Raw genomic sequence first — 144179 nt, 5'->3', positions numbered from 1 at the left:
TGTTATTGGTCTAATATCTATAACTCACCAGAGGCTGTTTTATTGGTATCATCATTCCTTTTGGAAGAATATCAGTCAAGACTCGATGACTCAAGCCCAGAATTCTTTAGAGGAGATCATAGGAATGTGCCCAAGAGTGCAAAACTTGGTTCAGCTTGCTACAAGCAGAGGGTCAGATCGGGTCAGACGAAGGAGGAGACTGGGGCATGGCTGCTTCCGTGGGGTAGGCTGGTGTCTTGTCAATGATAATCTTCTAAAGTTCTCAGGATAATAGTATGCCCTTTCCTGGGCACAGCTGTGATATTTTGTATTTTTAACGGGTAAATGGTTGTTACGTAGTTCTTGTGAAAGTGTTTTTGGCATATTTGCTCTATGCAGTACAAAGTATCCAAATGTACAGTACCTGTGGATGAGAGTTAATACCATTGTTCCTTCTTTTTGCGGGATGTTATTTAGGAAGCTTTCATATCGCTTCTCTTATTTCATCGGCTTTTGCATGAATTATTCACTGAAGTTCTGGCTATATGATCTGAGCTCAGCTCAAATGCATGTTAAATTTAGCTACTATTTTCTTCTCTCACTGAAGCCACTAATACTGAAATTCACATTCAGAAAGGATTGAACAACAGGTGACCGACAATTATATTTTGCTGTGCTGAGGTTACTGGAGCCCACTGTTGCTGTTGAGCAGTTCTTGGACTTATGTAGAAAATCCATTGTGTGTACACGTTGATCTGAGTGTCATTATCTTCCAACACACACATCACCTAGCAATGATGCATATACATCATCTCCACAATGATGGAGAACATTGGAACATAGGCAGCTGCCATACACTGAGTCCATTGGTCTACCTAGCTCAGTATTGTCTTCACAGACTGGCAGCAGATTCTCCAAGGTTGCAGGACCCGAACATGTGGAACATGACCCAAATCAAAAGCAACAGAGTAGCCTCTCCCTGTGTGCTTCAGAATTCAATTGAGCTCAGGATCATGTCCCATATATTTTTACTTTATATTTACATGCTTTATATGTTCCATGTATCTTCACTGTATAGTTGCATACATATATTTCCAGATATTTGCCTAAGGCTGAAGAGTAGAATTGGTGGCTGGCATATTGAGGAAAGTCATTCAGAGCAGTCCCATTGAAATTAGGCATTGTCAAACTTGTCCTTTAATTTCACAGGGACTACTTTGAGTAATTTCCCTCAATATGTCAGCCGTTTTCCATTAACACGCATTCCACTCATGATGCCTGCTGCCACCTCAGCATTAGGAGGCAGAGAGTTAAGGGCAGTTTATTCTAATCATGATTCTTTTATCATTAACGTCACCTTCATATTATTCCTTCCAAATGAAATTGGATGACAGGTTGGAAACGATTACTTATCTAGACATTTTTTTTAATAATCATCTCCGCTGTTGTTTCTTGCATCATGCCAGATAGCTGATATGATTGCTGTTATTCAAGAATTTCACAAGTGTCGTGCACTGACTTGTTGCCTTTCTTTCATGACAATTGGCATGATGAGATGTTACCTCTAAAAACCCAGATTAAACAAAGATGCTTTTACAACGAACTTTCTAGACTCTTATTCAAGTGGAAATACAGAGTCCTTATGTATCCACTACAGTTCACTGCTGTAGTTACAGGTTGCCCATAGCAGCTATTTTGTACCAAGGAAAGGTGGGGGGGGGGCAGAACTTAAGGTATTTCAGGTCTACTTGAAGGGACTAGATTGTGTATTCCAGCATTTGGTTAAGTTCTGCTGTGGTGGTGTTAAGATCACCTCCTGGGGTAAACTGATGTCTTGTAATGCCACTTACTATTGCCTAGTGTCTAGTGAGTGCAATACATTTTGCCCAAGGTGAGGTATGACACTAGTTTATTTGGGATTGCCCTGTCCACACAATAATGGTATGGAACTCCTGCCTGTCCATCCACACAATAATGGTGAGTCATAGTAGATTCGGCACTAGCAGAGTTCTAATGACTACTGTGTTGGCATACAATGCCCTATGTGTACTGCTTTCTGCATATTTCTGGCTTCCTGCATATTCTTAAGCAACAGGCCCAAACAAAAGATCCGCTATTCCAGAAAATTGGAAAGAGTAATTTCTCTTGTTGAGATGTTGCATTTTAATTTGTTTTTCTTGATCTAAACCAAGTCATTACTAGCTGAAGATATACACTGAGATTTAAGAGAACATGACAACTTAAATCATAAAGAATACACCAGAAGTGATTTGTTACAGAAATCAATGCTCTTTAAGCATTTATTGGAGTAGCATTTATTGTGTTGCAATGCTGTGTTTTTTCAAGGCTTTCTGATACAGCTGTACCTGAACAAGAACCATGATGGCCAATAATTACTAAGGACAACAACTGTTTAACATTCCAGATGACAACTCTTTTTGGAGCCCATCTTGAAGTATCTTATGAAGAAAAATTGACGCTGTCCATCAGGAATGTCAAGGCAACTTTCTTGGCTTAATTTAATTTAACTTTCTTTTTTGTTTATAATTTCTGTTCAAAATCAAGAACATCTACAACCCCAAGCATCAATGCTCTTCAATATCTAATTTCACAGTTTTCTTAACACATATCTCGTGTTATTTATTATAGTCAATGTCATCTCAACACCTTTGCCTGTGCCCGCTACATTTTAAATGGCTTAGCTGGCAAACCATCAATCATAAATCAAGAAACATATTTTAACTTCAACTTAGATCAGTTTGGAAAGAAAGCAAGTCTTGGATGGCCTAATTGGATACATTACTCACATCTATAAGTGATAAATGCCTGTTCTGGGAAAGAAAAAAGTTTACTCCACTTTTTAGAGTACAATGCAAGCAGAATTAAAATGTCTGATTCCAAGATAGCCTATAGCTACCAAGATACAAACAAATCAGTGCCTCTAAAGTTGGAGGTGTCTTTTCAACTTGTTTACAAAAAATGAGAAATGCATTTTGTCCCAGTCCAGTGGCATCTTCTGTTCTCATTCTCATGTATGCATTGTACCTCCCCATTCACTGTAATGGAGGAGGTAGCGTCTTGTCAACATCCTGAGTGCAGAGTTGTGATATACCTTGCTCATGCAGGAACCACACTTAGATATTAGAGCACCTGCTGAGTTCTGTATTGTGCTTTACTACTACACTACTACTACTGCTACTACTACCACTTCTATTTCTATACCGCTTTTCAACAAAACTTTGCAAAGCGGTTTACACAGAAAAATAAATAAATAATAACCAAGATTATTCCCTGTCCCAAAAGGCTCACAATCTAAAAAGAAACATAAGGTAACTTTCTGGTAACTTTCTGTTGACACCAACAACAGCCACTGGAGGGATGCTGTGTTGGGGTAGGAGAGGGCCATTTGCTCCCCCTGCTGAATATAAGAGAATCGCCACTTTGAAAGGTGACTCTGCTCAGTTAGCAGGGGCCATTACTTTGCCTAAGTTAAGAACAGTGCAAATAAGTATTGTAGATGGAACAATTGAGGACAGATTCCCAAGGCCTGTGCCATGTGATAACTGGCACTAACATGTAATTATCTGATTTTCTGGAATTTCTAGGGTGTGTCAACTATCATGGATACTGCTCTTAGGTCAGGAAAGCACTATTCATCAATGGGAAAGAAAGCTCACACATGAAAAGTTTATCACACAATAATGAGTAATTCATATGCTCATGAAAATCCATCCTTGTATGATCTAAATGGTCCAGGGAATAAACAAACAATTAGAAGATGGCACTATTTACAGGTTTAGCACTAGGATATAGTGGATAGAAAATGTTAATTTATATAAAAATATGATTCTGCTAAATGAGATTTAGATAATTGGAGCCCTACTGTACATCACATTTTTGTAATTAGATCTGCTCTGGACTGATTCCAGGCCAAATCAATTTAATATTATTATTAGGTTATTAGTACAGGGAATAAGCATGTGGTATTCCCTGCATGTCTTTATATCTTATCAGTCACATTAATAATACTTTAATTAAACTAGCAAAAAAGAAGGAATGCAATACAAGGCATCTAAAAAGAAAACATAACCTTAAACAGACTGCATTTAACAAAGATTAAACTGTATTGACAGTGCAGCTTTAATCCAGAAGAAAACGGATGATCTTCTCATCTTCCTTGGAGTCAATTACACTAACCACATTAACCAGGTGATGTTCATTTCACTTTACAGGTAATTTATTGTGCCAGCAACACTGACTCTGAGGTGCTTCACACAAATAATTTACCTTAAACAAACACCATTTGCCGTTAATGACAGGGCAAAGCAAACTTCAGGAGCATTTATGAACAGTAATGTCTCTTTCTTGCTGTACACATTTGCAAACTGATCTCTGTTATTTGCAGATGAATTAACTATGGCTTGAAAAAATCATTAAAGCCATCTGCTTGGATGAAGGGCCGGGGGGGGGGACACCCTGCTGTGATCATTTGATTGTACTTCCAATGACTGTAGACCATGCTACAATATTTTTTAGCATCATTTCCCCTAAATTTGACATGACGTCTAAAAAATGAGCAGCATTATCAGAGCTCGTTATGCCTGCTTGGAAAACCATTTGCAGAGAAAACAGCTCATACAGGTAACTTGAGGTATTTGTTTTGCTGGTCTCTGTTAGCAGAATAAGCCCATTACAATTTCAACCATTAAAATCCATAGTTACATCAGACAAAATTCTTAGGCTTTCCAATGAAGCCTTAATCATTCCTGAAATTATGTGATCTAATCAGCATAAAAGTGTATCATCAGTGTTTTCCCAAATTAGTTCCTTTGCTCTACTAGAATACTCTTTGAAGAGTCCTAAAGCCAGCTGCTATGTGACAAATTTAAACTTGCTTTTAAAGGCTATATAATTGTACATCTAATGAAGCTATGAATGAAATTATAAAATGAAAAGCAGAGATTGTTTAGTAATTTCAAGATGTCTATATTACTTTAGCTAACATTGCAATCCCATAATACCTTAAGAACATAGGAACAGCCCTGCTGGATGAGGCCCAAGGCCCATCTAGTCCAGCATCCTGTTTTGCACAGTGGCCCACCAGATGCCACTGGAAGCCTACAGGCAGGAGTTGAGGGCATGCCCTCTCTCCTACTGTTACTCCCCTGCAACTGGTACTCAGAGGCATCCTGCCTTTGAGGCTGGAGGTGGCCTATAGCCCTCCAGCTAGTAACCCTTGATAGACCTCTCCTCCATGAATTTATCCAAATCCCTCTTAAAGCCCTCCAGGTTGTTGGCTGTCACCACATCTTGTGGCAGAGAATTCCACAAGTTGATTATGCATTGTGTGAAAAAGTACTTCCATTTATTGGTCCTAAATTTCCTGGCAATCAATTTCATGGGATGACCCCTGGTTCTAGTGTTATGTGAGAGGGAGAAGAATTTCTCTCTATCCACTTTCTCCACACCATGCATGATTTTATAGACCTCTATCATGTCTCCCCGCAGTTGTCTTTTTTCTAAACTAAAAAGCCCCAGGTGTTGTAGCCTTGCCTCCCAAGGAAGGTGCTCTAGATCCCTGATCATCTTGGTTGCCCTCTTCTGCACCTTTTCCAGTTCTGCAATGTCCTTTTTAAGATGTGGTGACCAGAATTGTATGCAGTATTCCAGGTGTGGCCGCACCATAGTTTTGTATAAGAGCATTATAATATTAGCAGTTTTATTTTCAATCCCCTTCCTAATGATCCCTAGCATGGAATTGGCCTTTGTCACAGCTGCCGCACATTGAGATGACACTTTCAACGAGCTGTCCACCACGACCCCAAGATCCCTCGCCTGATAAATCACTGACAGCTCAGATGCACCTTGAAGGTTCAGGAACTCTGACAAGGACACAAGACTTCACCCAAAGCTTCTCTGTTCACTTCAGTGGAGGTCATAGCTTCACACATGCATGCAATGGAGCTGTTACCTCTATTGAAGCAAATCTGGCAAGCCATACACAAAGAAGCTCCCTTTGTTATCTAACCACATAGGAACATAGGAAGCTGCCATATACTGAGTCAGACCATTGGTCTATCCAGCTCAGTATTGTCTTCACAGATTGGCAGTGGCTTCTCCAAGGTTGCAGGCAGGAATCTCTCTCAGTCCTATCTTGGAGAAGCCAGGGAGGGAATTTGAAACCGTCTGCTTTTCCCAGAGCGGCTCCATCCCCTGAAGGGAATACCTTCTAGTTTCCCATTCATTTGTAACCAGGGTAGACCTTGCTTAGCTAAGGGGACAAGTCATGCTTTCTACCACAAGACCAGCTCTCCTTCCATAAGACAAGCTCTCCTTCCACATGGAGGTCCCTGAATACCAGCAGCCATGCTCTGTCTGGCCAGCAGGAGGAAGGAGGTGGGGCTAGCCCCATTCAAGCCATTTCAAGCAAATGATCATAGACTGGGCTGTGCAGAGAGGCACATTCACAGCACACAGCTACTCCAGCCACAGCACTCTCTTAAAAATATTATGGCTGGCTGCCAGGACCGACATATTGAGCAGAAAGCAGACACACACTACTCAAACCCCACGTACCGGGGTCCCTGCTCTGCACTAACCTGGGTAAGACCCAGCACTGGAAGCAGGGTTACCTGGTTTTGGACAGCCCGGGCTTGGGGTTTTCGCCCTGGTTCACACCTACATGCAAACCTGGGTTAGCCAAAAATAATCTAGATTTGAGTGATCATGTGTAGAGGCTTCATGTGTGCTTCTTGTGCTATATTTTTCTACGTATAAATGTGTACTTCAGTAGCACTTTTCTATTGTTTTGAATGATATATAATTAAATAAATGAAAGAAGATTTGATGTGAGAAGCCTGGACTGACAACATAACAAAAATCATGTATTGCATCTCACAGCTAGAGGAGTAAAACTGAGAGTATATAGGACATCAGGTAGAAATCAGGTATCATGTTTCTGGGATAAGAACTGAGCTCCTGGTCTTGTTCGCTCTTATCCTTTCTCAGATGGATAACCCATAATTGGCATCAGTCTGCCTTCCTGTCAGAGGAAAGGAAAAACAAGTTGCTGGCAGAGATTCTCTCACAATCATTCCCACCCCCCACCCCAGGTTTTATAGCCTGAGTTATAAAGCTCTATAGCTAAGTGTACACAAGGACACAAAAGATATCACCAGAGATTTATTTGAGTCTGCAAGAGAGCACAAGAAATCTCTTATGGCTACATAAAGTTTTATTTGATACTAGCTTAACCTGTGCAGAGCATCTGTGCACTAGTACTTGATTGCTCCCCTCACCCCCTGCCACAGCCCCCCTCACCTCAGGGTTTTCCCCCTCCTCACCTGAGCTACACTCCTTCTCCTCCTCCTCCATCCAGTTGCTTCCTTCCCCCTCACCCCTCTTGGTCACTCTTCCATCCCTTTACTCCATCCCCCTCACCCCTCTTGGTTACAGCTGGAGCATTGCTTGCACCTATTGGCCAAGCTCCAGCCCCCTATCCCCAGAAACCTCACCCGAGCCCAGGCTCAGACTGGCCTCACCCGAGCCCAGGCCTCAACCTCACCCAAGCCCAGGCTCAGACTGGCCTACAGGGCAACAAGGCATATTCCCAGTGCACCCCAACACCCACCCTTAATTACCTATTCTGCTCAAAACCCAGCGCCCTCCCCACATACATTCCACCACCCTCTCAGTGCCCCCAGTCCAGCCCTGCCCGAGCCCTGCTCCTGTTCTTCCCCACAGGAGCAGGAGCAGCAGCAGTTGACGAGGCTCTTCCTCACTGCTGCCACCACCATGGCCACTCATTCTCCTCAGGCCTCTGACAGTCCCGGGCCCATCCCTTGCCAGCCTCTGCCAATGGCCTTGTTAGACCCAAACAGCAGCAATAGTTGACTGGGCCCTTCCTTGCTGCCGCCGCCATGGCCACTCACTCCCCTCAGGCTGCTGACAGGCTTGGGCCTGTCCCTCACCCTTGCTTCTTTCTTTCTTCCCCTCCCTTCTTTTTCTCTCTCCTCCTCTCACTCTTCCCGACTGTCTTTCTTCCCCTCCCTTCTTCATCTTCTCCCCCCCTCCTCCCTCCCTCCCCCCCCCCGAGTTAGCAGATCTTGTTTCCTCATCTAATTCACACAATGGCAGCCTCCTTCTCCTGAAGGGGCTGTTTCCTCTCTCACAAGCCCTCTCTTCGCAGACCCCTGCCCACTATCCTTTTATATATATACTAGTATTTTTAAGCCCATTATAATAACGGGCGCTAGCCTTTTATTTTCCCCTTTAAGTGTTTCTCATTTAGTGTGTGTGTGTGTGTGTGTGTGTGTTGTTGTTGTTGTTGTTGTTTTACCTGTCACCCCTCTCCCAGCAGAGGCACCTCACTCGAGGAGTAGCCGGAGGAGGAGGAGGAAGGGCCGCCTTTTGCCCAAGAGGCGCAGAGAGAAGGAAGCAGCCTTTTCCGCTCAGACAGCGTGGCGTGGCTGGCGGGAGGGCAGGCACAACAATCGCCCTGCACTCTTCCTGGTTTGGGCTCCAAGAGCAGCAGCACCACCGCACGCTTCGCTGCCCCACCAACCGTGCACGCATCTACACCCACACACCCCTGCACTCCGCCCGGCGCCGCCGCTGCCTGTTGCCTTCTCTGGCGCAGCCTAGCCAGGTTGCTAATGCAGTCCACAGCACGCCAAGGTGATCACTTCCTGGATCTGTCCTCCCTCCATTACTCCAGCCCAGCGCCAGTGCCGCCCCCGGGAAGAGTGAGCGAGCAGCGTGCGCAGCTCTTTCCCTGCTCGTGCCTTCCCTCTCCCCAGCTGTCCCACGTCACCCCCTAACTGGCGCGGATGAGCAGATCGAGCTGGTTCGTGGGGCCCTCATGCAGGGAAGTCGCTGGGAGGGCGGGCGGGCGGTTGGCGGCGACAGCCGCGGGGGCATTGTCATGGGCCGTTTTGGCCCTTAAACGTGGCCGGGGGGTTGGAGCAAATTACAGCTGGGAGGGTGGGCGGCCGGTTGGCGGCGGCGGCATTTACATGGGCCGTTTTGGCCCTCAATCTAAAAGAACACGGTCTGTCCCTTACTTTTGAAAAAAAATGGCCGCCCGTGTCTGGGCAGCCGTATCTTTTTCGGCCGATCTGGGCATGTGCTCCGCGCATGCCCAGAACAGCCCAAAAAGACACAGGCAGCACGGCCGCACACCGAAGGCTTTTATGGTATAGGAGAGATTCCTCTCCTCTACAATCAAGAACATCTTCTGACCAGTAACAGTTGCATTCCAACTGATCTTAACCATCACAGGCTCCTCCTCTCTATCTACATATGAAATCCCCACTGCCCAATCACCATGGTGCTTCTGCTCTCATAGGCTCCTCCTCCCTATCTGCATATGGAATCCCCATTGCTCAATCAGGTGCTTCTGCTCATGAACTCTTGCGAGAGCTGCCACACATGGGATTAGCAACGGGTACACCATATATATACACCATACACACACACACACACACACACACACGTAATTGAGGCTATTCACATAAGCAGACAAACCCAGGTTTGGGCAGCCCTGCCTGGGCTTGGCTGTCAATGTGAAGCACCAGGATTTATGCTACGCTGTTCCCCTCACCGCCTGCCCTGTACCTGCCCTGTACATGTCTACAACCTGAGCACACACAGATTTCGGCACCTAGAGCACCCGATTCAGAGGGAATCCTCATTGTGTGGTGCATTGTGGGATATTTGGAGGCTGGGTGTCCTTCCCCTGGCCTCCCTGCTGCTGTGCTGCTCACCACAGCAGTGCTCATCTGCAAGTGTGGTGTGGCCAGCAAGGCTTTAGCCCAAATTGTGTGGGGGAAGGCAGGAGCAATTCCCCCCTCCCCTCCCTGGCTCCGAGAAAAGAAGTTGTGTGTACAACCTCACTGTATATCTACAAAAACATGCTTGGTAAAATCAGTGTTCACATTGTTTTCAGTCTGTTGCACTGATGTCAGGAAGAAAGGTCCTGAACATTACTGATATACTCATCAATATTATTAATATTTCATTGGTCTGTAAGATTTATTCTAATTTTGTTTGTTATGGTGACAGGAAATAGGTGAGGTAGTGAAGTCCTGCCTCATAACTTCCCACTGAAACTTCACCATCCCCTGTTTCAACTTTAGACTGTTTAACAGCATTGCCTGCATATTTTAAAGCCTATCTTGGAAAGCCTAAGGGCTAGAAACTTGTTTTTTAAATATGAAACATGAAATACTGAACTCTGCGGCCAATTTACTTCTATAGCCTTTTTGTTATTGCATTTTACATATGATTAGCATTAATCAAGGGTAGGGATGTGCATGGAACCTAGTCAGGTGGTTCGGTTCAAATTTGCACTGAATTCAAAACAAACTGCCAGTCTGCGATCTGGTTCAATTTAACTGGCTGGCAGTCCATTCCATTCCATAGAACCTGGTAGAACCGGTGTGGATTCCCCTTTACAGCAAAGGGTTGGGGGACTCCTTTAAAAGTGTTCTAGGAGCAACTGGAGGTAACACTTATAAAGGATTCCCCCCACTCCTTTACTTGTAAAGGGGAATCCTCATCAGGTTCCCCTTTACAAGCATAGCCCTCAAACTGAGTTGAATTGGGTTTAACCAGTCTGTATCAGACTGGGCCCAATCTGTTTGGAACTCGGACTGGCTGCCTTTTTTTTTTTTTTTTAAAGAGTTCAAACTGGATGAACCAGGCTGGTTCAAACCAAACCGATTTCATTCAAACTGGTTCTGCAGACCTCTAATCAAGGGGCTTAAAACATGTGCCATTTCCATACAAAAAACACTCACAACCAATCCTTAGACTGATGAGCATATGGGAAAGAGTTAACTCTTTCCCTTTGTGCCATTTCCCCTCTAAAAATTGGCCCGGAAGCAGCTTTTTTGCAGCAAACTATAGCCTTTATACGTAGGGTTGCAATGAAGCCCTTGGAAAGGATATTTAGATGCCGTGACGCGTCTACACTTACAAAGATTAGAATCGTTCGGACAATGGTTTTCCCTGTGACACTCTATGGATGAGAAAGCTGGATTTTGAAGCAAGATAGAAAAAGCATTGACGCTTTGGAACTTTGGTGTTGGAGAAGACTTTTGAGGATACCATGGACAGTCAGGAAAACAAACAAATGGATCATAGAACAGATCAATCCCAAACTTTCACTTGAGGCACAAATGACCAGGCTCAAACTATCATACTTTGGACACATTATGCGAAGATCCAGCTCCCTTGAGAAGTCCATAATGCTGGGAAAAGTTGAAGGAAAGAGAAGGAGAGGACGACCCGAAGCAAGGTGGAGGGACTCAATTACGACAGCAATGAATGCACCACTGAGAGACCTTAAAGACCAAGCTGAAGACAGATCATCCTGGAGAGAATCTATCTATGTGGTTGCTAAGAGTCGACACCAACTTGCCGGAACGTAATCAATCAATCAATCATAGCCTCACCCAGGTGTTATAAAACAGAGGCAGTACTTGAGTACAGGTTCCAAAAGAGAGGCAGGAGTCCCCCCTGGCATTTTAATAAATCTTCCAGCACCCCAGTTTCCCAATCACAGAAATGCTCTTCATCACACTTACAGTCTTCACCTCTTCAGACAAAGGCTATAAGTGTAACGGTCCCATCTGGCAGGGGAGAGAAGCACCAGGTGAGATTTCCACCTCTTTTCCAGAGGCTGTACTTGAGTACAGCCACCATTTTATAACATCTGATTCAGGATTAAGAAACCTAATCCAGCCCCAGTTCGCTCTGATCAATGGTTCTTTTTTTGTTGTTTTTAATAAAAATAAGTAAAGGTTACATAGATATAGAGACTTTTAGTCTAGTTGAAATATACTTCTGATTTTGAATGGAAAAGACCTCATTAGAATAACATTAGTTCATTTTATCATTTTTATGGAACATGTCTATTAAGTTGCCCATGTTTACTATACCAAAACTTAAGCAAACTCTTTTATTGAAGGGAGAAAGGCATTTTCCCAATGTCAAGCCAATGTAATTTCTGCTGTAATACGAAGGTACATTGTCAACGAGCTATAAATCCTTGGAATGTCCCCCCCCCAAAAAAAATTCAATATTATCATTACTGTATTATATTTCAACCATAATACTGTCATCTAAAATATTATCCAAATTGTTTGTTGCCAAAAATCTTGTATTTTTGGACAAAGCCACCAAACATGATACAGGTCAGCATTATCAGTACCGCATCTCCAATACTTAAAATTATTGACCCTGCCTATCATATTTAATCTCTGCAGAGTCATGTTCCATTGAAATAGTATCTTATATCGATAATATAAATTGTCTACTAATGTCATGCATACTGCACCAGGTTTTTTGAGCAATAGGTTTTCCGTGAGCCCCTAATTACCATCAACCTATCTGTGAACCCCAGAGTTTCAACAGAGCTAATCTGAGAGATAAATCTAAAGATCTGTTAGATAGGCAGCAGCATGGAAAACAAATTTTTGAAAGGAGTGTGGAGACAATGGGCTCAATGAGACATCACATGGAACTACAGTTAAATCTTGGTTCCCTGTCCTTGCCTGTGTGAGCCTCAAAAGGGATCTATTTCCAATAGTGGTTAAAAATGAACAAAGATTGGTTATGGCATCCAAACTGACCTAACAAACTCTCTTGTAAGAAACCAAGATCTGAAACCTACTTCCAACCTTGAGTTCCAATTTCAGTTTATTTCAAGGAAGTTCGTTAGAATAAACCAAGACTTGTTGATTCAGACATCATGACCAATCTTGGTTTGTTTTAAACCCTAACTGAAAGTAGAATTCTTTTGGTGCTCAAGCAGGCAGGGGAAGAGAAAGCATGCACACTCAAAGCTTGGGAAGTTTGTATGTTAGTCCTTGTTCCATGTCACATCTGAACTGGCCCAATGCTGACCCCAGGGGCAGAGCTATAATTGGGCAGACGTGTTCAAAGAACATAAGCTGCCAAGCATCTGGAAGCCACCTCTCGCCTCCTTCCTCTGCTGCCCACTGCTGTCCCCGGCTGCTCACTCACAGCTTGCTACCACCCACCCAGCTGTGCTGCCACTCCACCGCTGCCCATGAAGCTAGCTCCCAGGTGGTGGGAAAGGAGAAAAGCCCCAAATAGGGGCTTCCTTCTTCTGTCCAGTCTGGAACCAGATGCAAATGAAAGATACATGTGAGTGGCAGAGCAGCAAGGTGGGCAGGGCCAGGCTCAAGCTGCATTCCCACCACCCAGGCAGGCCGGCCTGGGTGGCTGAGGTACTGGCAGCAGAGCCACCAATGGTAATAGGGCATGCACACAAAGCATGCACCCTGCTGCAAACAGGGATGGAGGCTACCCAGAAGGAGGGCAAACACTGGCCCACGCTCCCTTAGCTACATCCCTGATTGACTGCAAGGATGCATTGTCAGCACTGGTGGTCTGCTGTCTAGGTTTCTGAAATGCTGAAACTGGTAATAAATAATGCCATATCTGTGTGCTGGTGGGGGCTTCTAGCTCATTTCCAGCCGTGCATCAAGGCTCTGTATTCTAGCAGTTCAACGGGAGTGGGGGACCCTCCAGTCTTGAGTCAGCTCCAAAGAATTGTGAGTAGCTGGGAAATAGCCACAGTACTATTTAACAGATCAGGTCCAACTAGGTCTGGGAAAGACCCCTGGACGGCTGCCACTCGTGTAGATGATACTGAGCGAGGTGGTCCAACTTCCTTTTACATTGCCTCATATATTCAAATGTCTTCAATGTGGTTAGGAAACTTGAGAAGCCCTCACTGGAGGAGCCCACACTGTGGTTCCCCCCATTCCAACATAGCAAAAATAATATAAGGAGTCTTCAGTCATCTCTTTGTGTGCCATGTCAACCTGCCCTTATATAATCTGTGAATAAATTGGGCCCAAGCTGGTTGAACATCCTTGCTGTCACTCATTCTAAATAGTACCTGCTCTTTGCTTGTAGCATATTGTGCTCTAGATTGCATAGGCTGACTGTAGGGGGCTGGAACAGATGGCTTGTGGTTCTTTCCAATACTATCATTCTTTCTCTCTCTCCCAGATTCTGTGCTTCACTTTGTCCTTGATGTTCTGTGGGATTTAAAAAAAATGTTTTGCAATTTTCAACTGAGACACTTAGTTTGATTTTCTCTTAAAATATTTATTTCATCTGTGCTGCAATTAAAATAATTGTACTCTTTCTCTCCATCCTGACTCCTTCCGAGGTGCCCTTTACTACCATGCAATCAAGTGTCACATTTCAAGCTCCTGTTTGGACAGGCTGAATCTTACATACCAACAGAGCGATCAAGCTTTATTTTCTGTCTCCTACTCTGGGATGCCAGTCATTGTTTCCATGAGAAGAATTGTCTATTATTCTGAATGGAGAACAGCTTTGCTACTACCATCATGGGAGCAGGAAGTAATTTATTTTAGTGAGGCTGACTTTAAAACAACAAAAAAGTGAGCAAAATGTTTTCCATAAGTGAACATGATTGGCTATAGATACCAAAAAACAAAATCTTGACATAAGTGGGAAGCAGTAACATCAGAATGATAAGTGGATTAAAAAATCAGAGCACTGAATAAGACTAAAATATCAATTAGTCTAATTATCTGCCAAGCGGAAATTGACAACGGGCATTGTATCAAGCTACTGAGCCACAAATTAATTTTAAAACATAGGCAGTTTCAGACATAACAAGGAACTATGGTTTATTTTAACTAAGGTTTGTTTAACAAACCTGGATTGGCACCACAGACAATCACCCAAGTTTGTTTTGTTTTGCCAAACTGTGGTTTGTTCAGACCATCCTTTTTCTTACCTTATCTGTGCAAGAGCCTTTCTAGCTAGAGTTGCAGAAACAAACCAAGATTAAATTTTGATTGTGGGTTCATGTGAGACCATGGTTAGACAAATCACTTTCAAATTTTGGATTCAAATTGTGGTTTGACTGCCTGAAATAAACCATAGTTTGTTGACTAGTGATGATTCAGACATACAACTAACCACAATTAAATTAAATAAATGGTTCCATGTGCTGTATGAACCCTTGATTTTTATAAGCAAAACATGCACAGAAACTATGACATCCCACTTCACTCAGCAAGCAGTGCTTCAGCTCTATGGTTTACAGGCACAACTATCTCTGAGAACACAAGGGGATGGGGGAATAAAAGGTGCCTCTTTGCCTGCTAACTTGGCAAAGAGGCACCTTTTAACGTGGTGATTCTCTTTATTTAGCAGGAGGAGAGTAACTGGCCCTATCCACCCCCAGCACAGTACCTTCAGTGACTGTTGCTGGTTTCTGTCTTATGTTTCTTTTTAGACTGTGAGCCCTTTGGGGACAGGGAGCCATCTTATTTATTTGTTATTTCTCTGTGTAAACCACCCTGGGCCATATTTGGAAGGGCGGTATAGAAATCAATCAATTAATCAATTAATCAATCAATCAAATAAATAAAATAATTATCAAGGTCCTGCACCTTTGATTTGTCTGTATACATGCGTGTGGAATTATCTTCTACCACATCTCTCATAAAATCCTCTTTCTGAACCGGGCAATAGTGAAGAACACCAGAACCTGAGGGCTGATCTTCAGCTATCAGAAGCTCTTATAAGGAGGCAATAAAACTATCCTCCTATTTGACTCTGACAGGCAGCAGTTTCAAATGATAAACCAGATCTATCCAACTTCCTCCTTTCCCTCTGGGCACCATTCTCTAGTCATTATACCCTCTCCATGCCACAGAGAAACAAATCACATTTTGGTGTCTGATCTTATTTACAGTATGTATTCAATTTGTAACCTGGCCTCTTAACATTTTTAACCAACCCTCATGTTTGTGGGCATCAAACTGTAATAAGCACCTGGTACAACAATTCTAGAGGACTGGGGTCTTCAGGACATGGCTATCTCACAGGGGAGGTACAGATATGGAAGATGCTACTCTCTGTATAAATTGTTCTGTGTTGACACATAGATGGTGAACTTAAAGCAGTGGTTCACTGGCAGGCAACAATTCCTCCTTCTGAATGTGGCTGCTTCATGGTGGAGTGGACCTGATACCCTTATCAGAGGGTAACAGAGAGGTTATGCAAGGCGGCAGCAGAGAGATGCAGGCTGCTATTTCAGCACCATGCTGGCATGTGATTTAGTAAGTGGATAGCACTGTCCAGTGTGGGTGCAAGCCACAAAGACTCAGGCTAACTCTACCTGCTCAGCCACGTGTCTACATGCTGTTGAATGGCAGCCCTGTGCCTCTGCTGCCGGGCTTGTGGTAGCAAGCATGACTTGTCCCCTTAGCTAAACAGGGTCTGCCCTAGTTGCATATGAATAGGAGACTTGATGTGTGAGCACTGTAAGATATTCCCCTTAGGGGATGGAGTTAGTCTGGGAAGAGCAGAAGGTTCCAAGTTCCCTCCCTGGCATCTTCAAGACAGGGCTGAGAGAGATTCCTGCCTGCAAACTTGGAGAAGCTGCTGTCAGTCTGTGAAGACAATACTGAGCTAGATGGACCTATAGTCTGACTCAGTATATGGCAGCTTCCTGTGTTCCTATGGGCAGGAGAGGCAATGGACAATGGAACCAGTCTGTGTAGACGAGGGCTGCTCAACCTCAGCCCTCCTGCAGATGTTGGCCTACATCTCCCATAATCCCCGGCTATTGGCCACTGTGGCTGGGGATTATGGGAGCTTTGATCCAAAAACAGCTGGGGGGGGGGGGGCTAAGTTGAGCAGGCCTGGTGTAGACAATACTGAGTTAGATGGCCTAATGGTGACTCAGTATATGGCAGCTTCCAATGTCCCTATGTAAGGATCGGGTTTGCCTTCCCTATGTGGTGGGACATACTGGCACAGCAGTCAATGTGGATATGGGTATTTAGGGAGAATTCTTGGTTAATCTTAAGAGGTCCTGCTTGAACATGGGCTGGAGGCATAAGGTTGTATTGTTACTGCCCTTGTACATCAGAAGAGATCAAGTTGGTTGCCCATGTGCTCTTGCAGTGTGTTTTTTCTACGGACCATAGGCAAAAGCTAATCAAACCAGTTTTAAAAGATTTTCCAGGATGACTGGACAAATTTGATGTCAAATATTTGTTAATAGACAAGGATCTGTCAATTACATACCTAGCTGCAAAACTTTGCTGTTCTGCGATATGAGCCTGTCGCATTCTGTTGGCTAATGGGCCGAATTAATGCATTGTTATGTAACTGTGTATAAAGATAGTGTGCCACCGAGTTGATGTCAACTCTTGGTAACCACAGAGCCATGTGGTTTTTCTTTGGTAGAATACAGGAGGGGGTTTACCATTGCCATCTCCCGTGCAGTCTGAGATGATGCCTTTCAGCATTTTCCTATATCACTGCTGCCTGATATAGGTGTTTCCCATAATCTGGGAAACATAATTTACTGCACCATTCGGTGGCTTGTATACATGTACACAACTGTTTTAGGTGTATTGGTTCTTGTCTAAGACCGTAATAGAAACTGACTAGCTAGATCCTTGTCAGCCACCTAATGGCGCAGTGGGGAAATGACTTTATTAGCAAGCCAGAAGTTGCCGGTTCGAATCCCCACTGGAAACACCTATATCGGGCAGCAGCAATATAGGAAGATGCTGAAAGGCATCATCTCATACTGCCTGAGAGATGGCAATGGTAAACCCCTCCTATATTCTACCAAAGACAACCACAGGCCTCTGTGGTCGCCAGGAGTTGACTGACTCAACGGCACACTTTACCTTTAACTAGATCCTTATAAATATTGTCTAGCGTGATGCACAATAATACAGTGAAGACTTGGGATGCTGCAGGGAACAAGAGGTTGTGCAACCAGTGCTGCTGTAGTGACTTCCCTTGTCACAAAAGGGAGTAATGGTGGTAGCACTGACTGTGCAACTGCTCATTCCCTGCAGCACTGGAACTCCCTTATGCGTCCACAACAACACCAACATGGTGCATAGCAGTGTTATACCACTGTGTCTCATCTCTGCCATTATTATTAATAATAATAATTTTTTCATGCTTTTTTCAAATCAGTTTATAGAGCAAAAGGGTAAGAAAATGGTTGCCTATTCCTAAGGAACTCACTACAGAAAAAGAAACACAAGGGAGACACCAGCAGTAGCCACTGAAGAGATGATGTGCTGGATTGCATAGGGACAGTCGCTCTCCCCCTTACTAAATACAGTATAATACAGCCCTCAATCTGCAGTGGTTTCTTATCTTCTCAGTGCTGAGTCTCTTGCAACATGCTGAGAATAAAGCCTCGGGGTCAGTTCAGATGCAGCACAATGGCAAATTCAGCCACACTTAAAACAAACAAGCCAACTACACACCTTGGTTTCAAAACTCAGTTTGTTTGGCCAAATTGAACCACGGTTGAATTAGGGAGGCACATTCAGATGGAAAGGCACAGAGGGGATTCTCAAATTCAACCAAGGATCTGCATCATACCTGAAACAGCTCACTGAGTTAAACCGTTAGTCTACCTAGCCCAGTATTGTCTACACAGACTGGCAGTGGCTCTCCAGGTTTTCAAACCATGGTCTTTCTCAGCCCTACCTGGAGATGCCAGGGAGAGCAGTAGCCCTGCCACTGAGTTGTGGCTTCAGATGAACCCAGAAGGCAATAGGGGCCCAATGTGCATGTTGGAGGGCTGGTGTAATGGGCTCCTGCTGATGCATCCCCATCAAGAGGGCTGAAGTCTTCTGCACCACATTTCCGAATGACAACCAAGAATAGTCTTTCCTAGAAGTAGGATTCATCTCAAAGTTTCAAATCCATGAATCTGAAATCCATGAAGTCACAAAGAGAGGCTATTTTTCACGACCAAGAGAAACCGGGCTAAGGGACCCTAGCCTGCTCTCTCTTGGTCGCATGCTGCTACAGGACCCACGCGGCTCCCAGCAGCAAACCTCCCAAAATACCCCTCCTCTTAAATGAGGTTAGCATAGAGAGTGCTCCGCTAACCCCATTCTTCTGATCATGAGTCGCCACAGCACGGCTCTGTGCCATGGCAACTTGTGAGGAGGCCCCCCATTGGGAGGGCGCATCAAGCCTCCTGGCCTCAGGACGGAGTCTCCCAAGGTTGCCCTGTGCACTTGCACGGGGCATCCTGGGACTTCCAGGGCCCAGGCGGCCCCTGATCCCCGCCGCCCCTACCGGCTTCCTGACAGAACCGGTAACTGTGTGGGCAGCCAATCGAGCCGCCCAAGATGAGCTCCCTATTTGTCTGTGGGGAGAGTCCAGTTAGGCTCTACACACAGATCTTGTGTAGAGCCTCATAGAGATGTGCATGAACGGCTAGTACATGGGCTGGCGGGGTAGGGAGCAGTTCCTTTGAGGAGCCAGTAAGGAGCTCCTTACCTGCTTCTCCCTGTCCTGCTGCTTTTCCAGGTGAGGTGGCCAGTTGCCGCCTGGCCGTGCGGGGCTGCGATGCTGTTCCCTGCAGCCTCAGAGCACTGGCCATTTGCATGGTCAGCAACACAGCCCTGTGCAGTTCCTTAAGGGAACTGCTCCCCGCCTTGTCAAGCTGGCTCAAATGCTCCTGCCCAGAGGAGGCGCCGAACTGGCTCGTGCACATCCCTAGTCACAAAGTGCAAATCTGAGGGGAAAAGCTTCAGCTTTCTTAGTAGGTGGAGCTAGATGAAAATAGTCACTGCTGCCACCCAGACACAACAGTGAATCCAAGATGACCCCAGAGAGCAACCCTGAGTACAAATCCCACTCAGGATTTCTGCTGGTTATCATTCCTTCAGGCTTGGTTTCAATCAGTTCACCCCCATCCATTTCCAGCCACAACCAGACACTAATGCCTGGTCGCTACTATCGGGACGGACCATGTCATTTCACACTGCAAAAGTGGTGGGGCGTCAAAGTTTTCCTCTCTTAAAAGAAAAACTGCTTGCAAGTACAACATTAGCACAGCAGGGTCCAGGCCGAGCCAAACCTCTTTTGCCAATGTGCTAATTCTTTATTTGCAGGAAGTTCGTACATGGGGAAACATCTCAAAAAAGGCTGTCTGAAGTTGTGCAGTTCACTGTACCACTTTGGGATTTTACCACCCCATGCAGCTTTGCTGCATGTATCGGCCAGGCCTAGGAAAGCATCAGAATTGCAGGACCTGGGGAGGTGGCCACAGCTTCTTGCAGCTACTACTATTATTATTATTTCTTGTTTACACAGTCAGACAGGTGTTATTGACTGGTTTGTTCTATCCAGATATCAGGTCCTTCTCAAGGACCTGGGATGGCTGAATTTTATTATCAATATTGTTGTTGTTGTTATTATAGATATCGTCGTAGAATATAGGCTGTTCCCAGTAAAGTTGCTTTTTGTAATTGGCCGATGGTGATTTCTATTGTGGTGTTGTTGTTGTTTATTAGATTTCTATACCACCCTTCCAAAAATGGCTCAGGGCAGTTTACACAGAGAAATAATAAATAACTACATATGACCCATTAAGCGGAATGCAACCCACTAACCATTCAGAGAGATCTATCAGGGACTTACATCCCCTGTTTAAATGGCTACAGGACTGCAAAATGGGTGGGGATATTGGGTTGGTGTGATGGGTCACAAATTCTGCAGGCCTGTTGCATGCGCTTCCATTATGACCAGATTGGCTTTGGGTGCTGAACTTGCTATGTGTAGTTTAACTGGGCCGGAAGCATCACATGATCTCATTTTTATTTGCTGATCTATTTTTTTTACCTTGTTCGTTTCTCTTTATGGCATCCTGACAAATCTTATGCCATTGTGGTATAAAAGCTTTGTGCGTGTGTTATCCAGGAAGCACTAAAATTCTCCTTTTGCTTTGCAATCAAATCATAAAGGGAAGATCTGAATACACAAACACTGGTGGCTTCTAAAGAGACTCGAAAATCATGACAATGATATCATAGATAGTATCAAAGCACTCATGCTCAGGAAACAGATCGTGATATACGGCATTATGAAGAATTTAAAAGGCAAAAAATGTACAATGGCTGATATCCTGACTTGAGTTGCTTCAAACATCAATGCACACGCAGTACTAGTCCTATGTTTCCGTAGTGCAGGGGTGTTGCTAGTTACTTAAAAGATCTGGGCCCCAGGCCCACAGCCCCTCTTTTGACAATTACTCTCAATCATACCCCCAGCAATAATTACATGTGCTTTTTCCCTAACATGGCACCTATCAAGGTGGAGGCAGCAGAGTGGTAGGTGAGGTTAGGTGTTCCCTCTCCCTTGCTCTCTGCAGGTGCCTCCACTGGTGCACTTCCTTTCTGGAAAGGTCAAGGAGAAGGGGTGTTCTCTTTGAGGCCACCTCCAGCCTCAAAGGCAGGATGCCTCTGAGTACCAGTTGCAGGGGAGTAACAGCAGGAGAGAGGGCATGCCCTCAACTCTTGCCTATAGGTTTCCAGTGGCATCTGGTGGGCCACTGTGTAAAACAGGATGCTGGACTAGATGGGTCTTGGGCCCGATCCAGCAGGGCTGTTCTTATGTTCTGATGAGATCTGAGCAATTCTTTGGGGGTCTGAGCCCCAAGGGCTATCCCCAATGATGACCCGGTAGGTGCTCTTGAGCAAGAGCAGAAATACTTCAGGGTTTTCCCAGTGCTCTGATAGACCAGAAACAGGGGTGTAGCTATAATTGAGCAGATGGGTTCAAAGAACCTGGGCCCCCGTGCTCCTGAAGGTCCCACAGCTCCACCCCTCCCTATCTTCTTCATTATCTCTCCAAATATCCACTGGAGAGAGGGGTGAATACGGGCCCAATCTTCTCTAGCTATGTCCCTGACCCAAAACATGTCCCTGACCCTTGGATAAGCCATGCTCTAGAAGCACAGAGACCAGTATAAGTGTTAGTGCTGAATGAGTGCTGATGTTTGAAGCACACATGCAGCATTTGAATATCAGCCAATGGATTTATTGGCCAGGTTTCTCCTTCTGGAGGAAAGAAAAATGTGCTCTCTACACTGTAATAGCTTCTACTGCCGGCTTTACAAAAAGGCAGAAGTTCAACACCATCGAGCCTGCAAGAGATCTTTAAGGACAGTATGCACCTGCCTTCTAGATGAATATTTAGCCAGTTTATAACGTTTTACTGTACTTGTCTCAGATAAAATGAATGATGAACTGCATCACATGAACTACATTAGCATCTTAGCCTTAAAAAAAAAATGCTCTGTCAAATCTTTGGCATTTCCACTTCCTCCTTTGAACATTCAAACTACTGGATATGTGAGAACAGCCGTGCACAGCAGAGCTCTTCTAATAACTCAACCATTTATTGCTGAGAATTCACTAGGACAGCACTGTGCAGAAAAATGTAGGTTGGTGAATAATGAACAAGAACATGTTACATGAGAACTGCCTCTAATTGCAGTTTGTGTGGATACAGGGCTGTAAATAGTGCTGGGCTGGGTCTCCTCCCTCACGTTTGCTGCTGCTTCTATGAGCAGCAAAAATGGGGGATAATGTTCATCATAGTGGGGGAGTACCTATTAATAAGATGAAAACAGGGGGAGACTGTTTTGGAGCTGCTTCCCTCATAGACACAAAACAATCTTATGTAGATTTAACTAAAGGTTTATTCAGAAACAATTCCGGTTCCTCTTTCTCCTTTCCCTCCCTTTTCCTTTCTGACCCCACCCCTGCCTCTCTCTATAGGATCCCCACTGGGACAAAATTCTCAACCACAAAACATAAACAATTACTAGCTCAACTATCACAGAGACCAACTGTCCCTATTGATCCCAGCACAAGGTCCCCCATAGTGGTTGTTTGATGAAGTTCCCCTTGACCCTGCACCTAGACTTTGAGCCACTTTGGGAGAGGGAATCATGTACTCGTTCCCTTTGCTGTGCTTATTTCTAGGGATGTGTTCAAACTGGTTCGGAGGTCCAGTGTTCAGCCGGTTCAGCAGGGCAGGGGCGTGTGCATGTTGGGCACTTCTGGTCTGATGCTGGCCAGGGCAGCAAGGAGGTATGTTGCCAATTATGTTCAATGGGCTTTCTCTTTGTCTTTCCTTTGTCCATGTCCTGCTCATCTTCCTTTATCACTGGCTCAGGCTCCCGAAAAAGGAGCTGGAACACGCCAACAAATTCACCCCTCCAAATGTGCTTTTTTAAAACCAAGGTGATCGCCTAAAGGCAGAGGTGTCCCATGGGGGCTAATGTTCCTCGGGAGTGGGTGGCAGCACAGGTATTGTGGGTGGCACTGCCAGCCATCCGGCCAAATCCAGTGTGTTCAGGCCCTGTCAAACCTGGTTACAGGAATTGTAAGATGTGGGCTGCCCATATGTTCCTGGGTAACAGCTGTAAGCATGTGTTAGAATCCCACAGAGGTGTAAGCCCCAAGGCCAGAAACCTTGAGGAGACTCACCTGAACCAGCATCACCAGCGTCCCGGCCATCACTACCAAACTCCAGAGGCTTTGGCATGGCTCTGTTCTTGGCCCCAGCCAGGCCCCAAACCTCCAAACACTGCCCAATTGGCCGCCACTGCTCAAAAAGCTGGGTTAAAACTATGGCCAGCAACACCCCCCCAACACACTCAAAACCAGCACTGAAGGAAATTCCCCAGCCACTGCCATCTTCTCACTGCTCCCAGAGCTCCAGTCGAAGGGCTGCCCAACACCTCCAATGCTGCTTGATCCACCTGTGGACATACCGCTGCCTTTGAAGGCCCCAGAGACCTGACACCGCCATGTCTGAGCCCTACGGATGGCTCACTCGGAGAGCTCTCTCCCTACACATCCGTCTCTGCTGCCTGAAAGAACGGACTGATGGGGAGAAGCGGAAGCGACCATTGCTGGCCAGAAGCTCCACCCCCTCCCAGCAAAGGAGCCAATGGGCTCCAGCCCCAGCCTTGTGAAGGGGGCTGTGGCAATGAGCCATGATGCCTGTTTAGGCAGTGAGCAGCTAGGTTCCAAATAAATAATAAAAGAAACCTGGGCATTTTCCAGCATTTTACATGCTGTTCAGTGATGGTTTGCTTTGGCTTGGCAGGATCATCTTGAAACCATAAATAAAGGGTGTTGTGCAAAGCCATCAGCAGGGGGTGCAGTCTTTTCTAGCTTACACGAGCCTCCTACAATCAAAAAATACCACTAGTTGTTGTTTTTTTACAACATTGTAGTACTGTAACACAAACATAAAACCCGAAAGAAGGCACCGCAAATGTGAATGGCACCTTGTTGACAGCACAGGGACTGCGATGTCAAAACACAGGCAGTACGGAAGCACACTTGGAGGACACATAGTGATACTGTTGTTGGGTGTAACTCGGAAAGTGCCCTGGTGGCTGTTGTTTGAACTGTTTCCAAGCAGTCTTCAAAGAGAGCCTCATATAATACTTTCCAGTAGCCTAATCTGGGGTCCAGTTAGGACAATAATTCTCACCCTGATCTCCCCCCGCCCCCCCAGAGCTAGTCTACCTGATTAAGAAGAGGGATGTACTAAGAGCACACCCATCCTGATGTCTGTCCCTGAGATGCTGACATCTGGTCAGCTGTTCTACATGCAAACTAAAGTCATTTAAACTAATATTTGGGATGCACATAGAGTGTTGTTTTGGATGATCCATGTCCCCCTCCCTGTGGTAAAGGAATGCGATGTGAGGACATCAGGGCATCCAGGAAAATTGTCAGGATGGGTGCACTCTCTGCATGCTCCCCCACCTCACTTATTGCATGGGCTGGTTCTAGGGGTATATATAGTTCAAACTGTCCCTTGGAGTTTTCTAGTGGGCCACATGGGTCATGGTGTTCTCAGTCTAAGAAGAGCATCAACTGATGGCATATGCTGCAAACCATTTGGGCCTCCAGTGACAATACTAGGGGGACCTTTCTCACGATCAGGGACTCAGGCGGGAGGGCGCATGGGGAAGAAGACTACAGAAGCTTACTTCTCCCTGCAGATGACTGGGTCTCAGTTTGCTGGGCATGCACATGATGAGCCCAATCTGCTGCTGCCCCAGGCAGCACAGAGTTACAGGGGCCAGGACACGTCATCCTGGCCACAGGAAATCCTACAATCCACCACACGGGTGCACAGTGCATTGTGGGTCTCCCCCCCCCCCCCCCGGTGACAGGCAGGTGCCCCTCAGTGTCTCAGCACTGGCTAAAAGCAGCCAGCACTGACACACAGTCAGTTAAACAGGGTTAAGGGAGCACTCGATTGTTTAACAGCCGGGCGTCACCAAGGTACCCCCAGGAGCCGCGTGGCTCCCAGTGGTTCTCATGAAAACAGCCTTGTCTATTAGCAGATCCAGAATGCAAAGTAGTGAAGCAACCCCATTCAAAACAGGTTGAGCACAACACATCCTATACAGATAACCACCTACCCACAGAACCGCCATCTTAGCTGGCCTGAGTTTCTGTTTGTTGCCCTTTCCCAGTTGGTTACTGATCCCAGACACCTTGCCCCCCACCCCATTAATGGAACTGCATAGCTATACAACCATCTGGGCTAAATATCCAAACAGGTGACCAACCCCACCCCCTCCAAAAAAAACCCCCAAAACCCCACCCAATCATCACAGCTTAACAGTAATCAAGTTGGTTGCATTGATTGCAAAAGCAGAGCCTATGGATCATTAACTTGATTTCTAAAAATACTTTATGACACGAGTAACTTTGCCTTTAGGCGCCGTAAGTCACTACTCATCTTTCAAGGCTTTGTTTGATCTTTTAACTACAAACAAACACTTTAATAAACTATTGCTAGAAGTACCAGAAAGCACGCCTGCCCCCCCCCCCCGCCCCGCATACACAAAGGACCAGTGAAGTCTCAGACTGATGTTCAGAACTTGAACTGTATTATGCAATAAATCTGACACATTCTGGAAGTGGTGTTCAGGGATGAGAGAGACAGTTTTGATGCATCGTGTTCTGATAGTAATTATGTAACAAGTGAATCTAGAAGACAAACAGATTTTTCCTGACAATCAAACCGAACCTACAGTCTATTTCTATTTCTGAGCATTAGTCCAATGTTTTGCTTCCCATTTATATGGGAATTGTTTATATTAAGTGCAGATTAAGTACTATTCTTCCTATCCTTGAGGCACAGTCAGGTATAAAGAACATGGCAAGCACAAGGCCAGCATCATCTGCCGGGGGGCACACAAATGGCCAAAGCTCCCCAAATTGCTACCTTAACATACTGAGGCTGTTCACACGAGCAGCCAGTTTCAGCAACCCTGCCTGGGTTGGGCTGCCCATGTGAAGCGCTGGGATAGGGGCCAATCCCAGCGCTGTCGGCCTGGTTAGCCCAATTTTTGGACCTGGCCTTTAGCCTGGGTTAGAGAGTGGAAGCGTACAGCCCAAGCACAAACAGAGCCAGTTACCAGGGTCACACTAGTCCCTGCTAAGTGGGCAAAGAGGCACCTTTTAAAGTAGTGATTCTTTTATATTTAGCAGGAGGAGAGCTACTGGTCCTATACAGCCTCCGCAGAGCATCCCTCCAGCAGCTATTGCTGTTGCCTATCTTATGTTTCTTTATAGACTGTAAGCCCTTTGGACACAGGGTTCCATCTTTTGTACCAAAAAAAAAAAATCTATGAAAACCACTTTGGAAACTTCTGTTGAAAAGCAGTATCTAAATAATAGTATATGCGAGTTGTGTCGGGTGCCTAGAGTACCCAACTGTGGGGGAGATCCACCAGTGCACAGTGTTCATTGTGCAGTGCATTGTGGGATATCTGGAGGGGAGAGCTGGTTTTGTGGTAGCAACTATGACTTATCCCCTTAGCTAAGCAGGGTCTGCCCTGGTTGCATATGAATGGGAGACTAGAATTGTGAGCACTGTAAGATATTCCCCTTAAGGCATGGAGCTACTCTGGGAACAGCATCTAGGTTCCAAGTTCCCACCCTGGCAGCTCCAATATAGGCCTGAGGGAGATTCCTGCTTGCAACCTTGGAGAAGCCGCTGCCAGTCTGTGAAGACAATACTGAGCTAGATAAACCAATGGTCTGACTCAGTATATGGGAGCTTCCTATGTTCCTATGAGATAGGGATGCATTTCCCCGGCCTCCAGAACTCCACACCGCCAGGTGCAGTATGGATTGTGTGGGGGCATGGGCCATCCCACACATGGACCTTGCTTGTCGGTGGATGGGGGGAAGGTAAGCAGGATCTTGCCTTCCCCCCGTGCCCTCCTCGCCTGCCAACAATGGCCATGTGCACAACCTTACTGTATTAAATAAGCAAACACTGCCTGCACAATTTGAACAGCCTCAGAAGTATTTTTCTGCCACGTTCTTCCAAGAATGGAGGCAACCATATCCCTGCTTTGATCAAGGGTTTTTCTCTTTCTCCTTCTAGGGGTTTCCCGTTATCCTGGAAAGACAGGATAACAAAGGACAAGGAGCTTCTGGCATGCCCACCTTTGCCGCCACACAGGCTCACTTGCAGAAATTGTGAGAGGCAGAGCAAGCTCCAAGCTCAGGCTCTTCCTTTTAGCAATTCCTGAACCTGCCTCTCACAGAGAATGATGAGCCATTGTCTTTCTTCCTCTTCCTGAGTATATGGGAGAAGGCTCTGAGATCAGGCAGTCTCACCTGTTCAGATGTTACTGCACCCACTTATCCCAGAGCTGCAATGAGGGAAATACCGTATGTTGATATTGGGGTGTGGCCCACTACAGATTTCTTATCCAAGCTCTTATAAGTTGGGAACCAACCCAGTGTCAAGACTTCGGCCTACTTGGTTCGTGGTGCACTGCTCTGAATTGGTTTCAACATACACTACTTCCCTCTTGTGCTTCAGGTGAGATTTTGACTTCCTTTTCTAAAACAAAATCATCTTCAGATCATTAAACACACACACATATCAGGTTATCCCTGTCTAATATCCTAGACTTTAGCCATCATTTAAGACATTCTTGCCAAGATCAAACCCTAGCTCCATTTGAAAATATATTCATGACTAGCTGTGCCAGAATGTAGAGTGCACTTTTGATGACTCATTCAATGTGTATCCCATTTATTCCTGTGGTTCCCAATCCAGTGATTATGCACCTTAATTTCCTTATCTGGATCTGACTAGTTCATCTGTAGTTGAAGCATACTTCATGGGGTAGTCCTATAACTTCATGCAAGTTTTTGTTGTTGCCTTCTGCTCGATTCCATTGGTTACATATTCTTGCCCATCTATAACAGTCCTTTTCTTGATATCACCCAGAGTTGTCTCCAGATTCAGACAACCACATTGTGAGTTATTTTCAGCCCATGGTTATCTCAGAAAGTATAGTGCAGGATCATATCCTGCTTTAGTATACTATAAGCTATTGCACTTACACATTTAATGAAAGCCAAATCATCAGTTTTCTACAGCACCAGACGCATACACATTTACTGCCACACACATATCTTGTCTTCTGCAACATTAGCAGTGCAAAAAAGGTCAGTTTTTGCTGGATTGTACATATATGCCACTACTCATGTGCAATGTCATACATACAAGGGAATGATGATCAGCACATGATATACAGTTTTGTGTGTGAAGCAGCCCCAAGATCTAGAAACATGATAGGATGTTTACATGAGCCCGTCATCCTTCCATCTAGGGGTGGAGACATGCACAAATCATTTTAAGTGTAGTGGGTTTTTTAAAATTTTATTTTACAGTCATAGAGGGTGTGATCAGTAAAAACCAGTCATAGGGGGTATGATCAGTTCTGTGGTAAAAACCAAGGAAATGTTCAAATTCCCTCTCCGAAACTGACTGCATTTTACTTTTAAAAAAATTAAAGGATTTATATTCCACCTTGCCTGAAAATACAAGCTGAAGCCAGTAGGGATGTACAGTACATGAAACGCGATTTGAAGGGCAATTCGTTACACGCACCCTGCATCTTTAAAACAAAGAGCAGGTACATACCCACTCCACGCCACGTGCTGAATTGGCAGCTCCTCTCAGCAATATTGACTCACCGGTGGTGCTCTCCCCCAGCTACCCCCACACGATGCTGGCATGCACATGGGCACCACACATGTGCAGAGGCCATGTGCGTGCCAGCATCATGTGGTGGCAGCTAGGGGAGAGCACCACTGGCACACAAAGATAGCTGGGAGGAGTGCTGCCAATTCAGGAAGTGGTGGTGAGTGGCAGGGAGCAGGTATGCACCTGCTCTCCTTCGTTTTAAAGGTACAGGGTGTGTGTAACAAATCGCCCTACGAATCGTGATTCGTGCACATCCCTACAAGACAGCTAACAGTAAGAGAAACAAACATAAATGAAAATAAATTAAAATGGACACTTCTAAAATTATGGTGATGAAGGGATCTGTTGTGTAATCCTTTATGTTTAGTTGATTAGAAGTCTGTCCCAGTGCAGATCCTGTAGAGAGTGTGGGGGGTGGAGTCAGAAAGAAAAGGGGGGAGGGAGAAAGGGAAAATCGAGTTGTTCCTGGAATAAAGTCTTAGTTAAATAAACATAAGATTACTTTGTATTTACAAGGGAAGCAGCTATAAAACAGGATTCCAATTGGACAGCAGTCATGATATCACCAACACTTTATTACCCGCTAATTCCTTGGGGGGGCGGGGGCGGAATTGTAAGATGAAACAAATGTACATAGATTTCGATGTGTGTGTTTAAGTACTGCTAAGAGGTGAACTAACACACAAGGACAGGGCTAACTCAGAGCTGAATGACCAATCCAGTGCTTGATACATTAGTGTGTACATTAGTCAACCAGTTGCAAAGCCACTATTGCAGTGAAGAACCTGTTGTGACTACCCAAGGAACAACAGAAATCCCTACAAGTTTTTACTCTCAGTTGAGCAAATGTAAACAAAAAGCAGTTTGAAATAACCTCAAAAGTACTTGTGTGAATTAATCCTCAACCTCCTTTATTCCTTGTATACAATTACTCTAGAGTACAACTGTGTATGTTTCGACCTCTAAAGCAGATCTGAAATTTATGGGAAACTCACTGGTTGGCCTTAGGCAAGTCACTTTCATTTCACTGTAGCCTCTCGAGCCAAGGAACTATGTAAAGGCAAAGTGTGCCATTGAGTGGGAGTTGACTCCTGGTGCCCACAGAGCCCTGTGGTTGTCTTTGGTAGAGTACAGGAGGAATTTGCCACTGCCATCTGCTATACAGTTTGAGATGATACCTTTCAGCAAATTCCTATATCACTGCTACCCAATATAGGTGTTTCCCATAGTACTGCTCTCAAATAAACCCTATGTAACATGGGAGCCCTATGTTTCAGGTACTGTAATAAACACACCACCAGCACCCAATTATCAGCTCCCTTTATCTCACTGCACAGTGAATTTGAGCACAAAATCATAAGCAGACTCTTGATGCTCAACTGTTTGATATGCTGTTCTGGTTACATCACTGGAAAGTATTTTTGGCTTTGCCCAAATCACACATTTTAGCAGTCTTTAATACAGAAATAAATAAAATCATTAGAAGTCCAAAACAACCATCTTTCAGAAATCAGCTGCCAGATTTATTAATCTACCTGGAAAAATGTGGAATAAAAACAGAACTTAAAATAAAACTCTTAAGGTACAGTCTCAAAAGGGTTAATCAAATTCCATAAAACAAACTTCTTGTATCACTTTTTTCCTGGGATTTCATTCAATGGTAAGTGAATTGTTTATTTTGTACAGTGAATCACTACCTTATACAGTATATATAATTTTTTTAAAAATATTAGACATTTGAATCAATTTTAGGCTTTTTAAAAAGCCCTCTCACCCCATTCACCTAATATACACCTGTTCCCAACAAGAAATGCTCCACACTGATACTAATGAACCAAAAGCAACTTTTCATTAAAGTGGATCACACACATTAGGGCTCTGTTTCAAGGGAAAGTACAGTTATTTGAATCTGGATTTTCCCCATGCTTTTCATTTTTTGTCTATAACCAGCAGTTTTCAATTTTTCTACCTTCAGAGAACACTTTCCACATTTACTTATGCATCAGAGAACCTCTGTATGTTGTACACAGGGTTCCAAGGTATGTTCTCAGGGGCAACTGTTCACAAAGAAGCTTTGGCCAGGCCCATGTGAAAAGAAGAACACTTGTGCCTGAGAACTGGAAGCCAATCACCAGAGGCAAGTGGTCTCTAGGAAAGTCCATTGGCTATTAGTGATTTCTCACTGAGGAACCTTGATAAGCTTCTAACCTCTATTCAACTAATAAGTTAAAAACAACCTTTAGGAGACTGAGAAGTGGCCTAAATTAATTAGGCAATTAAATCACTTATAAAAACTGCAGATGTCAAGCAACATTTCAACAGATGCATTCCCTTCTCTCTGACGCACAAGTGGGAATACCTCTTCTAAGATGATGCCTGCTGTATCACATGTGCATCATCTGAAAACAAAGTATGCTTCTTACTTCAGCATTTTTATCCATATGCAAATTTAATCAACTAAGACCTCTTTGAGTGACCAGTTTCTTAGCAGCCCCAAGGTTCCTTGGATCCAAGTTTGAAAACCATTGGCCTCCACAAATGCTGTTTTTATTTTATTAGCCAATTAGGCTTCAGTACTATACAAATTTACTTGGGAGAAAGTATCATTGAACTCAGTGGGCCTTACTTCTGAGTAAATGAATGGAATCGGGGTGAATGAATATTAGGTGTAATTGATTAGTGGTGGGAATAAAATGAAGGGCTTTCCACTGGGGCTTCTCTATGACTAGGATGTCCTGGATTTAGAGACATGCACCTATGCAGTTGTCTTGTGTTTCTAGGTGCAGCAGATGTATACCTAGTGTGCTCTGTAGTGGCTAACATTCGTTAATTTGAAATGAATTGCATAATAAATCATTTATAGCTCTACTGGTTTCCTGACTGACACTGAGTGCAAAGTAAATCACCACCTCAAGGCATCTTTGATATCATGTCATTTACAATGAAACATTATTTCTGCGACTAATGATTATGGACTCTGTTCCCACCCTCCTCTTTCCAGAGTTGTTAGCATCGGGAAAGAAATAGGAAAAACTGTTATGAAGTCACTTTTTAAAAAACAAAACATTCACTGGACAGCTCAAACCTCATTTCCATCCTTTTCAAACTAGGAAACCAATGTTTCAGAAAAGGTGTTCATAAATATTTAAAATGTTTTCTCTCTCTTAATTTTATATGTAGAATAAGGTGTGTGTCTTGTTTTCACATTACCCTTCTCAAAATTAAAAAATAAAAATGATTAAAAAAAAAATAAAACCCCTTTAAATTGTCTTCCAAACATATCTGATCACATTTACATTTAGTGTCCAAAACAAAGTTGATTGATAGCATCAGTGCCAGCACTACAACATCATATAGCAAATTCATTGTACTCTTTGACGGTTTGTATACATCTCTGCCTCACTGAAAGTTATAAAAGGTTCTGCAGAGTTCCTCTTAGCAAGCTGAAGCTTACTATTCATTTCTCAATGCACGTAAAAGCTGCTTATAGCACAGCTGTGACACAAGCTATTTTTTCTAAGCAATAAATGGTTCAAGTCATCTATTTTGTCCTGAAATGCTACCTGTAGTTACAGCATTGCTTATAAATGGGCATAGTAAATTCAGCAAAGAGAATATTACAGAAAAAAAGACAGCAGCAGAAGCATTAGCATTATCTAGTATGTATATATGTTATCAACATAACACAGCAGTAAAAGTTTTAAATGCATATTAATGGGTACCATGTCTAAAAATTACTAAAGTACCTATTTAGTGTATTGGATATTTTGCTCAAGGAGTGCCTGCTGTGGTCTAAACAGCATAATGAGATATGTGACTTAGTACAGTTAATTCCTATTGATTAAATAATTTATTTATGTATCAAAGAAAATGAAAGGATGCAATATATCTTCTTCTCCGTGATCACAATCCTGTATTTAATGTTGAGATGATATCCAGAATGGTTCAGCACATGTAATTATTATACTCAGACGGATCTTGAAAGGTCTAAGGAAGATCAGATGTGCTGTACTTGCATAGCAAGATGGCACCAGACATAAGAAGCTAAGCTATAACCCTGCAATTTGCAGTTTCAAGTTAGGAACTGTGTTCTTCAGTCAACAGTGAATGCCTTCCGTAATGGTCCATTAAAGGACACAGGGTAGCAAAGAGATATGCAGAAATCGAAACAATGACTGAGTGCAAAATAAAAAATAAAACTTGGCCTTCAAAAACAAAATAAAACAAGACCTGAAAGGTGCAGTGCTACTCCTAGCTTCTATCAGATCCGGCAACTTATATCACTGGTTGTCTTTCTAAAACTCAGAAAGCAGGTTAAATGTGGTCAAAAAAAGTGTCCATGGCAGAAAATTCCCAAAGATGGTATACAAATGGTTATCAGATCTAGAATTAACTGTACTATGGATATCCAGATAATGTGTACAATATCTTTAAGCCAATATGAAACAAAAACAGACATGATACAGCGTCATTGTACTTAAAACCTGTATGTTCCCTTCCCAATCTTGAGTGGGGGGAAAGATCCACCCTTTTCTTCCTGTTACACAGAATAAATCATTAGATTTCAATCTTCCCCTTCCAAATAAAGTGCACTGTCCATGGCAGACCATAGGAGTAATGCAACAGGAGAAGCCCCGTTATAGTACTATTTTATTATTTTTTAAAATTTTATTTATTTTTTTACAAAACCAACGGAAGGGGATTCAGCTTTCCTCCTGGTCTCATGAAAGAGGAGAAGCTCAGAGGAAAAGAGGGAGAGAGAGGGCTTCCTCAGTGTCACTGCAGTTAATACACATAGCCTTCATTATAAGGATGGGTGTTGCAGCAGCCTCCTTCTTGCATGTAGACCATGCTCTCATCAAAGTGGGAGAGGGGCACCGTGTCCTCCTCATTGATATGACGCTCCATGTCAGTCTTCAGCAAGGGGCGCTGGTTGTCCGGAAAAGCCATGGAGAAAAGGGCTTCAGGATCACAAACAAACTTGTAGACGTATCTCTCTCCAGCGACCTTAGGAGCGACATTAGAAAAGAGCAGAGAAGAAAGAGTTGTAAGAAGCAGAAGTGGAATCTCATGTCATTATCCACAAATGCATCAAAAAGAGTTGTTTGTGGAGATGTTGGTATTGAAAAGAGAATGTACACTTGAAGATCCTATGTGAACAGTTGGAAGATTAAGAAAAAGTCAATTGATTCCCACTCTTAAAAAGATCTCCCGACAATATTATGGCATCATTTTAGAACTGCTCCAAATTGTCTGAATTGAAAAATGGATGAAATCAGACCCCCTACTCAGACACTGTATGTGCGTTCAGTGTTTGTACATGTATACCATGTTTGTGTGTGAATAACTATATATGCATTTATTTTAAAAGTGAACCTTGAGTACAGCTGTACATGTGTTTGACATAACATGTGAATTGTACGTGTGTACAGATCTGTACATGTTTACACTGCACATGGATTATATTTGCACTTTAACATAATGAGCCCTTTCTCACGATCTATGAGAAGGGCTTGAAGGGGCAAGGGGAGGAAGCCTTGAAAAGCTTACCTTCCCTGCATATGATCCTCTCCTTGTTTTTGGGTGGGCGGATTGCCTGCCCACATGATTGCCGGCTTCTGCCAGCAGCAGGGAAGTTTGGGGGCCAGGAGGCCTCAGGAACTCCCCTAGTGCATCATGCAAGTGCATTATGATATGCAGTTATTATGGGGAGTATTTTGACACAGGGCAGAAGGCTGCTAGTGTGTGGGTGCTGCGCAGAGCCACGTGGCACTGACACACGATCCGTTAGCCCAGGCTAATGGCACGTTTGCGTCCTTAACCTGGGCTAATGGCTGGGGCTCCCTTGAGGGCTTGCCGCTGTGCCGCCGCATGGCTCCTGGCAGTTCTCACGGGCAGGCAAAACCGGGCTGAGCTTCCCTAGCCCAGTTTTGCCTGCACATGAGAACAGCCTCAATGAGTAAATAGGCCTCAGGTCTCTGCTATGCATGGGATTATCAGAGGCTTTTTCCGCAGCTAGACTACCACTGGTGGGGTTGTGGGAAGTCAAAGGTGACTGTTGAGAAGCAACCTTCTGTATAGTTATGCCAGTACTCTCCCCTGCCTGCCACTGCTGTAGCCTCAACGACATTTAGCTGCTCTGGGAGGGGGATTTTCTCCAGCCTTCTGCAGAAATATTTGTCACATGCTTCTATAATGCAGGAAGGGATAGGATTTATTGGATATGATGTTTGAGTCAGTTGGTGCTTTCCCTCTCTCTATGAATGGGTTTCAAGCATTGGATACAGTGGCTCAAGCCACCACTAAACAATCTGTGGCTTAAATAAATCTGCAAGTTCAGACAAGACACCTGTTCACTGGGCCACAACAGAGAGATGAGATTCCCTCCTTCACAATGACCATCTCATTCAAGATGGTGATAAAGATCCATGATGCTACACAAGCACTGTAGGGATGTTAATAAAGCAGAGAAGACTGATATGAATATTTAGAATAATGATCAATGAATTATTTTTTAATTTGCAACAAACTTCACTGTGGCTTTGGAGTATCCAAATATTTGGGATGGACTACAGGCTATGCAGGTGTGCGAAGTTACTATTATTTAGAATATGTAAATATACTGGTTTTCAACAACAAAGTTCTCAAAGTGGACTTACACAGCAAAAGGAAAGAGAAGATGGCTCCCTGGCCAAAACTGCCCAGAGACACATTGTAAACCACCCACAGATGCAAGTTTTGGGTGGTATAAAAATATGTAAAATTTAAAAATTAAAAGGACTCAATCTAAAAAGGTAATTTAATCAGATCAGTGACACATTCAGCTTCAAAAAATGATGGCTCTTCACATCACTGAACTAAAATATGCTATGCTGCCCTATGGTCTTTCCTGCCCTCTGCTGGGATATCTAGGTCTGCATCTCAGGAGCCAGATATCTACCCCCAGAGATCTTTCAACCTAGAAAGCAGCAGCATCTCTTTGATGGAAAGTTTGTTTGTTTGTTTTTAAACCCTTCTGCAATCTGATGTTGCATCATTTTCTAGAACTTAAGAAGTTTTTAATGTGCATTGAATTATCTTTTACTGTTCCCGTGATCTATTTTAGATTACACTGATCATGTGCAAAATAGCAACTTTCAAGACAGGTTCCAACACGTAAGAATTCTGAAGGCTCCTCCAGAGACAGAGAGAGAAAGCTGGAGGGGGCTTCAGATACACAGGCCCTCTTCCTTCATCCAGTGTTTTATGTTTATCTTGTTTCTCCTCAAGTGAAGTGTGCTGGTCTGAGTTCATTCTTTTAGAGGTTCAGAGTGGGAGGAGGTGGAGGAACTATGAGTTGCCAAGGTGTGAAAGATAAGCTTAGATGAAAACAGGATAAAGATGGCTGGTGGCTTTACAAACCTATCCAGCCTTCTCTGCTGTCTTGAAGGAGACTTACCGTTTTCTTAACAGTGACTGTAATATGTAGTCAGGATCTTAAACTCAATGTTCATTTTAAGCAGCTTTGAGCCAAGGCTGGCTTTAAAGAAGAGTAGCACATTTTTAATAAATAGATACAGTATAAGTATTCTGAATGAACATGTGTTGTTCTGTTCTGTGGAGTAATCTGTAGTTAAGCTTAGTTCTAGTGAGGAAGTAAGGAGTTGTGTATTCTGAAGTATTTTTTTAAAAGCCTCAGACAGATACTAAAAGTTTGCAGCCCTTGCCTGTATTGGTAACAAACCAGTCGGTACACTGAAATTTATTGCTGCATGTCCATGTTTATAGATTAACATGGAAGATTCCAGTGATATTTAATGCCGCATTAACTGCTCACCTTTTGCATGATTCCTTTCTCATAATAATAGCGAAGTGACCGGCTAAGTTTATCGTAGTTCATGGCTGGCCTGTTTTTCTGAATCCCCCAGCGACGTGCCACCTGTCACAGAGAGAGATTAGTGCTAATTTGTTAAAATGCACTTCACAAGCAGGCCTTATCTTCAGCTATATTTTTCAAAGGAAAAGGCAAGCTGGAGGTCAAATACATAAACAAACAGGCTTCTAATCCATATTTCTAGTGCTCTAGTATAGAAGCCGAAAACATGTTTGTGCGTGTGGGTACGGGGCATAAGCATGTGTGCATGCAGTTGAAAACACATGCTATGTAAACAGTGCCCCCACTTTGTGTTCTGGCTTTTTTTTTTTTTGGAAGATACATACAGAAACCTGTACTAAAGTTAGAGACTATTATATCCTGGTGTAATATTTTTAATTTTAGTACAGGTTTCTGTATGAGGCTGTTCACACACATGTGCAAAACTGGGTTAAGGGGGCCCAGCCTGGTTTTGCACATGTGCGTGAAGCTCTGGGGTTGGGCCAATTCCAGAGTGTACAGTTCACACCAAAACCCACCTAAATAGCCACCCTGTAAAATGAGATTAAGGGAGCAAGTGCTCCCTTACCCTAGTTTTTGGGATCATGTGGCACTCACGGGGAGCATGCCCAGCAACGCACTGCAGTCGTCTGCAGGGAAGGTAGCCTTCCCCGCAAACCGCCTTCTAGCCCTTCTCACGGACCGTGAAAAGAGGCTCTATGTGTCTCTTTAAAAAACAACAACAATAGAATCAAAAATAACAAACACTTTTGTTCCCTTTTAAGTAAATGTATGTTCAACTGGCATGTACACATGCTTACACACACACACACACACACACACACACACACACACACACACACACACTCACTCACTCACTCACACTCGTTTCCAGCATCTAGTTTGCCACCATTTTTATTATTAATGAAGACAGGGAAAATTGGCAGGTTGCTTACCTGTAGTTGTGATTCTTCAAGTGGTCTTCTGTGCATTCATACTGATGGACTTTCTGTGCCTGTGCAAAGTCTCACTGGGCACCTTCTAGAACTTTATCTCAGTCATTTTTTGGTACAAAGTAGGCCATCTGGCCCTGCCTTCTATTAGATACGGATCATGCCTTCTGCTTCGAATGACTGCCATAGCCAAGACAGATAATTAAACAAACAAGCAAAACTCTGCTGCTGCTGGGAGGAAGAGGGGGCCTGTGAATGCACAGAAGACTACTTGAAGAATCACATAAAGGTAAGCAACCCTGCCGTTCTTCTTCATGGTTTATGTGCTATTCACACTGATGGGAGCATAATAAACTGACCTTGTTGGATGGAGGGTGCAGAATGTCAGAAAGACAGAAGATTCAGAATTGCTTTTCTGAATACTGCATCTGATTAAGTTTAGTGTCTTACAAACAATGATGGTTAAACCCAAGTCTTGACTACATGAAGGAGAGCCAGCATCACAGACAAGGGTGTGAGTCAATGAGAGTTGATCACAAACAACTCTTCAGCTTGAAGACCAAAAGGAGCTAGCCATACAAAATAGTTGCTCTGTAGACAATTTTAAATATCCAAAAGGAGAGTATGGCTTTCAGTCTGCAACCCACTCCAAAGAAGATTATCCCAATGCCAAATCAGAAATTAAAGAGTCAGAAGAGTCAACATCTGAGTCAAAATCAGACTACCTCTCCAGAATTTCCTGGATAAACTATTTGGGAACCGAGCAATGCGGCAGTTATACAAAATCAGTTGGCTTCGAGAATGGAATGGCTGTTGAGGGCAATGGTATCAATGGCAGCCTTTTAGGTGGTACCAGTGATGGGAGCAATGCTTCTTCTTGATCCCAGGGAGATAAATGTTGCGGAGGGGCCAGACTGAGAAGCTCTCTCATGGAATGCAATGAGGAATAAGGGTCTCCTGAGATCTTTCCCAAAACCAAGAGCAAACCATGTCTGCTGGAGGGCAGTGCCAGAAAGTACAGTTCACACACAGACACAGACACGGAACGAGGTAAAGCTGTAGAAGATTCCTGAAGCAGGAGCCCCATCGATGTGAATTTCACAGAGACCCCAAAGAAGAGAAAACTGTTCAGAAAAACCTTTTGGGGAGAAAAGTGTTGCATTAGCAAAGATTTAAGGAGAAGAGCTAGGCAGCTTCACTGCGAAAGGGAGCTATTTAATGAATAAGGAGATGCACGGAAGCTTTGATGGCAAATTATGAAATGGGGTGAGGGATTCAAAAGCCAACTCTCCTAGCTCATAACTCCCAAGCCCATTATGAGCATAGTCTAAGCCCACTCTGAAGTAGTTTAGGTCCAGTTTGTAATGGGTTTGGTGCTTGCCTCATCCTTTTCCACCATCACAGCCATTTGTTTCCATTTCCTTTTCTGCTCAAAATTTCTTTGCAACTGTACTGGGGAGGACCAATTCCAGGGCTTCTGTTATGCTCAAGGACTCTAGCCATCAAAACCACCAAAAAACTATATTTTTCAGAGTTCTGACAGAATACTGCTGAGTATGCTCTCAATAATCCAATTTTTAATGGTTCAATTCCCCATGATATTGCCACTAAGTAAACGCTGAGAGAAGACAAAGAGGTGGTAGGAGGAGGACTCAAGGAGAAGAGCTAGGGGAGGTACTTGGGCTCTGCCATGTTGTCAGTGATGTCATCAGTCATGTAATGAAGCCTAAACCCAAGTAGTTTTGGAAATAAGATTTATTTTCAGATAAGGACAAGAATAATTCACTTTAGCAAATCCTATTCCAATTTGATATTGGGAGATTAGATGGAAACATATATGCAGGTGGGAAAGGGAAAATGAAGAAAGACGTCAGAGAAATTGAGAGTGTAGATATAGGCCAGTTTAAACATTAGGAGCTTTATATAGTGTGGGAGTTGCTACTACTACTTATATACTGCTTTTTACCAAAAGTTCTCAAGCAGTTTATATAGAAATATAAGTAAATAGGATGGGGCCCCTGTCCCCAAAGGGCTCATAATCTAAAAAGCACACCCGCAAATAGTAAAAATACAAACTATGAAAAATGTGATAGAGGGCAGAGGATATCCCCACAGCTGAACATCAAAAGGAATCTAGAGAGAAAGCTGAAAACCTAATTAGAAAGAATGGGTATGAATGGCCTGTTTCAAAGAGTTGGAAAAGAGCTAGACTGGACACATGTGGTCCCAAGGCATGGTCTAAGTTCACACCACTCAAAGAATATCAGAATGGGTTCAGATGTTTGAATGAGGTTGTAACCAAGGGCGAGGAAGAGTCTTTAAAATAAAGTCCTAGGATTCCAATGAAATATATAGGACCATTTTGGTATGAATAATTAATCTGCTAACTTTACTGAGAAAATACAGAAAGAAAAATATACCGCCTCTCCAAAACAATCAAATATCGTTCTTTAGTTAAGTATACGTAGTATTTCAAAGACAGTTTCAGTCTCTTACTGGGAACAGCCAGGCTCACCTCTTCTGGTTCAATGAGCTTGAATTCCATGCCTCGACCAGTCCATGCAATGAAGTGAGAGTTTGATGGATCATCAAGAAGGGCTACCAAGAACTGCCACAGTTGAAGGGAGCCCCGCCGCTGGTAGGTGGGCCCCTCACGGTAGATTCCTGGCTCCTGTTTGATATCACCTACACAAAATAGAATGTGTATTTATTTCAGGGAATTTGTACTCTCATCTTCAATAAAATATGCCACATATCTAATGGCCCAAAGGGGCAGGTTAGCTGTAGGCCAGACTGAGACATCTCAGAATTGGCATTTAATAAGAATCTTCTGCTAAACCAAACTGTATAAATATTGCCCTCATGTTTCATGAACTGCATTAATTGGCAGCTCACCACAGCCTTGGAGCCGGGGTATCTATCAGACTGCATTCGCCCATATGAGCATGCCAGGGCCTTCCGTTCAGCATCCCAGGCCCTGCTCATGGCCCCGCCGCTAACATAGATCTGACTGGTGTGGACTACAGACAGGGCCTTTTCGGTTGTGGCCCCTTGGCTTTAGAATGCCCTCCCAGAAGAGTTCTGCCATGCCCAGTCCCTTAGAGTTTTAAAGGAACGGTTGAAAACCCATCTTTTTAGAGAGGCATTTTAACATTTTAGCTGGAACTATATCTGGTGGGTTTTTAACCTTTAATATTAAAATTTAATAATAATATTACATTATTATAATATTAAATAATATTAAAAATTATAATATTAAATTTTAGTTTAAACTGAGATTTGTTTTTAGTTTGTTTCAGTTTTTATTGGTTTTATGTTGTTTTTATTGAGTTTGTTAGCCACCCCGAGCAGCAGTGTACTGGAGGGGCAGGGCATAAATATTTTAAATAAATAAATAAATAAATAAATAAATAAATAAATAAATAAATAAATAAATAAATCAGAAAGCTTCCAGACAGATTACACTTGCTGGTGTAGAATGTGGAGGAATGGAATAGTGAGGGACCCCTGCAGAACAGCTTCCAAAGGGTTTGTGTCTCAGGGTGCATTCTTGGAAGACTTGATGCAAGTGGGCACGGCACCGCATACTGCTTAAAAAGTGCCCAGAGCATCTTTATTGTCTTCTGTGGCTGAGTCGCTCATGGGCAGAGCTCCAGAGATTCCATCACCACCACTTCATGGGGGAATCAAATTTGTTTGACCAAATACTAAAGCACTCCAAAATATAGAATATACAGAGAATATATTCTAGCCTACAAAACTGGATGTGTCAGCATTCCCGACGCCCCCAACAGTCAAATATGCAAGATATGAATACAGGATACACAACAGCAATTAATAAACCACTATCAAGCTAGCCAAATATGGTTCTCCAGAAGACTGCTAAATCCAGACTCTCTTCATTGCTGTCTCACTTCTTTGTCCCAATCCATGCAAAACTAACTTTCAAACATTACACAAGACCTAATCCTGAAAAAGCATAACCCATTTTTATAGCAAGTTGGGCATTTGAAGGACTCCATTTGTATACAATGCTCTTCACAAACCCTCATTTGGAAATGCAATGTATGCTTTATATATCTCCAAAACTCTATTGACTGAAACGCCTTTAGCATGCAAATTCTTCTACGAGAAATTTGACAGAGTATTTGACTAGGACTTAAACAGCATGAACTTTATGTATGGGTATGCAAATCCTGCGGATAGACGAGTTCCTCTTTGGCATATTGGACTTGCATACAAGATAGGTTCATATTTAGCATGGTTTAGCTGTGCATTAGCAATTCTTCTGAAAAGCACTATATCAATTGCAAAAACTCTCAGCCAATCTAAAAATGTATCATAGGTTGTCCAAAAAGAAGAAGAAAGGGGGGGGGGGGAGCCAAAACTCAAATGCTTAACACAAGACAGTTTTTAAGATAATCTCACCCAGCAGCTCACAGAATTGTCAGCTGAAGAGCTCTGAAGTGAGCTTACATTTTTTTTCACCTGCTAATGATGCTTGATTTTCTAACAAAACCACATCTTACTTTATTTCCCACCTTGATGCAAGCAGAGGATCTTTACGGAAAACCCCCCCTAAAGTCCTATACATGTGGACCACGTTATCTGCGGATTCATGTATCCGCAGCTGAGAAAGAGACACCCAACCTCATCATATGCGGGGGCAGGGGGGGCATGCCAGCCTCACGTATCTGTGGGTCGGGTGGCTGGAAATGACCATGGAGATAATTTCCAGCTGCCATTTTCTTCAACGGAGCCACAGAATGGCTCCCATCCTTGTAAAAAAGGGGGGGCGCTGATTTCTGGGTGATTTAGGGGCACAGCATGACTCAAGGGGTGTAGCAGAGCAAGGTAAGAAGCTCCCCCCTGTGAAATATGGTTGATTTTCTGCCATTTTCTGCTGATTTTTGGCTGACCACAAACCTAATCCCGGAGATCCCATAGGAATGATAACCCAATATTCACCGTTTTCATATCCGTGGCTGCAGCCCAGAACAGAACCCCCACGAATATCAAAGTTCTCCTGTACTGTTGTACATATTTTTGCACTAAATCTGGACAGACAGGGATTGTCACAATAAAACATTAAGTCACATATACCTATCAATAATTATTGTGAGCCAAAGAGGTGAGTTTCCCAGACCATTGGAAACACCTACATCGGGCAGCAGTGATATAGGAAGATGCTGAAAGGCTCATACTGCGTGGGAGATGGCAATGGTATTGCAGCCTGCAAATGAGGTTTGAAGTTTTAACCCTTGCAGTGATGAACTTGTTTCAAACTTGGAAACCTGGCTGCAACTTTCTTTACTTTCCCTAGCTAGAGGTGATGGTGGACAGAGAAGAGAGCTGGTCTTGTGGTAGCAACCATGACTTGTCCCCTTAGCTAAGCAGGGTCCACCCTGGTTGCATATGAATGGGAGACTAGAAGTGTGAGCACTGCAAGATATTCCCCTCAGGGGATGGAGCTGCTCTGGGAAGAGCCTCTAGGCTCCAAGTTCCTTCCCCGGCAACTCCAAGATAGGGCTGAGAGAGATTCCTGCCAGCAACCTTGGAGAAGCTGCTATCAGTCTGTGAAGACAATACTGAGCTAGATGGACCTGTGGTCTGACTCAGTATATGGCAGCTTCCTATGTTCCTATGGGCAGGAGTGGCAATGGACAACGGAACCAGCAGTAGATTCACACGCCAACTATATACTTTTTTAAACCTCCCATTCCAAGGATGGGAACAATGCACAGCGAGCCCTGTTCTTATTTTGTGTCTGGCTGCACCTTTGACAGCATTAACTCATGTTGCATAAACTCTTTTTAGTGCCATACTTATATGGAGATTGCACCAAATGGGCAACTAAAATCAATTAGCTGTTTGTTTTACAACCTAGTTCACTCAAAAGCCAGAGAGTACCGCAATTAATGTGACATGGAATACTGATCCAAATTCCTTTGGCTACAAAGCAACACTAACTTCATTACCAATTCTCCCCACAGAACACAGGCTAGATTTATATCAAGTAATGTGAAGAATATGGATTATTTTATTTTATAAGACACTGGATACTAGTTAGTCATTCCTACAATCTTTTTAAAAATTAAATAACCAATAGCTATTTAGATATCAACTTCATTACAGAAAGCAACAAAATGTTCAACAAACGCAGTTCTTGCTAAAACACACAGAAACCGCTGAAGTTCTTCTGTTGCACTTGTGTTCCATAATTCATCTCTTCATGGATAAAAAAAGGACAAGAGTTTGCATTAGTCATCAGTAAATCTAGAGTAGCTGCTTTCTGTTCTGCTTCGTTAATTATAGGATCAGCTTTCAATAAATCTCTAATAACAAGCTGTATGTGATCATCAGTGCAGTGGAAATCCTCCTATTACTTGTAGCTAGAACTACAGTGCTTTATCTTGTCTCTGGGTATAGAATCTCTTACTAGCAAAAACAGAATGACATCCTATTGAAAAGCAGGCTTTGGTTTCTGGAGGCAAAGGTCACTCTTTGGTTGGGCATATAGCAAATGGTCTATTAAGCAGTCTGAACCAGAATGCTGTTAACCTTTAAACAAAAAGAAAGAAAGAAAAAGTAGGATTCTTATCCTTTCCCAATGCATATGGGAGTGGGGAAAACCAAACACATATATGTATAACATACCATCAAACTTCTCTGGAACGACACAGGTGTCATCATAAAACTGTCTTGGTCCCTTTTCATACATACAGCCTGTAATAGTAGGAGAGAGAAAAAGGCATATTTACTAATGGATTGGGAAAAGAGGAATACCAACAGAAATATACATGTTAAGATGGAGGGTCAGGCCCCACACATCATCATCACCACCACCACATTTATATCCCGCTCTTCCTCCAAGGAGCCCAAAGCGGTGTGCTACATACTTGAGTTTCTCTTTCACAACAACCCTGTAAAGTAGGTTAGGCTGAGAGAGAAGTGACTGACCCAGAGTCACCCAGCTAGTTTCATGGCTGAATGGGAATTTGAACTCGGGTCTCCCTGGTCCTAGTCCAGCACTCTAACCACTACACCACGCTGGCTCCACATATGTTGGATTGGCCACTTTGTTCCAGACTGGAGTGCTAGTTACTAATGAAAAGGACAAGAGCAGCACAAAATATCAACCTTCACTGTAAGGAAACCCAACAAAACAAAAGGGCTTAAATGAAACCCTTAATGCATCAACTGAACTTTGAGTTGCTTCTCTCATGTAGGGTTGCTAGAAAAGGCTCTAGTGCACACACACAAAACGAGTGGGACACCACAGTGTAACTGCTTTCGGGCTCACACACTTTGGCTGCATCCTGAAGTATACTGGTGGCCTGGAGCAAATAAGAATTCCCACAGAGCTGCTTACCATGCTTGTGCAGCAAGTGAGCCTTTGCCATCTTGTGGGGGTGACGAACTCCCTTCTAGCTGGAGAGGTGGGTGGGGATCAGCCCAGCAGTTAGGTAGTGACCCCACCACCCACCACCAGCTGTCTTGCTGCCAAGTTGTTTGGCTGCCTTGTGGGCAAGGTTCTCAGGCACTTTAGCCACACAGGGACAAACCAGAAAGACTGCACCCTTTCCAGTTCTGCAGAGGAAGAGGGAGGCAGGTGAAGCCCCTGGCTGTCACAGGGCTATAACATCCTGTATGCTTTGGTCAAGTGGCAACCAAGTACACCTCCTGCTCCAAACTAGGGAACAAACTAGAGATCCCTTGGCTGTTGCAGCCGAGGTGTGCTGAAATTCCTTGGTTGAGTGGCAGCTGAACAAGCCTGCTCTTCATCTCCCTTTCCTCCTTTGAAACTCAGCCATTGTTCAGCTGAGCCCAGTAGCAACAAACAGACAGGGCTTTGTGTTGCCCTTTACTTTGGAGCAGGGAAGGAGGGTGGAGAGTGCTGCTCAACCGTGGTGACGCTCAGGTGGGAAAGGGCAAGCAAAAACAATTTTGGCTTGGCAATGAAGGCCAACCAAGAATTGTGGATCGCTGCAAATCACCAAGAGTGGATTTGTACATTCTCTACAATCCGTTTGCCTTCTGCGTGGTACTCCTCATCACAGAAAGATGCCGCCAAGGAAAGACTATAATGGGGTGATCCTCACGATCGGCAAGAACAAGTGGGAGGGGAAGCTTACCTTCTCCGCAGACGATTGAGGGATTGGTGGTGGAAGCATGCTCCACACTCCCACACAAGCAGTCCTGCTCTGTGAAGCATGGAGCAGGGTGGAGGGATTCAGGGCTGGAACTTGTTCCAGCCTCTGTGAATCCCAAAATGCAACACACAACACGTGTGTTGCATTGGGAGATTCTCCCAAGAGACGGGTGTGCTAGGCAGCTGTTTCTGTGTCTGCTGGGGCTAAACATAGCCCCAGCGAACACATGAGCCATTAGCCCAAGGTAAGGGAGCACTCACACCCTTAACCTCAGCTAACAGCTAGGGTAAACAGCATGGCTAGGCAGCGCTGCCCCGCTGGGATTGGGCATGATCCCAGCAGTTCTCATGTGCAGCCTAACCCAGGCTGGGCATCTCTCGCCTGGGTTAGGCTGAGTGTAAGAACAGCCTCAATGTGTTTCCTCTTCGAAAGAAGTCTGGCTTAGAAGACTAGCCCTTTGCCACACTTTCACCTTAAGGCATGGGGGTAATTACCAATCATGCACTGTGAAGATACTTGGAAGTGTATGTAACTATAATGTGTATGTCTGTCTTTAAAAAACCACTGCCACCCAGCTCTGGAATTCCTCCCTGAGCTTGTACGTGCCTATTCTTTTCACATAAGTGAAAGTTACATTTTCATACAACAAATATTCATATACCACTTTTCAACAAAAGGTTCCAAAGCGGTTTACATAGAGAAATAATAAATAAATAAGATGGATCCCTGTCCCCAAAGGGCTCACAATCTAAAAAGAAAAATGATAGATACCAGAAACAGTCACTGGAGGTGCTGTGCTGGGGATGGGTAGGGCTGCGATTAGCATGATTCCTGAAAATGTTTTGAACAGATGTTCATGAGGTTATGACATGAAGCACACAAGGGATATGAAGAACAGAAAGACTATGCAGGTACCTATGCCTACATTTTCCTGCAGTTTTTGTTTTTCTGAAGGATGATCATAACAGGCTTCTGAAGCCTAGTACAGGTTAAGACACTAAAATAATGTGATCTGCTCATTTATACTACATTTTACTATACCTACCACACCCCGAAGGAGGAGTTCAAGAAATGAGAAAAGGTTACATACAGAGATCATCCACATGATCAACAACTATGTTTTACCTGGGTTTGGGAGCTGTGTGTGCTCCCATTTTTTGGTTGTGTGGAAGCAAGGCAGGAGGAAAAGCTGGGTAGCAATCACCATAACTTCTACCCAGGTTTTCCCTCTTACCTTGCTTCCACACAACTGAAAATTGGGCACGCACACAGCCCAAACCCGGGTAGAACACAGTTGTTGATTATGTGAATGACCTCATAATATCACTAGACTTGTTTTAAATGTAATGAGAGGAGTCAGAGTTTCAAAAGGAGTCCCATAGTTCTCTTTATATTATGTAAAGTACTCAAATCCTGCTTTTAGACAGAGAGAGACAGCACAAGCATATGCACACTTAACTTCTGTTCTGTTTTGGTGAGCCAGGAAGCCTTCTTGCCTCATGTAAATGGAATGGCAGCTAGGCACTTCTGGAAAAAGAAGACAAAAGAAGACAGTCAGATTGTCTGTGAGTGGAAACTGCACAGGTTAACAAGGCAGGGTGCAGACATAACAGCAACAGTTAGGACAAAAGGAAAGGAGAACCTATCAACCCTTAGCTAGGATTTCAGAATGCAATGTCCAAAAGGGGATGGGAAGAAAAAGGGAACCATAATGTAAGGAATTTACTTTGGCCCAGCATAGATCATTGAACAAAACCAATGTTTATACTGATAAAGTTGGAGCAATGTAACTAGAATACATAAGACAGCTTTCAAAAAGATTTGATACACATCCATTACAAAGTAGAATAATCACTGGGAATGTTAGGATAAGACCATTTTGAATTCTTATACAAACACAGTGCACTCTGCTTTTATTGCACATGTTTAATGTGTAGTTAAAGTAAAGCCCACAGGCTAGGTCCAAACTGCCAAGGCTTTCCTCCTTATTCTCTACAGCCTCATGCTGCCACACGTCTGATAATTTAACTGCAGGCTGGTCAGTCTGGAAAAGGGGGGGGGGGAGATATGGAGAATCTTGGGTCAGAGGATACCATACTTGCCAACATGTCCCTATTTTTGCATTCAAGTGAATGGAAAAATAGGGACATGTTGGCAGGTATGGGATACCATGCCTAGGCCTGAAGCTGCCTACAGCTGTGTTAACAAAAGGTCATTTAATTCAGCATATAAAGGAGACAGCACAAATTGTAGCTCTGAGCCAAATCCTAAACACACTTATGTGGAAGAAAAGCCTACTGAAACCAACATAATTTTCATGTTAGGGCTACAGCTTAGAAATTCAGCCCCTCACATAGAAGCCAGGCACTCCCATTGCTGGCCATGAAAGGGGAAGCTGGCCCATTCACTCAAGGAGTTCCCTCTAGAATGAGAGGCCAATACACCCACTGTAAGGTGCTAAGAAAGGGGAGTTTCAAGCCAGGACTCCCAGGGGCCAAACTCAGATCCTTATCATTTGTATCACCAACACTCTGCAACAACCACAAGCTCAGCAGACTGAGGCCTGAGCTTTCGAGGGAGTGCACCGCCCTCTCCGCCGCCGGCCCACCAGTTTCGCTCGCTCGCCTGCCCACCAGCCGCCTTCTTCTGCCCGGCGGGCTGGGTCATCTTTCCTTTTGGCCAGCAGGCCAGAGAGAGAGGCTGCACCGCCCTCTCCGCCGCCGTAATTTTCTCACCCGCCCTCTGCTTTCTCTTCTTGGCGGCAGCAGCAGCGGTGGCCATTCGCCCCCATTCTTTCCCCACTGGCCAGCCCGTACCCGTGGCTCTCTGGCAGCTGCTCGCGAACTCTTGTGAGAGCTGCCATGTATGGGATTAGCCACGAGTATGACTTAGAGAAATATATATAAAGAAGTTTCTACACAATTTATGTTGTATGTATTATATTTAAAATATAGAAGAACTGGTTTATATTAGGTGGTTTAAAAACAAAATCAATCATATAGAACAGAAATCGAATGAATGAATGAATGAATGAATCAATCAATCAATCAGTCCGTCAGTCATCTGCTTATGGCCCCGTTCACTGCTGCCTCTGTAACGCTACAAAGAATGTCCACCCTTCCTTGCATGTGTCCCAAAACAACAACCCCATTCTCCTGCAATCTAAACCATCTCTCAAATCCTGAACCCCCACAGTCAGTACCTCCTCCTTATTCAGATTCAGTTTGTTATCCCCCATCCAGACCATTACTGCTTCCAGGCAGACATTTAGGGAAGTTATTTCCTGATTTATACTTATTTCAAATTCTTTAAAAAATAAGTATATATTTCAATATATCAACATCTATTTTATATTAAACTGGTTTAGAAAACTATTCATTTTGTAAAATCTCACACTCTTACTGCAGGTTTTAACTTTTACACACAAAAACCTACCTACAAATATATAAAGACATTTTGTTCCCTTTGTTTTCCTAGCATCTCTCCCAATTGCTAATACAGATATTAATGTACAAAAAGCATATACACAGTTGTTGCGTATTCTAGTATTTTAAAGCTACCTGTTTGATAGTTTGAAAATGCCACCACAATCTATTCTTCAATTAACCACTGAAGAATTCAACCCAAAAAATGAGGATAGGAGGACCAAACATAATTTGTCCAGTGTTGTGTGCAAGCCCCTTTTCCAAAATGCAATCCTGAATTTCACTGTTCACTGACTAGTGATGAGTGTCAAGGACTTGGAAGGAGAAGAAAATGAGATTTTTCACTGAATTCACTAAGCAAATGCAGCCACTGATAGTAGTAAAAGTTTATCTAGCCATAGTCTCATCTCACAAATCTTTATTATTCTTTTTCACTTTGAAATATTTCCACCATCTTGGACCTTCAGTATTTCACGTTTGTTTTTTTGTTTTTGAGTCATTGAAAGAAAAGAAAGAAGTCACAGGAAACAGATGTGATGTACTTATACAAATCTACGATGTGGTCACATTCAGAATACTATATACAGTTCTGGTTGTTGCATCTCCAAAAGAATATTGTAGAGCCTGGAAAGTACCAAAGAGAGCAACCAAAATGATCAAGGGCTGGAACACTTTCCTTGTGAAGAAAGGTTAAAATGTCTGTGGCTTTTTAGTCTGGAAGAAAGGTGATAGGGGGAGGCATGATTAAGGCTTATAAATTTATGCATGGTGTGGAAGAAGTGGATAGAAAGAAGTTTTTCTCCTTCTCTCACAGTGCTAGAACCAGGGATCATCCAATTAAATTGATTGGCAGGAGATTTAACATAGACAAAAGGAAGAACTTCTTCACACAGCACATAATTAATCTATGGAATTCGCTGCCACGAGACATGGTGATAGCCACTAGCTTGGATAGCCTTCAAAAGGGGATTAAACAAATTCATGGAGGACAAGTCTCAATAATTACTCATCTTGGTGGCTATATGCTAACTCCAGACAGTATAGGAATTTTGTAATCAGTATTTTCCTGAAGGGGTAGAATTAATCAGAAAATGGGGCACAATAAGTCCTATATTACACATGCCTGGCCTGTGATGATATGCTCACAACAACTGTGAAGAGCTAGCTATTCCAGAGACATTTGTACCTTTTGACAACCTTGGAAGCATCTCTTGCATTCTAATATCAATTACAATTCACATCACAAGTGTGTGTTTTTTTTAAAGTTGCATTTAGCAACATTAACTACATCTTAAATGTATGATTAAGCAGTCCACAGAGGACTGGAGGGGAAAATACAGCCGAGAATACTTTATTCCTCACAAAGTACCTAAAGTCTTATTATTCTAAAGTGCTATTGGTTAATTTATGACTATCAGAATGGGTCAAACTCTAATCAAATTGTAGAAACATTTCCAAAGTGATTATTCAATCAAATGACTAACATGGTTAATTAGGAGCCATAAACATTGCTCTGAAGTTCATCAAAGTAATGACTTGCCCAGAAAAATTACTGCCAATTAAATTGCCTGCTGCTTTCATTTCTACCTTATCTAATAAAAAGACCAACCAATGAAATTTAACATTGCAATTTTAGATTGTGCTGCATGCTTGACTAAGACTCTGAAGTATTTTCAATAGCTAACAGGGGTTAGGTTTTAGAGAGGCAGATGACGATCAGCAACTGTGTATTTTCCTCTAGGCACGCATATGCCTTCAAGATGGAATAAAGTGGTTAGGGCAATACAGTTGCATCACCTTTTAGATATTTGGTTTTGTTTACTGTATATTTTTACCCTGCACAATTAAGCGGTTCATGTTGCAACATTTTGCAATGATCTGCTGTACATCAGGCCTACCACTGGCTTAAGATCCATCAGGGATGAGTTTACATGAAAAATAATGAGAGCAATAAATACAGAAAGGATGAATCTGGGTCCCACAAATAGCAACAGTATTCAGCCTGCAAAACAAGTTGCCGTTTTGAATCATATGCTTCAACTGTGAAAAAGATGGAGCATTTTCATTTAAAATAGATCTCCCTAACATACTTGAAAGAACACATTCTATTCAGGAAGTGGGCCTTCTGTGAGCATGGTCCTGAGGGGAGTTTCTACACAAGGAGTAACCTAGTGCAGGGTTTCTTAACCTTGGGTCCCCAGATGTTGTTGGACTACAACTCCCAGAATCTCCAGCCACAAAGGCCATGTCTGGGGATTCTGGGAGTTGTAGTCCAACAACATCTGGGGACCCAAAGGTAAGAAACCCTGACCTAGTGGACAATGTGGAGGGAGATGAAAATGGAAAGGAATAATGTGACCAACCACCCCCACCCTCCAACATAAGTTTTGCTTGTGTACTCCTGACAAGTTTACCCCTTGATGATGACAAACTATGAGGAAGAAATGTTAAAATGAGTGTACAACTTTGAGTCTGCTGCTTTGGTTTATAAAGCAAGTTGTTTAACAAGAAAATACAGGTGTGCCCAACAACATTCACAGAGAAGATCCCTTCTGAGCAATTGTTTCAAAAGGAAAAGGAGGCCTCAGCCCCTCTTTGACTCTGAAGCAGTTGAGAGACTTTTGGGGTCAGAGAGGGTGCCAAAACTTCTAAGAAAAAAATAAGCCCATCCTGGAGGAAAGAAAGTGTTCAATCTCCCTTCAGTCCCACTGGAAGAAGACAGCATGAATTTTGTTTCAAAACTCTACTGTCCTGGGAGCCCAATTTCACCCTTCCCTTTCAGCCAGTTTTTACTCTTGGAGGTGGCTGTGGGTAGGCAGCAGAGGTGTAATTTAGGGCCAGAATTAATTCCCTTTCTCTTCCCCTCTGCTTGGTCAGAGTCAATGCTTGCCTTCTCTTGCCAAGGAGATTCCATGATGCAAGAAGCAAAACAACTTGACTGCAGTAAACATTTGGAAGTCTGAAGGATAAGTGGAAGGGTCTTGCCAAAATGGAGATACCAGTCCTCTCCCTCCTGCCATTTAGTGTCTAGAGTATTCCCACTCCAGGGATCTATTTTACTTATAGGAAGGGTGATCTTTACAGCTGTAGGTGTGGGTACATAGGAACATGGGAGGCTGCCGTATACCAAGGCAGATCATTGGTCCATCTAGCTCAGTCTTGTCTACACTGACTGTCAGCACTCTCCAAAGTTTCAGGCAGAAGTCTCTCTCAGCCGTACCTGAAAATGCCAAGGATTGAACCTGGGGCCTTCTGTATGTAAAGCAGATGCTCTGCCACTGCGCTATGGCCCCATTCTACAGCCCTGAGCAGCTGGACGGGAGGAGGAGGAGAAGGAGGAGACGACTTATTTAGGAAGAAGACTTAGAAGCATCTGTTCGTTGTATTGCATTACTTTACCTTAACTGCAAATCATTAAGACTAGATGCAAAAGTTATACAGAATGACACATACAGCTTCTGTTAGACAGAGATGAACCAGCCCATAAATCAGAACCTTCCAGTCCATAAACTGCAAGTGCAGAAACCAGTTTTGTGTTTAGGGTAGGGATGTGCACGAGCCATTCGTGCCGCTGCCAGGAGAGTGGAGAGTAGTGCCCTTAAAAAGCAGGTAAGGAGCGACTTACCTGCTTGTCCCCGCCCCGCGGCTTTTCCGGTGCCAGCGCCCACTCTTCAAAAGACACTGTGCGGAGGCGGCAGGGGACAGAGCCACAGCCATGCACAGCCTTTTGAAGAGCGTGTGCTACGGCCGGAAAAGCGCCGGGGCAGAGACAAGCAGATAAAGAGCTTCTTACCTGCTTTTCAAGGGAACAGCTCCCCGCCCCACTGAGCCATTTCAAATGCCAGTGCCCAAGCCGGTTCAGTGATTCCAAGAGTAGGTGCCAAACCAGCTTGTGCACATCCCTAGTTTAGGGAGGCACATGTCAACCACAACCTTGGAGAAAGCAGGCAGATTCCAGCAACAAGTAAAAAAATGAGATTTTTTTGGAACTGATTGTCACTATCTTCTAAGGCTATACGAAATGCCTCTTACCTCCAAGTATCAGAACACAAGAACTGCAAGGCTGGGTCAGATCCATTCTAGAGCACAACTTTTTTCGTAGAGGAGTTCAGACAGAAACTTCAGGGAGATTTGCCAGAATGGCAATATCGACTCCCTATTAATTCTCAGCCCTGGACAAGAGGGGTGGCGCGACATAGGAAGCAGTTTTTCCTATGTCTTGTTTTAAGAAAGATTAGCTTAAACGTGGTTTGTTATATTCTAATGCTCACAATTATGATAGAGCAGTTTGGTTTCACATTATGTAACTGTGCCCGATGTGTTTTTAAAAAGAACAATGTAATTTAGGCCAGTGACAGGTTACATAAGAACAGCCCTGCTGGATCAGGCCCAAGACCTATCTAGTCCAGCATGCTGTTTCACACAGTGGCCCACCAGATGCCTCTGAGAAGCCCACAGGCAAGAGGTGAGGGCATGCCCTCTCTTCCTGCTATTGCTCCCCTGCAACTGTTATTTAGTGATTATATTGTGCAGGTAGACAATTTGGAGAAAGCCAATTTTAGGATGGGGAGAATAACCACAATTAGTGAAAACAGATTAGATTATCTTTAGAGCAACTTAAAATGTAAGCCAATGAGTATGATACAGATATCTAGAAAAGAGCAGAAAGATAATTTTTATTTGTGATTTTTAAAAAATAAAAAAGCTGAATATAAATCAAACATATCCAGTTCCTCCCTTAACCAACCAATGTATTCCATTAACTCTGTATAGTCTGTCCTCTATATAGTTAACTTTATATAGTCATCTTGATCCTGAGATTTGTGTTTGTTCAAAAGCATGCATCCACTTCCCTCATGACCAGGTTCTGCTCCTTTTGTTTTAATTGAGAACCCCAATCTGCATGCACAAGAATCCACACAAACACCACATCCTACCACTGAAGAAACAAACAAACAAATTATAAATACTTGTGTGCTGAATATTTTCATTATTTAAATGCATGTGTGTGTGTTCCCCAAGACACCTGATGACATATTGGTCTATCTAGTACTTATATAGAACATTTAGAGTGTTCAGAGTGTGTGTGTGTGTGTGTGTGTGTGTGTGTGTGTGTGTGTGTGTGTGTGTGTGTGTGAAAGCAACCTTTTACAATGACCTTGTAATGTAGGCCAGTATTATTTTTGTACTGAAGACTGTTGGGGGCGGGGCGGGGCGGGGTGGGGCTGAGGCCGCATTCACATAGAATGCAAAACTGTAGGTTGACAAAACTGCCGTTTCAATTTCAAATCGTAAATCGCATCACAGACGTTCGTCCAACTGCAGTCAGGCAATCTCCGGTTTCAGGAGAGGGACACCCCTCCCAATCTCAGCAAGCTCCGTGGCACTTGCATCGCCAGACTATGGGCAAGTGTCAGAATGTCACCAGAGCGGCAGCCACTGGCCACGATCTTAAAGGAGGCATGCTGAGCACGATCATGACTTTTTGGAACGGCCCGCCTGCTGCATGGAAAGGGCTTTTAAATTCCTTTAAATGTCATGCCATGATGCAAACCCTCCTTCTGACAGAGATAGCACCACCAACCTCTTAAGAGCCCCACAACAAAACTGCCCCATACAAGCACAATTTCTGGGGGAGGTCATGGGGGGGGGACACTATTTCCCTTTTACTCAGGAAAGGGAGGGGAACATGATGAAGCTATTCCCACGATCAGTAGAAAGTAGGCTAAGGGAACCTAGCCAGCTTTCTACTAATCATCGGAACCACCAGGCTCATGGGCTCGCCTAATTCCCCCTTTCCTTAAATGAGGTCAATGGAGCAAGTGCTCCATTAACCTCATTTTTTTGCTTGTGTGCTGCCATAGCAACACATGAGTAGACCCCCGGCTGGGAGGCTGCAGCCAACCTCCCAGCCTCGGGGGGGGGTCTCTCCAGAATGTCCCACACACTCTTGCAGGGCATCCTGGAACTTCTGCGGGACAGGTGGCCCCCCGATCCCCGCAGCCTCCACCGGCTCCGTGATGGAGCCAGCAGTTGTGTGGGTGGCCGATCCGGCTGCCGAGGGCTTGGTGGCTGCTCATCTGCAGTGAGAGCAGGATAGACCAGTGGCTGGCTATCTCCCCACAGACCTGCCAGAAGCTCTTTTCACTAATTGTGAGAAGAGCCTCGGTGACTTTCTAGGAAGGGATACGTATATGAGGGAGAGCAAAGGATCCTGAGGGGTTCTGTCCTGCCATGATCTAGGGTGTTCTTGCAAGGGCTCACCCCAGTAAAGCAGGCCATGCAGACCAAACCACACTTCTGCTCCCCTGACAGCTTGCTGCCAGCTGACTTGTACTCTCATGAGAGGACCAGTCTACTGGGCATGACCATAGGGTAGAACACACTAAGTCTTCTCAACAACATGCTCATGAGTTGAGTCGAGCCAGCAAAGGGCCCCCCGCTTGCATGGGGCCCCCATTCTCTCTGGTAAGTGATAGAAATTTTGCACTGCAACCCCCTTCTCCCTTGGGAAGCTTTGCACATTATTACCAATTCTGCCTGACACTCCTGCCCCCTCATGAGGAATCTCCCCTCTCAGTACTGGCAATGCTGCTCCTGCTCCTAGCCCTTCTCATGAGTAAGTCTAGGGGCCACACAGGTATCCCCAAGGAGAAGGGGCTGAGCCTCCCTTCTCCAACTTAATTGTGGGGAGAAACAGAAATTGGCTGTTGAAGAATTCCTGGTTGTGATTGCCTTTCAAACTTGACCCCTGCTGTCCCTGCCCTAACATATATCGCTGTCATAGCACTGTAATGGGGTGCCCTGCTTATGTTGCCACCTGCAGTGTTTGTGCTTGTGAACATACATCATTATCACTTCAATCTCGGGGAGCAAAGCACTTAGTGCCCATCTTGTCATCCTTTCCCCTTTCCCTCCTGCTTGCCAGGAGAGGGGAAGCAAGGGACAGAGTGGGAAGAGGGCATGCCCTTGCGTGACTTTGCCACTTGATGGACTGACAAGCTTAGGATAGGACATGGAAGTGTCCCTGTCACCGAGAAACTGCTTTCTAGATTGGAGACAGAAGGGGCGGGGCAAGTGCTCCGAGAGGCGGCCAGCAAGAAACACCACTTGCATGGAGTGGGTGCGATCCCGGGTGTATCTGAGCCACCGTCTCTATGATCGCGGTTCCAAAAACTACACAGAACTGCGGTTATGGCACCATCCACATACGGAAGTAACATTTTGGCGGCCAAACCTCTGGTTTCAGTGGCAAACCTTAGTGCAAACCAAAGGATCAAACTGGAGTTTGGTGAGACAAATCGCAGGTCACTTTTCACTCGAAACTGTAGTTGCATGCATTTGGATGTAACAGAGTTCCAACCTCTGTCCTGTTTAACTCCCATTTCATGTTATGTCCAAATTCAGCCAATGAGAGACAATGGACCGGGTCTCATGATCAGTGAGACCCGGTTCCTAGCGGTGAGTGGGAGGAGCGGGCTAAGCCCGCTCTCCCCGCTCATGAGCAGGCAGGGAGCCCTGGGCGGCCGGATCGGCCACCCACACGATGGCCGGCTCCGAGGCTGAGCCGGCGGGGGCTGGGGAGCTCGGGGGCCACGCGGCCCACAGAAGCCCCAGTATGCCCTGCGCGAGCGCGCAGGGCATACTGGGGAGACTGCTTCTAAGCCTCCCGGCCGGGGGTCTACTCACAAGTAGCCACGCCGCAGAGCCGCGCCACAGCTACTCACAAGCAGATAGCCCGGGTTTGCGGAGCGCTTGCTCCGCAAACCCGGGCTAAGGGGCGGCTACAGGAGCGGATTAGCCGCTCCAGAACCACCGGGCTTGGCTGCGAGCCCGGTGGTTCTGACAATCACAAAAATCGGGCTAGGATTTTCCTAGCCCGATTTTTGTGATCGTAAGAATAGCCCCAGTGGCTTTACTAAGGCCCCTTAGCAAATTTGTTGCTAAGATACTATTTGCACACTTTTCTACTTGCACACCAGTTTGCACTTAGCTATTTGCTATACTAGTTTTATGGCACAGAAGCTTGTGCGAATGGTGGTACACCATGATTGCACTGGAATTCGGATAACCATAAATAATTGCTGGATAAATGTAATTGTTGGCCTACAGCATTTTATTTTTTAAAATACATTCTAATACCCAAGTATTGTGAGCACTCCACTCCTTGTGTATATTCCAAATACTGTGGCAGGGACATCAGGATCACATTAAAAGGAGGATGCAAAAAAAGAGTCTCTGTTAAATTAAATTAAATTAAAAATTAAAATTAATTCAGAGTAACAGGAACGCTGCATTATGACAGATGCCAATAAATACAAAAGCCAGGCTTCTTCGAAAGAGAACTTAATCCCTACCTCTCATCTGGCAACAAACTGCAAATTGTAATCTAATTTGGCTAAAGCAATTCCAAAAGAAACCAAAACACACACAAAATAAAAACCACAGTTTTCCTCCCTGAAATACACCAGATTGCTTTCTATAGTGAACTGCTGGTTTACTCTGGCATCATCCTGACATCCGGTTTTCAGAAAACACATTAGGCAACAGCAGCTTCCTTCAACAAAAGGTTAGTTTTTCTGTTGTTGACAGCTGAACCAAAATGGGGAGGGAGGGAAGGAGAGAGAGAGACCCCCCGTATTTCATGTAACTTCTTCTCCGAACTGGTGGCTCTCTGTTTTTAACCTCTTTACATATTATATGTGTTTTTGTCATTTGGGACAAACTTTTAAACAGCTTGCAGCTTAACTTCTTTATAAGGAAAAAAAAAATACAAGGAGGTTTCTCTTTTCCCCCTTTGCAAGCTTTGGCTGCAAACACACATCTGCGCCACACTCTTTAGCCTCTTCCTCCATCCCGTCCTTTACTTGTAAAAACTTAAGTTCTACAAACACTGCCTGGCTGAAGTGACATATTTGAATGGAATTCAGACCAACCAGTTCCTGTTTATGTTTCTGATTGGAGAATGCAGCCTTCTCATTCACCATACATTAGAAACACACCAAGGCCATAACTGGTGTCAAGTTACATGCAGAGGCGGCCAGTGAGCATTAATCATTGCTTCTAGTCAACGGGAAAAAGCAGCAGCTGATGGAACACTACACCCTTCAGCTCTGTATAAATGGACATTCCAATGTGTGTGTTCTCCCCGCCAACCCCCTTTTCCCTTTCAGCATCCATTTTATGAATGAAACTCCAGGCTGCACGCAGCTCATTCATATAAAAGCTTTGCTTACTGGGCTCAGCCTCTAGGGATCAGTCAGTCTTGGGTAAGGCTGATGTGATTGGTTTAAGACAAGCTTCAGCCTTCCATTACTGATTTAAAATGCAGCCGGTGTCCATTTGACCTGCGTTAATGCACAAAGAGTAAATCCAGACTGTATTCTCAATTCTCAAATCAAATCATTAGCCAGGGCCACTTACTGTAACTGTAGATTCAAGGGATATTTATCCGTTTCTTTGAAGAAGAAAAATAATAAAGCAGGTGGGGGGGGGTTTCAGACAAAACTTATGGCTATTGCCTATTAGAAATGATACAGCATTCTCTACAGAAGGGCAATAGATTTTATGGGTGCAGTTATACCTTTAAAAAAATCTTGTAACAATAACTTTTCAGCTGAGAGAACTTAGGGTGGGGGCAGAGGAAGGAGATAATTACCCAGAAAGACACTGTCAAAGTGAAATAACCTGCTTCAAACTCCACAATGCTCTCATTATACCACACACAATTCCCGTGACAACTAATTCTTATTTGTTAATGCAGCAATGAGTAAAGCTTGCTGTCCATACATTTTGCTTCTTAAAGCTGCCAGAATAAGCCTCAATAAAGATGTTTGGTGTGAGATTAATGTCCATGGATAGAAGACTACAGCCTCAAGGTAACACACTATTTATATCCCACTCTTCCTCCAAGGAGCTCAGGTGGTGTGCATTGTTATTTTTATACTCACAACCACCCTGTGAGGTAAGTCATGGTGAAAAATAAATAATTGACCCAATGTTGCACTTTGAGCTTCATAAGGATTCAAATTCAAGTCTATATTTCTCTCAGATTCATTTCTTCTGATGTTCTGAGAAAGTGTGATCACCAGGGGCGTAACTATAATAGGGTAAGGGGAGACAGTTGTCTGGGGGCCCACTGCCTTGGCCCCCACCCCTGAGGCAAGTCACATGACTGGCTCCCCCAGCTGCACACCCACCCGGGCTTCCTTGTATTCATCCTCCGAAACTGATGTGAGTGTTAAGACCTGGAGCTACCAGAACAGCATGTCTTTCTCTAGTACCATTAAATGACTTGCATCATCCACAATTTACAAAACATAGGGTGTGTGTGTGTGTGTGTATAGCTTTTTGTTATCATTAATCAGCCTCATTTACTATTTCTTTACTTCATGAGCTGAGCTTCAGTGAAGGGAGGCCCATTTTAAAATCTTGTCTCTGGGCCCACTCCAACCTTGTGGGCCCACTCCGCCCCTGGTGATCACTGTTCTCAAAGCATGAGGCAAACCTTATGAAGGTGCAGGCAATTTTTCCTTACATTTATATATCATCTTTCATCTGTAGCAGAATTCAAGGTGTTCATGAATATGGGAGTCACCCATGCAGACCCAGGCCTTCTTAACTTCCGCAAGGTTACAGTATCACACACCAAGTTTGTTTACATGACCAAAAGCCAGAGGGTGGGGGGACTAGAAGGAAGGCAGGATCCTATCTTCCTGCTCCCAGAACCTGTTCACGGCTCTGCCACTCGTACACCCACAGGAATGGCATAAATGATCTCTACAGGTGAGATTGGGGGTGGGGGGGGAGACCAAGCTGGGTCCTACAGTATCCCACCATGCACCACACAAGCGGAGGAGAGGCAGCCTCCAGTAGAGCAACATTGCTCCTCTCCCTGACCTCACAAGCCTCAAAAATTTGTAGCAAGCATGGCCGCTGGTTGCCCAAGGCACTTTCCAGACTAGCTGCTCAACAGCAGCAAGATGCCTCGGTTCAGGCAAGTTGCATTCAAAAATGTAAACAGCAGGGGAAGCAGTCTCACAGAAACTAACAACCTGAAGAAACAGCAAGTTTTTAATGCCAAATATATAACTTCCTAGCTCTGTATCGCAGCAATTAAATTCAAAACAAGGCATTGGAAATGTGAACGGCACCCTGCTGTCCACATAGGCCTGCGGTGTCACAACGCAGGAAGCGTGGAAGCACACTTCCAAGATATGACGTGACCCCCATTGCAGGGTCTAATCTGGAAAGCACCCAGGAGCCATTTAAAAGCAGCAGCTGCACAGACAATCAGAACAAGAGGAAGGGGGGGGCTCTGTTTTGCTCCTACTTCACTTTTAGCCTGGATAACGGATCTGGGCTACCCAGGCTTGAAGCTGCTGGGTTGAGAGGACTCCCAATGGCCCAGATGATGAGAGATTCCTGGATTAACCCTCTTCTTCCCAGGAATCTCTGGTCATGAGAACAACCTTACTATCTGGCTATATTCTGGGACCTTGTGCAGGAATCCTCATAACAGACAAACTCCCTACACAAATTCCTCCCTACATTACGAACTGATTGAGCAGCTTGGATCCCTTGTGCAAGGGCGTTTTTGTATCAAAAATGTTTAGCAATATAGGAGATTTAGCCTTTTCAGTGTCAAGCAAGCCAGAATTAATTTGCTCTGTTTGTTCATACAGCATAGGATCCTGCTTTGTGCTGAAGCAATGAAACCTGACCCACAGGCTCAAGTTGTCCCAAAGGCTCAAAAGGACAATATGAAGAAACTGAGTTCTCACATGCACACAAATGAAGACTTTTTGTTTGGATTTAGGAGCAATTACAAAGCAAAATGATGAGACTTAACACAGACAACTATACAGAAGCTGTGGATAGCAAAATGTAGTGGCCTGTTTCAAGATACTCTGAGGGTAAAAGGGCAACAGCAATCAAAACTAAAGCAAACTTTTTGCAACATGGATATAAACTCCTCTGCACTGAGGACAGTCACTGCTGCTATTTACAGTAAGCAGTTACCACTGCTTATCAACCTAAACTAAATGTCAACACAACAACAGTACAAATGGGAAACTGGAGAATCCCTAAGAAATGGAGTACAGCAGAGACAGATTTATGGGAGGTGCAGAAGATAACTAGAAGGGATTTGTACGGGAATAACCTTGTCCCTAATATTAAACATGCCAATCAAAGGGAAAAGAAATTCAGCTTCATAGTACGACATACTTTTCATTAAGTATTCTTTTATAGAGATTAGAGAATATAAAGAAAAACGCATTAATAAAAGAAACTCATCTATTAAAACTTTGGAACATGTGAGAAAGGACCATAGGAAGAGACTACATAGAGATACAAGCTAGGAGACTATCATTACTTAGCTCTTACTTCAGCCTCTCCAAAGTTGCTACTCCAAGTTTACCTCCACCTGTGGGCAGAGGTCTGGGGGAGTTAGCAGTTCCTCTGCATATTCTCCCAGTAGAGACTGCTGAAGTTGTGAGCTCCCTGGGGCATGCAATGGGCTGAAGTCTAGAAAGGTACTCATGACAGCAAGGGGATCAAGTCTGGAAAGGTAGGGTCACATCACTGGATCATTTTTGACACTTTCTCAAGGGAAAACATTACCAGTACTTCAAGCATGGCTAAAGTCACCATTGCTGAGGCACGATAAAATAAAATAAAATAAAATAAAAATAAGCCCACCAGTGCCACCCAAAATAATTCCTCTGAAGAAGGAGAGTCAAAGTTTGGCAGGTTAATTGCAAGGCTTTTATGCTTTTATAAAGCTGTCAATCTGTAAGCATCTTGATAACAAAGCAGTGATTAGCAGAGCCCAGAGTAGATTTATCAGGAATAATTCCTACAGACTAATCTTATCTCATTCGTTGATTGGCTTAGTGGCTTATGGAAATGCCGTGGACATAATTTATCTCAATTTCAACAAAGCATTTGACAAAGTAATCCATAATATTTTGCTTAACAAGTTGTGAATCCCATCAGGTGAATTCACAACTGCTTGAAAAACCATACTCAAAAGGGTTGGCTCATCAATGACTCTATGTAAACTACCACAAGCTTTTATTCTGGGTCTGACATTCTTCAAAATCTGTACAAGTTGAATGGATGAAGGGAGCCCTTGTCAAATATACAGATGACCCAAAACTGGAAGGGATAGCCAACACCTCAGAAGAATGGCAGAGTGGGCTGAAACTAGCAAAATGAAATTTACAGACAAAAGCAAACGTATGTACTTTGGCAAATTTTACACATGCACCCCCCCACACAAAAAAAAGATGACCAACAATAAAGAGTAGGACAATTTTTACATGAACATTTCAGCTCCTGACTTCATCAGTAATGGATGAATGTTTTTAAAACCCAAACCTACGGCTCACAAGGTGACAGTTAAAAATGCTGTTTTAGCTGAATTCCAAGGCAGGTGACAGAGGGGGAAAATGGACAGATGTTGTATATGGATTTTGAGTATTAGCTTCCAAATTAGATCCATTAGGTATGAGGAACCTGAGCCTATATACACAAAAATTTTCTCATTTGTTTGTCCAGCATCTCACAGAATGTTGCTCAATAGGAAGTATTTCCATATCAGTGAGATTATGGTTGCCCAAGCTGAAATGTCTGGCCACAGGTTGTTCTAATTTCTTTGTTAAAATGGTGGATTTGTGGTTCCTGAAACGTGTCTTCAGGTCTATGGATTTATTGCCTACATATTGCATTTGCCAGGTGAGGCAATGTCTGATGTGATAGACACTCTTGGTAACAGTACTGCTAAAAGGTGATGGTATCCTTTAGAAAACTACAAGTAATGCAATGGTTGGATTGACAACAGTGTGATCCAGCATTGCTGATCAGTGTTTTTAGGACAGCTCTCACTAATAGCCTGCATAGATTATGTGGTTGATGGAAAGCGATACATGGAGGCTTGCTGATAGCTTTTTTCAGTTGCTTCTCAACTTTACGCACGCATGTGCACACACACACAGAGAAAGAGAGCACACAATTAAATGCACAGATAGAATAGACAAGGGTAGGCAATGTGCAGCTCTCCAGAGGTTGCTGAACTATAACTCCCAGCACTCCCAACAAGTTATTACACCTGGGGAGAGTTGAAGTTCAGTGACATCTGGAGAACCACAGGCTAGCTACCCTTGAAATAGGGGATTCCTGGCTCTTGGCAGTGCCACCTGTAAAAAAAGATCTCAGGATTACAATTGATCATAAGGTGGCACGAGTCAGGAGTACGATGCAGGTGCAAAATAAATAAATAAATAAACACACACACACACACACACACACACACACACACACACACACAAATGCTGATATGACTGTAGGCTGCATTAACACAACTACAGAGCAGAACTATGGAAGATAATCTGAACTGAGCCCCTCTCAATCTCTGCCTCTTTCAGTCTCTCTCTCTCTTTTAAAATATCAAAGATAAATAAATATCAAAGAGTACCCAGAATGTTGGGGGCAATATGCTAAATCATTGTAAACCGCTTAGAGAGCTCCGGCTATAGAGAGGTATATAAATGTAAGTGCTATTGCTATAAAAATTTAAGAAAGGGGCTTAGAATATCGCTTGAAGGGACCATGTTCCCACAGTTCTCCTGTGGCAGTATTGAAAGTGTGTCATTCCCAAGCCATTTGGGGCTTTGTAGATCAGTATGCCACTGGGTTCCCCACAGCTGAGCACGGTGGCTGCTCTAATGAGATCAGTCGCCATGCTCATGCCCCAGGGCACCCTGGGATGCGGGAGGGAGAAGTCCTCCCGCTCCCAGCTACTCCCCCCGCTGCACCACTGCTTGTGTGGGCATGTGGTGTGGCAGAGGGGAGGCTGGTGGTGGCTGCTCATCTGCTAGGAAAGACAGGCGTGCTACTGCTTTCCCACAGCCCGCCTGCCCTCTCCAGCAAGGTCATGTAAAAAGACCTCAGTCTATCATCTGGATCTCAATTTGTGGTATTTATCAGGACTGTGTCTTAACTCCACTTGAGAAGACTATATAGCCTCTTCTTGCAGCTTTGGATTTAGTAGCAATCATTCATTTTTTTCATAACCTCAGAGCTGGACCACTGTAATGCAGTATATTTGGGGGGCTTACTTTATTTTATTTTATTTATTTATTTGATTTCTATACCTCCCTTCCAAAAATGGCTCAGGGCGGTTTAAACAGAGAAAAAATAAATAAATAAGATGGCTCCCTGTTCCCAAAGGGCTGGAGGGATGCTGTGCTGGGGCTGGATAGGGCCAGTTGCTCTCCCCCTGCTAAATAAAGAGAATCACCACGTTAAAAAGGAGCCTCTTTGCCAAGTTAGCAGTTGAGGATTCTTCAGGCACTTCAGCAGGAACAAAACATGTAGCTTGTCTCTTTGGGGGAGAGATTCACCAGTAGTGCATTACACCTGTGTCCAGCATCTTTATCAACTCCCTGTTGCCTTCCATACTCTATGAGGATACTGCGCCAGGCACTTCACATGCACAGCATAGCCCAGTCTGGGCTGCCCTAGTCTAGGTTAGGGTGTGTGCGTGTGTGTGTGTGTGTGTACCCTCAATGGATCCACAAGTATGTTTTAACCATGGGGACACTGAACTCTATCAAGAGACAGGAAACACTCTGTTCACCCTGCACTCTAAGAACAAAAATTCACCAATTGTCATTCGTTCATTCTTGTCTATATTCATCTTTAGTGTAGTCATTTACATCCAGTCTCCCACCATGACACAAGATACCATTAACAGAGAACACACAAGTTTAAACAGAAACCAGTGTGGTGGAGATGCACAACACATTCATTTTTTTTTATTTTACGTATTACACCAGAACTGCAAAAATTAAAGAAAAAGAAATGCACCAATCCAACAATTCTACTCTCTGTACCTATTTGTAACTTCTAAGCCACCTTAAGCAAGCTAAGCTACTTAATAGCCAATTTGGGTATTTTAAAAGTAATAATAATACTGGAGAACTGCATCAAATTAAAATTTTATTTATTTATTGTTGCATTTATATACCGCCTTTCATTAAAAACAATCCTAAGGCGGTTTAAAATGAGAGGCCTAGCTGTATGCCACCCACATACTAATATCCAGTAACACTATATATTTGTATGCCTCACCCAGCATTCTCATGTATGCATGGAAAAGGTTGGAATCTTGCAGATCCTACAGAAAAGATTCCAGGGGAAGACAGCTGCTCATCACAAACCTTTGAGATCTTTGTAAAAATGAACTGAACAATTCAAGACAAGTCCAACTAACTTGCTAGATATCACAGTCAGGACCATTACCTCACGATCAACAGGCCTAAACATCACAACAGGCTACAAGTTGCCCATCTGTTCTCTAAGCAGAGATAAAACTGATCAAAGTGAAAAGTTCGGTCCCAAAGCCTTATTCAAATTAAAATCCCAAGTGACAGAGGACTAGAAAACTAGCAGTATGGCTGTATCCAGGTGTGCCTGGAACAGCTGCACAACCACTCAACAAATGGTTATTCAAGATGGCTGACTGGAGATATGTTCTGTTACTAACTGAAGGGACACATGGTATTGATAGTTGTCAAAAAGAAAAAAAGTAAACATAAGCAAAGCAATATCTTAGATGTACCAAATTCAGTTGCTAATAAAAACATGCACGTTATTGAATTACCTAGAACTCCTTGTTGCAAAGAATTTTGTGTAACTTAAAAGCCAATATATTCCTCCTCCAATTGAAATTAGCCAAATCAAAGACCCTGCCTTATTTTATATTTCTTAATTTCCGCACAGTATGGCTCCTAGGATGGGTGGAAAACTAAAGCAGCTTCTACTCTGTTGACATTTTTCTTTTTTTCTATGTTCCATTATCTCAACATTCTGCAATAGAAATTGCATACCTGCAATTACAATTACAACTAATTGATCTGCCATTTCCGATGTCATAATTAATGTCATGTTTTAATAGAGTTATAATCATTCCATAATAATGGTTTTCATTCACCAGATTTCCAAAATGGGTAAGAATACAGTGCTCAAAAGCAATCAGCAGTTATGAGGCTCTTTCAAAATATCCCAGAAGGAACATCTTAGTATAATGTTCTTGAAAGACAGATTTTTTTCATTTTTATCTGGACAGCAAAGTAATATTATGCAAGCTATTTTTCAGTGTGACTTATCCCCAAACATCCATAGGCATAATAAAATCAATTTATTTTGATGACTCAGTTGCAAATAAATAGCCCTGTAAAAGATGTAATGTAACATACTCTTAGCAAGGATGAGGGAAATGATGGTTGCTAGTGGAGAGATGGCAACAGACCATAGCTGTTGATTGCAACTTATGTTGTGTACATATGTCAATTTAAATGCAGTGACTCTGAAGCCAATACAAGTACTGTGAGGCCACAAATCCATTTTTCATGGCTACCCCTACACTGTCAGTTCATTTTTAGAACTAATTCTTCATCACCGCTACCGAAAGATCAACTCCTAACGTTTCTAGAAATTGGTAGAAATAAGGGGCCAATCAGGAACAAACTTCTTAGAGTGAGAAATATCCAAGTTTTTATGAAGACAAAAAAATGGAAAGGCACAATCCTTCCCAGGATGTGCATAGAGGGACCACAATAGGTCCCAATGGAGCCCTGCCTTGCTGTCCCAGGTGTGCACACACCATACCAGGAAGTGCACCAACTGACTATTCAAGATAATAGCAGGTATACTGCAGTAAATTGCAGATCTTCCATGCACATGGGACTGATATCATGCCAGGAGACATGAAAGAGTGGCCAGTGAGGGCACTTCTGGGAGAGGTGGAGCAGCGAGAGGCACCTTTAAGTACAAATTAATAGCTGCTTATCTCCATTCCGGTTGCAGCTGAAAACTACTCTGAGCAGCACCACGCTGCCCAGCACTCCCTGTGGCAGTGGATCGGCTCCATCACTCACCTGGCCACTGGTGGGGGGGGAATGCGCTCCGCTGAAGCCAGGTAAGTGGCAGAGCTGATATGCTGCCACAAGGAGTGCTGGGCAGCGTGGTGCTGCTCAGAGTAGTTTGCAGCTGCAGCCAGAGCGGAGGTAAGTACCTATTAATTTGTGCTTAAAGGTGCCTCTTGCCACCACCACCACCCGCCCCCTGGCAGCACCCATACCGGATGTTCCGGGAGGCATGTAGAGGGGCCACAGTTCAATGCTAGAGAACAAACTTTGCACACAGAAGTTCAATCCCTGGCATGTCCAGATAGGGCTGGGAAATCCTGGCAAACTACTGGCAATAGTTTTATCCTGGCAAACTACTGACTGACAATACTGAGCTAGTGAGACCAATGATCAGATTCTGTATAGATCAGCTTAATATATTCATAAGGGATTTCTTTTTAATCGGAAGGAAAGGGATAATGTTCTCTGGAAGAATTCTATGCGACAAGCATCCATTAGAAACCAAAAATTCAGAGGGGAAAGAATACACAATTTTCCAACAGGTTAGGGGGGCGGGGGCGGATGGACAGACAGAGTTGGTAGTGCTAAACTAAGCTAATGTTTAAAGCAAGAATTTCTCTGACCATCAGAAATAAGAGTCAGCAGCTGTGCTTGTATGAAAAGAGAAACTTCCCACATCAGCAATGGATAACAGGAATCCACATACCACTTTACCAGATAAGAATCTTATGAAAAGGTAATTTTAAAAAATCTGATGAATAAATGAAAACAAATGAGCAACAGCTCTAGTTCAGAAGAAGAATGTGCAAAAATGCTCACTACTTCTTTCTTGCCAGAACATAAAACCATGTTGACAAAGGAGCCTTTTTACCACTTAAATTTAGGAAGCTGAATATGTGCACTTATAAACAGCATGAGGCAGTGCCCGAGACTGTAGTTTGTTTGTTTTTTTATTTCTTTGCGTCACTGGTTACAAGTCTGCTGTATTAAAAAGAAACAGTTCCAAAATTCTGAAAAACTTTTATACTTGGGGCAAATATTTGCACATTTGGTCCTTCTCTTAGAAACTTATATCAATTCTGAGAAGAAAGTGCTCTTGAAATTTCTTTATCTAACCCCACCTGACCATGTAACAGAAGCCTGACTGCAGCGGCCTTTCTTAATCCAAAAAAGGGGGCTCTGTGGAGCACAACTATGAATGCATAATATCTTGAAACTAAAGCTGTTCTCACATGCAGCCTAACCCAGGCTAGGGCAGTCCAGCCTGGGTTAGGCCTCTTGTGTGCAGCGCCAGGATGCATGTGAATCCTGGTGCTACCCGCCCACCTGACCCAGCTTTTTACCGAGGTTAAGGGTGTAAACACAGCACCCCAGTTCCAAGGTTGTGTGACCATTTAGGCAACTTGCAGTCTGAGCGGACACAGAAACAGGTGCCTAACACACGGGGGTATCCCCCAACTCACTGCACTCATTGCGTGGTGCATTGTAGAATACGTGGAGGCCAGGACACTTTGTCCCAGCTTCCCACCACCATTGGAGGATTGTTTAAGGGGGAGGTAAGTTTGGCACAGCGTTCCCACCTCCTGGTCGTGTGCCTTAGGGTTTACTTGGCTCCCTCGATGGGACACCTCCTGGGATACCAGGCGATTACCAAATATAGGAACTTTAACCTATTTATTATTTATTTTTATAACATGCTAACCATTCCTTAACTGAAATATTGCACTCCTATTGAAAATTATTATTTAAAATTCAGCAACTGAAAGCTGGGATACAGGTCATAAGCCACGCACCACCCACACCAAAAGAATGGTCCATCAAATTCACCATCAATTTATCTAAGTAGCATAACAGAACTCCAAAATATCTAGACAACCATACATTCAGAAAAACAGAAGTGTGGACTATGTAAAATCAAGGTGGCTACATTCATGTAAAAGTTCTAATTCTAGTTCTCAAAATGCTCAGATTTATACACACACACACACACACACACACACACACACACACACACACACACACTTACTTTTAAAGGGGGCTCCAAAGAGCTCAATGTCTAAGGAAACTATAAAACTATTCTCACGACCACTTGAAAGCGGGCCAAGGGAGCCCAGCCCACGTTCAAGAGGCCATGTGCATCACCGGGAGCCACGCAGCTGCCGGCTGCTAGCCCTCCTAATTCCCCCTCAAAAAGGCTAGCAGAGTTAGCGTTCCATTAACCCTGTTTCCCGGATTGTGAGTAACCACGGTGCAGCGACTCACAAGGAGACCCCCGACCTGCAGACTACAACAAGCCTCTCAGCGTCGGGGGGGGGGGGGGGGAGCCGGTAATCATGTGGGTGGCCGATCCAGCTGCCCAGGGAGGAGGCAGCGATAGTCTGTGGGGAGGATTGTGAGGATCGCTTTTATAACTCCATATTGAACTATTTGTTCTATATATTTGTTGTATTTATATACCTCCATTAATAGAATCTCATGGCGGTCTACAACTAAAGAGTCATAGTTCTCTTTCTCAGTAACTAAAGTGTTTCATTTTGAGTACAATCAATTTAGAAGTTGCTATACACTCACAGACTGTATGGCAGCATAAGTGGAATACAACTTGATTCTTTGGGCTATGCCAGTGCTGCTGACCGGGAGACCGGCTTAACAAAGCAATTTCTGGCATACTTACCTATGCCAGAAAAGCAGGAATCAAATGTTAAAGTTCTCTTCTCCTAAGAGGCTTATTTCCTTGTTAAACAACCTCCTACTGAACAAAAAAGGAGGAAGAATAACTTCCTACCTACCTGAATCATATGCAAAATCCCTAGGTTCCTGTTTAATCATCAGAGGAGGGGGAAAGTTTTGATTGCCAGAACTGCCGACCATAGCACTGTGTTCATACACTGGATCATGGTACTCCTGTTTAAACCCCTGAGGCGGGAAAGGGATGTTTGGCTCAGACATCTGTCGTTGGTATATTGGACGTCCTTCTCTTGGCATTGCAGGCAAAGGAGGGAATGAATTGCAAGGTTCCGAGAGCTGACGGCGAAATCTAGAATATAAAACACAGAGAATCTAGTTGGAGATGTGAAGTGGTGTTAATACTGAATCCAGAAGGGTAAAGAAGGCAGTCTGGATGCATGTGAGTAGTACCCATAATCAGAGGAAGTTCTCTCAACAGGATGTAAGGAAAACAATTTATGCTACTACGTGTAATGTGTTTTGGGTACAGAACCCTTCTCCAAGGACAACTTTCCCTATAATAGTAATGCCTTGTCAGTCTAGAAGGCGGCACAAAGAGCATCACTCTGTCCAAGAATGATAAGGAGAGTTACTCCTCAAGAAGGGTTTCATATCCTGATGCATTGGGCTCCCCATACTAAACTGCATGGCACATGTTGAGAATTCTTCCTTGCTTCCTCTCTCTCCCGCTCCCCCACCTCTATCAGTTAATATTAACTCAAAAGGTGAGCTGGGCAAAGTATAGAAAACAATCTACTTTCACAACAATGTTGAGATTTGTTTTGATCATTGAGATATCAAAAATTAAGCACAGACATCTGGTGAATGTTTGGCCCCTGTGCGCTATCATTTCCTAATGCTCTACTCACGGCTCAAACACTAGTCAAGCACTTGTTTAAGCGAGCATGCCAAATTGCTCCATACATTTCATTTTATCTGCATGAAACTTTTGTCCAAGTTTTAACATAAAGAGAGAAAAGCACAAGGGCACATAGTGTGTTTGGGCGGGGGTGGGGGTTACTATGTGCAGAAAACACTTACTGCTTCTGTATTAACTTAGAGAACAGAAGCTCAACTACTGTTCAGAACATTTACTGAGAAAAACCACTACCACCAACAGCATTTATAAAGCACACTGGGAATTCAAAGCACTTCAATATACTCAATAATCTTTACAGCAGCCCAGTGTAATCATCCACATATTGGAAATAATAGATAAAACTTGCCAAAACCCACCTATGACGTTCACACCTGCCTAGTGGGCACTTTAAAATTAAACACACTTAGGCTGCAGTGAGATGCATGCCTTTTTGAGAGCAAGTTCCACTGAACTCACTTCTGAATAGACATGTATATGATTAAGATGGGTGCCTGAGTCAGTAAACATCAATGGTCAAACTGGGCTTATGCATTTTCTCCTCCCCTTCCCCTCTTCACACATTCTGATTCCCTCTATCACTTCCCGGGTCAGCAAACCAAACCACAGTTCAAACAAAACTGGTTTGAAGTGAGTTCTAATTCTGGCTTAAAGACAAACTATTGGTTTACACAAACCATGATTTACCCAATTTGGATATAATGGCAAATTATGGTTTGCCCAGATCAGGAAGGGGAGGCAGGTTAATAAGAGTACATGAAGAGGAACAGGAGGGAGCACACAAGCCTGAGGTCCGATCGTCAAACTATGGTTTGGCTGTTCTGTGGGAATGGATCCATAGCCACTATAATGTATCAACGCTTGTACTGGCCTGGTTTAAATGTAACACAGACAATGGTTTGTTTAATGTTGGCCTGGCACATGTCTCAGAGTCATGTTTCCTCCCCTTCTCTCTTCCTCCCCTCCTCACATCTTAAGAGAGGAGATTTAAAGCTTCCTTTCATGATTGTAACAAACTTCAATATCCATGAGTTGTTCTCATGGTTGTAACAAACTGCAAATCATATGACCCGTGCTCGGGCAGGCGGGGGATAGGAGGCAGGGTCCAATTCCCCTCCCGACGATGGTGTGCCTCCTCTCTGGGCAAGCTACCACACACCCACACAATCCAAGCTGCTTGGAGCAGCGTGATCTTTGGAGGCCAGGACACTGCATCCCAGCCTCTGGGTATCTCCCACAATGCACTGTCCGATGTGTACGGTGTATTGGGAGATACCCAATAAGACAGGTGCTCTAGGCACCCTTCTCTACGTGCACTTGGGCTTCAAGCAGCCCAAGCTCGCACATGATCTCGGCAGCTGGGTTAAGGGCGTGTTTGCCCCCTTAACCTCCACTTAAGGCTGGGCGTAGAAGCTGGGTTTGGCTGGGCAGGAGTACCAAGATCCGCATGGATCCCAGCGCTCCACACGAGCAGCTTAGCTCCACACAAGCAGCCTTTATGGTTTGTTTAAATTACTGTTAGTCCACAAGGAAATAGCCTAGGAAATACAAATGAGCCCCTGGTGGCGCAGTGGTAAAACTGCCGCCCTGTAACCAGAAGGTTACAAGTTTGATCCTGACCAGGGGCTCAAGGTTGACTCAGCCTTCCATCCTTCCGAGGTCGGTAAAATGAGTACCCAGAATGTTGGGGGCAATATGCTAAATCATTGTAAACCGCTTAGAGAGCTCCGGCTATAGAGCGGTATATAAATGTAAGTGCTATTGCTATTGCTATCTTTCATCAAGGAAATCCTAGGAAAGCTAGGATATCAAGCCATGACAAGATTTGTTATAACATCTGAACTGAATCTTAATATGGGAAGTTGAGAAAATGCAATCTAAAAATAAAAGACATGAATAAAACCAGAAACAATAAACTGTTTGGTCACTTGTACTGATTGATTTGATTCAAGCAAGCAAAAATTGGGCGAAGGTAGGGCTATGAGAGACGGAGATTTCACCCTCACACTGAAGGTAATTATTATTTATATGAGATAGGGCAGCCCATCCTTGTGCAAGTATTAGCTGCATATCAGAATCTTCATGTATACAGCAGAGCTGGGGCAAAAATATGTATTTGTAAATACAGATTTAATATCTGGATAGATTATATCAAATATTTACAAATTCATTAAAAGTAATGGGGGAATCATTCAATCCAAAGAATGACAATCACATAGTCCAGAAGCAAATATATTCCACACTGCTAAAAATAGCCTACACTATGGTAAAAGGCCTACACTATGGTGAAAGGAGTGATGCTTTTGCAGTCCTCCTACACATTCAGAAAATAAACCTTAAACTCAACACATTAAAAAAAAAAGCTACATTGACTGGCACTGCATTCATTTCCCCCCTTAGTCAATAAAAGAAGCAGAAATAATCATTCAAAACTGTCAAGGAGCAAACTTAAAATAAGAAACAGGCTCACTTGTGAAGCTTCAAAAGGAAGTTAATAATACTTGCACTTGAAGCTTTGTATGGAAGCAAGCCATGTGTTTATACAAGTGTCTTTGATTCCTGTTGGTGCTTGTTAGGGCCATTTATATTCCACATACTTGTGCCTTTTATGAAGTGTGTTATTGGAGCTACAGGTATGCTAAGCTAGTGGTACACAACATTTTATAAATGGAGATCTCCTTTCTTCCATACATCACTGGTCCCACCCATCAGCTTAATTTTGCCACGCCCCCACCCCCATTCATTTATATAAGAGTTGGAATAAGGTGGCATAACTGTTAATGCTCAAACAGGAGATTGTCATGAATTGCACTGCAAAGGAAGGAGTTCTGTTGGACTTAAGATACACTGAGCTTTCCAAAGCCAGCTGTGACAGCAAAAAGTGCATTCAGATGCAATGCCAAACTATGATTTGGTGTTATATGCATGAGTAAGCATATGAGTTTACACCCCCTCCTCCCTTCAGGCACTGATATTTTAAAACTCATTTCAGGGTTCTTGTCAAACCATTTTTTGCTATTGCATCTGAATGCAGCAAACTATGGCTTGCCCTGTTCAGTCACAACAGCAGACATGGTTTGCCAAGAACTCAGAGACGGGTTTTAAAAACCATAGCAGAAAAAGGAAGGAAGAAAGGGAGCATGCCAGCTCAAAAAGGTATAACTTTCCTAAATACCTTCCTAAAGGCAGTAATGGGTTGGATGAGGGATAACAAACTGAGGTTGAATCCAAATAAGATGGAGGAACTGACTGTGGAGGGTCAGGACCTGAGAGATGGTTTAGATCTGCCTGTTCTTGATGAAAGATCAGGTGTGTAGCTTTGGAGTACTCCTGGATCCAAAACTCTCTTTGTTTTTCGAGTTGAGGCAGTGACCAGGAGCATTTTTTAATCAGCTGTGGCTGATATGTCAACTATGCCCATTACTGGAGATAAATGACCTTAAAACAGTGGTGCATATGCTCCAGGCTTGACTACTGTAATGTGCTCTACGTGGGGCTTCCTTTGTACATAGTTCAGAAAATACCACTGGTTTCTGCAGCAGCCAGACTGGTCACTGGGACAACCCAAAGGGACTGTATGACACCAATTTTAAAAGAATTGCACTGGCTGCCGATATGTTTCTGAGCATAATACCAAGTGCTGGTTATTACCTATAAGCCCTCAATGTCTTGGGTCCAGGGTACTTAAGAGAGCACCTTCTCTGTTGTGAACCCTGTTGCCTGTTAAGGTCATCTGGAGAGGTCTGGTTACAGTTGCCACCAGCTTGTTTGGTGGCAACTTTGGACCAGGCCTTCTCTGTGGCTGCCCCAGGGCTTTGGAATATGCTCCCTGTTAAAATAAGGGCATCTCCTTCTTGGTTTGCTTTTAGGAAGACCCTCAAGACACACCTGTTTGCTCAGACTTTTAACTGAAATTAATTTTAAACTGTTTTTACCTCATGAGATGGTTTTAAACTTTTTAGTCTGTCAAATTGTTTTAACTGGTTTTTAGGAATGTGCACAAACCGAGGTTCATGCACAGGGTCAGTGCCAAACCGATTCGGCACAGCTGCAGGGGGGAGTGGTGAGCAGGACCCTTAAAAGGGAATAGAGCAAGTCCTTACCTGCTCTCCGCCACCCCATGCAGTTTCCTGCTGCAACGGCACCAAGAATCTGCGTGTGATGGCGGCATGCACATGGCATCTTGGTTTGTGCCCATCCCTACTTTTTTTTACTCTGTTTTATATTTGTGGTGTTTTAAATTGTGTACACCACCTAGAGATGCATGTATCAGGTGGTATATAAATATTATTAAAATAAAATAAAATAAAACGCTTCTGCAGCTGCTTCTGCATAATGCCAAGCCACAGTCTAGTTTGACATCTGAATGCATTCCATGACTAAGGTTACAATCTTATGCACATGTATTTGGAAGGAAGTTCAATTGGATTCAAAGGGCTTCCTTCCAAATAAAATGTGTACAGGATCGGACTGTATGCCTTAGCTGTATGTTTTAGCAACAGGGGAATCACAGTGCAGTAGGAGATTCCTAATGCCAAGGATTACATAAGGAGGACATAAGCAACAATACGGAATCCCTGGATGATTCATGTAGTCTGGTGGCAATATTCTGATGCTAGAACAATCATGCTGAGGTCAACCATGACCAAATTACACGAATATGGCTCATATTAGCAAAAATCCATAGGCCTATACATTACAACACATACACAAAAGGAAAATGCATAATATTACATCAGAGCTGGCTCCTTGAGTATGAACCAGGCAGGATAGAACATAACCAAACAGTAAATGTTTGATCAGACTTGCATAAACAATTATAATCACAATTCAAACACAGCCACAGCAAAATTTAAGCAAACTAGGTTTAGCTCAATCAATGAGTGCTTTGCCTTAGGACCTCAAATACAAAAACTAAACAGGGTGATTTAGGGACGTGGCTGAAGCTTCAATTCAGTTTTTTAGCTTTTGTGGTTTTGCTCAGCCTAAAGTTATTTGAACATAGTTTGTTTTGGCAGCTTAACTTCCTTTCCCTAAGCTGCTGCATTTCAAAAAGCTCAAGGTGGGGGGGGGGCACACCCTCTCTATGAATACTATGCAAATTGTTAAAACAAGCAGTAGTAATGCCTATAGACCATGGCTATAAAGGTATTTAAATAAAAGCATCAGAAAATTTCCTACTGGTTTAATCATGTTAGCAAGCCATATTCACCTGAGCAGAATGATGCCGTATATTACTTATGAATTGGGCTTCAAATACAAGTGTGAAATGTTTCTATTTTTAGATATTACTACATTTATATCCCACCCTTCCTCCAAGGAGCTCATAGTTCTCTAAACCCTCCTTATCCTCATAACAATCCTGTAATTAGACTGCAAGATGGTGACTGGCCCCAGGGTCACCATCAAGGCAGAGTGGGTAAAGCCAGGTTTTCCAAGACCAAGACCAACCTTCTAACTACCAAGGTAAAGTGTTCCATCGAGTCGATCTCGACTCCTGGTGACCACAGTGACCTGTGGTTGTCTTTGGAAGAATACAGGAGGGGTTTACCTTTGCCTCCTCCCGTGCAGTACGAGATGATGCCTTTCAGAATCTTCCTATGCTGCTGCTGCCCGATATAGGTGTTTCCCATAGTCTGGGGAAAATACCAGTGGGGATTCAAACCCCACTGGCTTGCTAATCAAGTCATTTCCCCACTGCACCATCACCATGCTAAGCTGGCACATGCCATGCTGATCCCTATTCTGCTGGACTGTGGAATTTTTACAGTTATTAACACATTGGATGTAGAGCAGTGTCTAAACCATCAACAAGCACCACATAACCACCAGCCCTCCTCACCCCACCTGCCAGAATACGTCACTGCATACTATATTGTTTTTAAAAATGTCTCCAGTCTACCAAACACAGGGCACTCTAGCCTGCCAAACACGGAAGCAACCACGATCATGCTTAAACCATTTAACTCTTCAGACAAAGCCCATAACTGTGAAGTGTGCAGGGAGGGTGAGACTTCATAGTGTTTCAGCACTGGGGGCCCAGCTTCAGGGCCCCTCTGGGATGCTGCAGTCCAGCGTACAGTTTTCCTTTTAAAAAACAAACCCAAAAAACCAAAGATTTCTAAACAGCTTTCCTGCTTGCCTTCCTGCTCATCAGTGCTCTTGTGATATCCAGTCTGCCAAATAGTCATGAGAGTCTCAGTTATCAAGGACAGCAGGAGAGAATAAGCATGGCTACAAAAAAAGCCACCTCTGTACTGAGCACATCTATTCCTCAGGGCTTTTTCCATCTCATAATCAGCTCAGGACACTAAAAATACTTGTTTCGGAAGAAGATGGGGACGGGGGGAACTCTCCTCCTTACCTGTGGTCCATAGAGAAGCTGTTATCTGGGATGGGCTGGGATGGAGGCAGATGAGCAGGAAAAACCCGGTCAGGTTTAGGATTCTGAGCCGAGTTTGGGGATGCATGATGCAATGGCGAAACTGGAGTGCTTGATGGTGTTGGTGGGTTGGAGGGCCTCATTCCCACTTGTGGCTTCTGATCATAGGCACTGCCAGTTAAGCAAAGGAGACACATATAAGTTAGGCATAAGAGGGCAACAGTGCTATGACCAGCACACAGCACCAAGTATCCAAACAGCGCATGTGGGATAAACTGAATGAGACATCAGCTAGCCATTCTCCCTCTCTCCTCCCCTACCAAGGAGTACAGAATAGAGCTTCTGTCTGTGTTTTAGAACAAAATGCAATTTGTTGTTGTGTCCAAACTTAGCAACTACCAGCTTGTTCTAACCACAGTTTGTTAACAGCGCAGGACATACAGTCAGAATCTAATCCTGGTTTCATACCCTCTTGTCATTAAGGCTTAAGAACAAACTAGGGTTTGCCAGGTTCTTAGAAGAAGCCAAAATGTGTTCCAAAGAACAAATGGTGTTTCAGGAATATTCCAAGACATTTTGCTCTTGAAGGTGATCGACATATGATAACCCACCTCCCATCCGCGGGTGGCTGCTCAGCAATCTCGGAATATGCTGACAAAACAGCGGCAGCAACATCCAGGCCTTCTCGGACCATGCCACCAAGCCAGGAAGTGGTGGTAAGGGCACTCCTAGCTCAAGTCAGTGGAGGAAGAGAAAAAGTGTGTCCCAGTGGACACACTGGGTGTGTCCCAGAGAGTCAGTGTGATGCAGTGGTTAGAGTGCTGGACTAGACCGGGGAGACCCAAGTTCAGTTATGAAATGCATTGAGGCTATTCTTGTGCGCAGCCAAGACCAGGCTAAGGAAACCAAGCCCAGTCTTGGCTGTTCGTATGAACCGCCAGCAGCCAGTGGCGCCTCAGCAGCAAACACGCCAAAGAGGCATGCCTGCTATCCAAAGTTAAGGGCACCAGCGCACCCTTAAACCCGGCTAAATGATCATGTGTCGGCATCATGCAGCAGGAGCAGGCTCCCGGCCAGCGTCAGGGAGATCCCCAAATGGGATTTCCAGGGGCTAGGATGGCATGCCAGCCCCTGGCCCTCCACGCTGCCAGGGAAAGCAGGTGACCATATGGGCGTGTGATCCACGTGTCCAGCAAGGACTAAATGGATTGTCTGCAGGGATGGTAAGTTTGAGCAGCCTTCTCTGCCACCCGCCCAGTAGCCTTCTCACGTAATTGTGAGAGAGGCTCATCGGGTGACTCTAGGTAGGGCAAGGAGAAGAAGATGAACAGTATGCTCCAACAGGGTGAAGAAAGTGATTGCAGTGGACAGCAGGGTGGCACCTGTGGTGGTGGGAGTCCTGAACCACCACCTCCCCACACCTGTGCCTGAGGTGACCACCTCACCTTGTCTCATGGAAGGGCTAAGCCTAGGCAGTTTAATACTAAACCATGAACGGAACCTGCTGATTTCCAATGCTCATGCTAGAAAACACTAAACCATGATTTGTTCATGGTTTACCATTATGTCGAACCAGCTCACTGCTTTGCTTACCCATACCTGCGTACAAAACCTGCCATGTTTGGTCAAACCAAAGGCCCATCTCTCTCAGTATTCTGTCTACTTAAACTGGCCAGATGTTTCAGGGAGCCTCTCAAGCAAGGAATTAGCAAGAAACCCATTCCTAGCTTGAGGGTAGGGGCTTCTGCAACAGATTCACGTTCACCTAAAGTAGTGAATTAGGTGCCTTGCAGGCAGAAAGCACTCTGTACCACAACATTATAACAGGATACATAAAGCATTTTAAAATTGTATGTCTGATAAACACAGATTTTTCATTTGACCTGGAAGCATGGGAAAATTTGAAAACCATTCTTAGATACTCTTGAAAAAGCCCAGATGTGCTTCAGATGGAGACTGTCCTGCCAATGGTAGGAACAGCACACATAATTTATACATATGTGAACACTGATGACATTTAAAAATACTTGAGTCAACATTTGTAGGCACAAAATGACCTTCAGTAAAATTATGAGACTAGCTCAAGTGGGACAGTATATTTGTATGCCAAGTATATTCTTCAGTACCTGAAGCTGTTTGCAAAGTTTTTCCAGGGAGAAATATCATAGGGGAAAATGGGATGAAGGTTCTTATTGCCACCAGTAAGAGAGTGGTTGTCCTTTAATCACATGATTTGGTGACTGTTTTGACAGATGTTCCTACCAGTGTTCCCTCTAAGGCGTGCACATGTGCACGCGCTCACATGTTTTGGGATGTCCACTCAGTTTGAATCAAGAATGCCCCACTCTGAATGTATGTACGCACACACTGCCTTGATACTGCTGCCCAGAATAAAACTCATTCTACATACGGATGAGGAAAATAAGAGAAAACATTGGTTCCTACATAGTACTGAAGCATTAATTATAACTCTAAGATCTGAAGTAAGCATGCTAAAGTACTGTGTCGACAAACTAGAGCTTCCAAAAGAAAAAGCTATTAAAGAGCATAATGCTATCACATCAATTTAAAAAATGATCTTACAATTTATTTTATAAGTTTTGCTCTCCACCTTTTATATTCCCAAAGGGGAGCAACCTGCTTCTGTAGTGATAATAGTATCTACAAAGCCTAATACAACGTGAATTCTTTAATAATCATCTATGAATGCACTCACACACCATCTGCAAAACTTGTCAAAACAGCTAATGTGTTGCTCAGGCCTGGTTCCAATAAGAAGGCCTCCTTTAACCTAATGCATTTAAAAGTACTTCAACAGAGAGAAAGAGAGTTTATTGTAACCAAGACCCCACCCTTCTGAAACCCAAGAAGGGGAACACACTGTGAATATTTAAAAAGAACATTATTATTTCAAAATGATTGTAGAGCATGTCAGATAAGAATGTAAATATTTCCCTTGGTCTTCAGCTAAATGCATTACCACATTATCTCATCAGTCTAAGGCATGATGTGCAGATACAGCAGAATGAGGAAGCTGAGTGGACCGTTCCACTTCAAACTGGCACATTAGGTGAGGAATGAGATTGTTGATTGTGTGCTCACATTAAAAAAAAACACCACCTCCCTGCAAATTAAAAAACAAAAAACCTACGATGTGAAGGAATAAGTTTTATCCCAGTTCACTCCCTGCTATGCGAGTTTATTCTACCTGTGGGCAGTTTTTAGCAGAGGGGAACACACACACAAAAAAAAGTGTTTCTTTTTCCAGCAGTGTGAAGTGGTTCTGTCCATTCTATTACCTCAGGAATTTCCAACCTTATTCTGCTGTATGTGTAGACAAGACAAGTCACACATTACGTTGTACATGCACACTGATGTCTGTACACACGTACATGCTTCTGTGTGCATGGCTGTACATACTTACATTTTAAATGTGAATCCAGGGACTAGAGCCCCCACATGTAAGGTACAGATTGTGCTTACGGTTGTACTTGAGTGGAACACACACTGTTGTACACGAATTCTGCTAACTGGGCCCAGAAGCACTGTTTAAAATGGTGGCTCTTGTATTTAGAGGGGGGAAGAGATTTAGCCCAGCACAGCATCTCTCCAGTGGCGGCTGCTGGCTAAAATTGCAAGTCCCTTTGGAACAGGGAATCATCTTCTCATTTGTTTTGCTATGCAAACCACAATTAAATTAAATTAAATAATTAATTAATTTAACTAACTAATGAATTTAAACTAAAACTAACCACTTTTAGAAGGTTTTTTTGTTTGAAAAGCAGTATACACTCCTAAAAAACCTGATTCTTTTTACAGCAGTGTGAAGTGGTTCGGTCCACTATTCTTTTATCTCAGGAATTTCCAGACTTAACCTGCTGAATGTGTACGCTGTACACAAATTATCCACCTGAGTAAATGTAATAGCTCTGTTATACTCAGCTATAGGCAGAAGTGGAATGTACCAGCATGCTCCATAGCCACATACGCCCCGGTTCTCCTTGGATGCTGACTGCCTAGTATTCCAAATTACAGGGATTTTTAGGAAGTAGGAGTGTGCCTGAACCGGTCCGGGGCCATGCAAGAGGCCTCTGGAACGGTTCGTACTTCGGCCGTTCCAGCGGGCGGCGGGCGGGGGGGGGGGAGTGTGGCTTTAAGGGCGGGGGGGTAGTACTTACCCCTGCCGCCGCTCAACTTTGCTGCAAAGTCGCAGCGCACGCACCCGTTGCTGCCGCCACACGTGCCGCATACATCACACAACATGTGACGTATGCGTCGCGCGCACCGACAGCGACGGGCACACGCACGCCGCGATGGGCACACGCACGCCGCGATGGGCACACGCTAGCATGGCTAGGCACATGCTAGGCACATGTTACAGAGGATGCAGACAATGATGGGGGCAGGGGCGGCAGGGAGGAACTCTGCCGCCCCAAAAACTTTGCAGCAAAGTCGAACGCCAGAGGGGGAAGAGCGGCAGGAGGGGTAAGTACTACTCCCCCGCCCTTAAAGCCACACTCCCCCCAGTGCCGGACCACACCTCTTTGGTTCCGTGCACATCCCTAATAGAAAGATGCTGAAAGGCATCATCTCATACCGTGCAGGAGGAGGCAATGGAAAACCCCTCCTATATTCTACCAAAGAAAACCACAGGGCTCTGTCCTCTGTGGGCACCAGGAGTCGAAATCGACTTGAAGGCACACTTTACCTTATTGCCAAATTATGGCAAATTATGGGTAGTTATTATAAATTGGAACTTCTATATGTTTTAGGTTGTTTTAAAAATTCTTGGTTTGTTTTAAGGTTGTAAACTGACTAGAGAGTAGTAGGTGTAGGTAGTAGGTGTAATACAAATATGCTAAATAAATAAAATAAAATAAAATAAAATAAAATAAAATAAAAATAAATGCCTTTGCAAACAAACAAAGGGGGTGCACTCGGGGGGGTGATCCAGGAATGTGACTATGGAGCAAGGTGCCACAGCAGACATGCCTAGTTGGCCAAGCTTTCATTCCCCCTGTAGTACTCAGCTAGAATAATGACTGGATGGGGCTATTGTGTGAATAGCCCTTAGGTCCTGTCTATATGGTGCACAAGTGGAGATATTTCTGGCTCAGTCACCATAATGGCATTAATAATCAGTTTCCATTGAAACAAACATCGAGCAGATTGGCTACTTTACCTGACATTGTACAGGCACTTTTCCCCATAACTGAATTTGAATGGTTGCTCTTGACTACAAGCAGAGCTGAGTTCAGAACATGGACTGTGAGGTTCTTTCTTGATTTTCACTGGGAGACCATGAAAAGCCACTGGAAAGAAACAAAAACAGAAACAGAGACTAAGCAAACTCAAACAATGCAATCAGATGAGATGAGAATGGGGCAACGTAACCCTCCTGCCCAATTTAATCCATGCTTCCTGAATGGCTGATATTGCTCATCTTTGTGGATCTCTTTGCACCCAGCCAGTTCCGTATTAAATTGGCCCCTCAGCTGCTAACTGCATGGCGTTAACCTGGTAGGGATCCACAGCCTTGGCTTGCAGGTTGATGGTATGCACGTTTAAAGAAGAAGCTGGCTGTATGGAATTCTACACAGGAAAGCCAATTCTAGCCTGACCACTGTCACATTTAAACCAGGCTTAACAGGGCTCCTTTTTCTTTATTTTTTTATCAGCAAACTCTTTATCTGAATGGTGGAAATTTTTTGCATTTGTTGCAAAGTAATAAAAAGAAATCCAAATTAATATTTACTTCTCTCTCTCCTCACAATGTACATCAACCCTTCATGTTTCCACCCAGAGAGCATGATCATGTATTATCACAATGGAGGGTAGCTGACATAATTTAGTACCCCATCACATATGGAGGGGTGATTTTCTTATGCAATCCCTCACCAACCACAGGTTTCTCAATTGCGATTTTAAGTATCTGCGACTGAGAAACTGTGGCAGGTCTCACCAACCACATGCTGAGTATCCATGGTTTGGCAAGATTTCAGGACAACTTTGGGGGGTGGGGTGTTGCAACTTTCAGGAGTCACGTGGTGATTTTGAGGGCTCAGGGGGTGATTTTTTTCCTATTTTAAACAGTATTTTTCAGCCTTTTCCCGACCACGATTCCCCTAACCCTCTGTTTCCAATGAATTTCTATTGCTCTCCAACTGCGAATTCACCAACCGCAAGGTTCTCCCGGAATGGAACCCTCGCGGATGGAGAGGTATGACTGTATATAGGCAAAAGCTGGCCACATGCATCAAGATTCCGTATTACTGGCAAAGAGCATTCACAAACGAGAACAGGTGCATCCAAGACACATATCCTTCAACTCTAGTTTGGTACCTTCCAGGAATCATGCAAATGCTGTGCAAATCCAATGCTTATACTAATTCCACACACCTGAAATTAGCTAGTTAGCGGCAGCTTATTATATTTCCAATTTTGCCGTCAGTGTGGGTCAAGTAACCCTCCTTTGGTTCAGTGTGTCTAACAAAATACGTGTTTAATTAAATCACTAAAACACAGTGCCAAAAGGGAGAACGATATCAGGAATGCTTTTGGGTGTCATTAGAGATGGGAAATATCAGGAATACCTTGTGCTGTTAGTGCCTTTATCATAGAACAGAGATATGTCCAAAATTCCAGCTCATTAGCAAGGAAACAATAACACATTTGCATTTGTTTTTAGCCACCCTAAATTATGTCAGAGATTTGTTTTTAACAGGGGAAGGAACTACAAAATATCATTAAAGGGGAGTAACCTTTAGCTGCAAATGCCTAACTCAACAGCAAAATGTATTTGCCACATAGCAGCCTCTAGCACTAACTCAACTAGAATACAATTTTGGCTTTCTAAGTTGTGGAGCAAATTAGATTGTTTTCTATTTCTTTTCTGGTTTTATTGCACTTGTTGAGGAACATATAATGTGAAAAGTATAATCATAAACATGGATTGGGCACTTGCACACGATCAGCAGGGGGCGGTTTAGGGTATGGAAGAGTCCTTACTCAATACTGGACAGACAAGCAGAGCCTCTGTTGGGCTCTGCAACCACCCCTCCCAGATGACTGCTACAGTGGTGAGCTTGGATCAAGGAAGTTCCCCAGGGATCGGGAAAACCTTCCCACAATGCCAGGTGGTTGGGAAACCCTATGATGTCAGCAGCCGCACTCTGATTGGCCACAAGGGGGCAGGTGGCAAGCCCAGTCATATTTAAGCTATTGCTAGCATGGGACCATAGAGCATGCTGTACAGAGTGGCATATTCATAGCTAGCACTCCAAGCCACAGCACTCTCTCACAAAACACGGTGGCTGGCTGCTGGGATGTGAAAACGCCAGGAAAAGCCGACACATGATCAACGTCTAGGTACAGGAAGCCCTGCTCTTCACTAAGCGAGCTTAAAAACGAGGGTTAGAAGAAAGGTTACCCAGATTCAAACTACCAGAGCTTGGGTCATTTGCCCTGATTCGCACATGCGTGCAATCCTGGGTTAGAGGCAGATAACCCCAGTTTTGCTGCTTGTTTCTATCCTTGTCCTTTTTACCATTCAAAAATAGGGTTTTCTTTGTTTTAAATAGAATAGCCTTCTAAGTGGCATATGAACTCTGAATAAAATGTATTTCTTTGTTAGGAATACAATGTATTTTATAAAACACATTTTATACCACCCGATACGCAAGTTCCTGGGCAGTTCACAATCTAAAACGCCTCAAAAAGTCAACCCAAGGATCATCCATGGAATGTTACTTAACTCTTTCCATAGGTTGGTCACATGCTTCTGGTCAACCTTCATTACAGTTAAAACACTAGACATGAAAAGACACTTCTTCATAGGAAAATCTGGACCTACTCCTTAACAGACAAACCCTCCAAAAGGACCACAGAGCAAGAACATAGATGCCAGAATCATTAGAATACAGAAAGGCTAATATTGTTTTATTCCCACAACACTGGGGGGGGGGGGAAGCCAAATAAACCGATACACCAGTAACATACTGCTGCAATTCCTACATTTTGAACAGGATATTTGATCAACACTGAGAGCCAGGTCTCACGAGCACGCTGGGCATGCTGGCGAGACCCCCAGAGCCGGAAGGCAGCTTTTCGCCTCCCCTCTGGGGGGGGGTCTCCTCGTGAGTAGGCATGGCGTGAAGCCGCGCCATGGCTACTCACGATAATTAAAACCAGGTTTGCGGAGCGCTCGCTCCGCAAACCTGGTTTTGGGGCAGGGGTTCTTGAGCGGGTTACCCGCTCTAGAACCACCGGGCTCGGAGCAGAGCCCGTGGTTCTGATGATCGGGAAAAATCGGGCTAGGCTTTCCTAGCCCAATTTTTCCTGATCGTCAGAATAGCCACTGAGGCTATTCCCACGATCACTGGAAAGCAGGCTAAGGTAGCTTAGCCCACTTTCCAAGGATCGTGGGTACCACTGGGCTTGCAGGCGAGCCCAGTGCTCCCAAGGCAGCTAGCCTTCCTAATTCCCCCTCCCCTTAAATGAGGTTAATGGAGCAAGTACTCCATTAATCTCATTTGGCTGCTCGTGTTTCGCCACACGCACGGGTAGACCCCCTCTTGACCTCGGGGTTCTCTCTAGGAAGCCCCGCGCACTCGCGTGGGGCAACATGAAACTTCCGGGGGCTGTGTGGCCCCCAATCGCCGCAGCCCCCACCAGCTCCGTGATGGAGCCAGCAGTCATGTGGGCGGCTGATCCGGCCACCCAGGGCTGCCTTTTGATCATCTGCAGGAAGCTCTTCTCACCGATCGTGAGAAGAGCTTCACTCAGTGATCAAATCTCCTTCCCGCCCTGCCACATTAGATTTAGCCCTTTATTAAGATTAACATAGGATATGTGTGAACTTTAAAAAATTAAAATTAAAATAAATCAGCGACAAATTCTTTTTACCATATACAAAGCCATTCCCTTGAATGGCTACATGGCCAAAGGAAGGATTAGATAAATAGAAGTGCTAGTTACTTTCTATTATATTCATTCTCCCTCTCCCTTTATACACACACACACACCCCTACCTTATATGAGTAGAACACAGAGAACCTGCAGGAAAAGCTTTTAATTGTTATAGCTGAGATGAAGGGCGGATCCTGGATTGTCCAGGCAACTGGCTGATTTTCTCCAAGCCAAAGCACCACTTCTCACAATGACAACCCATTTCTAATCCAGAGAAATAGGAGCAAGCTTTGCAAATCTAAGAGAGCTTGGAGGACAGATTTCCTTCTCTACCCCAGCTGCAGCGGAAGTGCACAGATAAGGAGAGAATGAATTAATATTGAAGCTCTTCTCACGAGTGGTGAGAAGAACTTCTGTCAGATCTGCGGGGAGAGCAGGCTTAGCCCGCTCTCCCTGCAGATGACCGAACTCGCAGCCTTGGGTGGCCACATCAGCCAGCCACACAACTGTTGGCTCCATCACAGTGCCGGTGGGGGCCGCAGGACCCCCCGGAAGTCCCAGGATGCCCCGCGCGAGTGCATGGGGCATCCTGGAGAGACCCCCAAGCTTGCGGCCTCCCAGTTGGGGGTCTACTCATGTGTCGCCACGTGCCGTGGCAGCACACGAGCAAAAAAAATGAAGTTAACCGTGCTCACTCCGTTAACCTCATTTAAGGGGAGGGTGTTTTAGGTGAGCTAGCCACTTTGGGGGCTCTGGGCTCGCCTGCGAGCCCAGTAGTTCCCACAATCAAAGGAAAGTGGGCTAAGCTCCCTTAGCCCGCTTTCCATTGATCATGGGAATAGTCTTATAGTCTGGAAACATAGAGCAAAAGTTCTAAATAAAGCACATTATTTAGGAAATCCACTGGGGAGATAGATAACGCCTACATGCCTTGCTGCTAGCTACACGCATGGAAGGGAAAATATGGAAGTCTCTCGCACGTATGGAAGTCTCTCCCAATGAAGCCTGAGACTATTAGTCTAAGAAAGGGGAAGTAGAGAAAACATAGTGAAAGAGATTATTCCCTTGCTCACTATCTCTACCCCAGTGCCCCTAGTGGCAAATAGGGTTACTGGTGCTAAGAGTCGGGTTAGAGCTGCATCTCCAACAAATCTCAGTTGGGGAACTGGGGGTTACATAGGAGTTCTGTATTGTACCTACAGAACAACTGGCTATAATATGAATGCTGCACATAGATGGCTCCAATTCACACTCATTTCTTTTCCATGTTCTCAGACTGTACAAATAGCACAAGAGAACTCAAAGGTACATTTCATGCTTCATGAGTATTATGCCTATCTGGTTTCAGCACAGACAGCTAGTGTATCAACCCCAAAGAACGTTAAAAAGTAGATAAAAGGTACTCTGTATTGGACCAACTAAAAGAGCATGCAAGTTTTCATTCCACAAAGAATAGTTACTTCCCAAAGAAACAAAAACAAACAAAAAATCAGCCTAGGAGGCAACATCATAACTTAGATTTTGAATCTTCAGGTTCAACAGAATCAGAATTCAGAACAGAAGATGAAGAGGTGATTCTACACCTACCAATTACAAGTCACAACAACACTTTTCAAGAATATTGAGCTGTTGACTAGCAATGTGAATGAATCATGATTTGAAGAGCGAGTTGCTGCACATCCTAGGCACCTTTAAAATGGAGGAGAGCAGGTGCTTTCCTCCTCCTCCACCACTCATCGCCACTTCCTGTAGTAGCAGCACTCACCCCAGCTATCTTCGCATGCTGGCGGCACTCTCACCCAATTGCACTTGTGCAACACCGACACACACATGGCCTCCATGGATGGCGGCGGAGGTCATTTGTGTGGTCAGCAAGCATGGCAACCATTTTGGATAGCTTCGGAAAATATCTGTATGCCAAAAGCAAGTGCTCATCTTTTTCATTCTAAGAGACTGATGCTATGTTCACCAAGTATCTCATCTGCTTCTAAAGTCTTGTATTCAATCCGCATCTCTACCAAGTTACTGATCAGAAGAATTTCCTAAGACCTCCAGAACAAAATCTCCCGTTTTTAAAACCTGACATCTCATGTGCCAACACAAACTGAACACTGCTCCATTTTCCTTTTCTAACTTTCCTATTGCTGCTTGCTTCTGTACAGCTAATCTCCTATGAAAAATTACTTCCCTTTATTCATTTTACATAAGGGGAGCACTGCGACTCCCACCTTGCAGTCCTATGTGAAAAAATGTTGGGGTATTTCTTCACAGCATGGAGAGCCTGAACGGCTGCTAACAGGCAGTTTTCCAGCTCACTGGCACAGCCACAAGTAAAAGCAGCACATTCATTTTGTGCAATTTGCTTTACCTTCCCACGTGGAGTTGGTGCATGTAAAAGGCTGTTAAGTACTAAATTATTCCTTATCAAATCACCATCATCTGGAGTCATGATCAACACTAATTAAATTACTTGCACTGAACACGGCTCCTGCCTGCTGCCTCGGCTGCAAGGTACATTTTATTTTGCTTACAGTACGGGACTAGCTAGGTCCAGAGCACAGAGCTAGAAGGCAGCTGTGCTGGAGTTTTAATTAAAGTTCATCCCACCTTCTTCAGGTTCTCAGAGATGCAGATCAAAGACATTAACTCTTTCACATCCGCTTTAGAAAAAAGCCCAACACTCCAAACTTTAGTCCTGCACAACTTCTGCAGAGATATACAGGGACTGCAAAGAAGCAGCACTTGGAAGAGAGAGTCCCCCAAGTGATTTTACATAAGATCTTGATCTTTGCTACTGCTGCTGCTGCTGCTGCTGCTAGAGTATAAAACATAGATATAAGATTTGAATAAACCCTCAGGTGTTCCCCAGATGTGTTTACCATGCAAAATTTTATTCACAGTTCTTTAAAGTGTGCCTGTTTGGAGAAACAAGAGGCAAAACATACATATTTGTTTCAAATGGGAGGGAGGGGAGAGGTTTATATTTAAACCTTCCTGATGATTTCTAAGAAAACACTAACAAGCTTTTTCTCTCTTTGCTGCCAAGAATAATTCTCCCGTTCAACATTCCCATTAGGTTAGGATTATACACTATGTTCTGTTAAAACTTATCTGAAGGGAGGCAGAGAGAGGATATTGAATCAGTTTGTTCCCCTCTTGATAAACATGCATATAAAAACACTACAAAATAATAAATGCACCTAAGCATTCCAGTCTTCAGGTTCCCCATTCCTTGGAACACAGAAAAAGAAACTTGGATGCCACTTATAATGGCTTCTGATAGAAAAATTAAACATACCTGAATTGTCTAGGAAACTTTGAACAGTACAAGTGACATATATTGTTGTTTCTGATTTGGAAAAATAACTATAATTCTAGTCTCCAAAAAAGTCTCATCTGCTATAGAAATAAATAGAAGTAGGGTGCAGGGGGAGAGAATAATTAAATACAGCACACAGTGCCCAAAAGAATGATACAAAGATCATTGATTTTAGGAGTAAACCAATCATCATACAAAAGAGGCATGCAACATACAGATTGCCAAATCTTTTGTCATAGCTCTCAAATTCCAGTGCCTGAGACCCTAATGAAGTGCAGCGCGCCACGATCCGTGAGGATCGCTGGCACTTCTGTGCTACAGACGAGCAGCACTCTGCTGGTCACGGGAGAGTGGATTTTCACCAATCTTCCTTCCTGCCCCCCAGAAGGTTCCTGAGGGCTGCATGATCCTCAGGGACTCTCTTCCGGCTTCACAGAAGTACTTCTGGAGCAGAGGAGATTGGCAAAGTTTGCCCCATAAGCACATGTGCGTTCTTAGCCTGGAAAGCAGCAGCAGCACATGGAAAGCACCGGCACTTTGTTACTAGGATGTCAGCCACTGTATATAAAATGCCTTGGTGAAATGTACTTTTCTGTATCACACGTAATTAGACTAACAGTGTGCCAAAACTGGAATTTGTATGAAGGACTCTAGTATTATCTGTAGAGTTAAAGACAATCGAACATACACTCGTCTCCTGATACAGCTTCTTCCTAGCCTTCAGGAAAGGATATTCACCTAGGAAGTTAAAACACAAAGCAGCTGCAAAAGCAGAACCATTTATAGAAAGGACCCATTCTAAAATAAGGAAGCTTCTGCAAATCACTTTCAATTATTCTGAGGACAATTAAAAGAGACAGTTCAAACAAATGGACATGGCTCCATTGATGTATCGAGACACACGTAAGTACGAATTGGAAGGATGTCAGTAGCAGATGTAAATGGCAATGCATTACTAGAAGGTACAATTTGGGAATGATGGGCAAACCTCGAAAGAAGAAAATACTGCTGATGGTACATCTGAGTAAAAGGCTGGAAAAAATACCTTTGGCTGAATGTATTTTGAACTGGCCCAATCACAGTGAACAAACAACTCAGTAGTGGAATTGCTGTTTGCATGTGATCTTGACAGGGTACCACCACCGTTATTTAAATTCAGCTATGTATAGACTTTATAGAGCAAAGGATAACTGTATATAAAATATACAGTTACAGAGTCATGCATGCTCTGGGACAAAGTAATTATTATTATTTTACTATTATTATTACATTTCTATACCGCCCCAAACTTGCATCTCTTCCAATAGGAAGTGATGCCAATAGGAAGCTACTAGCTTCTGGAAACTTGCATGCAAAAAACATTTAACGACATTAGATCTGGAAAAAAAAGCACCAATAAGTTGAGAACTTTGCGCTCTATGACAAATGGAAGAGCTGCCATAAAAGACACAAGAGTTGCCACAAACGTATGCTAGAAATGGGTATTCTGCGTACGTTCTCAAGAAGGTTTTACTCACTTTTGGCCCAATCAAGGAATTTTAGCAGTGCTCTGGAATGAAGAGTCTTAATACGTAGAAATGTACACAGGGCACATGCTTTTTCATGAGCATGTATACAAAAGATGGGCCAGCCATACTCCTATCTCAGCCGATCTCACACTGTCTCCAGGTGATGAACTGATTGAGGTGACCTCAATTAATATGCAGTTAAATTCCAGAGGCAAAAAAGGGTACTGATAAAGCCACAGTGGTGAAGACTCTTAAACCCATCTACCTGCCCATGCATAAGAGCAGCAGGCACTTCAGATACATCATCGCTGCCTCTCAAAGATGCTTTTCCAGTACATTTCCCTCTGCCAAGCCCTCCCTCCCCCTCTTTCTCCAGCACGCAAAAATCCATTACTAAAGGGTCTAATCTCAGCTATCAGTGCAGAGTGCCTTTTAGGGAGCCATTAAACCATTTCTCTTGTTTACAGTGCCTGAAGAAAGATGTGAATTATGTCTGTGACAAAGTGGGTGATAACATTTCTAAACTGCTATCAAAATGCAAACTGAAATACATTTAAGGACAGAGCCTCTGATTTTGTTTTTGCAATTTTCTTCACCTGCTCCAAGTTGGGAAAACATATTCTAGAGAGGATTTTTTTTTTTTTTAATGGGGAAGGGTGGGTGGATAGAGAGGACAGCAGACAAAATATTTTACCTCAAGCACCTTCAGTTATACAAAGATTACTCAAAAGTGGTCAAAAGAAACATCTTTTCAAAAAGGATAGAATCCACAGATTACTGGTACTTTAAAAAGCATGTGCTCTTGAAAAAACAATTTCTGAAGTGCCTACTTTGAACACACACACACCAACAACTGCAAAACATAATGACCCTAATGCCCTCATCGCTCTAACTCCAGATTTTAATGCCCTTCTCCTACTATTTACACCTATTGCAAAGCCTGGCTTATAAAGACAGAGTTGAAGGTTTGCTGGAGGATTTTTAGGTTGGCATATTCATCTCTACAGCAGTGTTTTAATTTTTTTCATCTGTGTGCGGAATGAGTTTTGTTCTGGGAGGTAGTATCAAAGCAGTGTTTGTGCGCATGTGCATTCAGAGTAGGGTCTTCCTGATTCAACCTGAGCGGGATCTAAAATTAACTGAGTAGAAATAAAAAAACCCATGAGTGTGTACACATGCACAAACACACACCTTAGAGGGAACACTTCTCTACAGCATGAAAAAACTCTGAAGAAACCCTACTGAAAACAAAGGTGCCCTCATTGCAACTATGGTTCGTCAAACAGCTTTCTGCAGCAAACTAACAACTGGAATCTATGCCTCCACGAGATAAAAGCTAGAAACCTCCAAAACCTTTGGGCACATGAGCCCTTCCTTTCCCACCACCCGTTGACTAGCGACTTTTGGTGCCAAGCATCTCAAAAGCTGAAGTTGAATCCAAATAAGACGGAGGCCACCTAATGGCACAGTGGGGGAAGCAACATGCCTAGGAAGCAAGAGGCTGTCAGTTCAAATCCCTGCTGGTATGTTTCCCACACTACAGGAAACACCTATATCAAGCAGCAGCGATATAGGAAGGTGCTGAAAGGCATCATCTCATACTGCGCAAGAGGAGAGAATAGTAAAGCCTTTGTGTATTCTACCATGAAAACCACATGGTTCTGTGGTTGCCAGGAGTTGACACCAACCCGACGGCACAATCTTTCCTTTCCTACTGTCTGTAGGGGGTCAGGACCCAAGAGATGGTTTAGATCAGCTTGTTCTGGATGGGGTTACACTCCCACTGAAAGAACACATTAGTAGTCTGGGAGTGTTCCTGGATCCCAAACTCAGGTTGAGGCAGTGGCCAGAAGTGCTTTTTATCAGCTTCGGCTGATATGCCAGATATGTTCATTCTGGAGAAAAATGACCTTAACACAGTGGTACATATGCTGGTAACCTCTAGGCTTGAGTACTGTAATGTGCTCTACATGGGGTTGCCTTTGTACGTAGTTCAGAAACTACAATTGGTACAGAACGTGGCAGCCAGAATGGTCTCTGGGTTTACCCAAAGGGACCATATAACACTGATTTTGAAAGAATTGCACTGGCTGCCAATTTGTTTCCAAATGAAATACAAAGTGCTGGTTATTGCCTATAAAGCCTTCAATGGCTTGGGTCCAGAGTTCTTAAGAGAGCACCTTCTCTGTCATGAACCCTGTCACCTATTAAGATCATCTGGAGAGGTCTGCCGACTCGTTTGGTGGCAATTTAGAACTGGGCCTTCTCTATGGCTGCCCCAGGGCTTTGGAATGTACTCCCTGCTGAAATGAGCATCTCCTTCTCTGTTTGCTTTTAGGAGGACCCTGAAGATGTACCTGTTTTCCCAGGCTTTTAATTGAAATCTAAGTTTTAATGGGTTTTTATTCATTGAGATTTGTATCTGTTTTATGAATGATTATGTTTTAACTTGTACACTGCTTGGAGATTTCTATATCAGGCGGTATAGCAATACAACAAACAAAGGACAGAGCCAGACTCACTTCTTCAATTCCATCCCATCATGGAAGCCTATCTAAGATGGCCACAAAAGTGGGGAAGGCTGATGGTTAGAGTGATTGTACTGAATGCCACATGAATAACAGTAGTTACAAGTAAGTGCAACTCTGTTTTATCCTCTGTGGTCTCTGTGCAGTCCCATAACAGGAAGACTGTTGAGTTATATAACATGGAGAGCCTTTTCTCACAAGCAGTGAGAAAGGGCTATCGGGTTTGCAGGGAGGAAGCCCTAAAGATCATAATATAATTGGAGTGATCCACAACATGGAGGTCACATCCAGCACCCAGCAACAGGGACCAAGATGCTTCATACCATCAGCCATTGTTCCTGAAGCATCCTTCTCAAAGCTTCCAGAGCAGTTTGGCAAGTCCATGACCCCTAGCAAAACATCCACCAAGTTATAAAATATCCAACCCCCAGTAACTTCCCAGGTGCAGAATTAGTCCTGCTGCACATGATACAGGCATATTTATGCAGCTGACCATTAGAGGATAACAGGAGCCTGACAGTAAACCATAACCTCCGCATTTTGCACTACATACTCTTTGCCCACGAGCTCGACCAGACCTCATTGCAACCATAATTCCAAGAGGATATCTGCTTTTTGATTTGTATACCATCACCACCACAACCTAAGACAACCTTTCCCCAGTAAAAAGCATCTCTAGACTGGCATATGTAAGCATCCTGCAAGCTACAGTACATGCTGGTTGCGAATTAATAACCAGACCCATCTCCGCCCAACAAATACAAATAGCTAGAAACCACAAGATAATGCAAGAATAGCATCATGCCCCAGTTACGACCATCAGTAAAACAATTTTTAAGCATCTATGAAAGAAAACTTAAAATTCAGAGGCATCTGCAAGGTTGATCGTTATAATCTTAACAAGATAGCCCACTTGCGCTTCAAACATTTACGCATCTGCCATCTTAAATTGGTTCCCAATTTTGCCTTAAACATTCACATGTCCACCATCTTGAACTGGGTAGATGACATCATCACAAACTATGCTGTTGAGGTGTCCCTCTGTGTCACTCACTACAACTGTTCCAAATTTTGTTCAGATCAGTTAGATGGCCCACAAATTAGCTCACATGCACCTCAAACACTTACGCTTCCACCATCTTGAATCAGGGTGAATGATATCATCATGAACTATGCCAATGAGGCATCCCTATGTGTCCCTACAGCTGTAGCAAATATGGTTCAAATCAGTTAGGTGGTTCACAAGTTAGCTCACATGTGCCTCAAACGTTTACATGTCTGCCATCTTAAATTGGGGTGGATTACATCATCACAAACTATGCCTAGGTGTCCCTACAACAGTACCCAATTTGGTTCATTATGGAACAGGCATTGCAAAGTTGATGGGAACACACTCTAGGGATGTACACGGAACTGCGGTGGGGTGGTTCAAAGGAGGCAGGGGTGCCGCTTTAAGAGTGGGGGAGGGTGCACTTACCCCTCCCACTGATTTCCCCCCGCCAGTGTCCTTTGTTTAGAAAGCTAATTGGGGTGGCAGCGTACCTTCCTGCTGCCCGTTGCCCCCGTTGGCTGGAAGTCCCCAACACGCCTGCGCATGCCGGCATGCAGGCATGTCGGGGACTTCTGGCCATATCCAGCCAATGGGGCGGCAGAGATATATGCTGCTGCCCCGATTAGCTTGCTAAACAAAGGGCGCAGGCAGGAGGAAAGTGGTGGGAGGGGTAAGGGCATCCTCCCCGGCTCTTAAAGTTGCACCCGCACTGTCTTTGAACCGGCAGTTCTTCAAACTGGTTCGGAGGCTCATAAAGGGCCGAACCACAGAGACAATGCCGGGTGATCTCATAAGCTTACTTTGCTTAAGGAAAGTAGGCTAAAAAGGGAATTACAAAAATGCACACATTTTAATTATCAAAATCAAGTTGAATGAAATAAAATGCCACAGACTTGCGATTTCCAGTTACACATGTTGGTACACAAAGAAGCTACATTAAAGCAAACAATATTTGTGAATGTATTCTTCCTGTGGAATTATTCCAACTAGATATGAATGGGTGCCATTCCGTTCAGCATGACTCAACCACCCTGTCTTTATCCATCCACATATGCACAATAGCAGCCAATTTGCATTTGCACATCATCAACATGGTCTTCCTCTTTTTATAAGCTCTTCATGCACATATTGCTATAAGTCACTACCACTGTAACCAGCACCACTGGAGAAGGATTTATACCAGTGTATCAGTCCCTGGCATCCTGAAAATCTAGTAGCATATGTGTGTCTTGCTCATGAGTACCCAAGAGGATACCTTGATGGCTTAATAATAAGAGCATTAAGAACTCTTCCCACATTACAGTTTGTGTCACAGAACTGACTTGCAAGAGCACTCCTGTAAGCAAAACTGTTAACACTGAAAGCAGCTTTCGGTTATATTTTCCCAGAAAGCAAAGTTGCAAAACTTGACAATACTTTGGCAAGCATATTAGATATAATCCAATCCTATCTAGTTTTGCTTTGGCTTCAGATCAGATCCTTCCAACCCACACTAGATTAGTAGATTGAAACAGCATGGCATCTCATTTTTGGAAACTAATTCAGTTTGATGAGCCCAAGCACTGGATGGCTGAGCCAATTGGCAATAATGGACCATGTGGGCGAGATGAAGCCATGTGGGACAAAAAGGAAAAGTACAGCTATGCAGTACAAGTTGCCACCCTTTCTTGAAAATAAAAGCATCCAAAAAGCAGATAACTAAATTTAAAAGTCAGCTGTCAGAATTCCTCCTCCAGACAAGATATTTCCTTATCTCATACAAAGAATTCGTGAAGATGTATAACAGAATTCAAGAGAGAAGATATCAATTTTATGAATGTTGTACAATACAATACTGAAAATGGTACATGGCACAGATTAATGATGCAGCTATATGTTGCCGTATAACCCGCATCACTATATTCTCCCACTTCGAAATCACTATCAGGGACTTTATAGAATAAAATGGCTGCCCTAGGGCTTTGCTCTAAGCTTCCTGCTTAAATAAGAGCATCTCCTTCTCTGTTTGTTTTCAGGAAGAACTTCAAGACCCTCCTGTTCTCAGACATTTAATTAGAATTTTAATAATTTTAAAAACTTGTTTTAATAATTTTATTCTATTGTTTTTATTGTCATGTATTTTAATTTGTGGCTTTTAAATGTTTTAAATTTTGTACATTGCCTAGAAATATACATATCAGGCGGTATAAAAATATGATAAATCAATCAATCAATAAAACAATTCTAAAATATATGTGCCAACAAAGCATTAAGTCTCAAGAGAACAATAAAAAACAAGGTATCTATAGTGTTAAGCTTGGGATGGGCTGTAGCCAACAGTGCCCTGAATACATAACATCTCATACAATCAGGCACCCAGTTGAGCTCCTCCCAAATAAACACTTCTCCATTCACACTAGGAAGCCGCATCACACATTCTATCACCTCTAGTTTTCTCCAGGAGCCACTTTCCATCCCCAGTTCATATTATCTTTCCACAAACGCAGAGATCAACCACTCCTGCTCTCATAACATTCCCCCAGCAAAAGAAATGAAAATCAGAGTTGGAAACTTTTGAAGAAACTGATAGAACTAACTTTTGAAGAAACTCCAGAAGTACAGCCTTCACTGACTTTATCGGAATCTGTGCAGAAGCCGAGCTTAATAGACTAGGGCCACCACTGTGCCACCACTATACAGTACATCGTCAAATAGCAAACAAGACACTGCTAAAACTTGTTTCTCTGTTGCAAGCATAGCAAAGAAAACAATGACATTTCAGGTCCTACTGAACTGGCCATATTCACTGAGGCTATGCTCATGACACCTGGAAAGTGGGCTAAGGAAGCCCAGCCACTTTCTGGTGGTCGTGGGAAGCACTGCGCACTTAATTCTCCCTCCCCTAAAACGTTTTCATGATCTTGAGTTGCTGCACTGCAGTGAGTTAGGAGTAGACAACCAACTGGGAGGCTACAGCAAGCCTCCCGGCCTCAGGAGTCTCCCCAGAATGTCCCATGCACTCACATGGGGCATCTTGGGACTTCCGGGGGCCAGGGGGCCGACAATCCCCGCCCTCCTACCAGCTCCGGTAATCGTGTGGGCTCCGTGCTGGCCTGCGGGGTGAGCGGGTCATGCCCATTCTCCCCACAGAAGCCCCGCAGGCTCTCCACACTGTTCATGTGGAGAGCCTCACTATCTACATTTGTATTTTGTGCTATTGATCTTGCTTATTCTAAAGGCCATTGCATTAGGAAAAAGCTTCCAATTAAGCCTTCTTCCAAATGACTTAAGCATGGAGCTACTGTATCCTAGCTGGTGGCACATATTGGAGAGGAGAGCTGGTCTTGTGGTAGGAAGCATGACTTGTCCTCTTAGCTAAGTATGGTCCACCCTGGTTGCATATGAAGGGGAGACTTTATGTGTGAGCACCATAAGACATTCCTTTTAAGGGATGGAGCCACTCTGGGAAGAGCAGAAGGTTCCAAGTTCCCTCCCTGGCAGCATCTCCAAGATAGGGCTGAGAGAGATTCCTGCCTGCAACCTTGGAGAAGCTGCTGCCAGTCTGTGTAGACAATAGTGAGCTAGATGGACCTATGGTCTGACTCAGTATATGGCAACTTCCTGTGTTCCTGTGTAATCAGTTGACAACTTGCCTGAAACAGATATATCCCAAGGAAAGATATTCTTGCATAGCAACGTGAGCAAGCAATCACTGTCAGTCCTTGTGTTATGCGTAAGAATTTGGTAGTTTGCAGAGGAATTCGATACCTAGCCATGGAAGAACCTGATGTGAACTGGCAGCATGCCATGGTTTCCAATCAGGAAAGTTTGTACCTTGCTATCCAATCTTAATTATTTTCTTTTGCCAAGGAGTAAAGTGTTTGCTGAAAGTTGCTTTTGTATAAGCCTAATTTCAACATTTCCCCCTCAAAGTATCAGATGGTATTTTTTAAAATTAATGGCACTGACCTTTCACCTTCACAGTACTAGCATTCTGAGTTTCAGTTATAAAATGTTATCCACATGTTCCGAAGTTTGTGAAGAACTAAGCTTTGGCAAAAGAGGAAAAGCCAAAGACTAACAAAATCATACAGGGTAAGAGCAAAGAATTTTTTGAAGTTCAGCAGAGCAAAACAAATTTTCCAAATTAATCTCCGCAGCTGATGTATACTTTATCCTGAAAGTTTTTATCCTAGATTTTATCTTTATCAGGAACTCACCATTCCAAAAAAGCAAAAGCTTCTTTGGTCCTTCTGCTGCAAATATAATCAGACTCATCACAAGAAGTTTTGCAGAAAATCCTTAAGACTCATTGGGAGATTCCAGCTCATAACCTGCAAACTGCCAACCCCAGCATCCCTTCTTCTAGGTAACTACTGAGGAAAACATCGCCCCCAAGTTGTATTTTGATAATAGTCCACGTGCTCCACATATTAATGCATCTGAAATATAAAAGAAGGCACTTATTTATGACTACTCACAGTCACTATGACACCAGGAAAGTATGAGTGCTCTTCCAATTAATTGGATATACACTTGCAGAGTGCTGATGATGCAAATCCAATGAAGACATGATTGAAAGCTAACCAAGCGTTATTAGTCACTTATTTTTTGGTTGAAAAAGACACCCCGTTGATTAACAATCACAATTGCAAATATGTTCTAAATATCAAACAAGTAATGCTTGCCTCCACCTTTCAAAAATAAAAATAAATGGAAAGCCAGCTTGCCGCAGTTAAAGAAGCTTTCACTAAATGCCAAAGATAGTTAACCTGCTTCCAAAACACGAAAGACAAAGCAATTACAAAGAAAACTTTTCAATGCTGCTGCAAGTAAACACCTTGTTAGGTCAAATGACTGATAGTGTCCTAAATTGTTTCAGCTGTTAATAGGCTGGAAATCCACATGACTTAAGGGAAGATTCTGTCAACAGGAGAGCAATGTGGACACACACACCCCTATGTTCGCACATATTGAGCCCTTTTGCACGACAGGGTGAGAGGAGGAAGCCTCGAAAAGCTTGCTTACTTACTTACTTATTTAACACATTTGTATACCTCCCAAAACGCAAGTCTCTGGGCAGTTTACAACAAAACAATAAGAACAACAAATTAGACAGTTAAAAAATTTAAAATTCAAAACATTAAAACTATTACAAATCAAAACAATTAAATGGCTGCTGCCGGTTGTTCTGAGGGCTGAGGTGTCGGTATGCATCACCCCACGTTGCACCGCCCCCGTGAGTGTATGGTGCATTATGGGGATGCCACCTCCCTGAGTCTGCTAGCTGCAGCTGCAGCTGAGAAATGATCGGTAAAATGAGGTTAAGGGAGCACTTAAGGGGAGGCTTCATAAGCGGGTTTGCCTTCATGGTGCCGCTGGGATCGGCCTGATCCCGGAGGCTCATACGCACCTGACAAACCGGGCCTGGTTTTACACACGTGTGTGAATAGGCATACTGTATTTTACAAGCTCATTCATAAACAACCTATTGAAGCTCTACACACGATCCATGCAGAAAGCCTAACCGGGGTCTGCAGGGAGAGAGAGCTTAGTCTACTTTTGAGTGGTTGTGTGAATAGCCTCACTCTCTACTATCTCTGAAGGCTTCAGCACCCATTTTATAAATGCCTTGAAATATTCAACATGCATTCAGGCACTACAATTTACAGAGTTTTTTAGGTTCTAAAAGCACAACGTTGTGCAGAAATGCAGCCTCAGACAGTTACTTAAAACTAATCCAAGTCCTCCCCATTACTAGTTATAGTATGGAAATGCTTTAATTTCATTCTAAGCATTTGTCCATTTATGTTTGAAGAAGCTACATACCTTTTGTCTATTCCCACAGTTCCACACCACCACCCCAATTCATGCCTCTTCTTGGCTCTATACGCTTTTCCAGACTACATTTAAGTTGTAAGCTTCTTTAGGAACAGGGGCCTATCTTTTGTTTATGCTGTCCTAGAAAGTATCTCGTACTCACGTGATATAAAATAAGCAGCCATAGCAGCCTATATAATTTCCCATACAGTTCAAGTTGAAGAGCCAGGAATGAGTGGATAGGTCTGGGTGTAGTTTGCACTCTGGCCACATAAGAACAGCCCTGCTGGATCAGGCCCAAGACCCATCCAGTCCAGCATCTTGTTTCACACAGTGGCCCAGCAAATTACCAGCAGTGGCCCCACAACTCTGTCATCCACTCCTACTGTAATGTATTTTCACACTTTACCCATTTATGGCTGCCCCCACTCCAGTCTTCCCTTCTCCAGCCTGAGGGCACATCAGCTATCCATATGAAATCATCTTATACAGAGTTGGACCATTAGTCACCTACAATGACTGGCAGTAGCTCTCCAGGATATTTCTTGCTCCACCTGGAGGTACCAAGGATTGAACCTGGAACCTTCAGTATATAAAGCATGTGCTGTACCCCTGAGCGATGGCCCATCCATAAGCAAAGGGGGTGGATACCTTCTTACTGCCCACTAGCATAAAATGCACTCTCAACAGATAGGGCCTGGGAAACTTGTGAAAGGAATTTCCAATTGTGATGCAGTTCAGTTCCTAAGCATGGGATAAGCTTGGTCATTTTCCTCCTTTGTTCCTGGATCAGTATGCGCCCAAGCAAATATGGAGACCAGTCTCCACCTCCTAGTTCAGATCTGCATTTGGAAAATGGATTCCATTTCCTAAAACTACTCAGATTTATACAAGTCTTGTCTTAGCTTTTTAGGCAGTCTGAGAAATGTTTTCGTCTTCCAGTTAGGAGATCTGCATTATCTTAGAAAGAAATGCAAGTTTAGATTTTTAAAAATACAATGCTGTGCTGGGGCCTTTCAAAGACAATTCACTCCTATGAAAAGCCCACCATTTGGGCAATCTTTCAAAGGTCACTTGAATGGGCCGGGGACTGTCTGCTCTACTGAAGTGGTGCCTGCTGTCTTAAGAGGGGGCCAGCTGAAGCGCTATATGCAGAACAATCCTCCTGTTCTCTTACAGACTTCACATGTCACTGCAGAACATCTCCTTTAAGATGGTGGCAAAGGACCTTCACTTTAAAGGATCCAGTTTGCAAGGCAATCCAACCCATTGTGTTGACATGTGCTTTGCCAAGACGGGGAAAGAGATGCCAAAGATTATTCTGTTTTCTGCTCTTTCAGAGAAAATTTCACAACACCCCCCATGGCACCTATCACAGCAACAAACAAAAAGACAACACAGGCCTCATTTTGGCTCTTTAAGCCTATTCACATTAATCGATTTGTTGTACTACATGGTACTGATCACAAGATTTGCTTTGTGGAACTGGGGTGTTCAGATTGGCCTGCCATCTGACCAAACTTCCATTTGATCTATTTGATCTGAAGAGTTCCTTTGATCTATTAGAGGAATCCTAGTTAAAGGTGCAAAGCAAGGTCATGATAAAAAAAAAAACAATTATTTTCCCTAGGTTTCTGTGACAGCATGTGTTAATAGTGTGCTTAATTACACCTCGTTGGATGAAGAAGTTTGAACAAGCAGAGAAAGAGAGAGGGGGGGGTGCGGGCGCGCTTGACCAAGCTGGCATTATCTATTATATTAATTCTCGTAGACATGCCTCTGTGGGGATGTGTCCCGGAAACCCAGCGGATTGGCTGGGCAGCGGAGGCGCCGGATTGGCTGGGCAGCGGCTGGCCACGTAGGGAAGTGGCCACTTGTGGAGGAAAGGAAAGGAAGGAAAGTGGGCAAGTGGAGAGGAGAACTGAACGGACTGGGGCAGAAGGGAGGGGGAAGCTGTGGGGAAAGAAAGCAGCGGAGCCTGGCTGGGCAGAGACAAACGGCTGGCCGCTTCGGAAGACGCTCGCTAGAGGGAGGGCCATGCAGGAAGGAGCTGACTGAAGCTTGGTTGCCCGACACCAGGGACTGGAGGAAAGAGGAGGCGGCAATGGCCAGTGGGGAAAACACAAGCAGGCTAAAAAGTGGCGGGGGGGGAGCACAAATGAGAGAGAGAGAAAGAGGGGGAAACGGAGAAGGGAGCAAACTGGGGCAGAAGGCTTGGGGGGAGGGGACTGTGGAGGCAAGCGGCAGGCCGCAGAGCCGGTACTTGGCCCAGTGGCGGGCCTGCCCTGGCCCGCCCGCAGAGGCCAGGCAGTGGCAGGCCCGGCCCGCCCGTGGAGGCAAGGCACCCGTGGGAGGCTGGGGCAGGAGGGAACTGGGCAGCGAAACTTCCCTGTTCACCGCCTGGGAGGAGGAGCAGCGGCAGCGGGGCCCTTTTCGGCCGCCCGCCACAGCCTGTGTCAGCAGAGGGAAAGAACTCAGTGCGGGGGGGGGGGGGCAAGAGAGAGGGGGGAGGGCAGGAGAGAGGGGGGCAGGAGGGGGAGGGGGGCAGGAGAAGGGGGGCAGGAGAGAGGGTGGAAAAGCCAGCCCCAAAAAGTGCACAGATGCTCTGTGCGGGTCGGCTAGTAGTATATTAAACAGCTTAACAATTTTCTGATTCTCTCAAGCACTCTGTATTGCCTCCCTTTCTTTTGCTGTCCTTTGCAGCTCTACCCATGGTCAGATATGCAGGCTGCTTTTCCATAAGTAGCTTACACATCTGACCACAGGAAGGGGGAAGGAAAAAGGCAAAGAGCGATGCCAAAGCAATACATGCAGAGATATGAAGGCATGGTTAGCTTGCATTTCCTTCATTCACCTCCAACCCATCCCCCAGATTCCACACATGCCTGACAGGGACAAATCTGACTGCTAAGGGAACTGACCCACTCTCCTTTTTCTAGTATAGATTGTGATAAGAAAAGAATTAATAGGGATGTGCGAATAGATTCAGGTACAAATTGATTTTACTTGAATCTAGCTGATTTGGGTGATTTGGAGACAGAACAAATCGCCCCGTGGTCCATTGCCTAGATTTGGGTCCAAACAGAATCACGCCAGATTCGATTCAAATCAATCCGAGATTCAGATTCCTCCTATTAGTTTCTCTAGATTCCCAGCTTTCATTTAAAAAAAAAAAAAAAGCTAAGCTCTAGCCCTTGTAGAATTGTGTTATGGAGCAAAATGTGTGGTCACTATTTTTCAAGTGTTTGGATTCTTTGGTGTATAATAACTTTCCTTCAATGAATCCCTATGAGGATTCATTACACACCTTCATTTTGACTGTCTTTGGACAGTGCCAGGTGTCAATTGCCATGTGCCAACTACACCCCCCTCCTACCCGCAAGGCAGTGGGGTACTACTCAGTTTATGTTCTAGGAATTTTTTCAAATGTTTAGATTCTTTGGTTTCTAGTAACCTTTTGCCATAATGAATCCCTATGAGGATTCATTACACACCAAAGTAAACACCTCAAAAATTCCTAAAATATAAACTGAGTACCCAGTGGCTGACGGGTTAGAAGGTAGTTGGCACATGGGATGCCACTAATTCCCCACCCCCACCTGCAAAGCAGTGGGGTCAAAATGAACAGAAGAAATGAAGGTGTGCAATGAATCCTCATAGGGATTAAATATGAGGAAAAGTTAGAAAAACCAAAGAATCCAACTACTTGAAAAATAGTGACTGCACATTTTGCTCCATAACTCCACTTCTACAAGGGCTAGAGCTTAGCTCTTAAAAAAAGAAAGAAAGAAAGCTGAGGATCCAGGTTAGGGTTAGGAGAGGGCAACTTCAAATCCCCATTATTTCCTATGGCGGAAATATACAAAATCAGCAAACACAAAAATAAAATCATTTAAAATCAACCAAGTGCTCCACTGCCTTGAAATTTGGGTGGCAGGTGGCACCCATGGGAACCTACCCACCACCCAAATATGGTGTCCCTAGGACCTTTATAAGTGGTCCGAGTTGATCTGAATCGAATCCAATCCAATCCAAATTGAATCTGGGGTGATTTGGGGGGCAGATTTGGATACAAAACAAATCAGAGGTGTTTCAATTTGGGCACAAATCGAATTGAAAAAATCAATTTGTGTACATCCCTAAGAATTACCACAAAAAGCAGCACACAATTATTCAAGCAAAAATAGAGAGAAAAACAGATTTCTCAACTCTATTTACCCATCGTTACTGAAGGTTGGTTAAACTAAACATAGACCAAATCAAATGTATTAAATGTTTTAACTAATGGGCTGCAATAATAGAACACAGAGTCAGAGCCATAATATAATTACAAAAGAAACCACCTGCATAAGGTTTCTTAGAAGAGGAAAACCTAGAACATACAATCTACATCCCGTTTTATATGCAACCATAAAAAGTCACAGATTAGGTTTTCAACCCTGTTAACCTTGCTCAATCATACACCATACTTTCAAGAATGAGAATTCCTGAAAGATTTCATACCTCATTTAATTGGTATGCATTTTTTTTTACCCGAAATTGGCCAAAGCACTGAAGCCTGAATGAAAAGCAAGTTTCCTCATTCAGGTTCTGTGCTGCCTCTTACATAAGCAAGTCCTCTATGAACTTCAAGTGCCTATCATCCCAAAAGGCCAGCCAGTATTGTAAGAATAATAAGATATACAATAATGGTGATTCATTAATAGGCACATTATACCAGAACAGCTATCAAGTTCAGAGAAACTATGGGAACACTTAGGGCTGTCCTTAGGGGAGGGCGAGCTGTGTGACCACCCAGAGCCCCACTCGTCAGAGGGGTGCTTTGCTCTTGTTGTCATCATTAGAATTAGCTTGAAGGGGGGCTCCACACTGATATGCCACAGGCCATGCCAGGGCGCTCTAAGGACAGTCCTGGGAACACTTTACTCACCATTTGACTGATGCATTCCCATAGGACATTTTGCAAAAACCTACACCTCAATAGTAAAGCACATGCTTTATGTGCATAGGATTCCAGGTAACATATCTAGCAACTTTCGTTAAATAGCAATGCAAGTTCTCCGATGAATTCAGATTGCTTCAGAATAAGATGAGTTATTTCCCCCAGGAATATTGTTTGGTTTATACAGGCTGCCACAGCCCACAACTGGGGGTGCAACAGGATCCATTGTCTTCCTCACCCTCACAGGCCTCTAACCTCCCCACCACCTTCTCTCTTATACATGCTCAAAGTCACTCTCATGCACTCACTTGGCTGCTTTCTCCCCTCCCTGCCCTATCTAGGACTTTGCACACTGGAGAAGCAGACCTAGGAAACAGATCCCCCAGAGGCTACTACAGATGTAAGAGGAATCCCCTCCTTCCTTTTTTCCTCCCTTCTGTCTGCTGCCAATGGAGCAGCAGCCACAACCAGGTAAGTGGAGTGGTAAGAGACCCTGAAATCTGGATTCCCAAGCCAGGAAAATGCCAGTCTTGGGAACTTCTCTGGTTGAAACCATATTTAGCAGGGCTTAGATGGCTTCTGCAAGCTATTCGCACACCCGAATCTGTATGTGGAAAGTTCATATATGGATGAGGTAATCCCCATCCTGGATTTCACATCCCACCCTAATTTTCAGAGCAGTCATACAATAACACAGTGCTGATGTGTTATTCAATCACGCTCAACAGGTGTATTCCTCCTTTGTTAAATGGCAAGTGGCTTGTTCCTTTTACAGTGTAAATCACTTTGAAAACTTTTTGTTGAAAAGTAGTAAGTAGCAACAGATACAGTAAAATCTTGCATAACTGCAACTAGATAATAAAGGAAATCTACAGTGCAGCGGGGAAATGACATGACTAGCAAGCCAGAGGTTGCCAGTTCAAATCTCCACTGGTATGTTTCCCAGACTATAGGAAACACCTGTATTGGGCAGCAGTGATATAGGAAGATGCTGAAAGGCATCATCTCATACTGCGCTGGAGGTGGCAATGGTAAACCCCACCTGTATTCTACCAAAGACAACCACAAGGCTCTGTGGTCACCAGGAGTCGACAGCGACTTGACGGCACACTTTACACTGAGTGTAAGTTGATTTCTCAGACATGACCAGCTATACAGCTCACCTACAATAGCTTATTCTATGGGTAACTTCATACGTAAGGGCAGCAAGTCCAGTTCCTCCAACCACTGGTTCCCAGTAAGTGTGCATTCCTGGCATGAGCTACAAGTCCCATTCCCAGTGTGTTGCATGAACCTGCCAGTGTTGGGTTGCCAAGCCACGCTTCCCTTCACCACCCGACACTCAGCTTCAGATCTTAGTTACAGATGTAAGGTGGCAGAGGGAAGTGCAGCTGGGCAACTCAAAACTAGCAAGTCTATGAAATTTACTGGAACTGGAACTTGTGACTCACACCATAGTATGATGATAAGCCCAGACTTATTTATAGCTAGGGTATACCTGTTTATAAGTAGTAAGTATGCAATGTGCATATAGCCCCGCAGTTATGCTGCTGGACATTCAGCCATGTGTCGTCATTTAGACTCAAGCCTTACCACCCGGGGTGGAGCCACCATTGAGCAAACGGGTTCAAAGAACCCAGGCCGCCGCCAATCAGGGGTCCGCACCTGGCGCCCCAGCCACGCCTCCTGCATCTGATGTCTTTAAAAGGCAGGGAGAGCAGTTACTGGCCACGCTGCAAACACAGCGCTGGCTGGTATTTGCTCTCAAACAGCGAACGCAGCCCCATTTGTAAGCGAAGCCATGCCTCCGGCATCTGACGTCAGACGCAGGGGGCATGGTGGGGGGAGCCACCATGGCAGGAGATACATGGGGTGCCGTCTGGCTTCCTCCACCACTGCTTACCACATTTAATGGTGTTATTCCTAAGTAAGGACCGTAGGTGTAGTGTGGAAAGTCATTACTTTGCATGAAAGAGAGAGCAGTAAACAATAGTCACTTAGTGTGATTAAGGAGAACAGGGGCACCTACTGTTTCCGATGGTCTGGTTACTCCTGTGGGATAAAGTGAGGGAAGAAAGCTGTAGAAGTAAAAAACAGATAGTCTGATAATGGGCCGATGACGGTAGAAGTTCCAACACCTCACAGTTTCAAATCTGAGAGCAGCACTGCTGCCAAAAAAGAGCACAAAAAAGAGAGCACAAATTGCAAGAATGGTGCATGTTCTGTAGCAATGATGGGGGAATCTTGCAGAAGGAAAATAGCTAAGTTAAAAAGCATTTCACCCTGAATTTGTATAAAAGCAGATTTGGAACCATAGCAAAGCAGTACAAAATGTAGACGCACAAGCCATTTCTACAAGAGGATGTAGAAATTTGGACAGGTGTGGAGCCATTTCTACATCAATTTTTTGGATGTAGAGCAGGACTGCACAACTCAGACGCCCTAGTGGGCTGGAACCATTCACAACTTGGCATGCAGGGGCCGACGTCAATGTTTAGCACATTATTACATCCAAAGTAAAAATACTATTAGTTACTTGTGGATCTATTCCCCCTGGCAACGGACCCATAGTTTTAACCAAGTATAGTGGTCAGAAAATGGGTCCTGTCCCTGCTCAATCAGTGGGGCCTCTGGAGTGCATGCCAGTCCCAAACAAATGTCAAGTCCTCTCCTCTCCCTAACAGTCTTTGCTTTCAGGCTGCAATCCTAAGTATGCTTACATGGGCGTAAGCCTCACTGGGTACACCATGAAACATGTTTCTGAGAAAACATGCATAGACTGGTGTTATAAGGCAGTTTCCAGCTCCTGTGTTGCTGTGGGATACCTGGGGGCCAGTAAAACAGTCCTTGCGGGCTGAATCCGGCCCCTGGGCCTTATATTGTGCAGGCCTGATGTAGAGCCATTTCTACATCCATAGGAGGGCTCATGAATGTCACCCAAAGTGAAATTATTGAGCCCCAAATTAATTCTCGTGTTCTCAAGTGTCACTAAGCGAGATACACAAATTCCGCATTGACCGTTCAAACAAAAAACAAAGAAAGAAGGAGCAGAAGTCATTTGTGTATCTTCATAACACTTAGAGCCTTTTCTCATGGTTGTGTGAGAGGGCTTCAGGGCAGGTGGCAGCGAAGGTAGCAGCATCTTGACCTCTACGCAGATGATCGAGCACCAGATCCCATGCACCCAGATGCTCTGTTGCTTCCCCTGGCAGTGTGGCGGTTGGGACATGTCATCCCAGTGGCTGGAACTCCCACAATGCACCACACAAGTGCGTGGTGCATTGTGAGGATACCCTCAGCGACGGACAGGTGCCAGTCAGTGTTGCAACATCAGCTAAAAACAGGGGCTCATTTAGGAGGTAGGCTCCATCAGCCGGTTTGCCGCCAAAGCACCGCTGGGATCGGGCAGGATCCCAGCAGTTATCACGTGCAGCCAAGACTAGGCTTGGCTTTCTTAGCCCAGTCTTGGCTGCATGTGAGAAAGCCTCACAGTTTCAATTGTTGGTAGGCTCTTGCCTTGTAAGGTTCATGAGTACAAGTCTAACTACCTGTAGGAATAGATCCATGACGAGAAAACGCCACTACTCTAGCAGAAGCATTAACATTGCGATATAACAAAGTTTACAGTTTTATAGGACTTCTGCCACAGGACATTTGGGGTGCCTCTGGTCATCAACACACAGTTTGATTATACAGACTCATATTGAGATGATGGGGTATGGGGAGATCCTGCTTCAATTCAGTACTGGACTAGTTGCCTTAAATTCAAGTTACATTTCAAGGAAGGGCAGATGAACCATTTTGATTACAATTTTCAGATTGCCAACAACTTTTGCATTTATGTAACAATAAGTACAGTGCAATAAGAAAATAGATACAACTTAAGTAAGGGTTTCACTTAGCTTTGAATTATGATTTGCTCCAAGTAAAAGGAAGAATTATTTGAAAGGCCGAGTCAAACAAACATGACCTGTCACTTAACCCCAAGGTCCATGTTTAATTTGTATGAGCATTTATTGCTTACAGCAAAAGGACACCACAACTATGCTAACCCAAGATGAATGTTCATATTGGCCATGTATGGCTTTCTGCATAAGTGTCTACAACCTAGAATCAGACCAGCTGTGGACATTGCAATAGGAAGCTTGAATGACCTGCCCTTCTTGTTCTTTGCATTTCTTAGTAATATCCAAGTCAGAAGTTACATCTCTCTCCTCGTAGCAAGATATAAAAACAATCTTCACACTGGAAGCACATACATCCTTCTATAGTAAAAGATGTGCAAGCTTCAATCAAGTTGTGCAAGTTTCAATTTCCCCCACCTTCTTGTAATGGCCATTGGAGCCCTAAGCTTGTAAAACTGCCTAATTTCCCCCAAACCAAAAGTTAAAGAAATATCAAAAGCTGAAATAAACATTTTACAAAGCACAAGACTCCCAATCTGACACACAGTGTTAAGTCCATAAGAAAATATTACGGACTATTATCAGACAGGTAACAAAGCTACTAAACAACCCCTCTGTTCAATCAATAGCAGATATTGCTATTTGACAGTTTCAAAATCATTCATTGCATTAATATACAAAGAGCTTTTCTTGCCAAGAGTAAATTCGTTAACATGGAGAAAGCAAACCAAAATAGTAGTAGTAGTAGTAGTAGTAGTAGTAGTAGTAATGATTATTACTATTATTATTATTTGCTAATGATGTTTTTGTTTTTAGCTCTCTGTAGATCACACAGATGAAACAGGATATACAACAACATATACAGCAAACGTCACATTTTTGCAGGTCATCATCGTAAATACAGGTGAGGAAACTGGGCTTTGGGATGAAACAAAAGCAGTTGGAAACGAAGCTGACATGATGGTCAAGTGACAGAATACCTTTGAGCAGAATTTTGTAAAATATTCCTTAAACCCCAAAGTGTTTGTAGCGTTATTTCATTTAGATTACCCAAATACTAGGCCAAGGACTAGAAATGTTACTGAAGTTTTAAGTCAAATCATAAGACTAAAGATTAAATTGAGATATGCTGACAAGCATTTCACAAGCACTGAGGACAGCCTTTACAAGATCTGTTTGCCACTGTAAGATAAGTCGCCATAGGTTTATGGTATTTTTAAATCTAGCTATAAATATATAGTTTGAGACATAGGCTCACTTCACACACACACATCTGATGATGATGATGATGATGATGATGATGATTTATTCAATTTCTATACCGTCCTTCCAAAAATGGCTCAGGGCGGTTTACACAGAGAAATAAATAAATAAATAAGACGGATCCCTTATCTGTCCAAAATTGTGAACACTGAGGCCTCTTTCAGAGTAAGCAGCATTTCATTGATATTGGGTAATGGATGACAATCCACTACCATGTTGGAGTTCACATCTCTTAAATCTACACACATTCAAAGTGTAGTATTTGATTTTTGTACAAGAACATTGGGAGAGACCCATTCTGATGAATCAACAGGTTCTGTTGTGAACCAAGCTGGATTTGTATACTAGATATGCTCCACTAGCATATGAAATTAGGCTGGCTTCACCAATGTCACAAAGTGATCTGGGGTCAGGGTGTCCCCAACAGTTCTATGATGTCAGCATGCTGTAGTCTTGAAAGCTCTTCTTTAAGTGGTTGGTGCAACGCTATCCCTGCTAACTGAGCAAAAAGACACTTTTTAAAGTGGTATCTTATATTTAGCAGGGGAAGAGGAACCGACCCTATCCACCCCCAGCACAGAATCCCTCCAGTGGCTGTTGATAGTATCTGCCTTATGTTTCTTTTCAGATAGTAGGGGACAGGGGACCATCTTATTTATGTATTATTTATTTTTCTATGTAAACAGCTTTGAGAACTTTGGTTGAAGAGCGGTATATAAATATCTGTAGTAGTTTTAGAATATGGGTACATTCCTCACTTTGTGTTGTACAGGTATTGAATTTGCCTTCATCTGAATTTTAGGTTTGAAATGTATGGCTATGCTAAGAGTATCAGCAAAAACATCTGAGAAATCAGCAATTATATCTGATTTGGATATAATTGGATGCATATGGATACTCCATCATCTGTAATACAGGTTCCATGCTATTTGGGTCTAACACTATCTGTTAATCTTTCTGCAGTTTCAAGCCCAATATTAAGACTCTGTTTTGTGACACATACACTTTCCCTTCTGCAGTATGCCCTTTGTATTCCAGGGCAGCAGTGAAATATCTATTTATGGCAATAGGGAAACCTCTGTATCACCATGGGTGGATGTCTGAAGAACGCAGGTACAGATTTGATGTAGTAAGGAGTTTCTTGTAAAGTAGATGGGAAATGATAGTGTACGGAGAACCAGAATCAGCCATCACTCGCACATCATGGCCATTAAGTTTTACTTGACAATGTGGAGAAGAAGGCTCGGATTCAAGTAATTCCACTCTCAAGGAAGTGGTTCATTTGCCACATCCTTATAATAGTGTGAATCAATAATGGAGCAGGCAGCAAACTTGCAAAGCTTAGCAAAGTGTCCTTTTTTCTAGCATCTGCTGCAAGTGACCTTCTGTGCAGGACAGTGAGCAAAATTGGCTTCGTGGACAGCAGAGTCCACACATCAGTAGCTCGTCCTTTGTTGTGCTGCCATTTTCTTAGGCAGTGCCATATGAAAAACTTGGGATTGGAAGGGTTTAGACTGAACAGCTTGGATCCAGGAAGCTGGTTTTGGGGATCAAAGAGTGATTTGTAGGGATGTGTCCAAACTGTGGTTTGAAGCACGATTTGAGCACTTTTAGAAAAATTTGAAAGGGAACATTAAGAAAAAGGAAAATCAGATCCTTACCTGCTTTCCACCACCCCATTCAGCTTCCTGCAGGGAATCCAAATAACTCCCATGCTGGGAATCCCATGAGGCATCAGCATGCACATGGCATCCGGGCATGTGCAGTCACCATTTGTTTGGTCAGCATGGTGTTGCTGACCACACAAATGGTAGTCCGGGCACATCCCTAGTGATCTGGCACTGTGAAGAGCATTTTCCATCCTCCTAGCCATCTCTATAACCTTATTCCAGGTACGTTTCTGCTCCAATAGCAGTTTGGAGCAGTTTGTTTTCATAACAATAAGATGGCAAAACTCACAATTTACACTTAAGGCATGCAATGCTGTGACATACTGATTGACAGATTTACCAGGCAGTTGGGATCTAGAATAGGACTTGTAACATTCAACAATCACATTCAAAGTAGGATTGAAATGATCGTCTAAAGCTTGAAGAGCAGCTTTGTAAAGGTTGGCATTCCCTTTCAATTTGGTAGGAAATGGGAAATTATATATTATTTGGCTTTCAGGGCCAAGGCAGTGAAGCAATATAGCCTTCTGCTTTGCAGGAGTAAATTCAGAGTCTATATAGTGAGGAGGTAATTGCAGAAATAGAACCTCCATTGTTTCCAGGGAAGAGCAGGTTCTCCTGGGGTGGATAAGAAAAGAGGTGGTGGTGGGAGCTGAGCCATGTTGCAATGAGCATCCAGTGAGCAACAGGGTCCAGGACTGAGAACAAGAAAGGAAAATGCAGAAACTCTCACAAGCTTTGAAGGCTCACATGCATAGCTGGTTCAAAATCTCATCGACAAATGTTTTATAACTGCTTCCCTCATAAATAAATATAAAGCAATCTTATGTTTGTTTAAGACTTTATTCCAGAAACAACTCAATTTTCTCCTTCCCCACTTTTTTCTTTCTGAACACTCTCTACAGGATCCCCACTGGCACAACCTTCTAATCAACAAAACATAGAGGACTACCTTAAGTGGCGCAGCGGGGAAATGCTTGACTAATAAGCAGAAGGCTGCCGGTTTGAATCCCCGCTGGTACTATATCGGGCAGCAGCAATATAGGAAGACGGTGAAAGGCATCATCTCATACTGCATGGGAGGAGGCAATGGTATACCCCTCCAGTATACTACCAAATAAAGCCACAGGGCTCTGTGGGCGCCAGGAGTCGAAATCAACTTGACGGCACACTTTACCTTGGATAGAATACAACAGGGAACAATATTCTCTGTCTAACACATCATCCCTCCAGTGGCTGTTGCTGGTGTCTAGCTTGCATTTCTCTTTAGATGATGAGCAATTTGGGGACAGGAAACCATTGTATTTCTTCTATGTAAACTACTTGAGAACGTTTTTTGTTAGAAAGCAATATATAAATATTTATAATAATGGTGTTCAAGTTCTTGCCAGTAGTCTTTGTCTGTGTCTGACAGCTGCTAGAGATTATTGTGGTGACCATCAAACCCACAATGGAAACTCTCTGCTCAGCTGCTTTTCCAGCTCGGAACCACTATCATTTCACAGCATAGACCAATAGGGATGGCTTTTTTAATACTGGGTGGATTTTCTTAAGATTTTTTTTAAATATTCTGTTGCGATCTGAGCTTGTTAAATATTTGATGTTTGGCAATATTTGACCAATTAGTTCACTTTTATTTACTAAGATCCAATACCAAATGCTACACATACACAGACAAAAAATATTATATATATATATATATAAAATTATTTTTTAAGAGATATGAGTTCTCTCGGGCAAAGTTCCACTTGCAGAATGTAAAATAAGACTTGAGTCTTTTCCTTTAGGCATACTTAAAATCAAACTGTAGGGTTTTTTATTTAAAAGCAATCATGATTTCCAAAGTCAGACCCCAGTTCATTACACTGCTTTTCCAAATGTAAGTAGCAACCATGTATAATCTAATGAACAGCATATACTTATGTTATGACAGAGCCATTACTTATGTCGATAAACTGTATACTTCCCACTGCTGTATTAAGGGACAGGAAAATACTCCAATTAAAGGACACTGAAGACTTTAAAATAAAAAAAGAGGGGGAAAGCAATCTGCTGCTCACATAAGGGCATTTAATAGAGCCATTAAAAGGTTGACTTCCAAAGCCAAGATTGCACGATCCATCTCTTTTTCAAGGTTTCCAATCCAATCTATCTGGGGACTACCATTAATCCCTCTTCATAACTTCTCACAACCTAGCAGACGCTGACTATGGTGCAGTACTAAGTTTGTGAAACAGCAAGAAAGAAAATAAAGAGCTTGTTTTTATTTACATAGACAACTCTACACTCTCTCACTCTCTCTCTTTCTCTGGTGTAGATTTTAAACTTTTCATTGAATAAGAAGTAAAGGTAAAGTGTGCCATCCTGTCACTGTCGACTCCTGGCTACCACAGAGCCCTGTGGTTGTCTTTGGTAGAATACAGGAAGGGTTTACCATTGCAATCTCCTGTACAGTATGAGTTGATGCCTTTCAGCATCTTCCTATATCACTGCGGCCCGACATAGGTGTTTTCTCATAGTCTGGGAAACATACCAGTGGGGATTCGAACCGGCAACCTTCCCAGCTGCACCACTGAATACCAATGTTTTATATACAAGACTGACATTGTTCTTTTGTTGTGAGTTACTTTAAGTAAAGAACAAGTTACCTGGTAGCACATAAAGGTTTGCTTGTGTGTGTGCGTGCGCGTGTTGTTAAGACTACAATTGTAAATCTGGGATTGAAGCAGAGGTGTGGGTAGCACTTGGCAAGTTCGTCTTAGACTCCAGCCCATCTTGGGTTGATTACTATGCTGTGTTGCTTGGTACCCTCCACTAGAAATGCCCAGAACACTGTGAGGTTGTTCACACAACCAGGCGGGTGGGGCAAAGGCAGATTGAACTCACCTTCCCCTCCCCCCAGACAAGCATTTCACTGTTGCTGGGAGTGTGGACTGCACTCCCAGATGATCCGTGCTGTGTGGCGCAGCTCTGGAGACCAGGACTCATTTATCCCACAATGCACCACGCGACATGAGCGATGCATTGGAGGATTCTCCCAGGGATCCCCCAATGGCAGCCATCTCTGTGTCCGCAGGGCCTGAACGTAGGCAGGCACTGTGTCTGCTGGCGCTGAACATAGCCCCAGAGAACACACGAACCAGGAACTGGGTTTAAACTGGGTTTAAAAGCTTGGCTAGGCAGCGCTGCCCTGCTGAGATTGGGCCCAATCACGGTGGCTGTCACGGGCAGCCTAACCCAAGCTGGGCTTCCTAGGGTGCACATAAGTATAAAAATATATATAAAAGGTAGGAAATTTTTAATAACAAATAAAATAAATAATAAATAAGAACAGACAGCCTCTTCAGTGAGAGGGACTCTGAATCTGCCACACCTCTGGGGCAAACTGGAGGTAACAATAGTTTTTAAGAGTTTCAATTAGTTTAAGAAAGGCTCTCTTTTTGTCACGTCACCTCTTATCAAACACGTTTTGAAGGGTTTTGATGCACTACAGATACCTGCAAACCCAAAGCAGTAACTCCTCTTTCAAACTGCCTTTGATTATCTGGAAACAGACCTCTATTACCTTTTTCTGTCCCAAGAATTCTAACATTACATGAGTAGATGGCATAGGATCAGATCAGCCACAAATTAATTGCATGAAGTCAGATGCAAATGGAGAGGAAGCCTGAATTAAACTCTGAAAGGACGATCTCCCAGATATGACTGTTTAAAAATAAACTTTCATTTGTGCAGTAGAAATAATCTACTGCACAAATAGATGTCCAAATAATTAGATTTGGGCTCTTAAGACCTTGCTCAGACACAGTATGCACCACAATAAGGAGATGTTTATCAGCTCATAAGTTTATACCAGCTAAAGTAAAACTCAAGTGCTGGAACAGAGGGATGTTTACAGGTTACCCGGAAAGCATGATAGCTGCACACATGCCTGCATTTGCACGTATAAAGTGTACCGGTAAATGGAAAATTTGTGTCAGCAGACACTGGCCTTGCATTAAGGAACTCCAACTGCTTGTGGCTCCCTGACGCATCAGCATATATAAACAAGTGTCTCCCCATCACACTTTAAAGTGTTTACCACCAATACCAGCATATAGACACATTTCCTATTAGAGGACCACTCCAATGACAACTCGCATGACAAGATGTGTGTGTATTCACATGCACATCACTTGACTGTTTCATTCTCTCTTTACAGTTGTTTAAGAATCCCATCGTGAAGGGGGGCTGGGGAGAAGTGTTCCATGAATTGGCTCTTTGAAATTATATAATCACATATGCATTTGTTTAGAGTAATCCCAAGAAACTATTTCCTGGGACAGGTTCCACAAGTTTCTAGTGCTTTGTTTTCAGATAAGAATGCCCAATTCCTTTGGTAGGAAGCTTTTTTAAAAAAAGAAGTATAAGCACTTGAAAAAGGAAAAAATGTAATTTACGTGTTGAATCAAAGCTTTAGTATACCTCAGTCTGGTGAGTGGAAGATTAGCAGCCTTTTTAATACAAACTAAAACTTAAACTGTAATAAGATAGGGAAGAGACTAGAAATAAATGTTTGACGGGTGAGGAAAACTCAGCAATGATATCCACCAGTGTTCCCTTTAACAGGGATTCCAAGATGTTGCTGACTACAACTCCCAGAATCCCCTGCTGCAGTGGCTTTTGCTTGGGGATTCTGGGAGTTGTAGTCAACAACATCTGGGAATCCCTGTTAGAAGGAACACTGATATCCACTACTTTGACTAAAGAAGAGTCCGGCACATTAAGAAAAGACAGAGCAATTAATTTCATTTATGCACATCCTAAATGCCAAGAACAGCCAAAGCCCATGCGCCCATACCTGTCATGTTCCCTGAAGTGGTAAGAGGGCAATTTCAGCAAGTATCGAATGTTGACCTCATACGAGCAAGGTCATCATTTTTAAAATAAACTTTCCAAAAGGATTAGACATCAATACTGTCTATCTATGTTGGCAGCGACCAGCCATTTGTTTTATAGTAGTATTGTGCCAGTTGAGTATCAGATCAATACTGAGGCTAAATATATCAAGGTCTTTGTACCCTTCAGAGTTAAGCGTTACATTTTTTAAAAAATCCTCCACAGTGTGCAGAACAATAAGAACTACTTATTAAAACCAAAATAAAGCTTTCAAGTTGTTACTACAACCACAGATTTAGGAATTATTGACTAACAGGAGCCTAGTGGCAAGACCTCTCTCTTGCTATATTTGTGAGAAACAAGCTTCATCAAGTTTAAGTAGGTCCAAAAAAAATTCTCGGGGGGGAGAGACTATTCCTACTAAATATAAAATTATTTCTTGGGGCTGACCACAAAAAGAAACCATAGAAGTCACTACACAATAAAACAGTCAGTTATATTATTAAAGTTGTTTTGCTGACTCAAAATAAGAGGTGGAGTTAACTAGGGCTTGTCCATGGTTTTCAAAGTGGCCCTCAAGCTCAATTATGGTAAATTTATGTCACATCAGTAAAAGCTCTATCAGGAGAAATGTTGCAGAGTTGGACCCACAGAGTACAAGATGCACAGAGCCAGTAACATGATATTTTGTCTGGCTTGCACTCAGCTTTCAATGTAAGAGTTGCAGAACAAGGTAATTTGCCACATGCTATTAAAGGATTTTAGAATATCCTTTTCTGTCCAACACTTGGTAGTTGGTTAAGTAGCTTGCCCAAGGTTATACAAAATCAGAATGAAATGAAACAAAGTACTCTAGTATACGTTCCATTCCAGATCCTGCTTCAACATATCAGGAAACGAAAGAGGCTGCTACAGAGCTTATATTTCCGAACAAAACAGAATGGTACACAGGAAACCCATGGCAAAACCGCTCTGGTCCCCTGCAAATAGCAGATAGCAGCAATGAGAATACAGCAGTACAACTACAGTCATTCATGGATGTTACCAGAAACTCGCAAGCATGGTTCCACCCAGAGCCACAACCTACTAGATATCCCAATATAGTTGTGGAGCCAATGAGCAAAAGTCCCATGAGAATGTGCCCTTAAAAACATTTTACAGTTAGGACGGCTTCTCGTTACTTCAGACATAGGGTGCCTGCTAAGAGTTACTTGTTTTCTTTGTAGACAAATGAAAAAAATAGTATCCCATGAACAGAAAAGTTACATGCGACTGACTATCCCACAAGATATGGAAGCTGCCAACTGGCAACTAGCTTCCAAAAGTTGCAGATCATAGGTCTGCTAGGATGCCTGGTTTAGATGCAGGCTTTCATGTTATTTTAGTGTATATACAAAGAGAAGTGCCTTGTGTGCTTAATAATACAAGCCACAGAGCTGCTGGCAGACCAGTGAACTGCAAGATTTTGGAGTCTGCCAGGCAGTTCATGCTCCAAAAGTAAGCCAGGCATAGAACTAGAGTTTTTCTAACTTCAATTCCCTTCTCCCAAATTAGCTAGAGAGCTAGCATGCATATACTAGGGACATTTACTATATCTAGCTTTTCATTCCCAAACAAAATGGCTTACACTGATAGTAAAAATACACCAATTAGGAAAAAATTAAAAGCAAAAGAAAACAGAATAAAAGATTTTAAACAAAATTCAGACACATAAAATCAAAACACAGCAGTATTTAAAAGAACTCTAAAGATGGAGATCCGAACCATCGGTCTAAAAACGGTAAGTGAGGGAATCAGCCCAATACCCCTGGGAAGGCTACGTCAAAAACAGATGTTCTGTTGACAGTGAACCAGAGAACAGGGCCTCCAAGGCTGATCCAAAGGTCTGGGCAGGTTCATATTGGAGCAAGAAGTCTGTAGGTAACCTGGTCCCAGATTGTTTAGGGAAGGGGTGGGGAACCTTGGCCCTCCAGCTGTTGTTGAACTACAACTCCCATCATCCCCAGCCACAATTATTGTGGCTGAGGAAGGTAGGAGCTGTAGTTCAAAAACAGCTGGAGGGCCAAGGTTCCCCACCCCTGGTTTAGGGCTTTAAATAGCTGCTAGCATATCTGTCCAATGAGGAGCATTTCGCCTGCTTTATTCCTATCAATTGCCTCACACACACACACACCCTGTGCAACTAACAGGGTTGGTTTTTGTTTTGTTTTTTAAAGTAGAAAGTGAACCAGATTAACTCCTGTCCAAATAAAGGGTCAAACTGACCTGGAGAAGTGCGGTGCAGGGGCGGGGGTGGTGGTGTTAATAAATCTTTTATTTTAATCTTCTACAACTCCCTTCTCAAGCTATTCTTCAACCCTAGGAAAATTGGCCTATGGTACTTCTTGTTGCAACTCTTGCAATTTTTTTTTAAACGGCAGTGTAAACTGCTACTGGGTTGCAGTCATTTTTGCCCCAATTGCATGAAATTACTTATTTGGGCCAAAACTAAACCTCAACCCTGGAACAGTAAGTTACATATTTTGCTCAGATGAGGATTTTAAAATAATAATAATAATAATACCAACAGGTACTATTGTCATATTTATCGTCATTCTTCCACTTCTCACACCACCAGTGCTGTCTTCTCTAAGACACGTTACACAAAAAAGGCAAAAGCCTACCATTTTTGAAGAGACATTTCCTTCAAGCCCAAATTAGTAGAACGTCTTTATATTTGTTTTTAAAGGCTTTTTTGAAGGACCATTTGCAAAAGAATATACCCTTAGTTCTTCTACCACATCCATTGTTTTGTTTTAAGAACCTTTACTCTTTCAGGGAACTACCTCAAGCATGACCTAACTTGGGCAAGTTCAAACATATATCATTCAGCCACCACATCCTTACTAACAAATGTGTGTGTAAGGAGGGACTGTGGAGACACACCAGGAGCTCTTGCACAACTCTCAGTTCCCCTGCATGTGCACGGTTGTGCAAGCGCCACCAGAGCTTAGAATGCCACCCCCACCCCATGCTCTGGGAGTATTCTGTAAGATCAGGAACATGTCATTGAGGGCCAGAGATTGTTTCCAGAGCACAGGGAGCACTTCAGCTCCAACAGTCCTTGCGTAACAGCACACACTCAGGAGGACTGGGGATGTTGCATGAGGACTCTGGCATTTCCCCACAGTCCCTCCTTATGTACACGCTTTGTTCGTCAGGCTATCAGCCACTCAACCATCAAGTAGGGCTTACATGTATAAAATGGCCATTTCAGACCAAATACCACAGAGAGTTTTTCTGCTACCCCTTTCTTCAAGACACATACATTTTTACAATGGAGGCAGTTCAGATATTCAGCACTGAGTGGACACATTTGCATAGACTACTTGCATAAATGGAGCAGCCCTCAAAACCATAATGGACAAAATTCTGTCTCCCACATAAAGTCTGAAAACTCAGGAACCAACAGAGTCACTTGCCCAGTGATTTAAAGAGACATAAAAGTGTTTCCAGAACCTTAAATACATATTTGCAGCTGTTTCAGAGTACATGCCAACTATCCTGATTTTCCTCCCAAGGACAGTTTATAAAATTACTGCACTGTCCTGCATAGACACACATCCTTCCCCACCATTCTGCCAACATATTGTGTTAAGGGGCATAAATAAAAAGCACACTGGTAGTTTGCTCTCTGAGTACCCACACAAGACTGGGCACTCTCTACTTGGGATTTGCAAGAGTCTCTGCCTTCTTATACTAGAGTAAGTACTGGTTATTACCTATAAATCCCTAAACGGCTTGGGTCCAGGGTATTTAAGAGAGCGCCTTCTTCATGAACCTTGCCACCTATTAATATTATCATGGGAGATCTGGTAGCAGTTGCCACTAGCTCGCTTGGTGGCAACCCAAAACTAGGTTTTCTCTAGGTTTGCCCCAGGGCTCTAGAACACGCTCCCAAATGAAATCAGAATCTCCCCATCTCTAGCTGTTTTTAAACAACTTTTGAAAACACACCTGTTTTATCAGGCTTTTAGTTTATGATATTTTAAAGTTTTAATGTTTGTTTTATCGTAATTTTAATCTGTTTCATAGGATTTTTAGATTTGAGTTACTGTTTGTTTAAATTGTAAACCACCCTGAGATTCTATATAGGGCAGTATATAAATACAGCAAATAAAATAAAAAATAAAAAAGATCTGTAGCCAGTTCAAATCAGCTACTGGCAACGATTTTATTTTTTCTCTCCCACTCATGTCAGTTTTAAAATTTGTTATGAAAAGAAAACAGAATCTGTTTTGTAGACTATTAATAGAAGATTCTGAAACTCATGACATCACCCCATTCCTTCAAGCCTCCTCTACCACACACAGTTCTTCCATTCTTCTTCTAGATTCACCTGCCATAAAATATGGCAGCCTACATCTCTCCCACAGACTGATACCGGTTGACTGTAAACAGCAACAACAAAAAAGCACTATGTCTGTATTGTGTGTGTGTGTGTGTGTGAGAACACACAAACATGTACGTACACTCTCACACACAGTACATACTGTAAATTAATAATAATAATAATAATAATAATAATAATTCGATTTCTATACCGCCCTTCCAAAAATGGCTCAGGGCGGTTTACACAGAGAAATAACAAACAAATAAGATGGAACCCTGTCCCCAAAGGGCTCATATTCTAAAAAGAAACATAAGATAGACCCCAGCTACAGTCACTGGAAGTACCGTGCTGGGTGTGGATAGGGCCAGTTACTCTCCCCCTGCTAAATAACGAGAATCACCACGGTAAAAGGTGCCTCTTTGCCCAGTTAGCAGGGGTATAAACCTATTAAATATACGGACAGGTTATGCTGGGATTGCCACCTGAAATTACCCAACAACTTTGCTTACACAGATATCTTTCCAAAGCTTATGCATGTAGTGTACATAGATAAATCTGTGATGGGAACTCCATAGCCTTTGCCAGATTAACTCCCCAGGAAGTTTTCCTGACCTTTACCTTAAAAAGGAAAAGCAAGAAAAACAAACAAATAAGTGCTGTTTTGATAGAATTGTGTAAATTGTGGCTAAAGAGGTTTGAATTACAGCAGTAATAAAACATCTATGCCTCAGTCCAAGGGAATATGTGGGGAGTAGCCAGGGCTGCTGATGTGGAGTTCTTTCAGAAAAGATCAAATCCTGCCACACAGCTGTTTAGCAGGGGGAGGGAGGGACACTGGGATGACTGAATCCAGCTCTCCACTTTCCCGCCCAAACAGTGAGACAGTGCCCTTTTTGAGACAGTTCTGCAGCCCCAACAGAGACAGATATGAGATGAAACAGGTGAGATCCAACCATCATGGACTCTGGAACTGTTTGCACATGCAGTTCTCCATTCAGCTGGTGAAAAAAAAACTTGATTCTTTCTCCAATTCTTCATCCTGCTTCCATACTCAAAGTGCTTCTAGCTGGATCGGCACTTTGATGTACAGAGCAAGCATTTACTCAAGAATCTCTGACAATCTTTGACAGGATTTGTTTCATTCACAGTCAGTTCTCCAAAAATCATTGACTTGTTTTGTAACAACAGTTGGCAAAACAAAGCATTGGCAGTACTTTGCACTCCTAGACAAGTTACTTGGGCATACCCAAAATTACATTTACACTTCAGCCCTCCTGAAGATGTTGGACTACAACTCCCATAACCCCTGGCTAGTGGCCACTGTGGCTGGGGATTATGGGAGTTGTAGTCCAAAAACAGCTGGTGGGGGCCTACGTTGAACAGGCCTGCTCTACATGCATGCTGCTGTGCAAGTGAATGAAATGCACCCACGCTGCCTGCTCTTCAGAAGCAAGGACTGGGGGGGAGGGGGCGTGTTGCACATGGGGCCCTGTTACATCCTTGTAGTTTCTTTTTATGCGTATACTTCATTAGTCAGAACGGCAGCCATTGGATTTCGACGGTGACTCCAATGTTCCCAAATCTCAAAACACTATTGGTACATTTGCACAGCAGTCACACAGCTGACTATAAGGTGAGTTTTTCCACCATCATTTAGTATTCACACACACAATGTGAACAAGGTTTTTTGATTTTGATTTTATTTTTTAAAGAGAGATCTTGCATAACAATAAGTGAAGTAACTATTTTTTAAAAAGCTTTGGAAACTTAGTTTAAAAATATGTTCTTGTCCGAATTCCATTTCAAGCTAACAAATCAAGTTTCAGTTCATGCATAAAAAGTGGCACAGTTTTACAAGGGGCTCGGAGGCTATTATTTAACCATACTGCTCAATATGGTACAACATGTTTCTGTCGCTTCTATCTGTTTAATATTATTTTACACACTATTAAATGTTAACGTTAACAGGCACTTGATTTCAAAAGGTTACAAATATTCAATCAACAGCTTATTTAAGCAAGTGAAAATTCAGTTGCATAGTCTGTTGAAATAAGGGAACATTTCTGAGAAAGTTAATTTTGAGAATGAAGACCACTGACTGACTGGAATTGCCTTGTCTACTGTGTGAGGAATGGAGAATGCCAACAGCCTTAGTTGGGTCATGGAATCTGTTTCAATATGCAACCAGTGAAGGGTATTAACAGAAAGCACCTGACAGAGACCATGTGTGCAGCAGAATTATGGCCCACTCTCTATTAGAGTTTAACTTTTTTTTTAGCGTCTTCTAAAGAAAATGTAGGCCATCTTAAAAAGAATTATCCTAGTTTTTGAGGTAGAAGACTAATTTTTCACATGATAAACTAGTCTTGTGAAGCACACACTTTCCTTAGTAAAATATCACATTACCATATCCTGAAAGGAACATTTGTAGTTATTTTCAGTATGCGGTAATTCGTGTTTTTAATGAGGGAAAGTACTTTTACAAGCCTTCTTTATCACATGAAAAGTGAGAGAAAGTCACCAGTGGGGACTTTTCTACCAAAAGAGAAAAGAAAAATCTGTCATGATCTTATTCTTAAAATATGGGTGGTGACAGAACCAGTCAGGGATCCTATGTCAGACACTAAAAAACCAGACACAGACACACTAAGAATAGTTCTCAAGAACTTCAAGGCAAGCCCAAGCCATTACATTATTCCTTTTAAGATGTGCATGCACAACCATAGGTCTCTTTTTCAACTGTACTACTCAGGTGGCCCTAAACTATGCACCCAAATGCTTACGTAAACAGATGGCGGTCACATTAGCCTTACCATTATATTTTCCCATTCCATCTTTTGTTTTTATGGAACAATGCAGACCTGCTATTTTATTTCCTGTTGATCCACTTGCCTCAGTCATCTATGCTTTGCATCATGCTGCAGCATTTGCATCACTATAAACAGTTAGCAATCAACCAGGATAAGGTCATAAATGAGGAGATGATCAAATGAATGGTATGTTGTCCAGCTGTGTGAACCAGCCTTTCAGTGAACAGCCCACAGAAATTTCATTCCACACTACCAAATCAGTGCCAACATTAGGCATCTGTGACTCTTATAAAACTGCCATGGGGACTGTGGGCTGTCCAACTTCTAACCATTCCCCTTTGCCCTCAGCACCACTTCTGCATTTGACAAAGGGGGGTGGGTGGGAGTGGTGTTGGTTTTGTTTTTTTGCCAACAAAGCAGCAAATCACTCCTAGCCAGATGCAGGAGGCAAAGCTGACTAACTGCTGGACAAGAAATAGAGGTCATTCACACCATCAAAAATGTGTCCTACCCAGTTTGGGACCTGTCCATGCTTCCAATTTTCAGTTGTGTGGAAGCAAGTTAAGAGGAAAAGCTGGGTAGGAGTGATTTTTATGGAAGCAAGGTAGGAGGAAAAGCTACCTAGCGTTTCCTCCTACCTTGCTTCCACACAACCAAGAACTGGGAGCACACACAGGTCCCAAACCCAAGTAGAACATTGTTTTTGATTGTCTGAATGACCTCTACACCGCCGAGAGATGTACACATCAGGCGGTATAAAAATATGCCAAATAAATAAATAAATAAATAAATAAAATCTAGTATTCCTTTCTTCCAAAGCTGACAGAAGACAGTGAAAAGTAGGACTAGGCTGTCAAATTATGTCATTCGTTTTGTAAGAAGAATTCACTATTTCCATGCTCCCTTATGTAACCCTCACTCCTGGACCTTTCCCAGAAAACGATAAGCGAGATTCTCTGCGTCAGTCACTCTACTTGTCCAAGCATCCGCAATTAAAGAAAGTAAGTGTGTTCATGGTGATGTCAGACTACCAGACACAACCGTCATATGACTGCGGGCTGCACACAAGAGCAGACATTTGAAAACATTTATTGTTTGTTTGTTTTTAAAGTAAAGTGATGAGTCATACTATACTTACAACTCTCAGCCTGGTAGTCTGGCACAAACTGTTCATCATTGTCAGGTACCTGAGCTGAAGATGAGGGGAAACAGAAAGAAAATAATTAACATACACAAGGCAATAAAACATCAAAATGATCCTAGCTCTTAGAATTAGCTGAAGCCTTTTCGAAGAAAACATTTGAATCATACACAAAAGCCTGAAGTGAAAATTTGGCACATGATATACATGGTTAGGAAGTTTTTGGTTTTTAAACCATTGAACATTATCCCATCATGTTGGGCACATATTAGAACATTACTGTGTTTATTTCAGTAAACAAAGTGAAGCAATAGTTGCCATCCATTAAACTAGAAATAAAAAGCAGTTACCCACATTAGACTGTTGCAACATTTAAAGTAGGACTGCATCTACAGCATTATCAAAAAAGAAGGAATCACTTCACACAGAAACAACGTATGGACAAACACGTAGGAGGTTTTCCACCTGTTACTTACGAACAGTTGTAGCATTTTATGGAGAACAGTGAAAGGGAGGCATATATTAATTAAGCAAGGTGGTGAAAACTGAGAAAGATGTATTTCATGTCCAATTGTGTGAAATTCTAGGACCCATCTAAACCAATTTTAATTGTATCAAGCGATCCAGACTGCTATTCAAAAGTAGTTCCAATTATTTTTTATTTTAGCACAGATGGGAACTTGGCTACATGCCTCTAAAATTGGAAGGTCTTTTAAACATTCGCAATTTAGATTAGAGATTAAGGTGGCTTCTCCAAAGAAACCTAAGCAGTGCTAGGATTAACAAGGATTCACTCTACATCCACAGTGTGGTTAAAAGTCATCGAAATGAAGTATGTTGCTAAATAAGTGTACCTTATACAGCAAAATCTCACTTCTCCCAATTCTAGATGCCCTGCATGTAATTAAAGGCTTTTCTTTATACGTGTTTACTTGGCAGTAGGTCCCATTGAGTTTTATTTATTTATTTATTTATTTATTTATTTTACATTTTTATATCCCACTCTTCCTCTAAGGCGCCCAGAGCGGTGTACTATATACTTGGGTTTCTCCTCACAACAACCCTGTGAAGTAGCTTAGGCTGAGAGAGGACTGGCCCAGAGTCACCCAGCTAGTCTCATGGCTGAATGGGGATTTGACTCGGGTCTCCCCGGTCCTAGTCCAGCACTCTAACCACTTCACCACGCTGGCTCTCTTTATTTAGGGTGTTTTTACCCTACCTTTTGAGTTTAAAAGCCCTCCAGGCAGAATATAAAATAAAAAAAAACTTGGATCTCAGCTTCTTTCTTCAAACTATCAACATCTGTGGGCAAAGTCTAATATCTGGGCTAAGGACATCTGGCAAATCTGTTCTCAGCTGATGAGTACTACCCAATGCTTGACAGACAATAAGGTCATATATAAAGCTTGCTGATGATCAAGCAATTCCAACATTTTAACAGGTTTACTGTTTGAGTTTATGTGACCTGTGTCTGCTTAGTATTGCTGAACATCTATATCAGTGCAAGAGGCCATTCTGAGAGGAGTGAAACCAAATTAAATTTGACCCAGTCAAGCCAATGGAAAGCCCTCACTGATTAGTCTCTGCCCTGAAACAGCCAGGTGGAACAACTATGCAGTTATACTCACAACTATGCAGTCCAGTTCGATAGATAGGATAGATTCTTGCAACTAAATCCCAGTGACTGACATCCTGACTAACAAAGTGTGCATGCTCTGAAGGACTGCAGGAGCCCTCATGAAACTCCCCAGTCCTCTAGCATGCATGCTGTTGCACCACAGCCCAAATACTTACAGACACTGGTAATGCTCTGGAAGTATGCTGCATAATCAGAAATGCCTCACTGACTGTCAGCAACAGGGCTGTGCACAAACCAATTCCGGCAATTTGGTTCGAGTTCGAGCTGAACTTGAACTGGACCACCGGACCACAAGCCAGTTTCAGTTGAAGCAGCCCCCAGTTCAGCCCAAGTATTGAACCCACCGAACTAATTTAGAAGCAGTTCAGTGGTTCGAGGGGGCATGCTTGTAAAGGGGAATCTAGTGAGAATTCCCCATTAAAAGCAAGCAGGGAACCCTGCCTACCTATGAAAAAATCCTAAAAGGGGCGAGTGAGAAGGCACCTGTAATCGGAGCATGCGGTGGCAGCATAGCTCCCCCTCTGCAGACCAGGCCTGGGGCTCCAGCACCACCACTGCCGCACCGCTGCACCCTCAGACTACAGGTGCCTTTTCACCCACCCTTATTAGGAATTTTTCTTAGGTAGGCAGGGTTCCCTGCTTGCTTGTAATGGGGAATCCTCACCAGATGCCCCAGAACTCTCGAGTCGGTTCCAAACTCGTTAACTACAACCGGGCCCGGTTCGGCTTGAACTTGGACCGGCACCCCTTTTGGGGGGTCCAGTTCAGTTAATGTCCAAACCGTTCGAACTGGGCCAGGTCCATTTGAACCAGGTTCGAATAGAACCGGTTCTGCACACTCCTAGTCAGTAACATGTTTCCGAAGTGCAAGCAGTGCTCGGAAGTCTGTGGCACAACAGCATCCGTACTAGAGGACTGGAAGAGTAGCACAAGGGTTCCTTCTACATGTTTGCAGGCCCTTGAAGAACAAGTCTTTAGTAGTAAGGATGTCAACCACTAGGTTTAATGGAACTTGCCCCCAATAACATGTGCATCAATTGCATCCCTAATATCCTCCATTAGAAGAGGTGACCCAGAGGGAAAGCCCTTCTTTCCTAAGAGTTTATTGGTCAACCAAATGCATGTTGTGGTAGGAGTTTGCTTCATAATCAAACTAAGCTTTTGCTGGGCTCTCAACAAAAATGTGTGTTAGTTTTAAAATGAGTCTTGACTTGAGACATATATCTAAACATTTACTAAGAAAAGGTTATGTCTCAATTAGTGTGTTAATGTTAATTTTACCAAGGAAGATACAGTCATAGCCTATCATTTTTCTTCAAGCAATAAAAGCTGACTGTTTTTTTCACTCCATCCCGCACATAGAGCTAGCCAGAACAAATTCACACTACCAAACTGTCACAGCTAACAAACACAGAGGTATTTTAACAGGTCTTCCATCACACATTATCATTAATATGAAAAATTATTCAGGGTCCCCTTAGTGTTCCCTCTAAGGCATGTGCACGCGCTCACATGTTTTTTGATGTCCACTCAGTTAATTTTAGATCCCGCTCAGGTTAAATCTAGAAGGCCCCATTCTGAATGCATGTACGCTCACACTGCCTTGATACTGCCGCCCAGAACAAAACTCATTCCACACACAGATGGGAAAAAAAATTAGAGATGACACTGGTCCCCCTGCCTCTCACAAACACACCCCATATACACACCCCTATTAAGGTTAATGCAAACTATGTACAAGTCAAGTGGAAGAACAGAGTACTAAGAAATGTATCTGTATGGGCCGGGTGGGGGAGGTCGCCTGTTGGAAGTTTTCTGAGACTAGGATTCAAATAAAAGGACCATTAAGATTAAACCAAGGGGCTTGTGCTACCCCAATTTTCTTTGAACAGTTGTTTTCTTTGAGCAGCTGGCCCACAAACAATTTAACAAGCTGCTTTTGGAAATCCCTTCTGTTTCAAGAAAATGTTGCATGCAGCACAAGGAGCTGCTGTTTGAGCATAAGCCATGGCTAAAGACCCCTTGACTCATGGAATTTGTTTCCTAGTTGTTTGGATCTTGGCCCCGATTTCTGGATCATAACCATACTACCACCATTTGCTTCTGTTTTATTCACTGTGCATAACTAGTCCGAATTAAACTCTGGATATATTTGAGATGAAAGCAACATCTGTGTAGTAAATATGAACATATCAAAAGGATAGTCATATAAACCTCAAACCTGAACATGTTACAGAGAAAAGATATCACAGCAACCACTACCCTTTAGTGTGCAAACAGTTTATGGAGTTTGAACAAGCACCACACACTGTGCACATGGTTTCGAAGCGGAAATCAGGGAATGTGATAATATTAATATATTTGCGCAACGCAGGAAAACATTTGGTCTGCCATCCAACAGCTAGAGAGAGTATATTTAACACTGCAGAATCTTTTTCATCAAGTTGTCATTGCTCTTTGTTATCCCCATCCATGGCTAAGATTCTATAAACTTTTCAAAACCAGTTCAATTACAGTAGTACATGTGACTGCTTAACCTTTTTCCCCATCAAAAGGAGACACAATCGGTGTTCCCTCTTAGACATGCACACACTCACAAGTTTTCTGATGTCCACTCGATGCTCAGTTAATTTTAGATCCCACTCAGGTTAAATCAGGAAGGCACAACTCTGAATGCATGTGCATGAACACTTCCTTGATACTGCCGCCCAGAAAAAAATTCATTCCGCACAAAAATGAATTGTTATTTTTTTAGAGAGAACACTGAACACAATGTCCTAACTGTTGGAATTTGTATTCTATTTTTCCTTCAAGGACTTCAGAGGAGCATTATAGCCTTATATCAACCATATGAAGTAGGTTTAGGTTGAGAGGTAGTGACTGGATTACACAAGGGCGAATCTAAACCTGGGTTTTCCCATTCTAGCAACTATACCATTCTGGTTCACCAATCCAAGAGACAAAGAGAACATCAGGATTCAATAAGTTGTTTCCTTCAGATAAGACGAGACAACAATCTGACCACTATTCTGTACAATATGTTTGTTTGGGGGGGGTTGTTTGTTTTGGTGGCGGGAGAATCGATGCATCAATGGAAATCACCATTCAATCAAATAAATCATAATCAAATAAATATTAGAATGCATAAACTTAAAAACTTGCATTTGTTTGCACACTAGCTTGCTGCACATTATCATGACTCACAACAAAACTTTACTCACTATTCTGAAAATAAGAATATGTTGTAAGATGCTGAGATGAAAAGTTTAGCATACATTTCAGTTTAGCTTTTAAAAACCTGTGTAAATAAGTTAGCTCACTTTTGAAGCATATGTTACTATTATTGCATAAATCTGTAATGAAGCACTGTATACATTAGCTGCAAAATGTATTTAAGCATTTTATAGCTTAAATCTGTATCATGTACCAAATTTGTATAGTTAACAGTACTCAGCAATACACTAGCTAAGTAAGTTTTTGTGGTATTATAAAACTAGAAAAAGATTCAGCTTTCCCCTCTAAAAGGATAGACAATCTACAGCACAAACCTCTCCACATGCACTCATTTTTATTAGTATCTTCAATTTGCAACCAAAAAGGAGTGCAAAAAGGCACAAAAATATTGACAGGACAAGAAAATATTTACTGGACCACATATTACAAGGGCAGTAGAAACTGACAGTTGCTAATTAACTCAAAATGTACTTTTTATTACATATAATTGTTTACAAACCCTTCAGGAAGCAAGGCTCAAACCCAACATTTGGAGATCTTTTCCCCACTCTTTCGAGAAATTAAAGCATCATTGAACACCTGTTCTAACATATTAAACTTATCTCAAGATGTAACTTTTTCCCAGGCATTCAATGCCATACAACCAAATACTTGTATCTGTTCTTAACATTACAGACAAGGGAACTACTGATTAATATCAAGTCAGTATTAGAAGTCTGTAGCTTGTAAATGTTTAAAAATAAACACACAGATTTAAAACTCACTTAGAAACACAATACAGATGTTCATGTCCACCCATCTCTGCCCAAACACCACAATTCCTCTCCTCCCGCCCCTCCAAAAAGTAGAAAGCCTTTTCCACACCAATGGGAACTTATCAAGCATGCCTCTACATTTACTTCAGAAGACAGTTGTACCCCAACCTTGTAAGTCCTTCAAGCCAAACCAGTAGGCAGGCAGTTAACTTGGATGCCTGAAAAGAAAAATATGTCTTTGGCATACTCTAACTGCAGGCACATTTATATATCATTCATTTCCTCTTTTCTTGTCAATGCCGATGCTGCAATTCTGCAAGGCTGTCATAAATGCTACAGTCGTTTGAATATAGTGACAATGTGGGGAGTGGGTTGCGGGGGAGAGAAGGTCTATCACCTAGAAATATTTGCTGAACATCCATGATTGCATAAGGTTGGGGGTTAAATGCCTATATATGGTTACCTTAAAGAATTAACTATTTCACCACTCTTTCATTAAAAAGACTAGGGGAAAGTAAATACAGTACAGAGACATTTGAGGGAGCTTAGCTTATGCAAGAAGCAATATCAGTAATGGAAGAACAGGCTCTATCAGGTTCATGCTGCATTAATAGACGAGTTGCCAGCAATTCAAACAACTTTGAGTGAGCAACATCTGTGGTTTGCTTAACCCCGATTATTGCCCAATGTTTATCTTCTCACCATCTACCATTGGTGGATGTAAAGGCAACCAAGTGTTAATTATGATGAGATCTCAGTTCAGATTTTACTTTCCTTAAAACCAGTAACTTATAGCCAGTTCTCTGACCCACCTTTAATCAGAAGTAAATCCCACTATGTGACTGACTACCACACAAGTGGGCACAGGATCATACTTTTGGCATTGCATTTAAATACTGAAATGCTTCGTACCCATTTTTAAACACAAAAGGAGATCTAAAGATGTTTTTAAATGGGGGTGGGGGTAATATTAAGTGTATCAAGCAAGCCAGAAACAGGCTAAAACAATAAAGCCATAAGCAGACAATCAATTTACTTTCTTCATGGGTGGGTGGGGGGGAGGACAAAAAAAAAGTAGTATGCGGCAAGAGGGGGGAAGAGAACTAGGCACCAGCCCTTACAAAAGGAGTTGATATTTAATTAAAACCAGCTCTATCCACTGTAACAATGACCTGCAGCCAAACAAGGCAGAAGATGTATGAGTCATTCTTTCTGCCAGTGAATGAGACAGCTGATCTCCCAAGCAATTCTTCAAGACAAGCAGTCAGAACTGGAACTCTGCCTCCATTCACAAAAACAGAATCTAGCAAGAAACATGCATTCCCAACCACAATCTTTTCATGTCACACCCTGATAGAAAGAGAACAGAGTAAACTTGAACTTTTTACATAAACACATCCATTGCATTGCTCTGCCTCAGACAGAGCACAGGCCCAAATGACGAACAAACTTAATAAATGAGAAGTCAAACAAACTGAGAAGCTGGTACAAGTTGCTGCCAGAAGAAAAAGCTACAGAAATTCTCAAAAGTGTGGTGGGGGCAGAGGGGGGGGGGAGAGAGAAGAGATAGTGGATTAGAGGAAAACTACTATTTTTATCCTTGTTTATGCAACTTTCTGCAGAGTGTGGCAACATTTCTGGTAGAACTTCCTCTTCAAGTTTTGGCAGCCCATTAAGACTAGATATACCAATGATTTCAGATTATCAAGGATTAGGTATTTCCTTAATGGAGCCAAAAGAACTTGGGGGAGGGGGTAACAAGAACTACTTTGACTTTACTCAGAGAACAAGAAGCTATTCAGCACCTAATATGCAATAAATAAATTAAGCAATGCTTCCTTCCATGTGTCAGATGAATAATCTTTAAAGTACTGTAGGCAACCAGTATGAAAGTATTTTGCTCAATAGAACACATTTTGTGCTGTCTAATTGTACTACAAAATAGAATATTGCCAACATTACTACATATATGGGTCAGAAAATTTCAAGAACCCACACTGTAAACTAAACAAATGACAGCAGGTAAGAATCCGAATAGTCTTGAAAATACAGCCTAGAACTTATACAATTGTACTGAAAATTTCAACCACTCCAGAAAGTAAACAGCAAATACATATGAGATGGCATGTCAGTCGCGGTCCAACGCTGCAGTTATTTTGTGCACTTGCTGAACCATTTAAACATGACAAACATTTCCCCACGAATCTCAGTGTTGCTACGTTTGGATACCATTTCCAGCCCCCAGTTCTTTCCCCTTCAATTCAGAAAGTCACAATCGCCAAAATCCCAAGTGAAGAGTAAACTTGTATGCTTAGAAGTCTACAATTTCAATATCACCCATCTGTCAAATTCTTCTGGGCGGTTTTCTGTACAGTGTCATTTCAAAAATGAGACTTGTCAATTCATGATGTTAAGAAGTTAATTATTCTATTTCTTATATAGGATCATGTAACTTTAAAAAAGATTCCACTGCTCAGCAAGATACAGGACTAGATCCTTAGACATTTGCACTTAGACAGTGGAACCCTCTTGACTACGGGGATAAGGGTGTCACTTGATTAACAGTATCTGGATATTTAGACCATCATATATTTTTACTTCTAATTGAAATGACAATTTGAGCGTTATTGAGAAAGCTTCTATTGGCAGTGATTAGTTTCATTCAAAAGAAAGCGTTATAGTCAGGCTAGGAGTCATAGCTGCCAGAATGTACAAAGTATAAAAGTTTCACCAATAGCTGGAATCCAACGCATTCAGTTTCCTAGAGTTTACTCACCAAATCTGTCCATTATTCAATGGCACCAGTATATTGTAAAGAAATCAATTCCTTATTATCTATATATCCTGTGCCATCTTGTACAGGGAAGAAAGAAGGAATGAAACCATTCCTTCACCTGTCCCTTTGATTAATAACAGATTAGTCTACATTAGAATTCCAAATGACATTTTGTCAAATCAATACCAATATTAACAGAAAAGAGGGTTTATTATCTCTTTTCTAATATTTACAGCAATTATTCTAGTTGTAGTGTTAACATTTTCAATAAGAATTTAAACATACTTCCCTTTTAGCTTATTTTTCTTTCAACCACAAAGTGTTTCTACCACAACACAGCAGGCTTTCAGCACTAGTTATTTTCTTCTTTTTTGTTACAGAATAAACAGCAGGAGCTTCCATAATGAAAAATACATTGCATTCATATTTGAGCTGATTATTTCAAGTCAATGGTTAACTTCTATTTGCCAAGAGCAAGTTAATGCAATATCTACAGATTGAATAAAAGAGTGTTATAGTATGTTGGGTCAAAATGGAGCTACCAGGGCATTTCAAGAAAGACTAAATACAATGGTACTCAAATCCTAAAGCATTACTTGAAAGTAAGATACTCTGGTTTCAAAGGAACGCTTATGTATGTGTACAAAGAAAGAACTGGCACCTGAATAGCATCTGACTATTAGGAGGCAATATTAAATGCTTTACTAAACTAGGAAATAATTAACAGCCTTTTATTTTTTTAAATATCCCAATATTGATTGCTTCCTTTATTTTAAACGTCAACACGGCTACAAAAGAGAACATTTGTTTTCTGCTGAGGAGGACAATTATTAATCCCTCCTACATAAAGCAGAAGAGAAAAAGTTTTGTCAAACACTGTCTAGAATCCTAGCACCACAGGATGCAACATATGTTTGAATGTGACATTCAGGGTTTGGCAGAACGCACATCAGACAACAGCAACAAAGTAAAATGGCCTGTTTCGATTCACCACTTTGAATTATTTTCTACCTCCAATACATATGTAAATCCCATTGTTTCCAATGGCACTTTTGTGCATTTGCTGAAAAGAGAATAGACTGTTTATGATTACTCATTTTAAGCAACATTCTCCACAGAAGAATAGAGATTCTGATAAATATGCAGCTGAAGCGTCTCAACTATTAAGCACAATTCTTTCTCTTCCCCACCCCCTCACTTCTTCATACCCACAGAGTTAAGCATGCTGCAGTGCAATAAGCAGATTTTTCTGACCTGGTTCCTACCCTGTGGGAGCTCTGAACTCCTAGGAGAATCCTGACAGTTGCTACTGCTCTAAATAAAAATAAATACAAAGGAGGGTAGATTGGGGGGGGGTGAAAAAACTTATGGTCACTTTCCTGGGTTCAGAGCATCATGAAAATAAAGATGTAAACAATAGCAAGGCTGCCAGTCTGTCAGTGTCCTAGTTTTACAAAGATCCAGGAGGACATATACTGTGTGGACAAAGCAAGCAGTGAGTAGACGGGACTAAATTTCAATACTGTATAAGTTTCAGTCAGACCTAGCAGAACTAGAATGGAATTAAGTTGTAGCATCCCCAAAGATATTATGTAAAGTTTGCACTAGTTTTTCTTTAGGTACAAAAACTGATGTGCAGTTGTGTCTTTAAAACAAAAACACCACAACAAAACACTTTGATATTTAAAGTAACTCTAAATAAATTTCATCTTTTAAAGTGCACTTAAATGAGTTCTAAAAAGCGATGATTGCAATCTGTACACAGTATCTAAATATTACTGTACAATGTTTCATTTTTAATGCCATATTTCATATTTCATGAGTTTAATTTTTCTATTTAAGTTCACCAGTGTTTATATGTGTGCGCGCACACACACAATATGACTGGTTAGTGATATGGAAAGTATTTCTAGAACACACATAAGTGAACAGCTAAGTATACTTAATTTTGCTCAAATCACTTTTCCTTTAAAAAAAAAAAAAGTTATTCAACAGAAGGAACAATTGAACCAATAATCATTTACTCAGCATCCAGGCACTGTATGGTACTCAAAATCCAACACAGATTCAAATAATCTGAATTTTTAAAAAGAGAGAGAGAGAGAGATCTTGCATCACTCATACTAAAGTTTAATTTCCTTCTGCCACAAAGGTTAGAATTTTGTCAGTCTTCTGGCTTATAGAGATGAATAAAAAGTTGAACATATTGACAGATCTTCACTAAGTTACCTTAGCCACTGCTGCATTTTAGGGGGATTTCATTCAGCAGATCCCATTACAAGGGTTCTTCCAATTTGAAGTTTACCATCTCTATGTAAGTATAGTATCTGCTCTTTCCTTACTAATGCTGAATATATGAGTATGGCTAAGAAAAAAGAGATTAGAAGGAGGAAGAAAAATCTTACACTATATGGTAGAATACTTGGCAAACTATGTGCAGAGATATCAAAAAAGAAAGTCAGCCTATAGCATTACAGCATTTCTTCCTTTCTATGTTAAGCAATCACATTCAGTTCTCTACTACTTCTCCTCTCCGAAAGAAACAGAATGTCCATTCAATAAACAATAATGCACATTCAGTTAAAGATAAAAATAAAAACTGCCATGAATACCCAGTACATAAACAAGTCAGAATACATGCAGAGAACTGATTATATCGAAATAGGGTTTACTTCAGCCTTACATTTTTTGATAAAAGTAAAAAAGAAAAGAAAATTAAATCTATATTGAGTCATCATCATTATCATGCTGGAAATAAACATGCTTTAAAATAGCCAAATGTGTCACAGAAAAAAAAGGAACATCAGCATTTAAGTTAGAAAAATATACCTCAATTAAGAACAACTTATTCTGTCTTTGCAAAACTTCTCTTAACAACAATTCATATCTATTCAGCTTCAGAATTACAATTAAAGATATGCTCTTAAAACCTGTCAGTAGTTCTCAAATCACAGTACAAGGTTACAAATTATCGCAAGAAACATGAGGTGGGGGGGATCCAATTTCTCTCTTTAAAAGCTTTACAAAATAAAAAATAAAGCTCGTTGCTCCTTGAGTATTTGATACACACCTAATGTTCTGTGTTGAGAGCAAGGTGGAAAGAAGACACTTGCACTTAAATCTTGAAGCATCCCGTCCTGATGAACCCAGAGAAACTATATTCTGCCATCAGAAAGTACTTCCACCAGAACACCAAACAATTGTATGCACTGCTCTAAAGGAAAGAGCAAGCCCAGTTCTGGCTGTGTGCAGTCTCTTGAGGTACAATAATATAAACCTGATCAATTGCAATTAAAATCTGAACAGAGGCTTGGAACTTGAAGTCTTGGTGCATTAGTTCTTGCCAAAAGCAGATGTGATTGTGAGCTGGAAGCAATTTCTCCTGGTAATTTGTGATGACACTGGGTAGAACAGCCCCAGAGTCCCCAAAGACAAACTCATCAGAGGCTCTAATGTATGCATGACACATGAGGTGGCTCTTTTAGAGCTCAATTAATTGGGCTGAACATTAAGACAGCAAGTTCAGGACTTTTTTCCTCCCTCTCCCCCCTCCCCTTTCCTCCCAGAGTTATTTTTCCTTTCTTTTTTTGTGTGTGTATGAGGAGACTTTCCCCCCTTACCTTCTGCAAGCCATGTCTCCTGTAATTGGCTCAGATCTTGAAACAGTTCTAAGAAAAGAGGAAGAGATGGATAAGGACCAGCACCTCTCTCATTTTAAAGACTGCTTAACTATGCCCTCCTCTTCCCCCACAATACTTGTTAATTCCATTTTGTCTAACCTTGCCAAAACAGCAAACTGGAAACACCCCGGTTATGTATTGTTTTTATTCAGATTCTACAAGAAACTTATGCAACTGAATGTTTTTCTTTTACTATCAACCCCAGAAATAATAATTGGTGCCATTCCGCTAGTTTGCACATATGTCACAGAATATCTATTTAGCCACTCAATGATAAAAGTTAACTGAATTTAATTCACATAATCTTTTTCTCCCTAAAACTACAGGCCAACAGCCTTTATATAAGGTTTATCCCTATTTTTGCAGCACTAAAAAAAAAAAGTGTTATCGTTAAAACACTATCATACAAGTCTACATATAATTTTAACCCAATGTTTGCATTTTCAAGGCTTCAATTAGTTATTTGCAGAACTTAAACCATCATCTCAGTCACAGAAGCAGCCTCTTAAAATGATCATCAAGCAGTAGCAATTGCTTATTGGATAGGAAAGATTTTTTTAATAGAGTATTCAGATACCTACCCACTTTCCACACTATAACAGATTATTCCCTGGCAGATGTTGGAGAAGTTTCTTAAAACTAAGTGGGTTTTTTGGTTGATCACACATGTCAGAAATGGACATTGTCTTAATTTGTGAATAAGATTTGAAAGCTTCTAAGTTCATGCAGACATGTATGTGTGTAGCTTCAGAAATGTTGTGCAGGTGTACACTGACTTCACCTTAGCCAAATGCAGTCACCATATAGAATAACCCAGCAAAACACTGCAGTTGTGTAACAGTCATTCACTGCATTGATTTGCACAGCAGTCCCACATAAGCCACACTGAAACAATCGGAAGATGTGCAGCAATGGCACTGCTGTGAACTCAGAGAAGTTTGTTCTGGGGAAAATAGTAGTCCAAGTCATCTTTAGGACTTAAAGTATAGCAGAAGCCATGTTAAACACCCCATCTCTCTTTCAGCTTGCACGGTATTCCATTCCTTACATTCATATCCCACCCTGTGAGGGAGGTTAGGTCAGGAGCAGTTGGCTCAAGGTTACTCAGTGAGTTTCATGGATGAACTCAAAATTTCCCCAGAAAAATCTTGTAATCAGAGAAATCAGTAGAGGCTCACTACCCCAAATGCTACACTATGGTGGCACATACTACCCACAATCCAAAGAGCAGGGATACAAAGCATGGCACACATAAGCCTCTGAAAGTGTCAGATGATTTCCTGTATTACTGATATGGCCAACAGACTAATCTGGCAAGTGGTCTACATTAGAGTTCCACATCTCACTGAAATGTGCTGTTTATGGCAGCACACGGAAAGGAAATTCACTGGGATTGGGTAGACAAGGCCTGTAAGCTAGGGAGCTGTGTGTACCCTATCAGGAGGTATCATGTCAAACTCTGCCAAACTCTCACCTCAGGTGAGTGACATTATTTATGTTCCTTCTATACAGCAATACCTAACACAGAGAGGGTGAGGCACTGAAGGTATAGGAACTCAGTGGCAAATTACTTTGTGTCACATTGTTAAATGTGGTTTTCTTGTCTCATTTCTATAAATACTGTGCGCGTAGACCAGAATCTAGGAAGAAGCAAAACCAAAAGGAAAAACCCACTCCAAGATATAAAGGCACTACAAGGAATCCGGGGGGGGGGGGAGAGACAACTTATTCCTTCTCCTCCCCCAGCACAATCCTCACCTTCTGAGTCATGAGCCAGATCTCTGTTAATGAATTTTCTTTTCCTGACATTTGTTGGTCGCTCATTACAGTTTCTCCCACAGGGATTCTACAAATAGAAAAGATTGGTTACTTTAAAAGAGAAAAAGGGGGGAGGCAAGTTGACAACCCATACGATCAGTTCTTAAAAGAGTTTTTAAAAGGAAGAAAAAAAGGCTCTTCTATTGACACAACTGCTAAGTTTCAAACTAGGGTTTAACTGATATTATTATTACTAAGAGGAATATTTATGTCTCAGACCACCTACCTAAACACACATCTGTACAGGCACCTATTCTTTGGAGAGCCACACAGTATTAAGCAAAGGATATATTTTTAGCCATTTGCAGCACTAACACCTACACAGCAGTATTTTTAAAAAGTCAACCCCTTCATTTAAGCCAGTTGGGAGAACAAGGGAGATGATGGTAACAACAGGCTGCTTTGTTTTCAAGCCTTATTTGTCAAAGTGCTTTAAAGGCCTTTTAAAAATGGACAAGCTTAAAAAAAAAGGTGTGTCTCCACTTCATTCTTCTCAGGACTGCAGGCAAAGGTGGCTTTAAAAATCTGCAAGTAAGAGCTGGTTGGGGGCGGGGGGGGGAGAAAAATGCGAATTTATTGAAATAAAAGTTCATCTTACAAGTAAAGCACAGGAAGCCTACCCAGAGACAGCAAAGCCTACCAGCCTCACCCCCGCCTGCAGAAGCTTCCGTGCCCCCCGCTCACTTCACCCTCTCCTCCCCCCACCCCAGAGATCCAAGTTTAAGCAACAACTTAGGAACTGATCACTCACATTGGTGACCATGTAAGGCACTTGCTGGTCATAAAATCCATCCATTTTGCAGACTTTAGCCGAGTATTTTTATTTGTATTATTTTCTGGACATTGGACTTAAAAGATTTCCTCCAGATGTTGCTTCCAACCAACCTAAGAACGGAACACAAGATGGCTTTTAGACTTAAAAAAAAAAACAAAACCATGAATGAACTGCTTGTATTTGCATAGCTAATGATCCTCCAAGAGTTCCATTCATAAAAACCCTCCCTCTCCGCTGCCTTCCCCAGGGTTAGAAGCAAGAGCCGGAAAAGACAGCAAGAGTGGGAGAAAAGGGACTTTTAGCAAGAAATCAAATCGAGAGGCAAAGCTGTTTATTGACATGCCCGTTTTGTCCCTGGAGCGATCTGGGGAACTAGCACCACTCATTCGTAAACGTGTGCAGAACTAGCAATGGCGCACAACATGACTCGCGTTGCACCTAACGGGAGTAGAGACAGAGAAAGAGAGAGATTGAGAAAAAAGAGAGAGGGAGAGAGAGAGAGACGGCTGAGCTACCTTCTTTTGCAAACCACAACCACGTAATCAGCCGGCGCTATGGAGAAAAAGTTGCTGCAAAGACCCACCTGAAGGTACCGCAAGACGATCGGCTGCGCGCACACACACAAAAAGTCCCTCCAAATTTAATAAAAACATTAATTATTTCCCAGCACTTCCCCCTTGGAAGCGAAAAGCGCCACTGACAGTGCTCGTTTCGGTGGTTTTTCCTCTACTTCTCCTCCAGGGGCCTCCAATCCAAACTGATAGATCTCCGCATCCTATTGGCTCTCTGTGTCTTTCACAGGATCAGATTTCTGCCTGTCAATCAGACAGCCTCTCACCCCCTCAGGGAAAAAGGGAAAAGCTGGATCCTCGCGGATTCTTCAGGGGATTCGACTTATCGCTGCTCCCTAATTTAACCGGGGCGGGGTGGGGGGACACAATTGTTCAAAAGAGCCACCTTTTACACTGAATACTCTGGATCTTTGTGAATTGCAGTGCCTTCGGCGACTCTGCTATATAGCCATGGTGCCTGGATCAAGTGGATTTTTACACATCACCATTAAAATGCTACTATTTCGAGGGATTTTTGTTCCCCTTGTGCCGACAAGAACATCAACTAAAAATAACTAATGTGGTTGGTTGGTTTGCTTGCTTGCTTGCTTTCAGCGTTCTCCAGTCACAGCCTCAGTTTCAGTGTGTTGCCAAATTCAGCTGACGGGCCAAAATCCTGCCGCCAAATTCAAAGTTCATACACATAACTTGCTTCAGAATGTGGGGATAAGGGGTAGAATACCAATTAACTTTTTTTTTAAGCAAGCAAGAAAAAAAATCGTAATACTATAAATTCCAGTGGGTAAAATATTATCAAACTAATAAGAATGTTGGGGTTAGGAAAAAATGTCCAGGTTTCATAATTCAGTGCTTCAGATGGCGATGCAGAACATAAAACTTTATACAATGTAAATGCCAAATGGGAAGGATTCAGTTTACTTAAATCTAATGTGTTGGATTTCAGATATCAATATATTTAAATAGTTCTTCAGTGTCTCTCCTAATGTAAAGACATAGTCTGGGTGTCTAACCAAACCTGACGAACAGGAAAACTGAAGTTTGGAATCATCATCATCATCATCATCACCATGACCTGGCAATGGCTTAAGAATGGCAAAATGAAGAAAGAAACAGAGGGTTTAATACTGGCTGCGCAAGAACAGGCACTAAGAACAAATGCAATCAGAGCCAAAGTCAAAAAATCCACAACAAACAGCAAGTGCCGCCTTTGTAAAGAAGCTGATGAAACAGTGGACCACCTAATCAGCTGTTGTAAAAAGATCGCACAGACTGACTACAAACAAAGGCATGACAAAGTAGCAGGGATGGTACACTGGAACATCTGCAAAAAATACAAGCTACCTGTAGCCAAAAATTGGTGGGACCATAAAATTGAAAAAGTTGAAGAAAATGAAGATGTAAAAATATTATGGGACTTGCGACTACAAACAGACAAACATCTGCCACACAATACACCAGATATAACTGTAGTCGAGAAGAAAGAAAAACAAGTCAAAATAATCAACATAGCAATACCAGGGGATAGCAGAATAGAAGAAAAAGAAATAGAAAAAATCACCAAATACAGAGATCTACAAATTGAAATTGAAAGGCTGTGGCAGAAAAAGACCAAAATAATCCCAGTGGTCACTGGCACCCTGGGTGCAGTTCCAAAAGACCCTGAAGAGCACCTCAGCACCATAGGGGCCACAGAAATCACCATCAGCCAATTACAAAAAGCAGTTTTACTGGGAACAGCCTATATTCTGCGACGATATCTATAACAACAGCAACAACATTGGCAATAAAATTCTGGCATCCCAGGTCCTTGGGAAGGACTCAGTGTCTGGATAAAACAAACCAGTCAATAACACTGTGTAAAATAATAATAATAATAATAATAATAATAATAATAATAATAATAATAATAATAATAATATTTTAAATCAAATAAAAAGAATCAGGTTAACTCAAAAGTCTCTTCATCCTTTTCTTGCAAATAATGAATGTTGTTAATATGGTCTTTGGGCTCTTTAGGTCAGATGTCCTTCATATAATTTAGACATTTTTTTCTGCAAATTTGAGGAATAGAAGTTTGGAATTTATTCACAGACCAGTACTGTCATTTACATTACAAGTTGTGATTAGCTGAATCAATTTGGAAATTTTGTAGAACTCTTGCAGTTCTATGTATCACATTTGGAGACCAGCTGCCTTTGTAGATCTCTCTACTCGAGAAAAACATTTGAGGGCAAAAATTACTGTAAGTTACCAAAGAGAATTGCTTTTTGGGGTAACTTAAAATGATTTTCCCCTCTAATGTTTTCCTGGAGTACGGAGATCTACAAAGGCAGCTGGAATCATTTCTTTCTCCATTCCATTGCAGCAACCAATCCATAAACTGTATGCATACCTTTGCATATGCTAATTAAGTTATTATTGATCTCTCCTGTTCAAACTTCTCTCCGTCCTTCCTAGATCCCTAGAAGACCTGTTCAGGAGTAGGAAAGGAAAGGAAAGGTTGTGCTGTCAAGTCAGTGTCAGACTCGTGATTACCACAGAGCCATGTGGTTTTCTTGGTAGAATACAGGAGGGGTTTACCATTGCCGCCTTCTGCGCAGTATGAGATGATGCCTTTCAGCACCTTCCTATATCGCTGCTGCCCAATATAGGAGTTTCCCACATTCTGGGAAATACACCAGCAGGGATCCGAACCAACAGCCTCCTGCTCTCTAGGCAGGTTGCTTCCCTGCTGGGCCATGGAGAAGAAAAACATGCTATTCCAGAACCATGGGAAAGTGTCAGTTTGCATATCAAGCTCTAGTCCTCCTTGACGGTTAGGTAATGGCAGCATACAAAAGTGGAAACAACTGTGTATCTGTATGGACAGATATTGCAAGAAATCAGTACAATGATGGTGGGTGGGAAACCAACCCAGCCCTACCAGCACAGGCATTCTTCTTGCATTTTTGTCATCTTTTCATCATCTTCCCATCTACCACCAGCTGCATGCCTTTTAAAGAAAAGTAGACTTTGGAAGAAATCCCCACTCCCATATCATGCATTGGACCCTATTGTTCCCCCCTGAATTTAATTTCTAATTTTATCTCTGAATTGTTTTATTGGCTCTAGTGTGTGCTCTAGTACAGTGTTTCTCAACCTTTTTAGTGCCAGGGACCAGCTGGCATCAAACTGACGAGGACTGGCGAGCTACACTGCCAAGGACAGTATTAGTCCATGGACTGATCTGGTGGTTGAGTAGCACTGCCCTAACAGACCTGTAAAAACTAAACCAAAATTGCAGCTTATCAGGTAGCCTTGGGCAAATCTTGGTTCTTCGTCTGTAAAAGAGAACAACTCAAAGGGTAGTTGTGAGGATAGACAAGAAACAGCATAACTGCTATCATGAACCATTGGAACATGTTTGGGGCCCACTATTTTTGAGCTCATCCCTTTTGTACGTCTATAGAGATCTGTGGCTGGGAACACCTTTTATCAGCTTCAGGTGATACGCCAACTGCAACCTTTCTTGGATGGCGTTAGCTTGGCCACAGTTACCCATGCTCTGGTAACTTCCCACTTAGATTATTGCAATGCATTGTATGTTGAGCTTTCTTTGAAAACACCCATATGTCCCGACTCAGACCTTAAGAT

The 144179-nt window shown here is 42.8% G+C and overlaps 1 protein-coding gene and 1 long non-coding RNA gene across 8 annotated transcripts; both read right to left on the bottom strand.

Annotated features, from left to right (window-relative positions):
- Positions 1-6839: 6839 nt before the first annotated feature.
- LOC128330547 (uncharacterized) lies at positions 6840-9201 on the bottom strand. The gene is made up of 2 exons (XR_008310139.1): positions 8318-9201; positions 6840-7021 (listed from the first exon to the last, which is right to left on the bottom strand). It is a non-coding gene; the product is annotated as an uncharacterized LOC128330547 (long non-coding RNA).
- A 21199-nt stretch (positions 9202-30400) lies between these two features.
- ETV1 (ETS variant transcription factor 1) lies at positions 30401-140719 on the bottom strand. 7 transcript variants are annotated; one of them, XM_053264746.1, is made up of 13 exons: positions 140558-140719; positions 139951-140084; positions 139140-139227; positions 137322-137369; positions 125295-125348; positions 82387-82516; positions 77187-77375; positions 70008-70255; positions 47318-47384; positions 44362-44432; positions 40220-40389; positions 36716-36817; positions 30401-33906 (listed from the first exon to the last, which is right to left on the bottom strand). In XM_053264746.1, the coding sequence occupies exons 2-13, from the start codon at positions 139993-139995 to the stop codon at positions 33685-33687; spliced, it is 1434 nt and encodes a 477-aa protein (XP_053120721.1). In that variant the 5' UTR covers positions 139996-140084; positions 140558-140719; the 3' UTR covers positions 30401-33684. The 7 variants fall into 7 exon arrangements, with proteins under 7 accessions (XP_053120721.1, XP_053120722.1, XP_053120723.1 ...); XM_053264747.1 differs by lacking the exon at positions 125295-125348; XM_053264748.1 differs by lacking the exons at positions 137322-137369; positions 139140-139227; positions 139951-140084; positions 140558-140719 and adding an exon at positions 136772-137168.
- Positions 140720-144179: the final 3460 nt, after the last annotated feature.

This window comes from Hemicordylus capensis, chromosome 6 (assembly GCF_027244095.1).
Source record: "Hemicordylus capensis ecotype Gifberg chromosome 6, rHemCap1.1.pri, whole genome shotgun sequence".
Taxonomy (NCBI): Eukaryota; Metazoa; Chordata; class Lepidosauria; order Squamata; family Cordylidae; genus Hemicordylus; species Hemicordylus capensis.
This window is presented reverse-complemented; position numbering and strand designations above follow the sequence as displayed.

Bases quoted from the DNA above. Each gene is read 5' to 3' on its own strand.
- ETV1 (XM_053264746.1), bottom strand. From the start codon at position 139,995: ATGGATGGATTTTATGACCAGCAAGTGCCTTACATGGTCACCAAT. The intron at 77,376-82,386 runs GTAAAGTAGCCA...CTTAACTGGCAG, and splicing joins AAGTGCCTGTACAATGTCAG to TGCCTATGATCAGAAGCCAC. The intron at 36,818-40,219 runs GTGAGCCTGGCT...TCTCTGTGACAG, and splicing joins AGCTCATTGAACCAGAAGAG to GTGGCACGTCGCTGGGGGAT.